General features: G+C 42.6%; 5 protein-coding genes across 6 annotated transcripts in view; all 5 read right to left on the minus strand.

Moving 5' to 3' along the window:
* Nucleotides 1-2,580, minus strand: part of LOC137913878 (BLOC-1-related complex subunit 6-like) — a 5,471-nt gene extending 2,891 nt beyond the window's left edge. The window contains exons 1-3 of the mRNA XM_068757499.1: nt 2,020-2,580; nt 1,686-1,872; nt 1,315-1,497 (exon numbers count right to left, since the gene is read on the minus strand). Of these exons, the coding sequence (XP_068613600.1) occupies nt 1,315-1,497; nt 1,686-1,872; nt 2,020-2,580 (931 nt within the window). The remainder of the gene's footprint in view (nt 1-1,314; nt 1,498-1,685; nt 1,873-2,019) is intronic.
* Nucleotides 2,581-14,705: 12,125 nt separating this feature from the next.
* LOC137913879 (semaphorin-3A-like) lies at nt 14,706-62,611 on the minus strand. The gene is made up of 20 exons (XM_068757500.1): nt 62,480-62,611; nt 61,446-61,517; nt 57,032-57,230; nt 37,004-37,158; nt 33,065-33,127; nt 32,328-32,447; nt 31,484-31,577; nt 31,139-31,258; nt 30,378-30,523; nt 29,675-29,789; nt 21,745-21,814; nt 19,391-19,535; nt 19,196-19,285; nt 18,809-18,938; nt 18,642-18,730; nt 17,446-17,487; nt 16,906-17,060; nt 16,307-16,368; nt 15,396-15,538; nt 14,706-15,158 (listed from the first exon to the last, which is right to left on the minus strand). Exons 1-20 carry the CDS (start codon nt 62,609-62,611, stop codon nt 14,706-14,708), a joined length of 2,595 nt encoding a protein of 864 aa, XP_068613601.1.
* An 8,004-nt stretch (nt 62,612-70,615) lies between these two features.
* LOC137913877 (rho-related GTP-binding protein RhoA-B-like) lies at nt 70,616-78,884 on the minus strand. 2 transcript variants are annotated; one of them, XM_068757497.1, is made up of 5 exons: nt 78,831-78,884; nt 74,814-74,971; nt 73,134-73,254; nt 71,704-71,834; nt 70,616-70,815 (listed from the first exon to the last, which is right to left on the minus strand). In XM_068757497.1, exons 2-5 carry the CDS (start codon nt 74,967-74,969, stop codon nt 70,642-70,644), a joined length of 582 nt encoding a protein of 193 aa, XP_068613598.1. In that variant the 5' UTR covers nt 74,970-74,971; nt 78,831-78,884; the 3' UTR covers nt 70,616-70,641. The 2 variants fall into 2 exon arrangements, with proteins under 2 accessions (XP_068613598.1, XP_068613599.1); XM_068757498.1 differs by lacking the exon at nt 78,831-78,884 and having other exon boundaries at nt 74,814-74,984.
* A 4,134-nt stretch (nt 78,885-83,018) lies between these two features.
* Nucleotides 83,019-87,970, minus strand: LOC137913883 (transmembrane protein 115-like). Its single transcript, XM_068757503.1, has 3 exons — nt 87,479-87,970; nt 85,276-85,640; nt 83,019-83,726 (listed from the first exon to the last, which is right to left on the minus strand). The coding sequence occupies exons 1-3, from the start codon at nt 87,968-87,970 to the stop codon at nt 83,423-83,425; spliced, it is 1,161 nt and encodes a 386-aa protein (XP_068613604.1). The 3' UTR covers nt 83,019-83,422.
* Nucleotides 87,971-93,586: 5,616 nt separating this feature from the next.
* On the minus strand, nt 93,587-120,265 carry LOC137913880 (helicase ARIP4-like). The gene is made up of 25 exons (XM_068757501.1): nt 120,160-120,265; nt 117,743-118,099; nt 116,795-116,934; nt 114,822-114,918; nt 108,168-108,417; nt 106,844-106,977; nt 106,463-106,615; nt 104,436-104,656; nt 104,005-104,187; nt 103,516-103,634; nt 103,177-103,373; nt 102,878-103,081; nt 102,609-102,747; nt 102,343-102,520; nt 100,867-101,085; nt 100,383-100,501; nt 99,799-99,923; nt 99,141-99,240; nt 98,832-99,037; nt 98,502-98,677; nt 98,138-98,334; nt 97,710-97,912; nt 97,531-97,620; nt 97,296-97,388; nt 93,587-97,127 (listed from the first exon to the last, which is right to left on the minus strand). Exons 1-25 carry the CDS (start codon nt 120,263-120,265, stop codon nt 96,034-96,036), a joined length of 5,100 nt encoding a protein of 1,699 aa, XP_068613602.1. The 3' UTR covers nt 93,587-96,033.
* Between the last annotated feature and the right edge of the window lie 3,482 nt (nt 120,266-123,747).

A 123,747-nucleotide genomic window follows, 5' to 3' on the forward strand; every position in this document is an offset into this window, starting at 1 on the left:
TTTTTAAAGATACAATAAATCCATTCGCCCACTATTAACTACACAGTGTCTTGGTAAAGAACAGCAAAAACAGAACCTCCTTGTAATAAGACATATTATGGAAAGCAAAACAAAAGCACTTTGTTGTGAAAATGTACCCCAATCTCAACTGGCTCTGTTTCCTCAGGTATTAAAGTAAGAACTAGGGAATACAGGACGACACACAGAACGGGAGAGCCTGAAACACTGAGGAAACAGAGAGGATGTTCTGGCAGAGAACTGTCCAGAGAGGCAGGAGCTGATTGGGTGAGATGTGTAACAGGTGCGTCTCGTTCAGTTCAACAAAGCCTCTGCAGCTGTGCACGGCCAGAAATCAACCTGCAGCAAGTCACCATAGCAACCCTCACAAACGGGGTTTTAATGTTAAAATTGTCAAAAAAATTAAAATAAATGCTGACCTCATTCTGGATCAGATCCAGAAGACCCCTGGGGACTGTGATTTTTGGTGAGTGAATTGAATGTATATTTTTTGGGGGGAAAGCCTCCTTTATAAGTAAAATGGAAAATTCAGATTGCAACAGTATCTGCAATCCGGATGCAATCCAGATGAAATTTGGTGGTAAGATAGAGGCCCCTACTCGACATGACTGTGTCAAATTCCATAAGCATCGGTCAATAATCAACTGAGATACTGAGGAAGAAATTCTGAAGCTCCGTTGACTGCAATGTAACTGAATATTTAATCATATGTTCCGGGTAAGATTCTTCCTGAAAATATCCTGAAGATCCATCCAGAATTGTTTGAGTTATCTTGCTAACAGACAAACAAACCAACACAGGAGAAAACATAAGCTCCTCGGCGGCGGTACCGGTAATAAATAAACAGCAAACAGATGAAGCACAATGTGAGGCTAGTCTGAATGCTGCAGAGCTCTGGGTCATTCCTTTGGAACGACCATCAGTCCCTCATAAAGGAAGATGAAGAACAATTACTTTTCTCAGGATATTCTAACGCCGCTCTATTAATTCTGCAGGACATAGCCTTAGCTATGCATAATTGATGAGTATGTAAACCACTTGAGCAGCCAAATGTGAGCCTTGATGCAACTGTTTACTCATTACAATGTGCATTGTGCATTGTCATGAATTACAATATGTTCATGGTTTTTTTCTTTTCCCTAATTTCTTAACCTTTTTTATTATTTCTACTGCTTTGATGCCTACATTTTACCTTTGCGTATTTCTAAGTTGTATCTTATTTTGTGATTTTTAATGCTAAATGAAATGAAATAAATTCTCTATGATTCTTTTCGTTTGTTACGGTTTGATGCTCACAGTCGCTGCAGTCCAGGCTGGGCTTGGAGCTCATCTTTATTTTCTGCTCCAGGTTCTTTGTGATGAAGTTGGTCAGTTGTCCTTCTTGGCTGACCGTCCCCTCCAGTTCCAGAGCCGAGGAGATTGTGGCTCTTCTGCCTTCTGATTGGCCCGCTCTGCCACCGCCCCGGGCTCCCGAACCACCTGTCGAAAATACAACCAAATCGGCCGAATAAAGTTGTATAACGGCCGATTTGTTAAGAGCGGAAACCACCTTTTCTTTCTCATTTGCTGCTTTGCTCAGAGAGCTTTGCAGTACTTTGAATTTCAAGTACATTTGGTGAAGGAATGGGATGAAAAATGTGCAATAAAATAAAAAATTCAATCATTACCTCCGCACGCTTGGCTGATTTCATCCAGGCTCTTGCTGTCCTGCATCCCCCGGACATTACGCACCCAGACCTGGGCCATGACATGAGGAGGGCAGGTGACATTATCTGAGGGCAGAGGAAGGGTTGGGGGGGGCGAAGTTGTCGAGGTACTGGGAGCAGGGGCTGAGGAAGAGTAGCGCTGGGACGGCTAAAATGTGGGCGAGGAAGTAAACAAAAATTGAGAAGGGAAGAAATATCCATTACTGCTTACTACATTGACAAAACTACATATATACAAACCAGAGTAGCACATTTCATTACTTATTCAAGCAACAAAAACCTGCATTCCACTCACCCCGGCCTCTGTCCTCCCTCCCGTACTCTGAGTCCACCTTTTTTCATTCTTCTCATCATCCTCTTCATCCTGTTTCTCCTTCTCTCCATCCTCCTCCTCCTCTTTAATGTCAGTGCCTTTATCTACAGCCGCAGTCTGCTGTTTGCATGTGTTGACGGCGCCACCTAGCTGCATTAAGTCCCTGTAGTGTGCCGAGTCCCACAGAAGAGCTGCATAAGGAGGTTCCAAAGCTTCAGAAGCCTCAGGAATGGCTGCGTCTAGGGTTTCTGATTCCAATATGGTTGTGCGAGTGGCAGAAGGAACGGAGGGGTCCGTCACATGAGAAGTGTGTAATGATAAACTTAATGTTCTCTCATCACTGTGCATCGTTGGCTCCAGGTAGCCCTCATTATCATGGACTCTGCTTTCCTCTTCCACGTGGTTCTCTGTGATTTCGCTGTGACCTTCCTCCTCATATTTCACCAAAGACGGGACATGAGGGCCGTTCTCTGACGGTAAGGGTGTAACGATGCCATTAGCGGTTTCTGGCACTTCTGTGCCAGTCACAGGGGAGAGACTCATCCCTCCACCTGCTGGTGAAAAAAGAGACTGTTTGAGTACAGGTAGGTGAGTGTGCTACATTATCAGATTACAGCAATCTCAAAGTATTTCAACCCCTTAATGACAAGCATCTGTAGTATTTGTAGAGCACCCATTTGATGCTGTGACCTGCTGCGGACAGACCCCAGCCTCTGACAGTGTTTCTGAGGAATCTTGGAACTTTTCTTTCGAAGCTTCCACCTCTGGAATGTTCTCATCACAGATTTTCTGGTGAAATCTAGTAGATTGTGGAATCTTTCTAGTATGTTTCTGCCCTTCTTCATCTCTGGCATGACCAATGATGGCAAAACTTCAACTTCATTCAAATGATGAAATGTTTTCCTCCAGGATTTCCTGATACTTGATGGAACGGAATCCATCTGACCCTCTACCTGCTGCAGGTTTCAAATGCCTGAGGAAGCAAAGCATCCCCGGAGCATCACTAACCCACCACGATTTGTGACTCCAGGCAGTGTTTCATGCTGTATTCTTGCTCCTCCAGATATAGTTGTGATCCATAAGTCTGTACTCAAAATCTTATTTTGTTTCATTGCGCCACAGAACAGCAACGCAAAATGCTTGTGCCTTATATAGATGACTTAGAGCAATGTGAGATTGGGAATTACTTGTGCCTTTGGGTTAGCAGAGGTGATCAGACATGGTCCTTAAGCAAATGTAAACAAACAAGAACAACAGCATGTCATCTCAACAGATAAGAAACCACAACTTTGGGACAACACCACTAAAAGTTAGGTTAGGTTGCATGTGTGCTCTTACGAGGGATGCTTTTTAGGAGGTTGAAGAATTTTGAGACGACATTTGTCAGTTAATATAGTCTGTGTCTCCCGATGTATGCAAGTATGTATCTATGTGTTGTTATTTCAATCTAGAATACAATAACAATGTTTGTAATTCATGCTTTTGGCTAATCAAGTTAATAACACATTTAAGCAGTCTACCAAAGTAACAGGTTAAGTAAAAATGTGCCAGTCCTGCTCACTGATTGGCAACATTGACGACAAAATCCAGATCAGAGATCCATAAATATACAATAAACAGCTATTATTGTCAAATTGCACAAACCTGTTTATTCTTTCTGGTGCAGGCCGAACTTAATGTCACCGCTCATGATTTAACATACAGAGATCCTAAACATAGTCGTGTTAAATTAACAACAACTCAGACTAATACTGTCACTTAAAAAAGCTTGTATTCCATTCTAGCTGCTGTCACGGCAACAATATCATTGGGAGAGCCATCTCCAATGTATAGATTATAATACTTTCCCATAAGTGTTTTTAATGATGTACTTAGGTTCCTTATCTTAGCATTTTCTATATTAACTTAGTGATAACACCAGTTTTATCAGGACTTTCTCCAAAAGGTGCTCAAAAAATATATTTTTTAATTAGCACAAGTTACATAACAGACAAACAGGAACAAAGAATTTAAGAAGACATAAATTACTGTTCGCCAGCGTTGAGGAAGTTAAAATACTGAGCTTCCTAGCTGCCTAGCTAGCTCTGTGAACGACGAATGTTGTTTAAAGGTGTTAGCTGGCTAGCATCTCTGGCCTTTAAAATAGTTTTCACAGCTCGCTTTTCACAGAGTCGCCCTGTCACATTACAAAGGGAACTGGGTTGCGGAAACGGGTCTTTCTTTTAACGATAAGGTCAAACATTAAAGTCACGGAGCTTAATTTAACGAAGAAAACACTCACCCGTGTGGCTTCTATTGAGAAATATGAAAGCAGGAACTAAGTCCGACGTGAATATCCTTCCCCGCAAAGCGCAACAGAATAGTTCCTACCTGCGAAATTACATTATCAAAAATATAATACACTTGACTTGTCTTTCGGTTTGGCGCACCAGTATAGCATGAAGTAAGACATGTATTTTAAATGTAAAAAGAAAATCTGAACCCTCTGTTCCTGTTGTTAATTTGTACTTATAAATACAAATGTATTAATTATTATTTCCTTAGATGCTTCATGCTGAGAAACGTTCAGCTGACTGTGTTTTTTTTTTTTTTTTTTTTTATCTCTACCGTAAACCATCATGAGACTTCTCGTATGCATCGCTCACAAATGAATGCGTCTCCCCTACAGATGGAGACAAACGCGACAACCTCGGAGACAACGGCTCCAAAACGACAAGTTACACGTTCATTCACACAGTGGCGAATGTCTGGGAGCGTGGTGCTAATAGACACGCACCGAGCTGCGTTGCGTTGCGTCTTGTGCATGTGAGCCTTGAACAATGAAACATTATATTATATATAGTCAAGTGATACAGTATATATATATATATATATATATATCTTTGGTCATATAAAATAATTTGTGTGTGTAATGTATGCATATGATAAGCCCTATTATTTCTTTTTTCCTTTTTAACTTTGATGAAATAATTACTACAGTATAAACTAGACAAGCACTCTGAGAGCACAGACCTCCGCCAAGCAGCTCATTCCTCTCCTAATTGGATTTACACCGTCCACATGGTGATCTGGATCATCCCCAAAAAGTTACACATATTTCTTGGTATATTTACACACCAACCATGAAAAGTAAAAGTGAATCGAAGTTGATGTGTGTTTTTAACTGATTTTTGAATCCATAAATGGAGTTTTCAATCTTACAATTAAATATTTTTTCATAACGTCATTCTGGATCTGATCCAGATGAAATTCGGTGGTGAGATAGAGGCCCCCACCCTCCATGACTGTGTCAAATTCCATAAACATCAGTCAATAATCAACCAAGATATTGAGGAACAAATTTTGAAGCTCCATTGACTGTAATGTTACAGAACATTTCAAACTGAGCCAGAATAATCCAGGATCTCTTCTGGATCATCACCCGAATGTAATCATATGTTCCTGGTAACGTTTCCAACATTTCCTAAAATTCTAATCAAGATCCGTTCCGAACCTTTTGAGTTATTTTACTAACAGATGGACAAACGCCGGCGATCACATAACCCCCGCCTCGGCGGAGGTAATAAAAGGCTGTATTGGAGTTTAAGATCAATCGTCAGTTTTATAATATCAGTCAAGTTGAGGACAGGTTCCCTGTCATGAGGCGCTCCTGAATGCTTGTATTCTTGGTACATTTGAGGCCAAAACTTCTCATTTGAGGAGGACCAGTAGGTTGAACTAAGATGTTATTGTGGTCTATAGAAATATGATTTATTGGACTTTGAAGATGCTTTGGTTGCCATTGATCAGCAGGTAGTCTTCTATGGAAAACCACATCTGTCTGTAGACACATAATTTCAATTGGCTTTGATTCATTATTTCCCAAATGTTGCCTTTCTTGTGGCAATCACATGTCTTTAAAAATAGCTTCCTTGTAACAGAGCGCTAGTCAAAAAGAAAAATACAATCTGGTGGGTCGCATGTTTGTTTATTGAATGTTGTTTTTAGAAACTCTGGAAACCATTGCCTCATTTTAGAGGTATAATTTTATTTAGGTAAGTTTCTCAGGCTTTGATATTTAGCACAAGAAGAGAGGGAACAGATGGGGGGGAGCAAAATCTCACTGAGAGCAAAGGACCAGCAAGCCTGGTCTGGATGGGACAGATTAGAGAGTCTGTAAGATCTCTAGATGTGGTTATATTGTGGCTTTTAATCCGCTCTCCCCCTTTAACTTTAGTGTTTGTCATTTCTGGCCACATCAAGGACTTCTAAAAGCTACAGATTCTGGTCCAGCTTGCCCTGAGGAGGTAAACCTGATTATTATCGTACCCTCTCCGGGCTGTTCTCGAAACACATTAATCAATTCCAGCTATGGTTTATGAGGCAACGTTTTTTGAACTAATTTAACATAGAATTTACTGTATTAAACCTTTTTTTTGTCCTATAGTACGCATCAAATTTATTCTAATCTCCACTAAAATAGTTGGGTAGGATCCCGCACAGAATTCTACCCTCTTGCCTGGACAATACACCGACACTGACCCCTGCAACGGACTTTTGGATTCTGTCTCTCCGCGCCGCTGCTTGGATATATCTGCCTGTTTTTCTGACTATCCTGTTGTTGAACGTCGCCTGTTAAATATTAAATGGCCTCTTGAACTGTGTCGTGCTTCTGGGTTCTCACCTTCTGTGGACTGTGACAAATTCTGACTCTAAATTTTAATATCAGTGGGAAATTGTTCGCATCATTTTTACAACAGAAATGATTAAATGAAATTATATAATCATCTTACCTCCTTTAAAGAATGTGTCTGACATGTTGACCACCAGACTACTGTGTGATGTGAGAGCATCATGATTGAGTACTGTGGAAAGTCGGGGTGCTGCACAGCTGGAGCACCACAGGGCTGGTGTCTGTCTCTTTGACACAACTCAGAGCAGAACTGTGTCCGATGTCTATGTTGTCCACCGTGCCAACTACTCCCTTTAAGAGCCCCCATGAAGTGAGCCTTATTGTTGACACTCGTTCAGGGTTCTCTGCTCGTTTGTATTTTACAAAAGAAAGGAGCACTTTGAGTCAATGTTTGCTTGTGATGAGGTTGTTGTTACCATAGTAACCGTTTGTCCCAAAAGATGGTGCATCCTCCACCATAGCTATCAAGCATTTATGCACTGCCTGCAGAGAAATCGACTATGGAGTGGTTCAAGGATGACAAGTCTGTAAGAGGTTATGCCAGCGTCAAGATCACAGGCTTGTAAAAGCAAGCAATAAAAGTTCAAACCAGCTTTAGCCTCTTATGTTGTCAAGCACTATTTGAGGCATGCAACTTGATGGAAGTTCAGAGGGGATCGGGCTTTACTTCAGTACTGTACTAAAGTAATACATTGAGACATTTTTGTTGCTACTCTGACGTTGAACTGCCAAGATTTTCCCATGTTTCTACGCTAAGCTTGGTTGGTTTCGGGTCATTACCAACCTTTTAGCAATATGTTTCACATTGATATCATTATTACCTCCACCGAGGAGAGGTGGAGGTAATGTAATTGCTGGCGTTTGATTATCTGTCTGTCTGTTAACAAGATAACTCAAAGAGTTCTGGACGGATCTGGATGATCGCAAGGGCTTTTTTGAAATGCTCCTCTTAGACAGGATGTTTGACTTTATTTGTACTGTAATACATGCTACTGTGTGACTGTACTTGTACTCTAACATTCTATCTAATAAATATATTCATCATCATCATCATTGGATCCAGGATGACGTGAGGAAAAAATATACAATTTTAAAATTGAAAACTCAATTTACGGATGTAAAAATCAGTTAAAAAATAGACATCAACTCAGATTCACTTTTACTTTTCATGGTTGGTGTATAAAGACACCAAGAACGATTCAGAACCTTTTGGTGATAATCCAGATCACCATGTGGACGGTGGAAATTGAAGTTGGAGGGAAATGAGCTCATCGGCAGAGGTCTGCGCTCTAAAAGTGATTTTCTAGTTTTAAATGCTATAGATCAGTATTTCTGAATGTGCTTCTGCTAACCAAGTGGCATGCATCATTCATTCATTCATTCATTCATTCAGCTTCTTGAAGACAAGACAATTGTAATTCTGTTTATTGCAGGGCCACACAGAAAGACAGGCTCACGCTCACACCTATGGTCAATTTGGACTGACCAATTCACCTTGCATCAAGATAATTCAATTAAGAGATGTCTAAAGTATTGCACAAAGTATTCACTGGTAATGGCATCATCAAGCAGAGGCATTTGTGGATAAATATACAGTAATACCTCGACATAATAACGCATTGACATACGAGTGTTCCGAGACAAGAGCCAACCTGAGAGCAATATTTTGCTTTGAGATGCGAACAACTTCCAGACGCTGACGCTAGATTGCCGAGCGCTTCAAGCGCTTCATTCAGTGATTTTGGCTGTATTTGTGAATATTCTTTATTAGTGATGGATCCAAAGAAAGCAAATGGTAAGGATGGCAGTGAGAAGAAAAGACAAAGCATGAAATTATCAATCAACGTGACCGTGGTGTCACCGTAAGGGATTTGGCACGCCATGAAGAACAGAGTACATCGACGATATGCACAATCCTCAAACAGAAGGCCATAAAGAACACGAAGTCTTCCAAAGGCTCAACTATTATGTCTGAGTTTATGTAAGTGCACGTGTAAAGGAACAATTACTGTATAAAGTGCTACGTACTACCTCCCTTCTCCTGCTCACTACTCATAATAAACATAATAAAACCACATTTTATATTACAGTAATACTGTATATTATTTATTATACCATTTTGTGTGTGTTTATATAGCGATTAAATACTTTTTTCCCATTGTTATTAGCGTTGATTCGGGTGTTTTTACACGGCCGAAACGGATAATTTTTTTCCCATTTATTTTATATGTGAAAAATGTATTTGATATACGAGAAATTTGAATTACGAGCTCAGTCCAGGAACGAATAATACTCATATATCAAGGTATTACTTTATGTACAGATTCATCAAACATGATAACCTCAACCACCCAGTTCAAATAGTCTGAGATTCACAGAAAAACATGTGAGGCAATTTGCTGGAAAATCCAATGGTTGCTTCAGTGAGGTAAACAAACCATAAAAGGTCCTTTTATGAGCAAAATGATGAAAAGAACGTTTTGTGAGTAAGCAAACACTGAGAAAACAGTATTTCTATGTGGTAATGGTTAAACTAGTCCCCTTGTGTCCAACACTGAAGTGTTGTTCTACTGGTAAAAAATAAAAAGGCATGTTCAGTCATCGCTCGTGAAATTTACTTATGGTAGTTACAAAGGTTCTTTGTCTTTTTCAGGAATTATGCAACAGCCCCAAAATTAATTCCTTTCTCTGTGACCCCTTTGGTTCAATCAGATTCGACCAACCAAGACATCATCGGGCCAGCTCTATGTGAGTGCCATCCTTTGTCAATATAATAAATAAATGAAGCTTGTTGTGATCGAGGTTACAATTTTAATATTTTAACCTTGATCACAATTAAGATTAAAACATGGCATTAACATTTTAACCTCGATTGCTGTCAAGTAACATAAGGCTTCAAGCTTGTTTAAAAAAAAAGGCTGACAGTCAAGCAAACCTGCTGCAGCTCTGAAGATAGCAAACTATCATCAAACTGCTGCATTCGAACACAGTGATGAAAAGAAACCATGATCACCTGTATTTCTGTCTTTGGACAGTGACAAGGTAGAGATTTGAATAAACTCAGGCCGCACAGGGAGAGTCAAATCTTGCTGTCTGAAGCAATTCCACTGATTCCACCGATTTCCACTGCTCACATACAAAAACACTTTTGTGTGACCTCAACTGGTATAGTGACACCAGTCAGTCAAAAGGTCTTTAAGGAAATGAGGCCTGGTTTGCAAAACTATGTGGTACCCTTTGGCAATATTACAGTACAGTATGGGAATATTTGCAGTATAATTATAGTATCATATTTATTCTGTCAGGCAGTAGTGGCCGGTGGGAAACACAGAAGGAATGTCTCATTCCTAAGAAAAATACGACAGAGCAACGGCCTCGTTTCCTTTTACTTCGTGGTTTTCATTGCAAATCTGATGCTCGTAAGGCTGCCTGGTTTTCATGGAATGTACAGGATATTAATTACATTGAAAACACTGTCTGGACATTTTAGAACAAGAAAATGTAGATGATTGCATGATTTCAACAAAACCCCACACAATAAGATACATGGAAAAAGGACAATGATTTTAGCGTAGCGGCCCACCTTCAAGCACAACACAGCAAAAGAATAAGCTGTGCTGACTCCTTGAAATGAACGTTATCAGGACCAAGAGGTGAGAAACTGCCAACACTTCACTGAGAAGGATTACAATGGATGAATGGTGATGAATATCATGTGATACACGCCTGTATACTTGTTTGCGTTTAGTCAATGATTACCCTCACAAAGTGAATCTCAGAATGAAAAAAAGTATTCATTAAAAAAACCCAACTGAGAATGACCGGAACCAAAGAAAATGCTTCTTGGTTTTTGACGTGATTGAAACATATAGTTCACCCATCAGAGTCCTCAGCAGAATACACTGGTTGCTGAGCATTTAACAAGTGTGTGGTTACGTTGGCAGAGATGGATGGCAGTTTTTTATTTCACCGTCTTGAAGTGATGACAGTGATGGACAGCGTGCAAAAGAAATTATGGAACTGGACCGGAATGAATCCCGGGGATGTAACTTCATACTCATTTTGCATCCAAAGTTGTTTGCGTGCATTTGCATCTTCAAAAATGATATGCTAAACAAGACTCTCCAAAATGTAAACAGCCGTAGGGAGGAGGGAGAGAGTTTACATGACCGGGCAGCAGCTCAAATCTTTGTTCCTCAGTGATGAACTAGATTGTTCTTTTTAAAGTACAGTCGATCAAGTCAATCCAATGATAGGCTTGTCATGGTTCTAATCTATCGACGCAGGCTCAACTCTTACAATAGAGAGGCATTTGTTCAGACGTATTTCAAGATGAGCCAGTTGGGTTGAGATCTTAACTTCAACCTAACAGGAAAAGCTAGCAATGCATCTTTACATTCATCTCAATACAATTTGTCACAATGAGCCACACAACACGAACTGTCATTTGGAAGCAGACCTTTATACATATTTACAAAAAGAAATGCAAAGTCTCCGATAACAGCAGGAGATAAGAAGAAGACATGTTCATTCTATCTGTGAAGGAGTCATTCTGGAAGATCAGGGACAAAAGCAGACACTCAAATGCAAACAATGCAAGCAGCGGTGAATGAGAGGCCTCGTCTCGGAGGGGAATTATGCTGCTCACAAAAATGTCCTGCAGGAGTTCCGCCTCCAACTTGTGTGGTGTTTGGATCTGATACAAATATACACGTATTACACACGCACATATATATATACACAATAAGTACAAACCAGTCCATAGAAGAGCTTTTTATATTTTTTGAATTTGCATTCTTACTTTGAAACACTGAAACTGAAATACAATTTCTGACAGTTTGATGGAAAGTAAAAAAAAAGCCTGACATTGAGTTGAGGGTATGTGTTTTGGTTAACGCAGCTTGTGTCCACACACTACTAAACTAAGTTTGCCCTCCTTTTAAAAGAAAACATTACACTAAACATGTATTCAAACTGACTATGTAAATGTCACATGTGACGTTTAATTCAGCTTATCCTGCCTGCTTCATAGTAAATCACGCACCCTATCGTTTGAGAGACGCAGCTGTACCTGACACTTACACACTTTAAACGCTCAACAGTTACTCACACACACTCCCCCTCAAAGCTTCTCCTCAAACACTCACATTCAGGAAGGAGCAGGTCTCTTGTTAGCTCTTACATGTGGTCAAAGCATGAAGCCCAGGAGTAAACGTCTGCAGGCCCTCACTGCTCTCAGCCGTCCCGGTTTATTATTCTCACAGCATCGACATTGTCTGATCGCAGATTTACCAACTTGACCTCAGACATTTCCTTACAGCTGCTCTAACTGGTTCCATCCAATTCAAACAAAAAACAAACTGGTACAAACTGTACAAGCGCGCGCACACACACACACACACACACACACACACACACAACCATCAAAACTAGACTGTCGTAATCAATGGATATAAATAGAAATGATTAGGACATTAAGTAATGTTTTCGTTTAGTCTCTGGCTTTGTTCGTTTCCCCTCTCTCACATCAATCTTTGAAAAGTAACATGACTCATTTTAATCCTGAATGCAATTCGATCTCTGGACTCGTGCATCGCTGCTGAACTTGGCTTTGATTTCTTTCTTCTGTGAAACCTCATCAACTCTGAGAGAAACACATTTCAAATGTTATATCTGTGTTCGGCTGAGGAGGCTCTTCTTTGATTTGTCAGCACGATGAGCAAAATTCTTTAAAAACAACAAAAACTGCAGGCAGGACACGATCTTTGGAATTCTCTTCCCCCCCCCCCCCCTGTGGGGCTAACAAGAAATATCTTATATCTGAATTTCAATAAGTGGGATTGGAATGTTGCATAAACAGAAAACAGATGATAGTGTTTAGAAATGTCGGGGAGGACGATGCAAAGGACAGGGTGAAGTGGAGGACGTTGATTTGTTTAGACTAAAATGTGTGGGCACAAATGCCTAATATATGCGTCAATGACAATGTTAAATACGGGAGACTTCATGGTTGAATTGATGTCGGAGGTGTTTTAAAAGCGTTCTGACCTCAAAACTGTTTGAACAAGAAAGTTTCACTCGACTCGAGATTAGAGAAATAAATACCAACAACAATAAAGTTAAATCGACTTGGAACACATTTCGTTGCTTGAACATTTTCACATTGAAAACAGATTATGATTTACCAGCCTGAGAACGTTGCACTCAGAAGTCTCTGTAATGCCAGGCCTGTTTACTGCTTTCCCAGCTTCCAACTTTGGTCCAATAAAGGCTTCTTTATATTGCTGGACCTGCTTCGCTAATTTACAGCTAAATTTCATTGCCAGCTGGGGTTACACGACCAGTTACACAATCCTTAATCTCTATAACGTCCCGAGCCACAGGTCGAGAAACATGCTTGTTCTGCACAGCTAAGCGATTGTTCACTCTTCCTTGAATTGATTTCTTGTCGTATCAAACACAACTGGAAAACACAAAAAAAAAAAAAAAAGTTACAGTATAAACAGCTGTTTTGTCCGACAGACATAACGTATAATATGACTTTAAAGAGTATCACTTATAATATATTCCTCTTGGCTTTCTTTTATGTGACATCTAATACCGGCAACACATCATGTTTGTGTGTACAATTGTTCTGCAAAATGTAGCTGATGTCTACAAATGTCCTGCATAACAATACGTACAACATATTTCTGAAATCTGTACACTTTCTCATGAAGGGACAAACTAAACCAACACTAAAAAAGATGATTCAAAACGTGACAATGCAACATTTCCTCCTGAACCTATACAAAACTGTCTGTAGCGTGCAATATGATCAGTGCCTTATATGTCAGTGAAGAATACAAGATTTACCGCTGAAAGGCGGGGCTTGTAAGACCACACCCATCTGAGGAAACTGAGCTCTCGTGGTAGGTCAACTATTATTTTATCTCCCCAATGAGGGAAACGAGACAGCAAGCTCATCTACTGAGTACTATTTACCGACATTTAAACATACTGTCAAGAATTCGGTCCTGAAAGCGAAATGAGCAAACACTGCTAATAAAACTGCAACAAAGCATTATAATTTAAAATTAATTTAGCCAGTGAAAACTTAACATTTCGAGACCAGTGTCTGATGATGAGTTCAAGATGCTCTGACATTTGAGGAATCAAACTGCAACCAAACTGCCCCCGCCCCCCCCCCCCACAATATTTTTTGTCTTGCTTTCACATTCCAACCTCCAAGCAAAGGATTTTGACTGATTTCATCTCAATTTGATGAGGGTCAAAGAAGACTCTGCGAAAACCGAAAGCAACACAGAGAAGAGAAGTTTGGAAATTGCTACAGGCAGCTTCTAAGAGCGGAAAGGAAGAGGCAGCATGTTCTCCATCGTGGATTACATATCTTAAGCATTATGGAAGTTTCTGTAAACTAATTTTCAAAGTGTAATTAGTGAAATGACTGCCTGGCAGAAAATAAATCAGTCTAAAACATCTGTTCTGGTTTGGAGAAAATTTGCCAGCGATTTAGTAATCTGAAATTATAGAGCAGGACCTTGCAAAGCCCCCAGTATGGTCTTTGAAGGCAGCACACAGGGCTGAATGTCTTGTATATGTTATAACTATAACTTTGGGAACAAGACTTTTTATTATTTGAATGCGTTCCAAATCTTCCATCTGGTTGTTACAGCTCCCAGTCAGCTATTCGGACATGCCCTTCATCCTTCACTCAGCATTCTGTGCAGCCTCAGGTCCTGCACTTTAGATTCCCGATTCACGTCTTTTGTCCGAGTACACAGCCTCTGTTGTTTACATCCTTCTGTACATACGTCAGTTGTGTCCGTTGTTGCCATTATAATGAAAGGATGAATGTAAATAAGTGCATGCACATGTTGCTGTCTCTGTACATACAGTCTGTGTGTCTGTCTCAGTGTATGAATGCGTGTTTGCGTGTCCTAGTGTGGGCATGAGCCTAGATGTGTATGCAACTTCCTGGTGTTCCGCACCACATTCAAGCGCTCCTTGGTGACCTCTGCTGTGGCTTGCTCCTGCTCTTTCTCCCAACTGCCCTTCCTCCACCTCCTCCTCTTCCTCCTCCATGCTTGTGCCTCTCGCCCCTTTCCTTCTCTTTCTTTTGCTCTGCCTTGACGTCACCGTGGCGACGGTGGTTGCGAGGAGGCCGGTATCCCAGTGCTCTGCAGTGTTGGCCGAGGTTTCCCGGATAAATTAGCGCCATGACGTCCTCGTACCAGGGCTGGGTTCCTGTGCTCTGATAGGACGAGCTTGACCAGGAAGCCAGCAGGCGATTGGCTGACAGACTCCAGACAGCCAGGCGGACTGTGACAGCAGTCCAGTGGTAGCCATGCTCTTCTACCTGACAGTGGTACACACCACTGTGAGACAGCTCAGCTCGACGAATCAGAACGCCCCGCTCGATCACAACCAGCTGGTCACCTGTTACCACCTGGAGAGGAAGAGGAGGAGGGACCGGGAGCGAGTGCAAGCTTTTATATTGTGGTAGTATGTTCAGTAAAGTTGGTGTTGTTGGCCTTGTGAAAGATTTGTGTGTGTGCGTGTGTGTGCGTGTGTGTGTGTGTGTGTGCGTGTGTGTGCGTGCGTGTGCGTGTGTGTGTGTGTGTGCGTGCGTGTGTGTGTGTGTGTGTGTGTGTGTGTGTGTGTGCGTGTGTGTGCGTGTGTGTACCTGGTTGAGTTCAGGGCTGTTCTCTCCAGCCTGTTTATACCAGGTAACAGCAGCATGTCTGGACCGGGGTAGACACTCTAGGTATGTGCTGTTGCCCTCGGCAACCATCATTACCCTCTGTTCCGCCTCCACCTGTAGGCCAGCTAATTGAAGGTGAGAAAGAGATGTGACACATTGGTGATATGATTGTGTTGGATTCATTCTGTTTGATTGTATTTTTTTTAATGACAACTTGTTCTCTCTTTAGCTTCAATTATTTCAGTTCTGATATATTTTTTCGTCTTTGAAGGTTGAATCCGAAGCAAGCGGACCTCTGTTTGGGGTTTGAAGATGCTTCGCCTCTCATCCGTAATCTTCTTCGGTTCTAATGGACTGTTGGTGACTTCAGATGTTTGAACTCTGCTGAGGTCGCTAACACATTGAGAGTTGTTCAGGTCACACATTGACAGGAGAGTCAAAAGCACAATTGTGCATCATCGTAGTCACAGAAGACACGACTGGTTCGTTTGGCGAATGGAGCACCATGTGAATTATTAGTATTATTCTCAGTTTCGCTAAATTGAAAGTGTGAAAGGTGGTGATATTTTCTGTGGAGAGATGCTAAGACTTCATTGTCTGTGGATGAGAGGTCACAGTGGCTCCAGTTGGCTATCAATGGCTCCCCTCTCAGTCCCTCTTTCTTCTCAATGTGTATATTGTTTTCTGTTAATACGGTGCACTGCTGAGTCCTGTCCTGAATAGCTCTCCTGTGTTGTTGCATTGGCGGCGTGGTTGTTTGGAGTGCATGGGCCTGTAAACAGGGGCATCCAAGCCGCCACTCCATCAAGGAGGAGGAACAATCTTTTGAAGACAACCGTGTACATTGGTTGCAGGAAATGATCGATGTGAAGCTAAATAAATGATGTCCTCACCTCCCTGTCTGACACACTGAGTCAGCGGATCCTCATCCTCCCCTAAATGACGAGCATTCCTCCTGTAGAAAAATAAATGACAGTCAAAAGAGGCAGCGATGCTAATTAAACATTATGATGTCAACATTCTGACAATTTTATGAAAGTGGAGCTAAACAATGTAAAATTGTCCTGCTGGTGGTGCTAAAGGAGAGGCTAGCAAGACATAGAAAGTACGTTCGAACATAATCATTTTTGCTTCATCATCGTTTGGCCTTTTGTACCTTTGTTTTGTGTGTGTACATTGTTATGTTGTTGGCACTAGAGGAAAGGTGTCATCATTCATAACATTATAATTCACAAATATCATGGAAACACGTTTATTCATTATGTTTTGAAACGGAACCACATGTTGGCCAACTGAAACACATGCTAAATGAGTAAAGAATGATGAAAGATCTGGATTAACATATAATGCTGCTCATATTTCAAAGTATTAACACACGTGGTTCACAGAGTGATCACAGAAAATCAATTCCATGCGTTTGTCCTTAAATGTTCATCGTGAAAGGGACACTAAACACACAACTCACTGCTGTTGTGTGGATTAAAGGTCTTACCTGCGTACAGTGGGCATGTAGGGGCTGCAGGCCTGACCGTCCCAGGTACAGTAAGGATCTCTGGCCAGGCAGCACTCGGCACAGGCCTGACCGTAAAGCTCACACTGGTACAGGCCCAGCTGTGACACACCCTCGCTGGAGCCCACAAACAACCACTAAGGGAGATGGAGGAAATGGAAATAGAATGGAAGAGGGACAGAGAACGAGAAAATAGGAACATAATAAATGAGGATGAGCCAAGAGTGCATTTATTTTGTACCCATAAAACAGAGTCAGACAGCTGAACCGGATTTATCTTCACTCTGAGTCTAACATTTTGCTTACTGTAACAATATGAGTGTGCGTGTGTGTGTGTGCTGTATCTCTTTATTACTGCTCTAACTGAGGAAGGGTAACCATAGAAACTGGTGATGAAGCTGTCCTTGGAGATACAAAGTGAAGAGATGAGTGGTAAGTGTAATGGTGTGCGTGTGTGTGTGTTCGTGTGCCGAGCAGAGTTTTCAAGTTTAAAAATGAGTTTCTATCTCCTTTATCTGTTACCTTTTTCTTTGAGAGTGACATGGCTGTCACTGGTGATTTGTGCTGCAAAGAAGAAAGAAGAAAGAAAACTGAGAAACACAATAAGAAAAGAACACAACAGGAATGAAACACTCGGGATCACTTGTCACTCATGAAGTTCAGGACAAAAGCCAATTAGTGAACTGATGACTGAGGAACAATCAACTCTCATACCGTGTACATTGGCCCTAAAGCAGAGAGTAACTTACGATTTCACACTACTTTTCTTAATCAAGCATTAAAAAAGGCCATGAAATCCCCAAATCCCCGTCTAAGGAATGTTTTTCATATTCTAGAAGACGTTTGGGCCAACTAGTAGTATTTCAGTTTTGTCCTCATTAAACATTGTCTGTCTTTCATTTATTATATTAAAAGAATACAGATGGCAATGGAGTCTGTCGTGTCATCATTGGCACCATGAGGCTCAACAGAGATGTACAGCAGTCTTATAAAAATGGGAAGCACACAAGTGACATCACTGAGTGGCACCACATGCAGTAATAATAAGAGACATGTTGTGCAAACCCACAGAAGAGGCCACTTCCTCAGACACATCATTTCCCAAATTGGTGTAAAACCTTCTTTCTTTGTTTTGTAAATCGTACCAAATGCTGCACTTACAGTAATATTTTGGTGGTTTCGGGTCATTGCCATCCATACCTGCCAAATAATATGTCTTTCCCGTATTTTTGTACGGGAAAGGCGTATTTTTGATCAGTATGGCCTACTGGAGAAATTAGTACGGGGAAATCTGTAAATACGGGAAAATGTAAACTAAAGCAGGGATTCTGAAAATACCGAAAAATGAAAAACCAAGCCGCAAAAGGAGAAGTTATCGAATCTATTCGCAGCTAGCAGACGGACATCTCACTTTCCGTTGTGGTCGTCAACACATGCGCAGAAGCCACTTTTCAACGGCGATTCGACAGTTGAAATTACTTAACAGAGTAAGTTTAAGGGTTCTGACATTTTGCTTTCATATTATGAGGAGATGGACGTACACCGATGAATATATGAAAGCCCCCAAAAGAACTTCTGAAAATCTGAAAAGCATTACATTTTGTATTTTTTGCAGAATGTGTCACTTTAATGGACACTGTTTTATAAAAGCAGTAGCAGCTGGGCTGAATTCTGTGAAAGGTTCCCAGTTTGAAGATGACATCATGTTTGTGTTATACCTGGAAGACCTGCAGCTGCTCCAGAGTGACCTCTTGGCTCTGACCGTGTTCTCTGGGTAGATGGATTGCTTTCAACACGAGGCCCGAGTCTGTGGAAAAAGGGGTTTTCCTGAAAGTTTAAAGCAACAAGCACAACTGAAGGGAAAATGTCCAATGTATGGACTTACCTGTGCCAATGAACAGGACATCGTAGGTGCTGTCCACAGCTTCCACTCTGTCCACCACAAGTTTGCTGAACTTGTAGGGAACGCCCACTCTAACCAGAAGGGGACGCTCCCCGAGTGGCAGCACATTTTCCTGGAACAGTGTCAAATTTGATGTTTTGAATTATTCTGTGAATGCAATGCTATTATTACAAATACAGGGAAGCTGGGCTGACTTCTTGCATTGAGGACTTTAATCACATTGTTCATCATTGTTGGGCTAGCGTACTTCTGCCGAGAACCGCTGGCTCATTTAATTTCCCATTCCTCTTTTAAGAATTCGGATATATAGAGTATGACAAAACCTAATTCAATTCTATCTGTGCGATCTAATCAGAAGAAGTGCTGAACCTGCAGCAGCGGGTGAGTCCGGCTGAAGAAGATGACATCATCAGGATACTCTCTGGTTGAGCTGTAACTTCCGTATGTACTGCTGGGACACTGAGGAATGACGGAACAGAGGGGGAAAATGCTTGGAAGTCGTTTACACTCATTGGTGCAATTGTTAAAAATGAACTTTCCATTTCCTTTTCACCATTAACTTACAGTTCCTGGTCGTGGGTAGGGCACCTTTCCTGTAAACTCTGCCCATTTATACTGAGGTCCCTCTTTATGCAGGAAGTTTCCCTTGAAAGCCCGAACCACATCCTCCATTCGATAAACACATACGGCTGAACCGTTCAGAATATCACTGAGGATGACCGAGGGGAAACATGCACAACTGTCAATCATCAAAGTCAGAACCTTTTCCATCTATTTTTGTGTATAATAATAGCCCAAGCATATCTTTGATTATTTCCACTGTAAGGTGCTCGAAGCAAAAGTAAATTAAATCCTAAAGTGAATTAAAGAGCTGTGAGTCATTATGGCTTTTCAGCTTGAATGCATCAATTGATTGAAAATGCTCCAACACAAAGTCCAGCCTGGTTGAATGAGCTGCTTTTATTCCTCACCACAACACACCCCTTCTGCTGGAGTTCAAATCATGCTCAAGATTTTGGCTGAGAGTTAAAGGTTCCAGTTGGCGGACTACTAGAAGCAAAACCGGGAGAAAGGCTGTTTTGATGTGTCAAGGTGTTTCTGCTTCATCTCAAATGACTGACTCTGGGGGGAGGATCTATTTTCTCTCTCAACCACTGAAGTGAGCTGTAATTTTGAAATGTGTATTTTACTCAACGACACATTGAGCTACAGGGCATTAAACTCGTATGTTTTGACAATGTGCAAATGTAAAAATGAAGGGAATATTTACCAGTGTGTCCAAAAACAATTTAAATCTGCATTAAAAATGTTTAATTTTGTTACAGAAATATTATGACCACTGTCTAAAATAAAATGACTGAATGGAAATAGAACTCTAACTAAGAAAATTAAATTACAGCTATATTCAATTAAAGAAACCAAATAAAGAGGGCACATTCAGAGTATGCACTTGAGAAACTATTCTGTTTTCAGTCATGAGTGCAGCAGACAGACGTTTCCAGCCAGATGCAGCGACCTCTCCAAACTGCAGTTCTGTGGTTGGAGCTCCACCCTGGGTGATGCCTTGGCTTTTTTATCTATTGCAGGCTGGGACTGCAGAGAATTTCCAAAGCCCAGAAACAGACCACCTCCCTGTGTCGCCAGCAGGAATGCCGTCATACTGGGGTCCGCCTCAGAAACTGGGCTATTCTCAGAACGCGAGATGCCATCGGTATGTTTTGGAGGACAAGAAAAACCTTTTTCATCTTTTGTTTTTTCCATCAAGTTTTTGAAGCCTTCTCTCATTAAAATCCAAATGCTTGAAAGACAATATATATATATATATATATCTACGGCCGCCGCAGCAACACAAAAAGAAGCTTGTATTTAGTCACACTTTAACGCGCCGACATGAGCGCCATTTCCTCAATGTAATGACTGGCAGTGCGATAACCTCTGTTTGCTACCTCACACACAAGCGTTAGATAAAGCAAATAAGTGTAATGTAATTTACATCCGTTTACAGTGAAAACAACAATTTGTTCTGTTCGAAGACAAAAGTAAATGATAATTATTTCCTCTATTATTTAAGCTACATTAATTCTCAGAATCGCATTATACTCCTGTTTCTAATGTACTTCACAGAATAAATTTAGGGTTTAAATTTACTGTTATCTCCTTAAAAATATCAATGTTAATTTATGGTATTTCTACTTTAAAATCCTGTTTCTGTGGTGGATTACGGACTTTCCGGTTTGGTCACTTTTAGGAAGCGTTTTCAGCTATACAAGAACATTAGATCAACCACTCATGACATCCTGATCTAGAGCTTAGCAACGTTTCAAATCTCGTGATCCAGAAAGTTGGAATTTAAAGCACCAAATAAAAATGCAATTCCATGAAATAATAAGAGCCGTCAGAAGGTGACACATCCCCCGAGTCTTTCTACGTGGCAGTGAGCTGGGAAACGATCGAGCTTGTGCTTGTGTTTTTGTATCATTCCGGGTACAACTTGTCAAGCAGGGAATACACAGGTTACGAGATGTGCTTCGAAAATGAGGCTTGCTCTTTTCTTGAGAATAGATATAAGTTGTTGCCATGGAAACTCCAAAAATAAAAGAAATCCGTAATCCCACAATAGCAAAAGGAAGCACATCTTTTTTTAAATTTTATCAGTCGTGAGTGTTTTTATGTTTCAGGAAATCATACCAATTAAAATTAGCATAACGTTTTGTCACATTATCTCCTCTATAAATAACAGACTGTTACTAAAAACATTTTATGCTGTTCTTTATTGTACTGTATATGCAGGGGTTCTAAATCAATACCAGTGACTTCAGTAAATGTGTTTTTCAGTGTGAGTGATCTCTGTAGACATGAAGACATTCCCAGAGCAAGGAACAACTTACTGTCATGTTCTACTTTAAAGAGGCACAAACCTTGAAGTGGTAAACAGGCCGTAGACGAGAGGGTTCTTCTTGTCTTTCCCGTGGAGGACGAAGATGTCCTCTGGATCGAGAGAGAAAGAAAAGGATGCAGACATCAGGAAAAGGAGAGGAGGGAGATAAAGAGATGTTCCGCTTTCCCACAGTCAAATTCGTCATTGTGTCTTTACTTCTGTGGATTGATTAGTGTACAATGCGTAGGTGAGTGTAAACAGATTGTGTGTGTGTGTGTGTGTGTGTGTGTGTGTGTGTGTGTGTGATTAATAGCGCTGGGCATCCTGGCAGCCTTACTGGCTGGATCCTTGTAATGAACCTGAAGCCATTAATAACTCGTCGCAGCAGGAGAGCTGGATGCTGAGCCCACTACAGGAATTAAACACCTGCTGAACAAACGCACTCAGCCCATTCCCTCGGTCTTCATTCAAAACACCAGATCACGACACATGGCTCAGAATTCTCACTATGGTGCTGCACCAGCATGCAAAACCGTCACGTGGAGTGAGGCTTTTCAAGCCAAAATAAAACCAAACATAGAGGAACAAAGTGCTTTTGATGAATCACCTCCACCTCCTCCCGGTAAGTCGAGGTTTTCCAACGCCCCGAACCAAGAAACAGCCGTCTAACTCACTTTGCAAGGCAGATGGGTCGAACCGCCTGGTCCGTCAGGCAGGGAACCGTAAAGCTGCACGTCTACGCAAACGCAGAACGGGTCTAAAACAACTCATACAGGATGGATGAACCCATTTATTACCATCAGCTGACAACGGGCAGCTATTCACAAAGCAATGGACAATTTAGCGTCACTAATTCCACCATATCAAATGTTTTTGTGCTGTGGGAGGAAGTCAGAGGGAACCCAAAAAAACAAGGAGAGAACATGCAAATTGCACACAGGCTCCCTTGTCACCATCAGCTGGATTTGAACCTGGAACCCCTGTTGCTGTGGAGAGAAACGTCAGTCACCAATGAGAGGTTTGCTGTTTCTGCTGTTCCAGTCTACCCGTGCTGTTAATAGCCGAGGTGGTGATGACTCATGTTGGTCGGTGGTATTTGTGTAACCTTCTGTTGTCAGCTTCCGAGGCTGCTTTAGACGGTGCTGAAAGCTGCATAACGAGCACCAAGGGCTCGATCCAGCAAGAACACCAGCAGAGACGATCACTTCGCTTCAGAGTGCAACATTTTCTCAGCTCTGTGCCCTCGCACAGATTTTTTTTATAGAAAAAAAAACCGTCGCATTTTAGTGGTGATGGAGAAAGCGAAGCATATCACCGTTCCCACATTCCTATCATTCCTGTTGCTTCAGATGGCCTCCATGGAACTAATGCCCTGAAGGAAGTCTAATCTCATCTCTTCACACACACACCTACACACACACGCACACACACAAGCACACACACGAACACCCACCGCACGGTGACTCAGATTCGGGACCACGAACACATCAAACAAGAGGAAAGTTTTTATGAGGGCACGCATGCACGCACCCACATACATATACTCACTTAAATGTAAACCAGCCCGGACACCAGAACACATACACAAAAAATGCCAGGACCTCAGGGCCAAACAGAGAGGATTATGGGTACTCTGCAGCTTGCATTGTACATATTGTCAACTCCCTCCATCCCGTATTTAATGCATCACTATTTCATTATTACATTTTATTGAGTTTCATTTCTCCTCTTCCTACATTTGAAGAAAAATCTCTCCTCATTCCTGTTCCAGGCTTCAATTATATTCCTCCTGAACAGGCGTATTCATTCTGAATAATTGTTTTGAGAACATGAAAAACGTCTTTAATAAAATCGAATATTTAAACACCCAAATAATGTAAAACAACATGACAGATTGAAGAGACAGTTTCCTAGCACCATCATTTCATTTGAAGGATATCCGCTCGCCCTTTAGAGAACCTGCACTGCAGATTTTTGTGTTTCTGGCAGAGACAAACTGTCTCAATGCTGACTGTTGAGAATCGTTGGCTGCGCTACGGCCCAACGTTGCAGGCATTGGCCCTCTGGCTGCTGCAATGCACCACTGCTTTTCAGAATTCATGTGGAATTAAACGCCTTTCATTCTATTGGACCCTGGCAGAAAGTCTTTCAACATCATCACACCTGTTATTCATTTCCTGCTGGTGCCAATTTTAATCTCTGATTAATCGTCCTCATTCCTCACCCATAAATTGTTTGCTAACCACAAGGGATTACGACAACAACAACAACAACAACACAAATGCATGGAGCCGTGAGTCTGTGGCTCACTAACATAATGAGACCGTAACAGCTCTATAATTAGTGGAGTTCCTCAGAGTCAGTTAATCAATGAAACACTGCGCGCAGCTTTAAATGCACCACTTCGATTTTCCTCGTTTGATTTCATTCTTTCCACCATGAGGTGTAAAAATGATTGATGGAAACTCTAACGTGTTTCCATCAGGAACAAATTTCAGTCATTAATTTGCTTTGCTCATTAAACCTTGGGCAGTAGAACTCCTGGCCTTATAAATTGGCAGGAGACATTCAGGTACCACCAAAGGGTCGGTCAGTATCAAACGAGTCAGAGCAGCCGCCTCATTCATAGATGCCTTTCATTGAGTCATGCCACTAGCTGCTAGTCGCTAGTGTAGCTAACAGCAGTGTCAAAAACACTCTGCAGCCGTGAAATATTGATTTATTGTCGATTAAGTGTAAAAAAAAAAAAAGGTGGAACGAAAACCTGGAAAAACTTTGGAGCATGCAGCCAGAAGGAAATGTTTCTTTTTCAATCACATCGCAATTATTTCCAGCTCAGCTTGGCGAAAGGATTCGGACTGTTCACCGCGTGATGCGTCTGAATCAGGACATGAATCCTGCCTCGACTTTATCTCTCATCTGCTTGATTCATTAAAGTGCAGCGACTTCAAGTGTCGTTAATCTTCAACAAGGGAGAGAAAGAAAAACAAACATGTATTCATCACAGACACTGAAAGCAGAATAAAGATGCCTGAGAAATGCTCTATCCGGCTGAGTCAGGGTGGACGTCTGATGATTTTTTACTTTGCAGTTATTAAATAAGTGAATTCCTGTTGCAGTTTTGAAACACATCATCACATCATTTTCATTTCTCCCTTTTTTTGGTGTCTTCTTTCTTTCACTGCCAGACAGCTGGCCACCACCTCACACTCAGAGAAATTCCTTATTCTGAGCTGTTTTTCTTTGTCCTCCTCTAAATTGTCTTCTCTCCATTTCTTTGTCTCTTAATCTATTCATCAGGTGCCGCCCCTCCCATCCACCTTTTTTTTTTGCTCAAATCCACCTGGATGTCCCAGGATCCTTCTGGGTGTCTCGTTCTCTTTGTTTCTAAATCTCCCCACCCTTCCCATCTTTGTCCCTCCCACTCTCTCTCCCTCACTCTCCCGCTCTCTCTCTCTATCTACTCGTCCATCTGTCTGTCTGCTCCATTTTTTTCCAGACTGTTGTTCTTGTTTCCTCTTCTGTAAACAAAAGTGGATGTTCTCCCCTGAGGGTAGATAGTGTTGTCTAGCCCGCAGACCTGCAGCCACAGCCCCTATCTCCCCCCCTCCTCCTCCTCCTCCTCAGAAGCGTCTGGCTGTAACCCCCCCCCTCCAGACAAACGCCCCTATCCTCCTCATTTTGCAGATATTCTCTTTCCCTTCCTCCCAGCACAGCTTTCCAGCATGCCAATATCCAGCTCCTGGTTCCTCCACTTCATTGTCATCTTTCTGAGCACTGTCCCTGCGCCTTCTTCCTATTCACTTACATTCATTGTCTGGTTCTTTAACCCCTTCAGCAATTAGCCTGATTTTTTTTCCAGCCGATCCATTGGGGGGGGGGGGGGGTTACTCTGACACATTTTCCCTGCTGTTATTCCCAGCTTGATGTCTGCAATCTGCAAAACTGCAACCTGTTTAAGATTGTAAATGCATTTTAAAATGTTATCCCTCCTCTTCCTCCCCTCCCTGGCCACCTCACTGCTACTCTATCATTCCCGATTAACCCCATTCTGTTCCTTCTCTTCTGCCTTTGTCCCGCCCATCATCCCTCACACCCTTTCAGCTTCATTTCACTTCACTCTTGCCCTTCATGTCCTTCGAGGACAGACGCCTTTGTCTGACCGTTTTCTTTGTCTTCTTTATCATTGCATATAAATGTTGCCTTCTCTTCCCTCACTTTGTCCTTCTCACTTTCTTGCATTGTAGTTAAACTCATTTCTTTTTACAAAGTGCTGCCATTGATCCTTTTTTACTTTCAAAACTGTTCATAAACCTTTGCATTGAGATTTCTGCATTTTTTTCACCTTTTTTTAATCTTTATACCTGTATCGTGAAGTTCTTTGTGTCACTTTCAAGCTTCTTAATTTTTCCTTTCTGAGGAACAACGTCTCCATGCCAACAAGAGCTCATCCGCCCTTCCTCTTCCTCTCTTCACCATTCACCTCATTATCTGTTTTTGTCAATTCCTTACTTCTTTCACTTAAGCCAAATTAATGTCCACTCCTCTAAGTGAGTTCTCCCTCTCTGCCTTCTCCCTCACATGTTTGGGATAATAACCGTTTAATAACATTTATCTTCTTCTGCAATTATTTGCCTTATCACCTTTTACATCTCCTCCTTCTTTTGTCTTGTTTTGTGTCTTTGAACTCTACTCTATTCCTGCGTCTTACTTCTCGTCATCCCTTTCTCACTCTTGCTCTAATCCCTCTAGGTTTTATGACCGCCCCCTCTCACTTTACCTCTTTTTTCCTCCTCTCCTTCTGTCTCTCCTTCTGATAACATGCGTTTTGTATTTTCAGTGGATATGGAAAGCTCAAGTGAGGCATCAGTGTATTATTACTTTTCTAGATTTTCATTCAATATTAAACAGAAAATGCAACTTTTGATGATAATTAAATTGTAAACTGTGGAAGAACTTTCCTCTGCTTTCGTTAAAAAGTTGTGGGGATCCTTGTGGCGCAGTCATTGCTGTCAACGGTTCATAAATAGACTGAAACATTTCTTCGCTGCCCCTCCAATCTCATTTTGAACATTCTGATTCCTCTCTTATTGAATTGTTTTAGGCTGTTGCCTGATAACATGCTGTTGCCTAAAACAACAGCCTCCCAGAAGGGATGCTCCAGCATTTAAGCATTGGAGCGTTGCAAAAACTAGACCGGTGACTAATCTCTGGAAACAACTTCACTGACTCCAGCCACACTGGATCTGTAAGGAACCCACACAGAAAAGTCAAGTGGATTTGAACCTGGAACCTTCCCGCTCTGAAGTTGAGGTCTCAACGCTTCATCCAAAATATGAGTCATCAACTAAAAAAATATGCTCAAGAACAACACACTTTGTCCGCACCTTCTCTTAGATACATATTATGGAATTTAGTCGATCAAGTGATAGTTAAAGGGTTTGGAAAAATTATTGTTAGCAATAAAGCTTGCGATAAATGAACTTTCTTAGCTAACTTGTTATTGATGCTGTTTAAGATGGATTTGCCCCAAATCAGGATGAATTATTTTCACCTGTAAAAACAGCAACAGGAGAAGAACCCAAACACACACACACACACACACACACACACACACACACAGCCAGGTGGGAGCCACTGCTCTGGTGCTATGAAGGACCGGCGGAGGACTGCCAGGGATTTATGGGATTTGTAGTGTTTCTGAATGGTGAAGCATGGTATAAACAAAACACTGACAGCATTCTTAACCTGATGGCTTAATCTCCTGTATATGGCTTTGTGGTTTTGTGTGTGTGTGTGTGTGTGTTGAAGTGCATTCACAAACAAATTTGGAGAGGCCTTATCAGATGTGTAAAAATGTTGGGTAGAAATGTTTATGTACTCGACAAGTCGGAACGGTCTTGTGTACACAGACAGGCTGAGGCTTGACATGTGTGTAACAGCTCAAAAACTATGTGTGTGTTTGTGTGTGTGTGTGTGTGAAATGCTTTATAATGTTGCGTGTTTGTGTAAAGATCAGACTACATCACAGCGTGTAATTTATTTGTGCATAAACGTCACTCTAATTGTGCCTCTGTTTGCGAACAGAGGAGTCATGTTGTGTGGAGTCTTCAGCAAAGACACATTCCAGCCACGATTTGCAAGTCTTAAACGATTGTAGCAGAAGTCCCAGTGGCCTGACGGGAACGTTACTGGCACGAGTAATCAGGTGGGTTTCACTTCCATTTGGAGTGACTGGCAGAACAAGCTCAATGAGACCACAGCCCAGAGGTATTTGAACTGGATCAGTTGTATTATGAATCTTACTGATGACCATATAAGGCATTTACTTACGTCCCCATTGCTTATTTAATTATTATACTTATTATCTATCTCAGGGGACAATGTGAAATGCTGTCACTGTTGAGCACAACATTAGGCTTTACATTAGTTTTCACAATGGATAAGATGATGATGATGATGACCTCCTAAGTCACGGATCATGGGTTTGACTCCCATCTATGTTCAAAACTCTGTTACTGTGTTTTATGCAGTATCTAAGAATTCCCCTACATAAAAACATGGATTAATGCTTCATTCTAACCAGACTTAATGTGAGCAACATAAAATATATTTTTCATGTTCCATCACTTTGGCCTTGCTATATTTGGGGTCTCTCGCCCACACTGAGTCGACCAGGGCGTGGATTAAGGAGTTGTATTTGAGGTGTTTCAAAGAAGAGTGACGCAGCGGTAATCGGCCAGGCCCATTAATCATAGGATGGTCTCTGCCAGCTGTCCTTTTATGAGGTTGGAAAGATTGAGAACTGCAACTGGAAACCACAGTGTGGTTGAAGCACAGAGAACAGAAGTCGTAGGTTGTAATGAAAAAGTTGTTCATTAAAAGTGTCATGGCTGAGCCAGAGAACATAAATGTCTGGGTTCCATTCAAAGGAAAAAAATATCTTCATAGGATCTTCATTTTTCAGAGTTATATAAGCTTTTAATTTAATTTCTCATGGTATTCATGTCGAGGTGTACACAGACACACACACACACACACACACACACACACAACTCACTTCTACGGACTGATTCAAACGCTTCTCAAAAGCTTATAGGGGAGTGCACAAAGTAATTGATTCACACCTTCTTTAATACAGTATATTTCAGCACTTAAGGATGATCAATATTCTTCAGTTGCCTATATTGATGATTGTGATCTATGTGTTGACACTTAAATTTAATTTAACCCCATCTGAGCCAGACAAATGAGTGGAAATATATTTGGGGAAAGGCCATATAATTCCCAGCACTATGTAACTGAAGACAACTCCGTGTGGGAGCAGGCTCTTAAAACACCGACACCAGCTGATCAGCAGTCAGTCATGCACTAACCGTAACGGATTGCCGCCACTGATGTGAGTGAAGGCTCTGAAGGCCGAGGGTGCAGCGCAGGAAAATGAAGAAACATCCTAAACATGTGCTTCTGTAGTTACGGACTGATGAGCAAACAGAGGCTAGCATACTTCAAACGGTCCTGCTAATGCAGAACAGCTTCTGAGGAAACACTCAGAGCCAAGCCGAGGGCACTGGCATGAGTTCCTCATAATGAATAAACCACAGGAGCCAAATGTTGAGGCCAGTTGCCGTGGTTACAAAGGCCGAGGCATGAAGACCAACCCAAGCTGAATGGCAGGGCTGTTGATCGCCGTGGTAACAGTGGAACTCGTGTATGCCGGTGCATCATGTAAGCACAGTGAAGTGCTGGCTGAGCACCTCTAAGGTTCTGTGTCGCCCCCAGATCACCGGAGGCCAAATCGTTTTCTTAGACAGAGGAAAAAAAGCAAATAACAAGTGACTGAACTGAGAATTGTTTCCCTTCTGTCGGTTGAACCAGTGGTCGAGGCTTATCTCATGTGATGAGTTTCAAAATGTGCAAACGCGCATGTAATCTGATTGTCCGATGATGCTGTTTAGGCGTCTACTCACGCAGCTGATCAAAGTGCGTCTGTAAGCCGTCCGGTCCCGGCACAGAACACACCAGACGAGCCTTCTGGAAGGTGCTCCACTTGTTGACTAAACTCCTCTGGCCTCCGATGTCATTCTGCAAACGAGAAGCGACAGAACGTTCCAGAAAGACCTCCGTCAACTTCCATTCAATGATCGCACATTCTTCTCTAAATTTGTCAATCTATTTTGTAGCACTGGACCAAAACAAGTTTGTTCAGTGTAATCATGGTCATGGGATTAATCTTTGACAAACACCACTCGACGTTTTCACTTAAAATCAGATGTTATGATAAATTATCCAAATCATGTGTGGATCGTTCCAGTTCTAAAATGTTTCCCGCAGACGTGAAGACATAAACAGACAAAAACATTCAGCCGTGTTTACTCGTGTCACATGAAAGGAACACAGCGCAAACATTCATTTCAGTATCACAGGCGAGCAGAACACACCGATACCGACAAACAGTCCCGTATAAACAGACTCCACGAAGCATCGAGCCAAGAGGAAAGTCAACTCACACGCAGTTGATTTTTACATAATAACACAACACAAACACGCACGTACGACCTTATCAGGAAAACTTGTGTTTACTGAAACTACAGTTGCACATGTAGAGTTTTATGATAAGAGACAACACGCAGACAGACCTCATCTCGATCGTGCTCTAACAAGCGTCCGTACCTTGCAGACCCGTGCCACTCTGGAGTAAAGCACCTTGCCGGCTGCACCCTCTGCCTCTTGGGCACGCTCAGTGAAGAACAGGTAGACCTTATCGTCCTCTGGGTTATCAGTCTCAGACAGCGGCGATACCTTCACAAACTGGGCATCTGACGGGAAGAAGACAGGGACATGTTTAAAATCAACCTCCGATCAATTCAACCCCTGAGAGAGGATGCACATAGATAGAATGCAGATAGAGCAGAGGGACGATGAAAGCGCGACAAGCGGGAGAAGGAGTGGACGTGTATCTTGTTTTGTTGTTGTCAACAGCAGACATGGCCTGATGAGACATAAACTGGACATGCCTGAGATAAATTCAGAGATTTTTGATTTGGAGCAAAAGATATTCAGTTTACTGTTCTTCAGAATAATCAGTTTACAGAAGAAGAAGCAACGAGAGAGACGGTTGCAGAATTTATTCACTTGCAACAGACCAACACCAGTAAGTGTATATCAGTTCTAAACTACAACACACATGAAAGTCATGAACATGGGAAACATTAGGAGCCCTGGGTTCGATGCCAGCAGTAAGCATGTGAGCCTAAAGCAGCTTTTCTGAATAAGAAACGGTTGCAATGAAAGGGCGCTCTTTGCTGCCTTCTCAAGAAGCTCCTCGAGCATGAAAACCTGCTGTGGCTTCTGAAACTGAGCGTTGGGTCCGTTATCAAGAGTATGGATTGTAGGTTTTTGCATTTGCTACTCATGGGATTTTCTTGTCTTACCCTGCAGCCAGATGGAGTCGTACTGCTCGGTCCGGATGACGTGACGGCTGCCGAGACTCCGGAAGAAGGCAGAGTCCCGACTCATGAAGTCTGAGGTGATCCCAGCATACAGCTCTCCATCTGCATAGTGTAACACCAGGAGTATTCTTAGGTAAAGGCAATATTTTGTTTTATTATTAAGTCTCTGTTGGATAAAGTCAACTGGATTTATAATTCTAGTCCACTTGACTTTGTTCAACACAGAGATCTACCATGTTCTGGATGAAAGAGAATCTCCAAAGACATTTTGAACTTAATGCTTAATGTTTTACTGCAAGTTATTCTCATAAACACAAGACAACTTACCAACTACAGTGGAGGCGGTTTTCTGGAATGGATCGTAAGGACATTTCCCTTTCCCGCACTCTGTCTGGCTGTAGGGGAGATGCTGGCGTTCAGACTGGAAAGGAAAGGAAAGATGTCACTGAGATAAAAGAGGAGAAGATCAGCTGAACATAAGGAAACAAGATGGAAAAACGAAACACACATCCAAAAAGGAAGAACGGGAATAATTTCACTACTTGAATCTAATTCCATCTATCGGTATACATAATACAATGAGAGAATATGACTTTTTTTCAGTTTAATGCTTTCATATATTTTCACTATACGACTTGTAAAAGTGACATTGATGACAGTATGTAGTATATTTGTTATCTTAGGATTTCTTCAGGGGCATAAAACGTGTCAAATAAAAAAAAAAAACTGGTTTCTCCTGAAGTGCAAACACACTGACAGAAGGTGCATCATGTGTGTTCCGGACAGAAAGCAGAGTGAACCTGGCTGATATCAAGGCATGGGGGTTGACACAAGCACAATAACTCAGCTGCTGATAGAAGCTGGCGGGTGCATGCGTGGAGGCTGGTAGCAGGGAACTGGAAAAGTGTATGGATTTTATCATGCGTGTTTGTATGTATAACATAATTTAAGCACTCGTCTGAAAATGCTTGACATTAGTTAAGAAGTTACAGCTGTTTGATGTGTTGCAGAGGAATAGAGAGAAAAGCAAAAGAGTATCTCCAGGGAACAATCAGCCTGAAGAGGGGAAGAGTTTAATATTTTAGTTAAAACTACACAGACACTCGTAGTGAACTGAGCTTCCTCATCCAGTCTCGGTGGCTTGCACCGTGCATGCTAATAGCGATCATACCTGTTGGAAGACGCTGGTGGCTATGAAAGCACATCGAGGGTTGAAGGCCCCCGTGCCACAAACGTACAGGTGAGTCTGATTGAAAGGCTGCAGGACCCGCAGGAAATTAGCACACTCCATCTAGAGAGGAAGGCAACGAGTGAGATTACAAGGAGGAAAGTGTTTGGAAATGATGGTGGAAAAGCAGTAACAATCACATCCGATGCTATTTCATGGCGTTAACCACAGCCAGCTTTTACACACTAAAGACATGAATCTCTCCTGCAATGATCTTAGCAAAATAAATTTATTTTGTCAGTGTAAGCATTTATTTTACTTTGTCAAAAACTGTGCGGCATTTGTTTTATTGTTAACTAAATCTAGCACACAAATGTTGATGTCCCTGCCAGAAACTGAGCCATCGTTGTTTATTGATCCCAAAATGAATCAGATAGCCATGGATCATAATCCTTCATGCAACTCTCTTGCTTTATTGTTGCAGAACTCTTTATACATTATCTTGTATGGTCGAAGGAAAGAAAAAAAAAAACAACGAAAGCAGCAGGAAGAAAATCGATAAGAGAAAAAGCTGACCTGCCACCCACAGATAAATCTGTATCGGATTTTATGTAAATGAACTTTCATCACAGAGTGGCTGTTAACCTTCCTTTACGGTTACACATAGTAGTTAGAGCCATATGTTGCTTTACTGCTTAGACAGACAAGTGCTTGTGCGTCTTGAGTGTGTGTTGAGTCACCTCTGGATCCTTCCCAGCCATGAGACATTCTTGGACACGGTCTGGACTGGCTGGCCAGTACAACTACAGAAAGAGAGCAACAGAAATCGAACAATGAGACAAGGAGATTTAATATATATATATATATATATATATATTGAACTCTAAATTGCTAATAAAAGGCTTTTGGCATTTAGTGTGTTTTCACAGGGAAGTGAGAGAGATCCAGCAAATTCACTGATGAGATGATAAGGCAGGAGGGAGGATTTTAATACCTCTTGAGAGGCAGCGTCAGGATGGAGAAAATAAAGACCAACTGGCAGCTCTGTTGAGACCTGATGATGAGCCAAGCTGTCAAAGCAGCAGTGATGGCGGCACCGTGAATAAATAATCGACTGACTGTGACTCTCGTCACAGCTTCTGCACAATAATGCGGCTTTTATCATTAATAAGGGTGTAAGAATACACATATTCTTCTGTTAAATAAATCAGAATGTACAGAATCATCCATCTTGACAGAGAATCTCTCATTGCTAATCATCGCATTATTATTTCTGTGATTGCACCAATTTAATGTTGTTTGTTTACAGCAGAAATGTATGGCTGGTAGGGTTAGGAAGCGTTTAGTTTTTTTTAATTCTGATGAGTGAAAACGTTTGAGTGAACCTTTTAAACCAACAGAAAAGTAAAAATATTTGATGTCTATTATGGTATTTTTTTAAGAAGTGCAGCTTTCTGGCTAGTATGTAAAAATGTTTGCTAATGTCTTTTAGTTGGACGGTTTGCCCACATAAGTGCTTGTCTCTTCATTCCGTCACCCCCGAGGTCCAGTTAACTCACCGGGTATGTGAGTTTTATCCACAGTCTACAACTATGTATTATCTGTACAAATACAAGCATCAAGCATACACAATAGCCCTGCATATATTAGTTTTTTTAAGAGTCCAGAACTTTGCAAATGCTGAAACTGTAGTTTAATTGCTTAAAGACTGTGAAGACTAAGAATCAAAGGTAAAACAGATTCGATGTTTCAAGAGGGCATGTGATGGCGTTCATCCACTTCTTAAACTGTCTGAGTGACTGTTTGTAACAAAGCTCTTCAATAATCTTTCACAAAGGGCCTGTCTAGATTTGGTGTTTGAGTGTCTGCTTACTTCAGAATAAAGAACTGAAGTAATCTAAAAAAAAGTGGAATATTCTTCTGCTTTCATGTCGACACAGCAGAGCAGGAAACAATGAAGTCATAGAAAAGGAGAGAGAGAGAGAGCGAGAGGCGAAGTTTCGTGTCAAATGGTAGCGACTTGACTAATCTAAATATTTCCCCGAGTCAGTCATCCCCTCCGAGATGACGGTGAAGCAGACACCGAGTTGCCCTCACTTACCTCAACATTTCACACATGCGGCACAGATCACTGTGGAACATTTTTGTTTTTGTATTTTTTATGTGTTATTAGTAGTAGCAGTAGTAGTATTTTTAAGACCCTGCATGATTGTTGATACACTGAAACTAATTAATGACACATGAGAGTGGTTTTGTGGTTTCAAGGCAACAATTTATTCCTGGTATCCAGTCGACATTCTCTGATACAGTCATTCCCGCAGGACCCGGTGCGGAGCAGTGATGATCAGATTAGATAGGTAACCATGTTACCCCTATCGCCGCATACCACACACTGAAAGGAACGTGGACCACCAGTGAAGGAATATCACGAGGCAGAGACTTTTAATGGAAATGTACCTCTCTGTGAAGGACGTGCTGACTGTCAGCTTATACAACGCGAGTCCAGATAGGAAAAAGACATCGTGAATTCCGAACAAGAAAAACTGACGATAACAAACAATGAACTGGAGTCAGTCCTGAATGCTTACAAGGAAGAAAAAAAAATGGGAACGACACAAGTAGTGAGAATGATTAAAGAACTGCATGCAAGAAGCCACACACATACACTCAAACCCTTGTTGACCCTTTGCAGTAATGTGGTTTCCAGCTGTTGACTCACACAGAGGGAATGGTTTCAGTTTTTTTTTGGGCCCAATCAAAGAAAAATGTGACTGACTGCAACCGCATCATGTTCGGCACACTGCATCAACCTGGGACGGACTGAACAAACTGGTCTCGTGTCAGTTTCACCGTCCCAGTTTTACTGAGCCAATAGAATCGAATAGAGTCATTCAAACTACACTGATAAAATGCTCTGGATGTCACGACAAGAGAAATTAAACAGGATGGTATAGAATGGCACTGTTAGCAGTTTAAATACCACAAGAGAAAAAACGTCACACAAACCGGAACGATATAAACAGACTATAAATACTGTATGTACAAATACATAACAGTACAGCGAGCACAGAGAGCTATGGCTTGACTATCCCTACCCTTTTGTTGGCTGAGTGCCTGCCTGCATGGGTGGCTGGCCAGCATGGCTGCTGTTTGTCTGCTTGTCTAACTGTTTGGGTCTCTGAGAGCTTGTGTGTTTCATCTGACAGATGAGGGCATTGATATGAACTTGCAGGTCAAAGTTAAAAAATTAAAAACTAAAATTGCTGCTGTCATTGTCCTTGCTGTGACTCGGCTAAGCCTTACAGTGTTAATCTGGTGGTGTGAATGCCACATTTCTATCCGTAGAAGGAAATTAGACATGACACAAACGCTATACCTTATAACTAATAAGTCTTAACAGTTTTCTCCTCTGGATTTCATGTTCAGATGAATGTAAACATTGCTGTGTTTTCTGCTGCAAATCTTTCCTCAGGGCTGACACTCGTATGAAAAATGTTTACACTCATGTTGGGCATGCTTTGCATCACTGGTGTTGTGTATCCTGACAGTGTTTTAGTGTGCATCAACATGAATAGCTTAGTCCAGGGGTGGGCAAACTTTTTGACTCGCGGGCCACAATGGGTTCTAAAATTTGATAGAGGGGCCAGATGGATGGAGTATTTGTGTGAGCTAGTATAAATGACATGTAAAAGACATTACATGAAAGGATTTGGCATTTTACAGGTAGCATTACAGGGAAAAGGTCAAATAAAATAGGTTTAATTATAATACAATTTTATTTAATGATATAATTTGGACAAGTTCGGCGGGCCGGATTAAATAGCCCAACGGGCCGCATATGGCCCGCGGGCCTGGGTTTGCCCATGCCTGGCTTAGTCTCATTAGGCCATGTAGACCATGTGGAGTAATTTATTTAAAGTTTTATTGGTATTGTTACATGAATTCGATGAATTATGTACGAAGGACTTTCAGCGGAAACAAGACCGCAAGGGCTTTTTTGAAACGCTCCTCTTAGACAGGATGTTTGACTGTACTTGTACTGTAATACATACTACTGTTGACTGTACTTTTACTAATTTTACGAACGTAGGCCATCTATCCCTACAATACATTCTAATTTAGCTGTTCATGTCTAAAAGCGGATCATCCCCTCAATGTGAAGTTCAGCAGTAAATGTGGAGGGGGAGCGGTGGAAGTAAAGATGTGGAAAATGTGCAGAATATAATTTGTGGCCTAACGAGAAGCTATTACTGTGTACCGCTAAGTGTTTTTCCTTTTATGGAAATTTACAAAAGCTAGGCAACAAAGGAATTTGTCATAAATTTCCAGAAATATCAGGCCTTAAAAAATTCACTGTGACACTGTAAAGATGTTTTACTAAACTGATAGACTGGGAGTAATTAGAAAGAATTGTGATGTTATGCTATGTTTCTAAGTCGGGAGACAAAACGAAGACAATACGTGATATTAGTGCTGAAGAATTCAAGTTTAAAAGGTGAGCAGAAAGGGTATTACTAGGGGTGTGACTTTCCTCTTCCCGTTATCATCAGTAATTAGTTCATTGCACTGACACATCTGTCATCTGGATCTGCTCTGATTTACCTGCAGTGTATATGAGTGAATGCTTGTATTGTGACTAGCTTCAGCTGGTGTATGTGTCTGTGTTCTCCAGTTCTAACCTTGCGTGGGTTCTGTGTTATATCATCCAAACTGATACACAGCAGGTTATCTTTCATGGCCACGTAAAGATGCCTTCCATCTTCATCAGGCAGCAAGGAGTTCAGATCTCCGGCCACTAGGGGCAGCGTCAGCAGGCGGCCATTCTGGATCAGCTCTGACAAGAAAAGGCAAACAAAACATGAAAATACAAATATTCAAAAGGAACCAATTATAAGATGCACATATTTATGGCCGTACAAAGAACGGCTCCACAAAAGTGGACTTAAGTTATATCTGACCAATAGTGTGATTGAAGAAGACCTCAATGGGCATGTTGGTGAAGGAAATAGAGGACATGAAGAAGTGATGGACACGTTTGGTATTCAGGACAGGGACCTAGAAGGACAGATGGTGGTGGAGTTTGCCAAAAGGATGGAAATGGCAGTAGGTAACACTTATTTTCAGAAGAGACTAGAACATAGGGTGACCAATAAGAGTAGAGGGAGGAGCACCCAGGTGGACATCTTGTTTAGACGGAGCAGTTTAAAGGAGGTTGGTGACTGTAAGGTCATGGTAGGAGAGAGTGTAGCCAGCCAACATAGACTGGTGGTGTGTAAGATGACTCTAGTGGTGAAGAAGATGAAGAGGACGAAGGCAGAGCAGAGGACAAAGTGGTGGAGGCTGAAGAATTTAAGAGTGTAGTGTGGCTTTCAGGGAAGAGGTGAGACAGGCTTAACAACAGTTCAGGTGATCAGGAAGACGGGTAGGAGAGGACTGGGAGTGTCTTCTGCAAAGAAAGGAGAGAAGGAGACCTGGTGGTGGAACCAGGACGTACAGAAGTGTATACAGGAAAAGAGGTTAGCTCAGAAGTAGTGGGACATTGAGAGGAAAGAAGAGAGTAAACAGGAGTACAGGGAGATGAGACGCAAGGCAAAGGTAGAGGTGTCAAAGGCCAAACAGAGTGCATATGATGACCTGCATGACAGGCTAGATAGTAAAGAGGGAGAGAAGGATCTGCACAGGCTGGCCAGACAGAGACACAGATGGGAAGGATTTTCTGAGGAAAAGACAGAGAGCAAGAAGTGGTGGAGATGAAGATGCTGATGTTCTCCTTGGGAGTGACCAGGTTGGATAGGATTAGAAATGAGCCAATAAGAGGGACAGTGAAGGTTAGACACTTGACAGAAGTGCACTTTGCATAGATCAAAAACACCAAACTGCAAACAGAGCATAAATGAGCAAAGGTGTTAGTTACAAATGATTTAGTTTCATCTGTCTTTGAAACACAAAGCTGACTGAATGACTGAATGACGGTTTGGAAGGAGACAGATGAAGAACTATTGAAAAGCCATGAGCAACGGGCCCAAAACCCAGTCCACCTGAGTGTCAAATGTGCATCTCTGCTGACTGGGGCTGGAACCAATAAATACCTGTGACTACAGCTCACCTGGAATTGATAGAAACTTGTACCATTTCCCACTGAAAATAAAAGCCAGATGTTTGTGGGTGTCAGCTTTTTCCATTGAGAAAGGGGCTTCACCAACTCATCTTTACAACCCAACAAATATGGTTTGCATCCTTATCTCTGCAAAAGGATGAATAGTCTTTGTCATAATTATTTGTTTAAATAGCCTTGCCTCTTCCAGATATGTAGCAATTAGTAAAATGTCAGTATTGGTGTCTGTTTTTTTGTTTGTTTGTTTGTTTGTTAGCAGGATTATGGAAAAACTGCTGGATGGATCTTGATGGAAAAAAAATACTAAGCTGGGTCTTGGTCTAACTTAGAAGCCATTAAATTTTCCAATTGATCTGGATACCTGTCAGTCTACAAGTAAAATCTGGATTTTTCCCATTTACTTATAATGGAGGCTTTTTCCAAAAAAAAATAATCTTGTAAAATATGCATTCAATTCACTCACCAAAAATTACAGTCATAAAGGGGTCTGATGCATTATCATGCAAAATGTCTTCTGGCTCTGATCCAGAATGAGGTCAGGAAAAAATATTTAACTTTAACATTGAAAACCCCATTTATGGATTCAAAAATCGGTTAAAAATACACAAACTCAGATTCACTTTTACTTTTCATGGTTGGTGTATAAAGATGCCAAGAACAATTTATAACCCTTTGATGATGATCCAGATCACCATGTGGATGGTGGAAATCCAATTACGAGGTCTGCGCTTGCTGAGTGCTTCTCTTGAAAGGTCTGATGTTGTATTTCATGGTCATTGATGTGTGGGTGGGCAGCACGGTGGCGGTAGCGCTGTTGCCTCACAGCAAGAAGGTCACAGGTTCAAATTCAACTTGAGGCTTTTCTGTGAGTGGTTTGCATGTTCTGTCCGGGTCTACGTGGGTTCTCTGATTGTCGTTCTATGTGTAGCCCGGCGATAAACTGGCAACTTGTCCAGGGTGAACCCGGCCTCTCACCCGTAGACTACTGGGATAGACTCCAGTAGATCCGGATTTCTGATTATGCAGTTAAGAGAAAGAATGAATGAATGAATGGTATGTGGGTTTAATAGAACAGTGAAAACGGATTTAAGAAAGTTTAAGATGTATGCAGGAACCTTGAGATAAATGAACTGTAGTTCACTAAGAGAGCGAGAGAAGGAAAACAGAAATACATGCATGGATAACGATTCAATTATTTTGATTCAATACTTTATTTTGTATTAATGGATGGCAAGAAGAGAAAATTCACACTCAACCGTTTGTTCAAATCAATAACAAGCACAAACTGCTGAAACATCCAGCTCCTCTCCTCGTGAGAGAACAGGTGCTCCTTGTTAGCGACAATAATCTAATCTGAATAAACTGCAGTGAAGTAGTGATGATGTTTATTATTCTTATTATTATGGTTCAAAGAAAACCTGTGTTGCTGAAGTAACTGGGAACACAATTGCATTTGCCAAGCTGTCACTAGACAGGAGAAATATTCCACTTGATCTGAAGAAGCCTCAGCAAGGAAGAGAAGAAGATGGACATCTGGGCTAATTAACTCAACTCACAACCGCCATAAGAGGGGGAAAAGCCAAGTCACTTTCGTCCTTGTTGATACTCATTAGGTGAACAAACCTTTCATTTCCACCACTCTGAACATTTCTAAGACGTCAGTTGTGTTTTGTATTACCATAATATTGCTTAAGTCGTGCATGTCAAACATTAAGGCTGGTTTGTTTCCACATGGCGTAAGAAATAATGCTGCTCTCAAATGTTCCATGTCCGTACGTCACATCACTTCACTTTATTAGTTTGTCTCTCGGAGGGCAATTTGGTTTACAGCAGTCGACATACATGCTTAGGACACATTCAAGGGACATATAAAACGAGTTCATTCCCACTCATAAGTGGATTATTTTTCCTCAGGAAACTACATATACCAGAAAGCCATAAACTCCAGGCCCATGACACGTCTTCATGAAGTAAAATGTGCTGCATAGATGTGTGTGTATGTACTATATATATATATATATATATATTGAATATATATATTCAAAGGTTTGGAGTCACCCAGACAAAGGGAGGTCAGTTTCATAGCTTCTCTAACCAGCTAAACTGTTTTCAGCTGTGCTAACATGATTGCACCAGGGTTTTCTACTCATCTATTAGCCTTCTAATGAGCAAACACATTGTACCACTAGAACACTGGAGTGATAGATGCTGGAAACGGGCCTCTATACACCAATGTAGATCATTATTGCACCAAAAACCAGACACTTTCAGCTAGAATAGTCATTTAGCACATTAACAATGTATAGAGTGTATTTCTGATTAGTTAGTTGCAAAAAAAAAAAAAAAACATTTGAAAAAAAAACAATGCTTTTCTTTCAGAAATAAGGACATTTCTAAGTGAAACTTTTGAACGGTAGTGTATATGCAGGTATTTCTTTATTTGCTTTTGACATGTACAGGCATGGACACTAAACAAAAGGTCTGAGGAAATTCCATAAAGCTCAACAAATTTGCTTGAATCCAGTCTCATGGACCTTGATCACAACTTCTTGTATGATGGGATGACAGGTTTCCACAGCTTCTCACTTCACAAGCTGCGTGCCGTGAGCCCATGTGAGAAACTAGTTCTGCACTGAGAGCAGGTGTTGGTATGTAATTAGAATGCAAACGAGATGGTATGAGTCCAATTTTGTTTCGCAATAACTCAAAAATTAGATCTGATCACAATAATAGTGCTTTGCCTTTTGAACTTTCCATCTGTTTTCAACACACACATCAACCATCGAGTGATACATGAGCCGGTTGAACTGCAGAGGTAGATGGAATCAAAAAGAGGAGGAGATGTGGGGAGAAGTGCGGCTGCCAGAGAAGATGAGAAAAATGACAGGGCAAAGTGACAAGATGAGATCTGTCTGATGGGTGACGACAGCTACGAGATTGGAATAGGAAAAATGTCAAAATACGACACAATGATAGACAGATGAGGAGGAAATGGAAGAGTGAGTGGCTGATACCAAAAGGGAAGAGCTGAATGAAAGACATGTGGGGGTGAAGAAATTAGTAAATATAGATAGAAAATGGCAAAGCCTCGGGGGGGCAAAGGGGTTTAAATAGACAGGTGAGATTTGGGCAGGAATGATCAATGAGGATAGACGAGAGAGCACCTGTAGAAGTTATGTTGTGAAGAACGAAGTAGGCGTTGAAGGGTGGATCAAGGGTGAAGTAAAACCACATGAGAAACAAAGGATGAGGGGGAAGAGCTCCTCAGTGTCTGAGGGCAAACTGTGGATCCGTGGAGAGGAGAAGAAGGTTGAGAAAAGAAGAAGGAAAAAAAGGAGATGAGTGCAAGAGTGAAAATGAAATAATGACAGGGTGAACAAGTTGATGATTTGCTGGATGAGAGGCGAGGGAAAGAGCAAAATGTCAAGGTAAAAAGAAAAACTATGTTAGAGAGGTGGAGAGAATGAAAATGATTTCCATTGGAAATCAGGATGAAGAAGATAAGCAAAAAATAATATGTACTGCAGACAGGAATAACATGCTGACAGATAGGAAGAAGAGATGGATGAATGGAATGAAGAAGAAAAGTTATGACGCAGTGGAAATGGAGATATAATCTGAAACAGTGAGAGAAGAGGAAAGTCCCGCAGATTGAAGGCAGATAGGACTGATTGCTGTGTAATGAGTACAATAACAATATTGATCTTGACTTGATTTAATACCAGTGGGCGCTTCAGCTGCTTGATTACAAAAGCACTGTTACCTTTCTTTATGTTTTACTACACATTGTCTGCAGAGAATTGAATACAATTTGCCTGCAGCACCAGTGAAATAAATACAGAGTCAGCCAAAGTAATGTATACACACATCAGGACAAGAAAAACTTGCATAAATATTTCTATACTTCTATACATATCACTTAGGCAATAAATAAAAGCAATCCCATTGGACACTTTGGCCAACGTTACCCAATCAGTAGCTAGCCGTACACATAAAGGTCTGTAAGCCAATGGCCACCACTTTGAGCACCTCTTTTAATCATGGAGGCCAAAGGTAACTTGCATTACTCTCATGATGTCTGAATAAATTTGGTGTTGAAATATTGATGCGAGTTTTTCTTTTCCAGATGATTGTGTACATTATTTTGGCTGAGTCTCTTTGTGAAGAACTAGGACTTTAATAACTTTACAGAAAATATAAAATCCACATACTTGTGTCTACCAATAAGTTACAGTTAAATATGACAAGCACTAAAACTATTAACTAAAAAAATATATGCTGTGAAAACAAAATGGCTGGTAATACATTTCAGACACACATAGAATAAATATCAGACATACCGGTATTAATGTTGTTCATTTTCTGTAGCTGTTCTGTGCAGGTTGGACAAGTGCACCCTGGACTAGTCACCAGTTCATCACAAAAAGCCACATAATGTGGCAAAACATCCAAACACCGACTGTTGAGCGGGAGTCACCGAATTTGCCTCCATTGTTTGTTTATGGAAAGAACCAGAGGGCTCGGAAGAAACCCACACAGACATGGGGAGAATATAAAGAATGTAAAGTTCTCTGGTGGTATTTGAACCCAGGACCTTCTTGCTGTCTTACAATTATATAAGTTATATTCATATATAAATACATTTTGATTCCTTTTTCATGGTTTAAACCCTTTGAATCCCAAACTCATCCTCTGCACAGCATCTCGTGTCAAATCTAGAATGTCACACCTTCCATGTTAAGACAAAATGATTCTGCCACCGTTCTGACATCAGGGAATTCAAGCCTTCAAGCTCTGCCTTCTTTGAATTGCAGCATAAGAGCTGCATGACCTTGATTAATTCAATTTAGAAGGAGCTTGGCTTAACTGAATGCCAAACTGCATCTGCAGTGGAAACACCTGCAACATTTACACATGTGTTACTGTCACAAGTTTCTGTTTGGTCATACGGACTCAAGTCAAACTCAGTTGCATGAAATTAACACGCCATTCTAAGCTGTGTTTATGCACGCACACATAGCTTTGCAAAGAAAGAAAATGAATGCAGTTAGTATGTCATCAGCACACCTTCACTATGAGCACATTTTAATTTAGCACCCGCACACACACATACGCATCATCCCAGTCTCCCGAGTTGGTTTCGACTGCGTCGTGCTTTATTTATCTTGCAAACCATCACACGAATGTTTGGAAAATCTTGCCTCAGTAAAGTGTTTTTAACCCATCACAATGATGAATGGCTCTTATTCTCGAAAAACATTTTATTTGCCAGTGTGCGTGTGCGCACACACACACACACACACACACACTCAGTCCTGAAACACCAGCTGCAACTACCCCACCCTTACTCTTGGGACAGTTTCCTTGGCAACAGCAACCATGCCGACATAATTTCCGACGGCGTGTGTGATGTCAAAGAGTGTCTATTGGACTTACCATCTCATTTTACACACACATGCACGCACACACGCACACACACACAGAGATCATTGCCGATTGCCCTAAACTTCTCATCAACAATTTGGCAGAAACAGAGGGCAGTTTGTTGAATTAATGCTTTAGTGAATTTTCCACCACTCCATAATGGAAGGAGGGTACACACACACACGCACACACACACACATACAAAATCAGACATTGTTATGCAGCCAGCCACCACACACATTTACATGTATTTGACAATCATCTGTGTCTGCAGCCTGTCGCTATCAATGCAGGAGATTAACATGCACACGCCTGGTAAGAAAAGGCCTTCGCATTAATAACATGGTCAGGAAAGGTCAACCAACTAATTTCACAGTCTACAATAAATTTTGAATGGATGAAAGTGAAATAAAGTCATTGTAAATGTGCCAGAATTCGTCTGTGACGGGTTGTGATGGTTTATTAGCCGAGGAGCCATCTGCTCTCCAGGTGCGGAACATATTCAGAAAACTTCAGTAAAAGAATGATAAGCTCCACATGTCTTCCAATGGAAAAATGCAGCCTCATGGGTAACACGAGTAGTGCGGTTAGCAGGATCTAACTTAGCTTTCCCACTTCCTCCCGTGTGCCGGTCCCAAGCTGGGATAAATGCAGAGGATTGCGTCAGGAATGGCATCCGGCGTAAAAGTTTGCCACATTGAACATGCAAATCACCATAAATAGGAAAGACATAACGGATCGGTCGAGGCCCGGGTTAACAACGACCGCCAGCAGCGTTGTTAAACCACAGGACGCTGCTGGAAATTGGATTACGGTGGGTCGAAGACAGAGATGAAGAAGAGGAGGTCATTCAGCAGCGAGAGAAGAAGGTTGGAAGAGTTTAGGATTGAAAGTAGGAACTTTGAATGTTGGGACAATGACGGGAAAAGCTAGAGAGCTGGTGGGAATGATGAAGAGGAGAAAGGTTGATTTGTTGTTTGTCCAGGAGACCAGTGAAAGGAAGCAAGGCTAGAATAGTAGTAGTAGTCTTAGTAGTTAGTAGTCTTCCAATGTCAAGACATGAAAACTTGAAATTCATATTCCATAAGAGCATTTAGGGCGTATAAATCAAACTACAAATGAACAGATATTTATAATAGGTTCATTTACTTTAGGTGAAATATGACTTTTTTTAACAACTGCAGTTACTTAAATGTGTTAGTATGGTTCTGTTCTGAGATGTCCTTGTCTTTCTGCGTCTCTGGGTTAAAACTCTGAGGTGGGAAGAAAGCACCTTCTTGCTCTTCCGAGAGCCTCCATGGAAAGGCCAAAGCAGGGAGAGTAGCCATAGAGACCCCTCAAAATGCCAATACCAGGCAAACCTCCTTGGCTTTTCATGCATTTATGTGAAATGCCTGGAGGAGCAGCTGTGCAACTTACAATGACCTGCAGAGAGGCTAATTAAATCTACACAGAATCGTTGATTCAAAGTGGCATGGCTCGGGAGATGATAAAGAGTTTGGGGATTTGCGCCACAATATAGAGTATAACCAGTAGAACCAACACGTGACGCAGAACGCACAGCTCCTGAGTATTCAGAATGGCTGTAGCTTCAGCCCAGACGTAACATCCACGATGGCCAGCCCATAGTTTTCAGTGTAACGACAGGATCTATGGTTGCTGCGGTCGTTGCTGCTGCTATGTGGAGAGAAGAAGTGCTTTTTGGTGAGCGCCCACAGGATCGGTGACAAATGCAATATCAAGAGGCAAACAAAATGCTGTTTGGTTTGTGCTGGTTTTCCTTCTTCTGTAGCCGAAAGAGGCTCCTGATGGCTGGCATGAGGTCGGATTCATAATGACAAACAAATTAATGCTGATGTTCCTTCCTTGTGCTATCTTCGAGTAGTTAAAGAACAAAAAAATTGATGAGCATTAAATGTTACGTCAGCTATAGAGAGGTCTGATGAGGGACTGGGAGATCCTGTGCATGCATATAGGGAATTACTCACCACTTCGAAGTCCATAAAGGAAACAGCTTCTGGTTCAAACAGCCAAATCTGTATAACCCATTAGGTGGAGATGCACGTGCTTTCAGGCAGGCTGATGGTGGATGTATCTAAACCAGAGGTATGCCTGCAACCTGCCCTTTATTAATGGGGGGAGGCTGCATCTTGCAAGATTCAAAGCAGTAAACCATAAGGACATATACGGTGCCTTTTTGAGAAGATGACACAAAACAAAGTGAAGCATGACATTGCAAAGTTGCAGATTTTCAGTGTGGACTTTGTTAAGCCAGATCGCACATTGCAGCAGAGAACATGTGAACTTTCTGGGTTTGAGTCTTTGCAAGCAAAGTTTGATTGAAGTCAGGCAAGTCAGGCTGGGTTTTCTGCTTTGCTGCCTCCAGACGCAGCTGGTGAAAATTTTAAGCCTGGACTATGAGCAGTTTGAGTAATGTGTATGGGAGTGGAGATGAAACAATCTGGTTCTGTGTTTGGACAGTCAACTAGCAGGAAATCATCTGACAGGAGTTAGCAGTTATTTATGAGAATCCTGCAAAATATCTGATAGAATATTTCTGCGCTGCTATGACAACTGATGATGAACTTTATAGCCTCATAGACCAGGAAGAGCAGTGGCAGAGGAATGAAGCTACTAATGCTTGAGCCCCGTCATTATGGTGCAGAGAGATAAATAAATGATAGGCTTTTGTTTTTTTACAGAATATTTATGGCTACCTATACGTATAGGATCAATATGAGTCACAGGGAAGGGTGCTTTATCAAGTGGGCCAATCATGACTCCATCATAACCTCTTTCACAACCAGCTCTTTGTCTTGTCTCTGAGCACAGCATTCTGCAGCCCCATATTCAAACATGCACGCACACGTGCCTGCAGAGTGCAGCGACTCTTAGAATCATCAAGATGACAGCAGGGTCAACGAGGGCCGTGACCTCTGATCCGATCCAATTGACCTCTGACTCCTGTCACTGGGAATCAAAGACCAAATGTTTAAGACATAAAAGCACAGAAATGCTAAGACATAATCCCACTGATACCTGCAAACTCACACGGATAACGTCTCTGCATGAATGGCTCCTTTATATTAGTGCAAGTCAGTCTGCCAACTTCCATGAGTATCTGTTTTTATTTATATGCTGTCTGGATTCCTGTGTTTGTGTGTGTGTGTGTGTGTGTGTGTGTGTGTGTGTGTGTGTGTGTGAGTGAATGTCAGGTACTTTTATTCATTAGACTAAAGGTTGCTGGTCTCATGGGAGCTATGGTGGCTACGAGCTGCATCCTTGATGTGATTGGAGTAAATGTGTGGCGTGATACGGATAAGGACATTCCTGCACTGCCCCACACACACACACTCACAGACACACTATCGTATAGCAATATATGTGTGAGTTTTGATATTCGTGTTTAAAGACACACTGCAAACAAGTCTGGAAAATGGATGCCAATCCAAAACGAAGCTTTTGTGTCATGCGTTTCTTTTTTTTTCTTTAAGGCATTGGGGCATCTTATACCCTGGACAGAGCTCCTGAACAGAGCTGCTGTTCATGCAGGCATGCTTGCAAGTATAGTAGTAGTAGTAGCAGTAGTAGTATCAGCTCAGTGTATCTCATTTATTGCATGGTGTACAATGCAGACACCAATGACACAACACGTTCCTCTTGATAAACACATTTAACAATTTGTGAATTACCAGCAAAGGTCAGTGATGGCTGTGTGAGCTCCGCCTTGTAAGCATGACCAGCTCCCAGATCAGTTTCTACTGAGGCTCGCCAGTCGCAGACTTACCTGATCCTGTGAGACGCGCTATCTGAGAGTGCTGGAACGTTCCACAGTTCGTGAACAGCAAAAGGTTCGAGGAAGAAAGTTTTACAATTTGAGTCACAGTCAAATTCATGGCACTCCTTTGACTGTGCCAGTGAAAACTCCTGCAAAGCTTAAAATAATATTCTGATGAGTGACAAATGAAAGAAAGGATGATGAAAGGATCAAGTCTCCCTTTCAGTTGTTACCTCACTCATGGGAGGCTGACTTTCTTATCATCCTGGAGTTTTACAGGGAGTTATTCTTGTTTCCACATCCACACATACCACTTTTTGCTGAACACACACACACACACACACACACACAGAGCTACACTTATCATAAATCTATCCAATTACTCTCTCACAGCCCACAGCATACAGCATGTTTTGTAACTGCTCTTGCTTGTAGGCCCGTGTCCATCTGCTCTTCTATTCACCCGGTCCCTGGGAACTGAAGCTGTCTGTTGCACTGTTCCCAGGGGGAGGACTTTGTAGGCTGCGCCACCAGAGGAGAATGGCGGTGGCGGGGGGTGAGGAAACCGGGGCACATTTCCTGTGGAAATGGGGTTATCACTTCACCAATTACTGTTGTAATTACATCAGGAGGCCAGCAGAAGCCTGGGAACAAAGCCTATGGGCATACAGACGGGCACTCTGCGAAGACGTGCACCAAACACAGTGTGAAGCCCGGTGGCGGGCGTGCAAGAAGGGAATGCCACCGTCTTCACCCAGCAGCACACTGACTAAAGTTTAACGGATAGGACAGCTGAAGATGTGGAAATAGAGAGAGAGAGCGGACGAAGGACCATGCGAGAGAATCGAACCCATGACCACCACACACGGTCTGCCTCCTCGGTGCATGTGGTGCTCTGTGCACCCTTACACTTACATATGTGTTCGACTGTAGGAGACCAGAGGTTCCTTGGTGTCTTGGCAGTGGACTGTCAGTCTCTGAGCCTGAGCCTTGTGAGGGGATACAACAATCAAATGTTCATTTGGGTTCAGACGCGACTGTCATTACGCCTGTAAAACATATATTATTATAAGATCTATAACGTAGTCTGGAGATCGAGATCTGTAGTCTTCAGTAATTGCCATAATCTTGCAACCTGTCATACTTATCAAAGGTCTTGACTTCCTTGATCACTCATATACCGCCAATCAAATCCTTTCTCCCCCACCCCCCACCCAGACGCACACACACCCCACCATGACAAAATTACAACCAAACACATGTGAACTACATCTGGACTGTGTCGTCAACAGACCAGACCCATGTGGACAGCTTAACCTTTGACCTCAGCATGTATGAATGTTCATCACTGTCAGACATTTGGCCGATCCGGTTGAATACACACATGAAAGTCCCTCCCTGTTTACCTTTTAATCTAGTTTAATCTATATTTATCTAAGAGAATTCACTGTGATTACTCGTTGTTTTCTCTTCTCACATTCACATAGCTGTACACAGTCTCACGTGGGAGCCACTGCAGAACGGATCAACGCTACAGCTTCTAAGACGGATGTTCCCGATGAGGAGATGCACTTTAACAATCATTGTCCTCATGATCTTTCAGTTTGAGTCTATATTTGTAAATAATTCTTATTATTTATCATTCATATATCACACACACATCATAAGATAAATAGGAAGGATTTGCATGTGACCTGACCAGTCCTGCATTGCTCAAGTCCAGTAGTGTTGCGTTTTCATCCAGTCACTGGCTACTAATGGAATGCAGTTTGTCAGAAACATACCGCCATAATAATATTGCATGTTGCAGCGTTCGAAGTGAAAATCACTCAATCGAGTCAAGCCTGATTTAGGTTTGCCACTTTGACACTGCAAACCTAATTTTAAAATGCAAAAGCTACGTCCAAATTCCCATCGACTTTTCAAGCCATTCCTTATGGACAGAAGACGGGTTTGCGTGTTGATGCTTGTGAATCTGGAGTTGTCTATTTCAAAGAAAAACCAGTCAGCGACGAGAGATGCATGCTTATAAGGAAAACACTGCGGGTTCCCTTAAAAGACAAGTAAGCACATTCGAGTTAAGTCATCTCTTTGGAAGATACTGCATCGCTTCATCCGTCAGACAGAAAACTCAGCGCACTCTGAATCGTCTTGTACCTCTTGGCTCAGCCTCAAAGCATGTTAGATGTATTGCATGCTGCAAGGGCATTTGCTGTGGGATGATATCTCACCATCTAAAAATGGGTGGACATCAGGACAGTAGCTGTCCTGTGATGGTACTACATCTACAGTGACTTTAGATTTACAACAATGTTTGAGGGTGAATTTATCACGAGCCCCTTCTTTAAAGCGCAACCAGACGATGCAAATCCTCTCTGATAAGTCCAGTCTCTAAACAGGAAGAGGAAGTCTAACTTCCCATCTTTTGTGAAACTTGCTTGATCATTTTTATCACAAACAGAACAGGGAGAATCTAGTAGTTGTGTGCTTCTCCTTGTTTACCCAACTGTGTTAACAGATTACTAACACCAAGGGTTAAAGATCAGATGTTTAAAAGCATCTGCATGTAGATATGTCAATTTGACTCACACAGGAGCTCAAAACCTGTACATTATGCTGATACTCGACACGTAGTCGTCCTAAAAACATATTTATTTCAATGAAAAGACAAAACTAATCCCAGTAATTAGTAAACATGAACAATAATTGCTCCAAAATTATTAAAATCATGACAAATAGAACATCAGACCGCTTTGTTTTAATTGACACTGGGTCTGGTGTCCTTTTGTTGGTCATCGGCCAGCCAACCGCTGAGCTGGCTTGAACATGTTCCACATTTCATAAAGCTTATACATAGGGTCAGGTGACTGGGAATAAGATTTCCATGTTCTCTTGACCTTTCACCAGTGACCCAAAGTGCAAGAAAGCCAAGTTCGTTCTGAGGCAGAAGATAACGTTTATTGGTAGGAATGATTATTCCCTGTGTGTTCATAAACCTCAGTCAGGCTGCAAGATAGAAGTCTGTTATTCGTCCATCTTCATGTGACACACAATCACCCTGTCATAATCATTAGTTACAGAAGTAACTTGCACTGGCAGGTTAGTGACATCTTTGCGTTCAGGCTGCTGGTGCAGGAGCTTCGGGACAAGCTTTTAAGGTCAGGTGAAGGGGTCACAGCAAAGAATGCTAACGGGGAGCAGGGCAATGGAACCGGCCAACGGAATGGGAATCAGCAGTAAAAGTAAATTATCATATAATTAGCGTGCTTGCTAAATTGTGTCTTGCTTGACAGTTCTGAGTTGTGAGCAAAATTGTACAGACTTTAGACTATTTTTATTAAATCATGTTTTTTTCTTTCCAAGAGAATCGTTATAATTTTTGTAGATTTAACAGAGTTGTAGCAGAAGTCGTGCTACATTCAGAAACTATGGAGTTACGAAAGTGCACGAAATATTAAGTTCTACACAATGCTGCTTTAAAAATGTGATATAGGAAACAAATCTGATTGACTGCAGTCTGCTGAAAGCCTGCAAGCCCTCATATAATCCTCGTCTCCAGCCGGTGCTAATCTGCAGCTAATGAGTTGGAGTTGGTCTCAGCATTGATTCCACCTGCTCCTTGCCTCCAGGTCGTCAACAACGTCAAGTGTGTCTTTGAAAATGAAATTAATTAATGTAGTTGTAGCTAAAAGAGCTCTGTGAGGAATATATGTCTGCACAAAGCTGCAACAGCAAAGGCATGAAGATCAGAGTTAAATCAACTCTTCCCAGGTCGATATGAATTACATTTATATTTGCCTTTGCATTCAGCGACTTTTTTGTGTTTTTCTTTTGGCATTTCATTTCATTTAGTGTTTCTTGAATATGATAGGAAAGAAATGCAGACACAGAGAGAGTCAATGGGGAGAGCTTCTCTCCTCATCCTTGGAGCAAGTTACTACAAGTGGGAATGTCAGACAAATAAAACGTATATGTTTACTTAATTACAGGCTTCAAGCCAAATATAGCCTGTAGTATTCACACCAGCACCCCTTGAGGGTGAATTTACAGCATGTCCACTGTCATCAGGTCCTGTTATTGACAACAAGTTTGTAATTAGAGTACTCTGAGTGACTGTGTCCAGAGTCAGGAGAAAACCAATCACCTTCAAGAGTCATTTTTATGTTTGAGCAAAAATGAAAAGTTTGTATGTATAGTATGTATGTATATAATTTAATTAAATCCTCCAAATTCTTGTGACCAAAAACAGTAAAAGAGTTATTTTTCAAGGGTTAACAACCCCCACAAAAAAAGATCCAAATAAGGTCTACGATAAAAAAGGGCCCTTCTTTGAGTTTTGACACGAGCTAAGAGCTGCCATTTGACCACAATCGCAACAAGGAACGGTAGCGCCACTGTTGGGGGCCATTAGCATTAATATTCATAATTAAAAATAGCCTGATTCTGCGACAAACACCCATCTGAGCAAAATCCACTTCTCTGCAACATCCCAGCCCTGAGCCTGGAATGCAATGGCCTAGATAGAAACAGATCTGAAAGAATAAATGAATAATGAAAAGTCTCTTAGTTCCCAAAATCACTCTGAAGACTTTTGTGCTTTTTAGTACACAAAGAGAGGACAAAGGTGAGGATGGGGGGAGACAAGAGAAAGATGGAAAGAATTAGGTCTATGTCCAGAACAAGGTTTCACTTTTTAACTTTTTAACTAAATACTGTAAACACATTTACAAATAGACAATTTAATTTACAGACATCCTGGTATATAATGACATCATCATCTATAATGTAAACATATTGTTGATTTATCGAAGGCGTCTTTGTCAGTGGGGAAATAAGAAGACATAAGTATCCACAAGGGGGGATACACCCACACACACACCCACACACACCTACACACACATTCAGGCCTGAGAGAACCTGTTAAAACACAATCAAGCAAGAACCCAGAACATTTGTGATGGAATTCAAAAGGAATTCCAGAACATGTTTTCCTTCCTTCTTAAGGAAAATAAGAGACCATGTTTGACCAGGACAGAATTCATAGGAAATCCACCTGGAGGAGACTGGGTTGGGGAAGAAGGGGCAACCGCCTACAGATGATTTATGATGAGACTGGTATTTTTTCATTTTCAAAAATGTTGTGCCAAAATACTGTGAATGAATAAATATATAGTAATCAGAACAAAATCCCGCTTTAATTTAACAGCTCATCTGGGCTGAGTGTGAATGTGTCCCTTCAAAGCTCCTTACTAGGGCTGCATTGGGAATGTAACGTCACAGCTGATTAAAATGAAGGTTTAATCAAACAGGAACTATTTATTTGTTAATTCATACAATGTTCACATTGAACAAACAAGCATTTGGGCACTGATGAACTCGTCTTCTGAGCCCCACCATTTGCATTTTAATGCTATGGAGCCGAAAAGGGCTCATTTACATTTACATCATCATTTGGGCGCATGTCCAGAAACAGCAGCGTCAGCTTCAATGCTTGAATTAAAACCATCACAACAACCAATCACCATCCAGAGGGCAAAGGTCAAAGCCATTGTCTTCCACTACCAAACAAACTCATCTGATTCAATCTTCTCCAGTGCCCGATAAATATTGAACTTCTTTTGCAATCCAATTTACAACGTGAATGCCGTATGAATAAAAGATGACTCGATGTGGGCAAACAGATTCACACTGAATTAATAGACCATCCAGAGCGCTGAGCCACTTATGTGGCTTTATTGTGCAAATGTGATGCTGAATCTTTACATTCTCCCGTGACATTCTCGGGTTGACGAAGTGACTGCAGCGGTAACCGACCGCAGTTACAGTAAATGTGTGTCTGTGGTGGAAAGATGGTATCACTAACCGCCGCCTCATCAAGAAAAGCACACCGCCATTCTGAACGGCTGAGAAAATTAAGTCATTATAAGTGTGTGTGTGTGTGTGTGTGTGTGTGTGTGTGTGTGTGCGTGTGTGTCAGCCCTCGGCTGCACATGGCCGTAATGACGTTGTGGTGAATAACTGGGATAATTTGGTCATTAGGACAGAGATGGTGGATTTAGGAGCTAATCGGGTGCTTAAGTATTTAAATCTGTTTTTTTGTGTGAGACACATGAACCTGTCTGGTCTCTCAGACCAATCGCACTTCAGCAATTAGACCAAATCTCTCCGATGCCGATAGGACCTCTTCCTATCGGCCGGTTTGTCTGGATCCCGCGTCAATAGCATCTCCGCTAGATAAAGTCACCAACTAATCTATTATACATTAACAGCTGGAATGAATACATGATCTTCCAGATGTTATTACACAAAAACTTTTAACTATTAAGTTTTTTCCAATTAAACTTATATTATTTGAGACTAACCTACAAAAACCCATCCCACCATGCTCCCCTTCCCTTCGTGTCTTTCGTGGACTCCATGGACTTAGATCAGTTTCGTAGTTTCTAAACTAAAATATTTCAAGAACCTCCACACAAAACCTCCAAAGACATCGGCCCCTTTTGTTTTTGCAGTTATTGCCTCGGTAACCCCAGGGGGCCATTCTTATTGTTACGTACCCTCCTGTGTTGTCGCTCCACACTGGAGGTTGTGTATGCCCACATAACCCAGCGGCCTAATGGGAAGGCGCCGACCTAACCGCCATCTGCGCTGATTAACAGCAGAGAGCTGGAGCTGGAGCAACAACCCAGAGACTGTCCCCCCCTGTGATTGATTCTGTACTGGCATCCGGTTAAAGACAATTCAGCGACATCTACACTCAGCATCGCCTCCAAAGCGTTGTGCGTCTCATTGTTTCTAACAGAGCTCAGCATTTTGAGTGATACTCACAGAAAGCCTCTTGCAGCGTTGCTCGCATCGAGGTTTTAATGGCTTGTAGTCGCCCTCAGCCCCGACTTTAAGGGACGCCGCTGTATTGTCTCACAGCCTCCTATGTGTGGACTCATTGGTAGACCGAGATGTGAGCAGTCGACGTCTGAAACTTTGCAGCTCAACACATTTGACTTTTTATTTTATGGCTTGTCTAATGCTGTTTCTGATCTCAAACAGATTCTCATACTGTTTCCTTTATTTATTTATTTTCCCATCTTCTATAGTTGCTTCTCTGCATCTGCTTATTCTCATGTCAGCTTGCTGCTCCAGCTTTCCATCCATCCATCCATCAATGGATGGATTTTTCCATTAGGTGTCAGTTGCACGTTCAAAAGATGAAAGTGTACGTTACGTCTGAGCTCGCAACAACCGGGAGCTGAAATCCTTTTCCAATTAAAACAATTCCAAATGCCTGCTTGATTATGAGAAGGGAAGCGACCACAGCATGGCGCTCCCAAAGAGATAGAGAAACATACAGGAAAGATTATAACTCATCACAATCCCTTCAAATATCATATTTAGTTGTTGCTCTCTTTCCAGAGAACAACACTTCAGACTTAATTTTTTTTTTAAAACCTGTGTTGTTCAAACACAAGGATTCACATGAGGATAAAACACAAAGGAGACTGTGGGCAGAGATCCTGGAGCACACACACACACACACATTCTTTACACGCACATTCAAGGACGTGCAACCACACACATTTAGGCTCAAGGACACTTCAGCAGCGCTTCACATTTTCCCATTCAGATTTCATTCCAGCTAAATTCCCACATGGGAGAATCTGACAAGGTTTCACTTTTCCTTCTCTGCACTTTCTAGGTCACAATTTGTCACCTTCTTCCTCGCTGTCACATCAACTGCTCAACCCCGCTTGTGTGTCCGCTTACGCAAGGACGTGTAATCTATTACTCTTAAACGTATCTAGTAATACAGAATGAGTTTATCTCATCGAGCTAAATGTCCTGATGCCAGAAAAAGCTTTTAATTTGAGGATGAGTCACCCTGATGCGGCTGAGAAGATGGATCTCTGTCCGCTTGAAGATCTTTGTTAATTTATTTTCCCTTTCTTTTTACGATCACATTCGTTATCCCAAAAAAGCTACATTTCCGGCGTGGGTTTTCACGCTTGCGGCTTAACGTCTGTCCCTGTTTGATGGCTTAAGATACGAATGACCAGATCTTCTTTCTGTTCCACAGAAGCCTCACGCCAACACAACTCCCACATTACAATGACAACTGTGCAGCAACTCCTTACCTCAGCCATGAAGGCAAGGAGGTGCACAGAAGCTACGGCGAGGAGGCACCGTGCTCCTGCTCAACACCAGCATGTGGACCCGACAGGTTTTTAACACAATACATCTCAACAAACGAGCTGGAATGTCTCATTCTTCAAGAAAGGAAGCGCGATTGTGTTCTCGTTCAGGTGTTTCCTGCGACTCGGCTCCAACCTGCTGGGGGGGGGGGGGGTCCATGAAGCAGTTCATTTGGTGTTGATGTGAAGGGTTGATTTTAGCCATCAGATTATTACATCGTTGCGTTGTGAGACACAATCTGTGTGTGTGTGTGTGTGTGTGTGTGTGTGTGTGTGTGTGTGTGTGTGTGTGTGGGAGGGGGGGGGGGGGGGGGCGTTTATGACTGAGAGTGTGTTTGGGTGTGAAACAGATAAATTCAAGCTGTGATTTCTGAAGGAACTGAATCTAAAGGCAATAAAAGAGCCGCCTGTCCACTGCCGTTCTTCTCCTCAACGCCTACAGCTCACTGATATTTCATGTCAAAAAGTATAAGTGAAGGATCAAATCTTAGGACCAAAAGGACGTCAAGCTTGGAAGGAACAACGAAAAGGACCATCAGAGCTCCCAGTTTACACGAGATAAAAAGACGTGAATGATAATTATTGTTTTCCAGCGCAAAGAAGAATATTTGCACAATTCCGGGCGAGCTCACTTTCTGTTTATTACAAATAAGGTGGTTTGGATAATCCGTCTACGGCGTATTTACACCCTGTCGGATGGTGTCTCTGTTGATGGTCATCAGTGATGTCTTTAGCGAGTAAGATGTCTTCACAAATGAAAGATTTAATGGACAAAGCAATAAAAATGAAACGCAGGTCAGATGCAGATTGAAGGTTTCCTTTAAACTGCCCTTTCTGTAATCCTTCAGTAATCAATGCAGACGTGTAACTCAGGGACCCGTCTCTGCTGCTATTATTGTGCCTGCGTTGCTCGACGAGGTGAAAATCGAGCCAGTCGTGAGCCGACCCCATGCTGAGAGGAGGTGTAACCCGACGACCGGAGGAAGATCGCTCAATACAGGTTATTAGAGACAGAGGGAAGAAAAGGAGGGATGGAGACAGGAAGGCAAAGGGAGAATGTGTTGTTGTCCACATATCGCATAACAATGATGAAGAAATGAGAAGTTGCATGGGATTCATGCCACCTACCTGTGTGTGTGTGTGCGCGCGTGTGCGTGTGTGTGTGTGCAACAGAAGCAGCAGCAAAGGCAGCTCTGCGTCTTACCGGAGTGTGTGAACTGCAGTCGGGGTTGGGAGGCTCTCCACGCCCCCGTCAGGGTGGCCCCGAGCAGGACCACCGTCACCGGCCAGCACATCCTCCTGCTCCAGGTCAGAGCGGCTGGATTCAGGCGACGAACAGATGCCAACGTAGTCTCAGCGAGGAGCTCGGGCGAAGTGCGGGATCCTCCACACACACTCTCAGGCTGAAGTGTTGCACAGTTTGACTGTGAGTGAAAGTCGATGCCACAGAGATGAGTCCACCCAGTCACAGGTCCCAGTGGGTCGGGAGAAGAATTCCAGATCCTAAGAATTCTTCAGTGCTGCTTTAGGAGGGTGAGACGAGTAACACCCACAGACCCTTTGCCATCTGTGTGTTTGTTTGTGGGTGTGGGTGTGGGTGTAGTTAAATGGGGGGGGGGGATCTTCGCAGATGAAGAGGAGAATATATTCCCCCAAAAAACTAAATTGTCTGCCTGCTGCTTCCTCGTTGCGTGACAGCTCTCTACTGTCTCTTGTCCCGACTCCTCTCTCCATATGACCACTCTCCCCCCCCCCCCCCCTCTCTCTCTCTCTCTCTCTCTCTCTCTCTCAGTGGGAAGCAGCGGGAGCCAGATCCTGCACACACACAAATGTGGGCACACCTATTCAGTGCTCTTGGAAAATCTAGTTAAAATAGAAAAGAGAGAGAAATCAGCCCAAAAGTTTATTTACCCCAGTTAGTCCAATCTCTCTCTCTATCTCTCTCCCTCACTCTCTCCATCTCTCTCTCTCTCAAAATGAGTGGCCATGTATTTGTGAAAGGATAATTCTGCAGAAACGAAATGCAGGTCAAACTTTTCCAGAAACATAAATCATAAGATGCCTAAATATAAACGTCCTCGGTTCACGGAGGTTTTCAGAAACAATTAAAGCAAAGTATTTATTGTCGGACTTCTGCGGGAATTGGGCTGAATATTCTGTTTTCTTTGGATGGGAGGCTCTTGTTAACGGGCCACAGACTGGTTGATAAAATCTAAACATCTTGAGAGGTCAAATCTGGGTCTGAGTTATGATGAACATTAAATATAATGAGCAAAAAAAATTAAATCAATTAAGAGCAAACTTTCTCTCTTCATTTCTCAGTCACCTCCTTTCCTCCGTCTCATTATTTTCTAAATTCTTAAATGCAGTAATTAAAGCTGCGCCTCCTCTCTTGCGTGTTATTTCCATTAGATAGCTTTCACTGCGGTAAAGCAGCACAGGCTACATTTTTCACGAGCTCAGGTTCAATCACAGGCTAGCGGGGGACAATTTATTCATTCTCTGGGATAATGAATTTAGGTTGCGTACAAATGAAGTCTACGCTCCCTCTGAGGATCTCTGATTTTCTAAATCATTTATTATCCAGAATTGTTTGCCGCTGTATTAGCATATGTTGGGTTTTTTCTCTATACAAAGCAGCAGTTTAATTATATAGTTACAGGTCCGGGCATCACAACCTTATTCAGGTTTCAATTGGATGTGACCAAATCTGATCAGCTCATACTCCTTAATTAAGTCATCTAATTATTTACTAGAGGAGGGAGAAACTGCCTTATGGTCGCACAGATGGACGGACCCTCCTCCAGTGAGGACGCAGTGACCCTGGGCTGCATGTTTACATAATTAACATTAAATGCATGAATGCGTTGTCCAAAACATTGGCCTCTGTAATCCCCCCTAAAGAGAACATTTTGCTCAATTTCATGATTTTTTTTTTTTTCCATTGCTGTGGTGATTCAAATGTGTGATAGAGAGGTTTGTGTCACTGCGGGTTCTATCAGTTACAAAATGAAGAATGTGTAACAAGAATCAGAAAATACAATATGAGAACTCAAAATGTCAAAACTCTCCTGAAATTCTTTTGTTTTCCTGTTTGAATATGAAAATGTGAGCGTAAAGGTTTCTTATTTTGTCAAAGTAGGACACAGAAAATGCTGCCCTCATCATTTCAGAATGTGTCTTTATTTCCTGCCTCTTATTATATAACTTAATTAATGAATTAATAAATACATTGATAAATTGTTGGACCCATTCCTGATTTCTTATGTGTTAGCATGGATCTGACACTCAACTGTGGTGGACCTTTAAAAAAAAGAGTTAAATATAGAAACAAACTGAGTAAATACAAAGCAGGTAAATATTTCCTCCCATGTCGCTAACAGCGAGTTGTGCCAAAACAACTTCATGCTTTTGAAAATGTCATGAACAGTGACTTCATTAGATGGTAGTTAGCAGCTCCTGTTGAGTCCAGCTGCAACTAGTTACCTCCTCTGCGTTGGTTTGTCTTTCTGTCTGTCTGTTAGCAAGATAACTCAAACGGTTCTGGACGGATCTTGATGACATTTTCAGGAAATGTTGGTAATCTTACCAGGAACAGTGACGGTGATGATCCAGAAGAGATCCTTGATTCTGGATTACTTTGAATTCTTCATTACCTTTGAAGTCAATGGAGCTTCAACATTTGCCCCTCAATATCTCGGTTGATTATTGACCGATATTTATGGACTTTGACACAGTCATGTAGGGTGTGAACAGAATGAACTCAGGAAAAAATATTAAATTTTAACATTGAAAACCCCATTTACAGATTCAAAACTCTGTTAAAAACACACATAAACTCAGATTCACTTTTACTTTTCATGGTTGGTGTATAAAGATACCAAGAACAATTTAGAACCTTCTGATGGTGAACCAGATCACCATGTGGACGGTGTAAATCTAATTAGGAGGGGAACGAGCTGCTTGGTGGAGGTCTGCGCTCTCTGAGTGCTTATATAGTTGATAGTTGCCTCTGAATACATTTTCACGCATGTGGTTTAAGGATCGATAACCTGACTTGCTGCATGACAGTTTGGAAGGGTATTGTAGTTTTTAATTCCAATATACATTTATCTACTAATATATTGCATATGTACATCATTAGAATAAAAATACATTGATCAAACAAAAGGAAAATAATTATTTTATTTTACACAATAAGTACAAGCCGCATCTAAAATAAATCTAAGCTTGGCTTGACTAGCTGTGACGGTTGAACATGCATCTCCAGTTACAGCATCATTTTTATGGACCTGTCATTTCTGTAGATCCTTTAGTTCCCCTGTTATTAGCTGATACTGATGATACTGATCTGTATTAACAATTCATTGCAAAGGTTTTGCACACACTGAAAAGCATTCCATTCTGTGTAAGAACTGCATGAAGCTCATGAAACTAAAAGGAAATGGGCATACTATTGTCTATAAGTACAAGCACTGCAGCAGAATTGTTGGGGCAATTCGATCTATGCAGCAAGACTAAAGGACGAATTTTCCATGGGTGACTTGTCTCCCTGGGGAAAAGTCACCGAAACGTTCAAAAAGCTCATCACCTTTTCATCCATTGCTGTGAGCGCTCCCCATAATGTAGAATTATAGCAGGACCTCCTAAACTCTTGTGTCCTTCACACGGAATAATTAGAAGCACTGAGCCGCTAGCATTTGATCAGTGCTGCTTGTTAATTGAAAATGATGGCTGTGCAGCTAACTTGAACAAAAAGCCTCTGATACATTTTTGGCAAGTGACATCAGTTATCATTCATTAGCGTGTGAGCTCTGGCTCCTGGGATATTTACTGGGCTCAGATCAGACACAGAGCCGCCCACACACAGCCATTAACTCATGCACATTCCACGTGCTTCATGGGATGAGTCAGTTCAGGTTCAGTTCACTCACTTGGGTTGTCCTGTTATTTGATGCTTTCATCCCTTTTTTCAGGATGATAATGTGACTTTATTCATAATTGATGTTTCTTGTCAAGCTGATCAGAGAAAAATGAAGATAAAGTATTATTTGTTTGTGAAATCATGTGTTCGGGTTCTTAATAAGATATGGATGGCTAGTTGCCTGCAAAAAATAAACTCTCTATGAAGTAAAAGAAAAAAGAGAGAGAGCGCATAATTTATTAATTCACTGTAGGTTGGTCTTAACAGTTATTCTTTGTATATTATTTTTTTAACAGTGGGTAAAGCCCCCCAAGCTGGATCACTTCAGGTTTCATATTAAGAGCTTCAAAGTAAACTAAAATTGCTTAATTAATTTGAGCAGAGAAAAATAACAGCTCCTGTGCAATAAGTAATGAAGTGTCAGAAGCAGAGTAATAACATACTAATAACATATTTGCTTGAACAAACATAAAATAATTATCATTTAATATTCCTCTGGAAGAGTATGTTAACATAACGCAGCTCTGCTTCTAGCTAGATTGCAATCAATGATAAAGCTCGCTTTGATCACAAACTGAAAATAATCAATAATCAAAAGTTTTTAGAATTAAACATGAAACTGTGGGACAAAAAAATTATCACCGAAAAAATATGGTTCAGATTGTGTGCGTCTCCAAAATAGAGTCAGGGATACGACGGCCTCCCTCTCAGTGGTGTGAGACTTTGCTGCCACCTTCTGCTTCTTTCCGGCACTCACCTGAACAAGCTGTCGCGAAAAACACATGCATGAGATTTAGATGGAAATCATCATCTTTAAAATTGCATTTTCAAGTCTTTTCCACACACTGAAGTCTCTAAAACATTCCCAGAGTCCAAACGTCGAAAACTGAAAGTGTCGTAGAACAGGAAAAGTAAACTTTATCTATTCTGGTTTGAACAATGACAGAATAATACCGCTCGAGGTCCGTGTTAGATCGAGAAACTTTATTCCATTGCGTGTACCAAGGGATAAGAAATAAATCATTCGGTATGGTTCAGAATGTGTTTAAACTAAAATATTTATTTGAAAACGGCCGCTGTTTAGACGATGGTCAAAAAATGTAGACGGCAGAGCAGAGCACAAAGTGGTGGAGGCTGCAGAATGAAGAGCGTCATAGGGCTTTCAGGGATGAACGTAACCCAGGAGAAGATACATGGACGTTGTGAGGGAGACCTTGAGTGTGGCTGGTGTTGGGGATGATGATGCAAAGGACAGGGTGTTAATTTACCGTGGCGACCCAGTAGGCGCGATGGGACGAACAACGCTGGCGCGTCAGCACTGTGTCCAGTGCACAAGTGTGCAATTAATATTGATTATAAAAAGCTATTCATATTCAGCTGTCTTTACTTTTGTACAAGGTGTAGCCAGACACAAACAGAGCAATGTAGCGTCTGCTGTCCAGTGCAGTGAAGAATGCAGCGAGTTGTACATTGGGACGAGAACAAACAACCAACCGCCCACAAGCTCAACACAGCAGAGCTGACTCCTCAAGACAAGACTGCACCTTAAATACACCTTAAAGACACCTTAAAGACACCTTAAAGACACAGGACACCAAACGGATTTTATATCTTATAAGAAATAATTATATATTTGTTTATGTATTTACGTAGTAGATGTATATTCAGGATCAGCACTGAACAGCTCCATAGGTAGTTGGCTATATATGGAGCTGTCCAGGGCTGAACCTGAATGTTAACTTCAGCACTGGACAGCTCCATAGGTAGCCGATTCTCTTTGGGAGACCCCAATAGAGAACCCCCCGTGTCTGCGTGGGTTCTCTCCGGGTTCTCCGACTTCCTCCCCACCACCAAAAACATGCGAATTAGGCGAATTGGTTATACTGAAATTGCCCATGAGTGTGTGTGTGAATGATTGTCTCGTGTGTGTGCGGCCCTGCATTGAACTGCCACCATGTCCAGGGTGTGCCCCGCCTCTCACCCGTTGACTGCTGGGACTGGCTGCAGCACGAGCCACGGACCCGGTAACAGGCAAAACATTTGAGATGAATGAATGAATATTGTGAAGGAGAACGTACGGTACTGCAGCGAGTTCATGCGGACGTATTCTCGGCCTGACGTCCCTCATCGACATGCTTTTTAGTCGGTCACGTTCACGTTGTTCGTTCTTCTTCTGCTCCATGTCTTTTGTAGATTATTTCAAGCTGCTGGTGAACTGCAAAAGAAAAGAAGAAAGAAAGGCGACAACTTGTAGAATTCTAGAAAGGTTGAAATTATTACATCAGGATCAGAAGAGCTGGAACTATTCCCCTCACAAATTGAAGCTATTGTTGATTTACTTTGCGTATTTTTGTAAGGTAGGAAAGATATTTCCATGTTCCAACAACCTTTTGTCCTGCAAATGAGGGAATAACGGATGTCGTTTAGCTACTCCAGTTGAGGTTGGGACGGCTGCTTTTGTACGCGATAAATAGCTTGAATAAACGTGCCTTTTTCCACAACTTTCCTGAAGTGCGTCCGTGCGTAAAGTTGCCTTCCGTCGTGTAAATTGAGCCCAGGACTTGACAAATGTGTTTATAATGAAACAAAATGTATCGACATGTTGCGGGTTCGTTGATGGAGATTACATTGTTTGCCAGTGCTGTGCCTTTTGGATTTCTGCTTTGCTCCCATTCATGGATCGTTCTCGGAAATGTGTGAATTAATCCATTTTTAGTGTTATTTCATATGATTGAACACTTTGGTTAATACAATCCCACATAAACATTTTAACTCTGAATTTTATTACATACAAATTTGCTATAATTTACATGCCAACTCTTGAGCATTTAAGCAAACAAGCAACATTTGAACCCTTCACATGAACAACTTCACTCAGCAAACAAGTGGAGAAAATGATATTATACAAAGATGATCATAGTTTAAGTAAGAGACAGGAATTGAATAAAGATTAAATATTATTTCACAGGCTAATGTTGGGTTTACAGCATGCAAGTTTTCCCATCTTTTTTTCATTTTGTTTACCTGCAATGATTTTAGATCTACAGCAGAGGTCACTGTTGAGTGACCAACACAGTGTCAACACAGTGTCGACACGTAATGTGTCAATACGCTCCTTGAGGTATCATTAACCCATCACTACCCAGTAGTAGTTATACTGTAGTAGCAGCCCGATAAATACATAAATACATAAATAAATAACTGAAGTTCATTGTAAAAAAGAAAATTGCGGAAAGAAGGCAGGTCTCCTTAATTTTAGAATCTCGTAGTCTGGGAAAATATTGCATGTACATGAACCCTTTTAGAGTACCGGTAGTCATGTTACATCCAGACAGTGTAATATATGAGTATAAAAAGTATAATGCATAAACACAATTACAATGACTACAACCAGGCTTTACACAAAAATGAGATGACGCTTTAGACATTTAATTAAATTGAAATAATAAATAAACCAGAGCTCTCTCTCTCTCCGCCCTCGCTCGATGCAGATTACCGAATTAAATGATGATAGGTTCTCGTGTAGCCCGCCCCGCCCCCCTGTCCAATAGCGCCCTCCCATTGGTCAGGTTCTTCATTCTTCTTCTTTATCCCATTGGACAAATCGGAAAGGGTGTTGAGCTGATATTGGTGAAATATAGTTGCGCTCCAAAGGGGCTAAAAATAGGACGGTATATAAAGCCAGCCGTTTCGCTGCTTTGCGTGATTCTCCTCTCGGCCGGCGGCCGCGGGAGGGAGACGGAGAGAAGGAGAGAAGGAGAGAAGGAGAGAAGGAGTTAATGGCACCTCCTTTCAGTGCAGCCCTGACGCAAGTGTTGGTTCACAGGCTGGCTCTCCTTTACGCGCCGACGCCCAGCCGTCAGTGTTGGGTGGAGGAGGCAGCGACGCGCTTCCTTCCTCCTTCTCTCCGGGAGCGTCTCCCTTTTAGACCGAGTTCTTCCCCAAAGCAAAGTTTTGCACACAAATAATGAGCTTTGAATAATCAAGACATGTGACAGACAGTAAGCTTCACTGTGAATGCTGTCTATCAGTTATAACTGGTGTGTAAATGGAAAGGGAATTGTTTTTACAAACATTATTTTAGGTTTAAAGCTGAAACATTCTGTTAATCAATAAACCAGAAAAGTTTAAATAGCCCAAAAAAACAGATCATGCAAGTGGTTTCCTTAATAATATATAATAAATGAGACTGAAATCTCTAAATAATTGAATCTCTTGATTAAAGTGTTTTTAGTTCTTTGCTATGCACAGCCTCAGGAAGCAGCTTCCTGCAGCCCATTCCTCCTGGACCAGATCCTCCATTTCAGAAATATTCCTGCAGGTTTATAGGCTGCAACCATCTTCTTCAACTCCCCAGATATATATATATATATATATATATATATATATATATATATATATATATATATATATATATATATATATATATATATATATATATATATTTGCCTGAATTCAATCATATGGCAGCCTCTCCAGAATGACTCGGAACATTTTCTGAAGCCAATGCCTTTGATGGACTTTCAGGAATGTTTGGGATCACAGTCCTTTGTAACATCAAATGACAACCTTCCAGTTTCCTCACAGATGGAGAGGCGTTTCTTTCTCGGAGCTCCTCCTCCCTGATGGAATCCATCTTACACTCAAAGATGTGCTTCAGCATGTGCTTCGTTCTTCATCCTCCAGACCCATAGGCCCCCAAATTACAGATTTATTTCATAATTTCACAGAACATCATCTCCAAATGTCTGTGTTGTTTTGTTCCCCCCCACCCAGATGGCTTTAGCATACTGGAACTGACTTTTCCTGGGCTTTCTGCTCAGTCGCAGTGAACGTTTCGTGGATGGCTCATGCAGCCCTGCGGTAGATTTCAGCCTTCACACAGGAAGCTTTGGGACTGTTCTGCAAAGTCTCTCGATTAGTGATTGAACAACATCGAATCTACAAATGTGTTTTCTCATGAGAGATGCGATTTAGGGGATTGATTAATTCTACGTATACTGATTAAAAGTATAGTCTTAAATGTGAGACAGATTATCTTGTCTTGTTGATCTATTTCAGGGACAGGCAACCGTTTTCATGACACGTGCTACTCTCCAATATACTCAAGCCCGAAGTGCCATCCCTTACTTCTTTAATAAAATAATTTGTAAATGATCTTTTACAGTGTTTTGCAGTACTTAAACATGTTTACTGAACTACCAAGTGCCTTAGTTGGCCGCTAAATGTAATAGTGCACATCTATGAATCAGTGTTGTGTAGGACACACACAGAACTTACCGCAGTCGATAGGAAAGCCTCCTTCATGCATTCTCCGTCAGAGAATGGTTTTCCATGTTTTGCTATGCAGTGAGAAATCTTATAACTCCCCTTGTTGCCTGGTTTTTAACAGGCAAGCGTTCCGTTTTATCCGGCTCATCTCTAAAGTTTATTTTGTGTTTAGTCTCAAAATGCCGCCGCACACGTTCACAGCAAAGGGTGCATATTGCCTGGTCCTCTTGAAATAAATCCATAATCCTTTGTCCAACCATGTTTGAAAGAATGACTGGAACCAGGTTAACTTGCAAAAACTGCTAGACAGTCTTTTTTTGTTGTAAATTAACTTTATTAACAAAATCAACGCTGCTAGATAGTCTTTTTCTAATGAACTTTATTAACAAAAGCATCCTGCTGATCGTCTTTTTCTAATGAACTTTATTAACAAAAGCATCCTGCTGATAGTCTTTTTCTAATGAACTTTAACAAAATCACGCTGCTATAGTCTTTTTCTAATGAACTTTATGAACAAAATTATGCTCCTCAATAGTCTTTTTAAAATTAACTTTATTAACAAAATCACGCTGCAAGATAGTCAACTGAAACACAGAGCCTTAGGTGACGCGCTGACTCAAAGCTGATCACTTCCGCAAATGCGCAGTGCGCTCTGTTTCTTGTGAGGCGTTAAATACAATAAAATATTAATTTTAATAATTAATATTTTTTGCCTCTTCGCGTGTCAAAGTACCATAAATACCCTCGCGTGCCAGGCGTATTTAGGTTGCCGACGACCCCTGATCTATTTGTTCTTGTTTAATTTAGTTATTGCAAACAGATGGTTAATATATTCATAAAAGCACAATGGTGGTCAAGTTGCTTCCAACTATAACCGTAGCTCCTTGTATTTCCAATTAATTGCTAATCCCATGTGAACGTCTTCTATTTAAACCAGTGTTTTTGTGTCTAGCATAGCATGCTCATTCTATTTGAGTCTAATGTTCCATTAACTCCAGTGAGAGGTGAAAGCCAGTCTGTAGCGCCTGATCAGAGTGAAGCAACATGGATATCAGCAGTTTAACACTTAAAAACAACATTATGTTCTTCACATGGTCGGGAAAAGCACTAAATCTGGAAATGAAGGAATGAAGAAACAGATCCTGGAAGCCAATGGCCTCAGTATCTGGAAGTGGCTTCTGTTGGAGGCCAGATGTCCTGGACCGCCTTACAGTGGCGTACGGAGAAGCTCCATCGCCGGAGGCCACCAACGTGTTCCTTGCTTGTTCCTTCTTTGCATTTTCAATCAGCCATTTTCAGTCAGAAAAACAGGCCAGATTCTTTCCTCTGAAATCCATCCACCGTGCCTCCTGTAATCCATTCATTTGGAAGCTCTCGGCTGTTATCCATCTACCCATTCCATTTTTTCGTATACTGTCCCTTCCCCTCGTCCTCCTCCTATCCCTTGTATCAAGGCTTATAACTGTATCTAGCTCACCCACATTGTTTAATATGAGGAGATGGATATGAAGAGTGCGGCCAGTGATTTGAAATGTATGCAAGAAAATAACAGAAACATACTCGCATAGATTAAAGAAATAGCAGGTTTTAAATATTCCAAAAAAGAAGATACATGTCTTTCTTGCACCTCACTTCACTTTTAAAATAATAAGTTATTTTGGGTGAACATGCTAGCAGGTGAGATATAGACCCCATAAAACACATCCTCTAGTATAGAGGATGTGTATAGTATAGAGGATGTGTTTTATGTGCTATATATATATTAGAAAGTGTGAGATCTGTGCTGCATGTGGAAAAGACTTCATATGGCCAAATGTATGTTCCTAAAAGTCCGGCTCACTGTCGGTTCCTGTTTCATCCCAACTCACACATAATCCAGTTTATTCTTGGATTTAAACTCAATAGTTCCGTGCTTTTCCGTAGACCTCCGCAACATCCAGCATCACCCCGCACAGGCTGAAACCGCCTCGATTTAACATCCCACACGCTCCTTCCTCCTGCAGCGCCGACCTGCCACACTGCTGGCTGCTTTTCTTAGCGGTGTGCTGGTGCTTAGTGTTCAGCCAGAAATTCTCTTAATGGTTCTAGTTCTACTCACCTGTGGAGATGATAAATTGTTTTTGTTTCTTAAGTAAAAGGCCACATGACAATAATGATGATGCGTTAGTCTTATATAGTGCTTTTCTGATGTGTATGATATTAAATATTCCAAAGAATCAACAGCACGAAGGTCCTGGGTTCAAATCCTCCCTCAAACTTAAGATAAGCAGTTAAGAAAATGAAAAATGAACATTACCCGCAATTGTTTTGATTAATATACTGTATATTCTTCAGCTTTAATTGAAAATGATTTTTCATCTTCCCTCCTAACTTGACTGACAATTCCTCACTGTGTTACTTGTACCGGCGTTGAGGCTGAAGACAAAGCAGCAATCATTCATTCATTCTTCATGTGTATTGATTGAAATTGAGAGCTCTTCCCCATCACCCCACTGAGACCACAATGAATAGGACCTAAAGCATTAGAGAAAGTAATTTATTACACAAACCAGAGCTAGTTTACAAATACAGTTTCCAGTCCCGTGCGTGTTTGTATATCCAGTATGAACAAACCCACATCTCATATTTACAGACTGCCCGGTTTTCCACTTCCTTTGTTTACATCACTGGTTCATCATCCAAATTAAGGATTTAAAAATACAATAAAATGTAGAAATCAGAATTTGTACATGATCGGGAGACATAAATGTGATTCTCTTTTCATTGTAGTTTGTGTGAAAACAAACAGAAGAGCTAGGGTGTGGTCCTAGCGACGCTCCAGACTGTCCGAAAACAGCATCAGACAGGAGTGACTGACGGCGATTCAGAACCAATTACAAAATCAGCAAAGTCAGCTAAAGCACACAAGAATCATAAACTAAAGCAACAACACATAATCAGTCCCCTCGTCTTCCGGCTCTTATTTTAAATACTGACATAACATATTTGACTTCTTTAAAAGCAGGAAATAAAGTATAAAAACAACAAGAGCAGGTTACTGGAAGAGGCTCCTCCCTGGAGGCCAGAAAGAACAGGAGGCGACAAAACGGTCGGGAGAGCTCGAGTCTGGCCGCAGAGAGTCAGGGAAGGCTTCTGGCAGATAAATCCAAAACATCACTGGCCTTCCTGAACCACTTTTTTACGGCAACCCAAAGGACCCAAATTAAAACAATTCCAACAACGCACATGCTTAATGCTCACTGGGCTTCCCAACATGACTAATTCCTGCAATTCCCTGCACAACATTCCGGATATAAAGGTTGGGATGTTCCTTTTAATTGTTAAAGCAGGTACCAACAGAACACCAATAAGGCAGGGATACATATGGTTAAACCCAGGCACGTTTGTAACCCTCAAACATTAACTAAGGATAAATAATGGTTGCTCATCCCCAAATATGGGCATCAGTAATGTGCATGTAAACAAATCTCCCCTCCCCTTGTTCTTTTGTCCTGGTCTGAAACCTGGAGGCGATGAGGACCAGCAACCGGCTGTGTGGGAAGGGACGGGAAGGGATGGGAGCAGAGCTAGCTCAGGTTGCCCTCTGCAGGGCAGGAAGCTACCACTGTCACCCAGCAGAGACACGGTTAAATTCAGCCCAAAGAAATTTAGCATCAGGGCAAAGATGATCACCTCCTAAAGTAGACCAACCCATCCTCGGCAAAAATGTGGGTAGAGTTTAATTTGTAGCCTCGAGACTACGCCGCTACTTTTAATGTTCACTTCTGCACAGCCTCCTACAGCACTGCTATAGGCCAGGCGGTGTTTGATTTACAGACAAAATCATTTCCTTTACAACCAAAACAAAGGTCAAATTTGATATCAATCGAAACTGAAATCATCTGCAGTTTATACGCAAACGGAGCATTTGTGTTCCTGTTTGAGAGAACGCTGCAACGGGCCGGGCCAGCGTGTCCGTCATGGGGTCGGGAGAACTCAAACACCGCAGCTGTAAATGCCTTTAAAAGAAGGAATCCTCTTGGGGACTGACAGATTCTTGTTGGGAGCACCATTTTGGCAGTGCTTTGTCTCCTGTGCTTCGCTCTTCCCATCCCTCCAGCCCACCTCCACACAGCGCCGAGCTCCAGGCGTGGCCAGTGCGCTGGTGGCTGTTGCTCATTCACGTGCTGACTGTTTGCCCCAACCCAAATGCCAAGTCATTCAGGCAGGAAACTAAACCATGCTTTACGTAGTCCACACTGAACATAGCAACTTCAACATCCCATAATTCACCAGGAGATCTACCCCCCCCCCCCCCCCCCCCCCCCCCCCAATTAGCTCGATTTTTAGAAAGGATCTTTATCAGTGTGGATGTTTGGCTGGTGTCAATTTCCCACCTGCATCGTAACGAGGCCAATAGCAGTCGTCCCATTACTGCCCTGCCATCGGTCCTTCTACCCGCCCACCCCTCCATCATAACCTCCCAAACCCAAGTCCAGGGTGAATTCAGTCCACCATACAGCCGGTTTACAGCGGCAGGCTTTTACTGCACTGTTGCCCCTCCCTCCCGCACCCATATAGTAATCCCACCCCCCCCCGGTACAATAGCCCAGAGGAAGTCTGTCCAAATGTTGGTCACTTTACAGCAGAACACATTTACTGCTCTTCTTGCCACGACGGGCCTGCAGCGCCGCCCTGGTGGCCATCTCAAACACCTCTCGCACGCCGTCCTTGGTCTTGGCAGAGCACTCCATGTAGCCGAACGCTGCGATTCGTCCGGCCATATCCCTGCCCTCCTCTGTCCTCACGGGCTCCTATTGGGCGAAGGGGAAAACCAACAGTTTGGTTTAGAACCGTTTCGTCTCTATCCAGACAGATCCCCAAAATACACTAGTAATGTTAACACTTTGTAGGAAATGTGGTTACAATGTCACTAAAAGGACCAAACACGCCCCCCATGGTCCTTTGGGGGCATCAGCCCTCTGTTAATGCATGAATGACAAATGTACACAAAAACGTTTCGGAGAGCATTCCAGAGGCACTAGAACAATTCTCTCCATTGAATAGACGAAGCCTTAGAAGAGGTATGTTCTAGTTAGTTTACGGTTATCGAGGTAAACAGACACGTTTCTCTGCAAGATTCTTTCCACGCTGCCAGAAACTAATTTACCTTTGAGCTTGTGCGTGGAGAAAGAGACGTTCAGATGCATTCCGTCCACATAGGACTCATCTGTATTCTGGTTGTGTTTGCGCTGCACCGATACCGGCGCAGTTTCATGCGTTTGTCATTTTTTAGGAATGAGCACCAATAGTCACACAATACAACGCTATCGTAATACTAAACCAAAGACCTCCATTTACATCACCGCTCGTACTAAAATATGCATTGTAATCTCTGTAGAGACGCGTGTCCCTTTCAACGATTTTCACCTCGATATCCTGTTGCATAACGCGTTACACGAGTTTTATTGTGGTTATTCTGTTTATTACACCTGAAAAGAAATCCATAAATACTCCCTACTATGACGATCTCAAGTTCCTCATTTGCGTCCTGAGATGGATGCTCTTCTTAAAGTTACAGGTCATTTTATTATCATAACTTATTTTCAAACAGGATACACGCAGCTTTCCTACTTTGGTTATTTTAAAAAGGGATACTTCATACATACTACTAGGGGTACAGAAGAACAATAAAGCAGTACCTGCTTCATCTTGGCCAGCTCTCGCCGTGTGTGCTCGTCATTGCGCAGGTCTTTCTTGTTTCCTACCAGGATGATGGGAACGTTGGGACAGAAATGTTTGACCTCTGGGGTCCACTTCTCTGGAATGTTCTCTGTGAAAGGAAAAACGACCAGCGCAGGATGGATTAACAACTATTTTCAAAATAGGTCTCAACATTGCGTCTTAGTCAGATGCTGCTCATTTCCTCTGCAGGAATGATGAGTATACGTTATGTTACTTCACGCTTTTTCTTTAGTGTTAGGCCCTCCCCTAAATATTTATGATAGGGGAAACACTGCTGAGTATTCAGCGAGTGTCTGCAGAGTCTTTGAGAGGACGAGGTAGGATTTCCCTTTGTAACGTGGATTTCATTCTGATCCAACTACGTAGCCTTTTAAAGTCTGCTACAGCATTATTTTCTCCTGAAATACCTTGATTTAAGATAATCTCCTCTCACCAAGTTTGACAGAAAATCAGGTGTTTATTTGTTGACAGCGGAGACAGCCGGTCTTTGAATCACAGTACAATCAGATGAATGAAGCTATGTGTTTCAAAGCAAGGAGAATTATACGGGTACTATTCGGCTCCAGCAACCTGGCTGGAAGTCGGAATGGATGCAATTCAGAACGGGTTTTTGCACGTCGCTCAGATCGTAACTCGGACGGTACCTGCACCCGCACAGTAACTAGCAATGAAGTTAACTGTTCTAGATTCAGCTTTATTATTTCGTTTGCTTTTCATTCATTCTGTGAATGTGCGCTGAACACTAGTGTTAACAATAGATCGCACTTAAAAAAAAACATTTTAGAATGGAAGCAGGGTATCAGAATTTATAAAATTTAAATTATTCTACAGCCTCCGGAATAAATCAGAAACAACTGCCAGAGGTCTTAAATTCATTCATGTTTTGTCAGGTCAAAGTTCAGTGCAGAGCCTGCTCCAGCACAGGCGTAAACGTAAATATACTTTGATTTTAACAATGTGGGCTAAACGGTCACCGGAGATGAATACAGGAATATTAGATTGCTTGCATATTTTCCAGCGCCGCACAAACAGCACTATACCCATTCTTTCCTTGCAACAGCCGACTGTTTATTGTCTGTGCATGCAGACGCCTAAAAAACAGGAAATGTATGTAATCAAGTGAATAATCCTTCACCCTCAAAGGAAATGCTGCCATTCTGTCCTGTCACAGAAACGGACAATGGAACCTCGACGACAGCTTATACGACAGTATTCTGATTAGACTAACACCTACAAGATAATCCCACAATTTAATTTAAAATATGCATAAACTAGCTACTTCTGAAGACGAAACATAGGACACAGGGGGAGTCGTGCATAATAAGAAAAAAAAAAAGAGGCTGTGCGGGTATTCAATGCGGTTCCGTGGGTGTGGTGTGGTTCGTACCCAGGCTGTCAGGGCTGTCTATGGAGAAGCACATGAGGATGACATCGGTGTCAGGATAAGAAAGAGGCCTGAGCCTGTCGTAGTCCTCCTGACCTGCAGTGTCCCACAGGGCCAACTCCACCTGACAAATGAATCGGGGGTAGAGGAAAGCAAAATGAGAAGGAGGAGGAAGGAAAAACATCCATATAAATTCTGTTCAGAGATTGTGTTTAAATCAGCCCATAAACTAAGAAGTACACAAGTAGTGCAGCTGAATGACACACAACTGCTACAATGTGCACTTTTTATTCTTAAATAACCAGGTCAAGGTCTCTAACTACCTACAATTACCGTGGCTTTCTTAATGTGGTCCTACCAGGAACGGTGCAGTGATCTGAGGCCTACTACAACCGCAAAAACCCTAAAACAACTCAAAATGTTGATGTCCCCTTCCATATTTGGACTCACTGCATCACTGCGAGTCCCATTTATTTGGAGCTTTTGGCCCTCAGTTTTATGCAACCCTGAGAAACAGCTGAAACTACCACCTCCAGTGGTGAACCAGCTCTTAAAGCACTTAGTGACCTAGCGAGACACTCCAGGCGCTATTATGGGAAAGTAAACCAGAACAAGACATTTAGGGAAAACGGCATCCTCCTCAGATGCGCAGAGGGCTAGAAAAGATCCAACATTAAGCCACAAAGACGTCTTGAGCTGCAGTTTCCCAGAATAGTAGTGACTCATCAATGAACAGGCACCATGTTCTGGGATACAGCGGATATTTACATCGAAATCACACATGAACACTATCAGAGTGTTCGTCTCCAGCCACAGAACGAGAAACCACCAGCATAAAATTAGACACAAGACACTCACAACTGTAGTTTATTGCAACGACTGAACACGCAAATATTTGACCTTTCATTTTACAAAGGTCCGTCGTGAGGCTTAAGAAAGCAATTTGCAGAAAGAAAATGGCTGTAGATGCCTGTTGAATATGAAGGAATGTGTGAAAATGGCGCAGCAGATTTTTATCAACACTCGCTCACTTTGCCTTGAAGGAAGAATTAAAGTGCTGAGCACGATAAAACTCCAAGGGAACAAATTCAGCCCTGCTAGCAGCCCAAGAAGCATTGCTAAAAGATGTTCTGTGACGTTCACAGGCACGGCAACATGCGTTTTCAGCTGACCTATCATTTTTGAACAAATGATGTGGAGTTCTGAAGGGGGCTATGTCTCCCTGAACCTGAGAGCTTTTCAGTAATTCAACTCACCCCAAATAACCTATTTGGAGTGAAATTGATGAGTTGTGAAGTGAAATGCTATGAGCATTGTCATTGGTCTAAATTTTATTTGTACAATCCCCAATCCAATATCAAACAAGCTAAAGTTATTTGATATTGCTGTTCACGGAAAACACATTGCGAAATTGAGTTGACAAAAGCTAATTTTCGATGACAATAAAAATAAGGTACTCAACCCCCCCCTAAAAAATTCTCAAAGAATTTAGATAATTCACAGAATTCAGATTCAATTTGCATTCAGACTGACTCTTCTGATCAGCGAAAACGCATCTGTGTATTAAGCATAGTGTGGTACAATCACGCTGAATTAGAGATAGGCTGGAATAAATTACTGTACCCAGAGGCACCACACATTAAGGATGGACAGGCTGATAATAGGATCACTGAAATGTCTCACCTGTTTGCAGTCCACCTCTATGTCAGCAACGTAGTTCTCAAACACAGTTGGGACGTAAACCTCAGGGAACTGGTCCTTGCTGAAGACGATCAGAAGGCAGGTCTTTCCACAAGCTCCATCGCCCACGATCACCAACTTCTTACGGATGGCTGCCATCCCTACAGGAAGACACGTCGAACAAGGTACAGCGGACGATTGCAGAGAGAATATGGCAAGAATTAGATTCAGACAGGCAGCCATTACAGAAGAGTATTGAACAGTCCAATTCAGAACAAACAAAGACAAACTATACCAGACATCATGGCAGGAAAATAGAAACTGGTTTCCAAACTGAGGTTACTCTCAGAGTGTGCTGGAAGACGAACGGAAAAATATCTCCAAACAGCAACAATCATATTTTTGACTTTAATGTTGAGGTTTCCTCATCTAAAGATAGAAGCCTGAAAAAAAAAAAGCAGGACACCAGCTCACATTTGGGCACTTTTAAAGGAAAGGGCTGAGAATGTGTGTCGACACAAACCTGAAATCACAAACTCTCTCTATGCCAACTGCATCCTGAATTAAAGATTGAGCTCAAACTGAACTCTTTCGTTTTGTGTGAATGACAAAACTGTTGACGCCACAATAAAAAGGATAAATTCCCTGGCTGTGATGTACGTTAACGTCATGGTAAGAGGCGGAGAGGGGACTTTTTAGAATTCTGGTCCGTCATTACACAGCAACATACAGGCGTCGGACATTAATAGATCGACACACAACATGACGCACACGAATGGGAAGTGAGATTTATCTGAGGTTCAAGACATTTATATCTGGAAAGACCCAACAGACTTGTCAGTGCGAGTCTGAGAAAAAGCTTGCCAAACTTTGAAAGGGGAAGTTGGGGCAATCGAGATCCACGCCGACTTCTGTCACTGGCTGACAGCAGTTCAGACCACTTCAAATTTGAGAAAGACTTTCTACAAAAAGACACCAAAAACAGTAACTAGGTATAACTCCACTGCATTCCCTACACAATGTAACACACAAGCTTTGCGACCGTTAAATTGTGACCCAACAACTGAAAAGAACCACAGTTGTGTTACTTCTAACAGAGCGTGATCAAAACATGAAACAGGATTTCCCTTCGTACATGAACAGGAAGCAGTCCAAACAGCTCCAGTTGCCGGTTATGGAAACAGACACAATCACTTTATTCACCAACTTAATGGCAAAAGCACACCATTTGTCATGGGCTCAGAGACACAACTTTCACACCCACACAGCGTATTTACCAGCTACGACAGAAGGAACACATAAAAAGGCAATAAATCAAGGCGCATTCTCTTCGAGTCCACGCAGCACTGTTCAGTCTCAACGTTACCTCCACAGTCTGGAATCTCAATCGCAGTCAGGGAGCGTGTTGGTTAACACCCATTATATTTCTGGACACATCAGCCAAACCAAACCAATTCTATTCCTGGGGCAGAAACACGGCGAGATCATTCCTTGTGGAAATTTGACTAGAGCTGTGCGATAATGCGGTAAGGAGGGGAAAAAAAGCCTTTGACTGTCATTATCGTAAAGACGTTGCGAAACATTTTCAGTTCTTTCAGATATTTTAAAGACCGTCAGTTATTGCTTCATTTTATAATTTATTTAGACCTTTTTTTGTCTGAAGAACAAACCAATGGGAGGTGCTGCAAGCACCCTGGAAATGATAGATGAATGCTCCAAGTAGGACAGTTGTGTCAAAAAAGATTAGACCATTCCCTTCTCCATTGGGGGGGGGGGGGGGGGGGGGGGGGGAGAGATAAGACATAAAATGGGGGCAGTCGTAGCCTGAAGGTAGCCGTATGGTCAATGTTTAAAATGGTTGACTAATGGCTGAAATGGGCGAAGAACATAATGTGTCCTTCTTCCAACAAATGATGTTGCAGTCCATCAGGAAATGATCTAAAGTCAAACATTATTCTCTAGGAAGTGGACAGCCAGCATTAATCTGTGTCATTGTAGATTATCATTATCATTGTAGATAATGCGCTAATCATTTACCGATTACTTTTCATGTACAAAGGTCGATAGGTTTATTTCAGAAGGTGCAATGAAACACTTGGTGGTTTTCAAAGTGAATAAAGAGTACTTTCCAAATGTAACAAGATCTAACGGCCCAAAAATGTATAAATAAGAAAATTAAAGAAATCACACAAGTGAAGGATACACAAGTACAGACAAGGATACACGCTTAATGCATGCTACGTACGCTTTATTACAATGTGTATAAACAGAGCAAATGTTCTGATACACCTCATCTGTAGTTTAACTTCAAAGATGGCTGCGTACCCTGTAAAACGCCCCCCCCCCCCATATTTAACAGCGAGTCTGCCAATTAAACCTACTTCTGTATCCATCATTACATTTTCAACAAAAACTCAAAACTACTGAGTTTCGTTGACCATTTCTGAGGAACTGTGTGTTCTCCCTCGCTCGCTTCCTTGTAATGACACAATGTTCAACGGGTTATCAAAAAAGGTTAATGTGTGCTTGATGATTCATCGGCACGTCCTTTGGAAAAGACGACGTTGCATCAAAAAGCTTGTGCGTTTTCGCTGGGAAACACCCCAGAATGAGTCCTTGGCGTGAAGCGTTAGCTCCAGCGTCATGACGACCGACTACAGGCTGATTAACACCAGTTTCTGAGACAGACTTTTTCTTTGAACGCCTGACGTGCATTCCAGTGGGCAGATGAATAATACCAATAACGTGAAAAGGACATTAAAAATAAAAAAGGTTTGTCTTTCCTGGTTTTGTGCCAAACTAAAGGGCAAAGGCCTTTGATTATTAGGAGACTTTGAAGGACAGATTTTTCACGTAGACATCGAATGAAGGTTTTACCCGTGGCTGTTCAAACAAGTCTGCTTATCCTGCATGATTTGTTTCCGTCCTGGCACCGTACGGCGATTACACATTGTACGGGGTTTTACGTCTTGAAATGTTCCTCAAACACACACATTTTTATGCGAGCCTGGGCAAACGACACAATAAAAGCATACTGCTGCCACACCCACCGGCTTTCGCTCGCTGTCGCAGCCTCCAAGTACAACTCACACACAGAACACCGTCAGACCCGTCGTTAATAAATATATAACATTCTAATAGGGTCATTCAGTCCTTTCTTTGACATCCGTCCTTGACCATTTGACTAGCCGACACAAACGATCGATAAAAGTTATGCGTTTCTTTTGAGAGGTTCCAGTGTTGGGTCAAGCATCATGTTAAAAATCAGCTCCCGACTGGGTGGGTCCCCAGAAAGATGGCGTCATCACACAGGCAACAGATGGCTAGTGTGTCCGCAGTGGAAGAATGGGTGGGTGGCCCAAATCCAAACGACCCCCCCCCCCCCCCAAATGTAAAAATAAGACTTTACAGAGGCTGAAACATGACAGGAGAAACCGCAAAGCTCGAGTCCCTTCAAATAGGCCGTGTGCCTGACTGCTACGGGCGTGTCACAAAAATCAGCAAAATTAGGAAATGGAGGCTTTTTCGTTTAAACACAACACAATGAATCATTAATTTGTGCCATGTCTAGTCCGGACATTTTTATGGAGAACACCGGAGGAAAAGCATTCAGTGAATATTTAACTAGCACAATAGCCATTCAAGAGGTGGCACCGATCCGTGGGGAAGCCGCCTGGTCAGACCAGCCCGGGGGGCTCATTGTTTGAATTCGACCGGATCTCCAACCATTACGGTTCAGCGTAACGGTTGGATCAATGCGCAGTGCTGAAGCCCAGCTGCGGGAGTTACAGCACTCGGCGTACCACGGGTCTCTCTCGCCGGGGCGCTGAAAATGAGGTCGGCCGAAGGAAACTCTAGTCTAGCTATCGCGGGCTAACCTCGCTAGCCGCTAGCTCTGATAACCACGACACCCTAAAAGCCACGGACAACTTTTACAATGGCCGTGTATGTCTTTAAACCAAACAGTGCGGGATAAGTTGTACATAATAAAACCAAATGTATGGACAAAAGTCGTTTTACCTGTCGTTTACGTGGCTCGCGGAGGGATATCTTCTGTTTCCTGGGGCAGAGTTGCTTTATCGACCCCTCGAGCAGCTCGCTGCTTCCGCTTAGCCTCAATTCAATGAATGAATTACTGGACGGGAGCGCGCAGTCAGGGTTTGTAGCCGGAGGCGAGGGGGAGGGGTGACTGGCACGAGCCTGAGAGCCACACCTGCGCGGGCACGGAGAGAACGAGCGCTGAGAAAGCCTAGGGCTTTATTACCACTGAATGAGGATCTGTAACGCGCCGCGCGTGTAACTACAATCTATTATAAGACACGACATAGCCAAATCTGGGAAGAGCAATATTTATCGATTTTAAACCGAAAGATACAGATTTAGATTGCTAATTCAAGGAATCGATCAAAGGACATGTAATGCCAGTTATATTCCTTATGAAGTGAATTCTTGCGTTATCTTGATAACGACAGCTTTGATTATTTGAATTATCCACCTAATTTGAGTTTAATTATTTGATTGTAGTTTTGCCAAACCGTGAAGCTCTGACTTTTGTTATTCTGTGCCTGTAAAACAGCAGCAAACTGTTCATGCCTTTACTTAGTGCCCCACCTGGCGGTACGTTTGGGTAACAAACAGAGTTCGAGGGCAAATGAAGAGGATCGGATCACCACGAGGTTGGAAGCAAAATCATTCGATTCCCATTATATATATATATATATTTGTTTAACATAGCCGATAGCATTGATACCATAAACATTATATATATATATATATTGGCAGGTTTATTGACAGAATATACTATTTATCAGCTATTTCTATTGCAAAATAACAAAATAACTGTTTATCTAAATACAACAAATGCCTGTTTTCCCCATATTAAATACAAGATGTTACTGTTACTGCCCACTAGGCAGTACGACCTACACAACCTCTGAATGACAACCATATCTACTAATGATATTATCCGCTCCACACGTGATGCACAGCCAGGCGCCGTCTTATGACAGTGCTCCTGAGGAATCTTAACCTATTCCTCACCAACAAAAGCCTCCCGGTCTGGAATATGGCGGACATTTCCAGCTGCAACCACCTTCTTCAAAGGCCATCAGAGATTTTCAAAGGGTGACGATGACGGGCTCTGTGGAATGATCCAGGAATTCTGAAACCAAGGCGCACTGTCCTTTTGGCATGTTCAGTGATGCCTAAACTGCAGCTTCCTTGCATGTTCCTTGCAGACTGAGGAAGCGAAGCAAGTCATTTATTATCTGCCGCTGATCTGAGTCCAGGTTCATCTGTTAAGGAGCTGGGAAAAAGCTCTTCAATGGCGTCCGGCACACTGGAGAGGAGCTCTCTTCACTGGTGAATCCTGGTCCACGCCGAGCCGGGTCGAGGGCAGACCTGTTCCTGTATATCTACATCTACAGCATGAGGGAAATTATCCAAACAGCAATGCAAAAAAGAATCAAAGCAGTCATTATAGTTTCATACAATCAAATTTTATTTCAGATCAGGAAATCCAAAAGCTAAAACAGAGAAGTCTGTGCAACAGCCACACCAGAGGAAGATTGACAGTCATTGGTATTAACAAGATCTGTTGGTGCAAAAATATGGAGAGACAAGGAAAATCAAAGTAGTAGCAACTATCAGAAAGCCAAAACATGACTGAATGAATCATGTGCTCTGCCACTCATCAATCATCATGCAAAGAAAACAGCTTTAATGCACAAGTCAAGGAGGATGGTGCTACCGTATTACAAAGTCCAAACCAAAAATATAAGAATCAACCTCATTAAATCCAAAAGGGACCGGCTCTGATGACCAGCAGACGAGTTTTCAATGCAGCAGAACGTCAAGGCCTCCAATAACTGCAAGTGGCCGATGCAAGCCAAGACGGGCAACATGAACGTTTGTGTCCTAAATAACCAGAGAATTAATTTGCCGTTACATCAAGATGTAATATAAGGGTAACAAAATGGACATCCAAGTGAGATGACCTTTGACCTTTGGTCATTTACATAGGAAACAAAGGGAGAAAAAAAAAACTGGTTAAAACAGAGAAAGCACCTGCAGCAGATTGAAACCATTCACCTGAGCATTTATTAAGAAGCTCATTCCTGACTGTAGAGGACTTGGCTATACTGATGAACCCGGTGACTGTAACCTCTTCTTTCCATAGCTTTTCTCCGTCATCAATACCGAGTGTACATTTCCACCACAGAGACAGACGGTGTTGTGATTGCAGTCTTGAAGCACGTTAATAACCAGAGGAAAGAAAATACAAAAGCACAGACAAGAGAAAAGCGACTGAAGGGAGCGGCTCGGCTGAATCTGAAACCACAGACTGCAAACTTGCATCCCCACATATTTTGACGTGCCAGCTAACACAATGTGACTGGATTGTTCCTTCAGGGATCTAATCAACAACGCTTTGCTGCATCGCTCGGAGTGGAGCGGCTTGAGCTTTCAGACGTGGCAGCGCCTCGACTCGCTCTCCTCTCTGGAGCCTCATTTGAAATGCTCTGCCCATTCATACATTCATTTAACTACCACCAGCCAATCCTGTTCAATGAAAGTGCACACACTCCCTCAGCCGGAGTAAACACCTTGGCGCTAAAATAAGAGCACGGTGAAGTGAGCACAAGACGCAAGGAGAGGCAGAGAACACTGGACACGTCTCAGCATTGAAATGGTGCATTTGTTTGAACTTTCTACATCCAATCTCAAACTAAAGATATTTAATCTGAAGTTTTGATCATTTCTACAGCATTAAATAATGTAGACAAACAGCAACGCATTTAATCTGAAAATAACAGCACTCCATCAGCATGCTGCTGAATCTCGCTTTATACTTGATCTGATTTTTCAGGAGCTTCTGAAGAAACTGCCGAGGTAACGGCGTGAAATGAAAAGCCGTCAGATCGGGAACGATGGGAAACCTAAAGCACTTCGTTTTCCAGGAAGAAGGCGGAATGAGAAACGTAATGGCTCAGAGCTTAGCGTTCTTTAAGCTCCCTGTTAATTATGTGCAGCAAAAGTTCATTGTTAGAAGTTCTCTTTAAACGTGGAAACAAAACCGATCATAAAGTTCACAAAACAATTCACCAGATTGTCATCGCCGTGATTGCAACATCTGAAATAATTGATTGGCTGCCACTGACTCTAATCCACAAGGACAGGCGGACAATTAGAAAGTCAGCGATTTGGTGATTGCCATAACAGACTGACATCAACTGCGATGACTTCTACAAACTGAACGAATAGCCAACGGTTTACTCTGCAGATAATCTATAAAAGGAGAGTCTGGTAAACCCGACCAGGTTGACGCCCGACCAGCGCAGGCATCCTGTCTATAAATAACTTTTATCCTCAAGTTAGTGGCGCAAATAATATGAAGGGAAGAGTTGACTAAACACAGATACGAACTCTAGATCATTATGAAGTCAGACCACACAAACGCCGTGCTCCTTCCTACTCTCCTTCCGAGGCAAGCACCAATATTTCCTGTCTGTCATGGCGCTGCATGATGACACAAACATGACAGATCCCCCCCCCTTCATCCAACATAATGAGCCCTTCCTCCTTATCATTCCAGATACCATAAGGTGTAAGTAGGAGAAAGTTCAGCTTGATGCTTCATGTAAACATACAAATATAATTCACTATTTTTTTTTGCAAAATAAAGTTGTGATAATCATCCCCAAACATGAAAAGACCGTTAACATGCTGTTTGCAAAAAAAACGTGTTTTTGATTTTGTTTTCTAACGGACAGACCAAGAACAAAACAAAAAATAGAGAGAGAATGAAAATAGTTCTGAAAAAATCAGGTGGAGTAAAAGTTGGTACATGGTCCAATTTCTGTGCCTGTTGTTGTAGAGACACAACATGCAGCGGCAGACAAACCAGGCCCACAAACAAAAGTATCTTCACCTGGACGGTCAAAGTTCATCAGCAGCTTCGCTCTGGTCCAGCCGTTGGATCAGTCCGTCTTCCTTTAACGGCAGGACGCACCGAGAGCCGGTGAACGTAACGTTTGTGTCTCTGCCTTCATCATGCCAGAACTCTTACCGTCAAGTCCTTTAACAAGAATGAAGAATTTCGGCACGCGTCTCTGTCATTCGCAGCTTTCTCGTTGCTGGCATTCAGAACAAATATGGCTGCTCCAAAAATGATTTACAAAAAGAACGTTGTACACCCACTTTGTTATTTATTTAGAAAGCAAGAGGGAGACACGGAATAAAGGGGACAGAGCTCTGCACGTTGGGACTACGTCTGGGTAAGACAGAATTTCTGGTTGACCTTCAGGTGTACGCAGTAAAGAGGACAATAATTAAGCGTCCAGTATGCCCCTCTACCCCGAGCATTAAAAGCAATACATCTGAACTGCAAAGTACATTTACCACCCCCCGTTGGGCTTCATTCGGACATCGACAGAGTGTCTCTGAGCGCAGCATCACGTGTATGAACTGGTCAAGGATGTTGCGTTTGTTGGCGTGTGTGCCGAGTCACGGTCACTGAATACATTTGCATACTAGTCAGCTGAATACAACTAGCATACATGCGAGTGCCACCGACCCGGCGTGAGCGTATCCGTACACACGAGTTCCATTTGTTACGATTTAGAAGGTGCGTCCTCAAAGCTGATGATGCTGGTCTCTGGGTGTTGTGCTCCGCCCAAGGATGGGACACTGCCACTCTGGGACAATGAGGACAAGGTGGCGGAGAGGGACGCAGCAGCATTTCCCCCTGCTGGTCTCAGCGAGGAGAAGGAAGGGTCCCGTCCGCCAGGGAGGAGCGGCTGCGTGTCCGTTCTGACCTCGTCGTCTTCGTCGTCTTCCTCATCGTCCATGCTCGGCCAAGCAGACTGGTCCTCAACGCGCTTTAGGCGCTCATTCAGGGCCTTGAGAGCCAGTTGTCTGCAAGGAAGACGGAATGAGAACAATTAACCAGAGGGAAGGAGTTATGCTAGCAAGGTGGACTTTTGATAGCTCAAGCGTTCTCATAAAGTTCTAGCCTGATGTGGTAGGTGGCATCACCGTATGGACCAGTAAGAGTATTCAAACATATTTTACAAGCAGTAATATATAATATCATGATCAGATTATCCCTCTACGCACTAAACATTAATGGAAGATGAGCTCCATCACAAGCAAACTACTTGTACTTGGCGTAAAAGCATCAACCTGTGTTAAATGCAGCAAGTAAAATATATTTACTTAGGGTGTAGTTGTACACGTGCAGTTGTGTGAGCACCCAGTAGAAACACAGAATATGGTTAAAAACACAACAAATAAGAGACAACGACGGTCTCTCAGTTAAATCAGTGTGTTCTGGTTGAGTGTTGTTCGTTTTCCCCGCATAGACGACAATACTTAGCAGAATTGCCCACTGGCGGCTAAAGGAGCAATACGCCTGCATGCTTTGTGTGTGTGTGTGTGTGAGGCTAATGGAGCAAAGAGCTAACCCCAACTGGCAGTATGTCCGCAAGACAACAGAACGAAGGCAAATAGCAAGACAGCCTGATAACGGGTGTTAGTGAGTGAGGGTTTGTTGTACAGCAGAGGCATTAATGTGCCAAAACTACTTTAAAAGTAAAAGCTCATAACTTGTAGTTCGTGCACACCTGAGTGCAAGAAATACTAATATGCATCGGGTAAAAGCCGGATGATTAAATATTCATTAGTTCTACCTGGAGCTTGAGGAGCATGTTCTGCATCAGTACCGACTGCAGCAAGAAGATACCGCACATGCCAAGAGAACAGAAACATTTTGGCCCTACACTATCAGATAAGATCAAATGATTGGGCCAATATGTATCGCGCCTCCTCAGTGGGCAAATTCTTCATCCCGCTCATGGGAGGAATGTTGGGGTTGGGCAAACTGGGGTTTGTTAGGGGCGTTTTTGGAGGAGGGAATGCCCTCAAATGTCACATGAGTCTCAGTTCTTGGACTTCTTTGTTTCTGAAACAACGCGTACGTCCATGGTTATGATTAAACCCGCAGCCTGTCGCTCCGCCCCCTCCACAAGCCTTGAACGCGAGCGCCTGTTTAGCTTGGCTGGACATGTAGTAGATGAGAAAAGAAATCGCCTGTCTGGTGCAAAAGCAGAAATGCTTTTGTTCATGATCAGTAAGGTAATTATAATGATAGAGCCGCGAACCTCACATAATGGTGATTCTGAGTAATAATTATAATCTTAATTTGAAGCTTTACATGGAAATACACAATCAAAAATATAACGGGCACAAAGTTCACCTGGTCAAACGGTAAATATTATGAAACATAACCCAAAGTTTTCCTGCACTAAGTCAAAGAAGGACCCCCACCACCCTTTTGTCTGATCCAGTATCTGATATTTAATTTCAAGGTCAGCCAATTTATCAAGCCAACCTTTACATAAGATTAAAGAGTCAGTTCTCCATGCGCGTGCAGCTGAGCTGTACATTCTTCTTTCATCCGACTCACCTTCTCCTCTCTGCATCTTGTGGGTCTGTCCCTGGTAGGCTGATAGTGATGGAGGAGGGCGCCCCCACGTCGTATCGCTTAACCATCTTCCTGCACACCTTTATCTTCACCAGGGCAGCGTGGACCAGTCCTGCTACCAGTCCCACGGCAGGCTGTAGCGCCTCAGGGAAGAAACTAGCAAAGGCAAAGTGGTCCGACATGTCCCCACGGCCCCGGCTGTGTCTCTGGTAGAAGCGCAGGTAGACCCAGCCCGACAGGGCTCCATAACTGTATGCAGCGAGGTGGGCGGAGCTATCAAGCAGCCCAGACAGGCGAAGCAAGGTCAGGAGGAGGAGCACCAAAGCCGGTGCTGCTTTGAATCTCACCTGAGACGGCAGCAGAAAACGGTTTTAGTGATCATGAACGCATATTACAATACAAAGGCTGATCTCCCTTCTCTTGGGTGACAACAACTGACTCGGGTTGGTGACAAGTAGGAACTCTAACTCAATGACAACGGGTCAGAGGTCAGAGGTGAAGGTGGTAGGCTGGAGTCAATGTCAACATGTAGCAGAGTTTTGATACACGAGTGCATTTCCTAAACTCCTGGGAAGATTAGGAACTAATCTGACCCAGTTTAAACTCATTACAAGCACAGAAAGCCTCAAGGCAGTGCTAAAAGTGGATATTCCTGGTATTAGAGCCTCATCTAGAATGTGTAGATAATGTGTAAGATGCTATACAAAAGAGAATCTGATTTGATCTTAAAATGTTATATTTAAAGATGACGGTATTATTCACATTTAGATGCCTCTTCAGGGGAGTAAATACTCAATAGCCCAACTATTGGCTTGTATATAGTTTGAACTGGCTATTATGCAAATGGCAATCACCATCTTCAGTTGTAATCTGTTTGTATATGTTTGCACTGATACTATAAAGAATGTATGCCGAGTGCAAAAAACAAAACAAAACAGGAGGAAATACTCTCCAGTAAAACGACCCCATTAAATAAATGTTGTTCTCCCGTCTGCTTAAATCTGTTGCCTTTCTCAATGCTGTGGTTTCTACTGTTAAGCTAATACTACAATACATTTCTTCCAATGTGTAAGTAGCTGGAGCTTTTTATATAAAACCGCACCCTCACAGGCAAAATCGTACTTCTGTCAAATAAGAGTGCCGAGAGTGTCAAAGAAAATAAGCACATCACTTTATACCACGTTTAAATACTCGCTATGCTTCCTTCACACCTGAATACAAGGTTTGGAATTGCCCTCCTGCACGAACGATTCAGCACGCTCTGGTGGTTTATCACATAAAAAAGTATGCGGCCAATGAACAGGTTCTTTGTTTCCGCGTCAAGTTCATAATACTGCACATAAACTAGATTTAATGAGGGCTCTGCTTGAGGAAATGTTCTTAAGGTTAGCGCTAGTCGAGTTGGATAACAAAGCATTCATTCTACACACTGCCGATGCTAAACAACAAGCTATGCTCATTTATGCTTTCCTGGACATTTTGGCATTTTCAAAATTACAAACTATTTAGGAGGAAAATTGTTTCAACCGTAACCTTATGAACAATGCTACAACTTTGCTCCTTCTATTGCTGACCAGCTGCTTCTTGAAGGAAAATGCATTTAGAACATTGGGGAATGTTTCCCCTGCTCTATGCGCACCTTTTGATAAATCCTCTCTTAATGTAAAATAAAAGCAAAGCACGTTTAAATAATATCTTGTGAACGGAACGAGAACCTTTGTGTGCTGGCTATAGCCTAAGACAGACATGGGCAAACCCAGGCCCGGGGGCCATATGCGGCCCGTTGGTCTTTTTAATGCGGCCCGCCAAACTTATCCAAATTATATCATTAAATATAATTGTATTATAATTAAACCTTATACATTTGACCTTTTCCCTGTAATGCTACCTGTAAAAGGCCAAATCCTTTAATGCGATAGCTTTCATGTGTCATTTATATTAGCTCACACAAATACTCCATCCATCTGTTCTTGGTCCGGCCCCTCTGTCAAATTTTTAGAACCTATTGTGGCCCGCGAGTCAAAAAGTTTGCCCACCCCTGGCCTAAGACATGATAATGCACACATCTGAAGTACAAGGTTATCAATAATAGGCAACATTCTCAATTTAACTGAAGCTTAATAGAAGCACACGCAACACACATCAATGCAGAGCAGAAACTATTTTCCGTATTTGTCAGTGTCACCTGTGGAACTCTGAGCACTGTCGTGTCGCCCATGGTCTGTTTCAGTGCCACCAGGACCCCTCCGAGGAACCCAGCCGCTCCGTGGACGTGTACATCAAACAAGTAGTCCAAGTCAAACGTGGCAACATAGGTTAGGAGGTAGGAGAATCCAGCCAGGAAGCCTGCCGAGATGTTGACCACTGCGAAGAAGATCAGGAGCTCCAGAGCCCCCCACAGAGGCTCCAGCAGGCGCCCGCATGCAATAACTGTCCCCACATTGGCTGCCACACCCCAGGCACGCTGCTCCACCACCCCGTGGGTCACCAGCGTCCACACCCAGAAGTTGGGTGGAAAAAGGTAGCCTGGAGTCACTCCCAGTACATATGGAGAGTTGACCTCCCACGACAACAGATAAAGGAGAACCACCACAGCACTTATACTTTTTACCACCACACTCGTGCTGGCAAGGGCAGCCAAAAAGTGCTGTCGGGCTACAGGCAGGTATCGATTCATTGTAGTTCGTTTCTGAGTGGGGTGGGGGGGGGGACACCTTCTTGAGCAGATGGGCTCAAGAGACAGAAAAAGCAGATCTGTTGTCTCGGGCACAGGCGATGAATAATGGTATGGAATTAAAAATGTTCGGCCGAGCAGGTTACACCTGTACGTCCCAGCAACACCAAATTCCACAGTTCTCCGTGAGTCTTCATTTGGAACTGTCCTTCGATTGATTAAAGGAACTCAGATAAAGACATCAACACGTGTTGTGTTAGAACACAGTAACAAACTCTGGGCTACAATAGATAAGATTGACAAAGTGATAACCTCAGCTGGGAGATTAAAATATATTGACATATATATAACTGCCGACCTTTGGTTGGCGTAGACAAAAGTAGAAGAGGCTTAGAAACAAACGGGAAGTTACCAAATATGCTAAACTTAACTGAGAAAGTTATATCTTAGCCAACTTCTTCAATTTTATAGCAGAGTTAGCTTAAAACACAGAAGCGCTAACGTTAGCTCGCCGTCAAAGCGAAGGCGTACTGGGAGTGTGCTGCTCGATATCCGCCACGAACAAGCAGGGCAAGTTGCGTCTTCGTTTGACAAGACGGAACAACTCGCTTCCGTAAAACCTGACCGTTCAAACGGGCCCACGGAGCTCCTTCTCCTCCTCCTCCTCCTCTGCGTTCACTCGGCCCGGTGGCTACCGGGCTAGCCCGAGGATCTCCAGTAGCTAGCTAGCACCAGGCCTCCAAAATACTCTACAATGTTGTCGATTAGACGATTCGCAACCGCAATCGAAGATATTTTCGGATTATATTTACTTCATTCGTTCATCTTATTATTGTTTCGTCTTTTGAGAGCGGGTCGCAAAACAAAAAAATCATATTAGCAGCGTTACATTGACAGGCACTCCTCCCGCAGGTAACACTCGGGATGGGACGAACAACACTGGCGCGTCATCACTGTGTCCAGTACGCATGCGTGAAACCCCAGATTGGTGCGCGTATCGCTTTAACAAAAAGTCACGTGACCGATGCGGATGTGCCGCGACAAAATGTGTTTCAAAGGAAACAAAATGCATCGACTTGTTGCGGGTTCGTGGATGGAGATTACATGTTTCCTGTCGCCTACTGGATTTCCGCTTTGCTCCCATTCATGGATCGTTCTCGGAAATGTGTGAATGGATCCATTTTTAGTGTTATTTCATATGATTGAACACTTTGGTTAATAAAATCCCACATAAACATTTTAACTCTGAATTTTATTACATACAAATTTGCTATAATTTACATGCCAACTCTTGAGCATTTAAACCAGGGGTCCCCAAACTACGGCCCACGGGCCGGATCCGGCCCATTTCCACATTTGGCCTGGCCCCCTGAACAATACCAGAGACCCAAAATAGAATTTACTTATTTTCCTTTCCATACAACATGAGTAGCCTCCCTTTTATTTGGGACAATTTTAATGATGGTCACATACGGCCAGAAAGTTAATGTTCCGGTGCTCTGTAATATCAACTTATTACATAGTAATTACTTTGTAATAACAGGGCAAGTTTCCTCACCTCCACGGTGGCATAGTTGGCAGCACTGTGGAGGGGGGCAAAATGGCCCTGGTATCGAATCCCGCTACGGGAATGAGATGAAGCAGGGGCAACAGGGTAGGCCCAGGGCACACCTGAGCGGAGTGGAGTGGACCAGTGGTCCAGTTCACTCCGCCCAGGCAAGGCCCTGGGCCTACCCCGCCGCCCCTACTCCACCCCCACTCCCACAGTTGGATGCAAACCCAGTTCCTCTGGCAGTAGACCGGTAACCCTACCGACTACGCCACCGTATAGGTGAGGAAACTTGAGGTATTCTCAGACCACAGCGTGTTGTTATGTTGTTCTGTGTTGCTATGTTGTTGTGTTGTTATGTTGTGCTTTTTCCTTTTGTGTTATGTGGAGTGGGCGTGTCTCCAACCAGGTGACGTCGTACTGGATTCAAAACCAGTGCCTCTAGTCTAAAGTCAACAATGCTACTGTCTATTTATCCTAACGCTTGGTAGGGTAACATCTGGGTGGTGTAGTGGGTAGTGCACTTGACTCCCTGCTGGAGGATCCTGGGTTCGAAACCGAGGTGTGCAGCATTCGGGTTTTTTACAAGAATTTGAGGTTTGTTGTTTGGTCCTCTGCAGCTGTATTGGATCAGCTGATTGATCCAGTCGTTCTTCACCTCTGCACTTCGTGATAATGCTGGAGAGAGACTGAGTTTGGGTGTGAGAGGCATTGCGTGTGTGACACTCGATTCATGTCACTGTGTGTAGTTGTGATGGTGAGATGAAGCCTAAACTACAGCCTGCCTCCACATTCGGCCCCTAAATGTTTAGGCACCCCTGCCATCATCACACTTTTCCTACAAACTGGCCCCGGCCCTCCATCAGAGAAGGGAAAAGTGATGTGGCCCTCACAGGAAAAAGTTTGGGGACCCCTGATTTAAACAAACAAGCAACATTTGAACCCTTCACATGAACAACTTCACTCAGCAAACAAGTGGAGAAAATGATATTATACAAAGATGATCCTAGTTTAAGTAAGAGACTAGCAATTGAATAAAGATTAAATATTATTTCACAGGCTAATGTTGGGTTTACAGCATGCAAGTTTTTCAATTTTTTTCCATTTTGTTTACCTGCAATGATTTTAGATCTACAGAAGTCAGGGTTAAACAACTCAAAATGGGGCATGGAGCTCAAACAACAACCTGATTACCCCCTCCTATAAGACCAACATGGGTAAATCATCTTTTTATAATACTGCCATCAATTGAGTAATTTAATATTGGTTTTACTGGTATTGGTTTTGGTTTATTTGTATTGTTACATGTCGATGATTTATGTACTAAGGACTTTCAACGGAAACAAGACCGCAAGGGCTTTTTTGAAATGCTCCTCTTAGACAGGATGTTTGACTGTATTTGTACTGTAATACATACTACTGTGTGACTGTACTTGTACTCTAACATTCTATTTACCGTAATAAATATACTGTATTCATCATCATCATCATCAGGGAACATGTTATGTGAAACTCCCCTCTTAACATACAGGTATAACTGCTGATGTAAAAATAAAGGTAAATATTAATGTCAGGGATTAAAGAGATTGGGTGTGGTTTTGAGGGAGGATGAAAACAGTCACCCAAACAATAATTAGATTTATTTGCAGTTTTACAGTCAAATTATGAGCCATGACCATAAAGCACAATGACATCATGAAACGTCTCATTTTTCAGCGACGATCTTTATCCTTCTGTTCTCGTAAGATGAGTGGACGCTGCTGTTCAGTCTGTTCTTGTTCCACTTTTTCCTTTTTGGGGGGGTAAATGTGACGTGAGCTGTCGTTGTTTAAAATACAATGAAGGCCTGGGTGTTGCTGGTCTACATTTCAGTGATGAAACATGAAGAATATGAAACCTGGATGACACCCAGTTTTCTCTAACTTTATTCAGACTGAGCTGGTCCTCAAACGCCCCAGATAGCTTCCGGCCTCAGGAATCAGGAAGTCATGATTGATCAGGATATGAATTTTTCATAGTTCAATTTTTTATTTGCCTCACCGTTTATTTCAAATGCAGGGTAGCATATTTTAATACTACTGCGAAGAAGAAGAAGAGAAAAAAATAGTAAAAAGTTTATTACTGATAATGTTAGTGATACTAAACGCTGCATTGGGCTGATATGTTGGTGGGATCAGCAGTCTGTCGGGATAGAAATATATAAAATAAGATATTTACATTGTTTTACAGAATGAACAGAAAACAAACGTAAACAATTTTTCAGAATAACTCAACTCCAATATCCTCAGAGAGAGAGAGAGAGAGAAAACATCCAAGTACTTAGTCTTTGTACTTATTATGGAAAACCTTTTTCTACTCAAACATCACAGTAGCTATCGTGATAATAGATGAATATTCCCGCTCTGACCCAAAGGCTATGTGAATTCATTTGATCGCAACAGCATCAAAGTCATGTTGCCCACGGCGATAGCAGGGCTAAAAAGGACAGAGGAAATTTGAATGAGCTTTTTATGGTGCAGTCACATCTGTTATCGTCTTAAATTATCGTCATTGAATTGACAAATGAATAAAACAGCAGTGATTTGTGAGGCAATTTATCTTTTATTTCCAGCCCACTGATTAAAGTAATTATTTCTGAATTAAGTGACGACAGCGAGGCTTAAAGCTCAGTGATTCACGACAGGAAGTTGCTGAAGCTTTGCATTCATGTAAAAAAGCTTCCAATGAGGAGGAAAGAGTGCAATCAAGTCATGACTCACTGACTTATTATTTGTGCTGCTGCGTCATTTGGTTCTAAATAATCCAAAAACGATTTCAGCTCCATTAACAGACCTCATTTACATGGCAGGAAGCAGAACAGCATGAACAAATCCTGTCGAGCAATTAAACGGGAAACCATCTTCAAATGAGGGATGTTGATTTGGACAATATGGCACGCCATAAATGCAATCTCTTGTTCACTCCTGCACCAATTCATGTATTTACCATTCTTCTACACGTTCTCTAATAAGGGATACTGATACCACAAAAAGTTCTATTTTGTACATTTAACCGTTTACAGTCGTTTCTGGTAGTAATTATATTAATCACAAGCTCAGGTTTACAAAACCACGACGAGCTCTGCAGTTCAACAATCAAGCAAATCCGTCCAGCCTCTGCAACGCGAACTCTCTCCGTGCGAAACGGAGTTATTCAAACGAAACCAGACGCTCCTCACTGGAAGTGATCATCAATACTTATTGATCTATCCTCTTCTGGTGGTTGCAATTAAATAACAGCCACAACAAACTTGCCAAATGAGGCCATGTGAAATGTAGTATTTAAGGAATGATCAGAAGAGTTTATCATTTGGTTTTAAGGATGGCAACCATTTATATAATCTATAAACCAAAGCTAAATCCTTCTCTTGCTGCTACATTATTGATCCTGCCACATTACAACAGGCTGATCAAACACCAATAACACTGAACAGACCAATGCACGTAGATGTAGGAGTCCGTAATTACTGGAATCAACGACAGGAAACTACATTTAACTATTTCTCTCTGGTCTGTTTCCATGCATTTTTCATCTGAATTTTCTTTCTTCCCTTCTTACAGTGTGGTTTATAAACTGGATTATCTACTGTAGATAATTTTTTTCCCAACTGTGCTCTTCATCCATCAGAGAAGCCTTCCTGAAATTTAAATAACGAATAAACCTGCTGTATATTCTGGTAATTTTTTGTTTGTCCAAATGAGCACAAAACACCCACCTCGTGCTTTTAATGCTGCAGAAACATTGTTAAATCCTAAACACAGCACGGTCATGTTTCTGTGGCTTTCTTAGGTCTTAAATTAGGTTACTATCGATAGGCATGCAACAAGACAAACTTTATACGTCACAGATTGGTGATAAATATCTTGATTTGTGATGAAGAGGAAATGAAATTCTGTTCATGTGACTGTCAAACTTGGAGGTATAGTTGTTCAAGTTCAGATGTGCTTGGTTTCCTGTGTGTGTGTATGTGTGCGCGCGTGTGTGCATGAGAAGGAGATTCTACTGATTACTGACAAAGAAAAGGAAATATATTATTCAGAACATTTCTTTTTATTTACAAACTTCAAAAAACAAAACGCAAAGGGATCTTAATGCAAACCAAGGTCGTACACGTTTTCCACCGATAAACTACACAACAGGCTTCGGCGGCAGTTTTAATCGCCTCCTAAAACGGAATTCACAGAGTTGGCTCGGCTCGTCCGGCCGAATCGCTCCGATAAATAAATCTGTAACTTCGAGTACGAAGCTTTGAAAGATTAAGAAGAGCAGTCAGCCAGCGCAGCAAACGCTGAGCCTACAAGCAGACAGTTCAACATTGAGGAGACTCGCCACCAGACTGAAGCTACAGAGGAACATTTCTGATACGGAAATGACCAATCAAGGACAGGAAAGAGGACTATGCGATTTCCTATTCGTTTTCCTTTTTAGCTAATGTTGAGTAGGACTGTCTCAGTTTGAGCCTTTAATCGGCAATCAGCTTCATTTACACACACACACACACACACACACACGTGCACACACGGCTCATATCAGACAGCTGATTTGTTTCCCTGCCACGAACAGGCAGGAGCTCATATAGAGACTTGAATACAATATCTTTTAATCCCTGATATCGTTTTTTGGGTTTCTCATAACAAAGAGCTGATCAGAGTTATTATGAGAGGGATGCGATATATCGGATCCTTCCCAAAGACGTCATCCTGGATAGGAATACGCCCTGGGAAGTTCACATGCGTTGGGTCGGACTGCGAGATCATCGCTCAGAAAATCTGTGGCAATGACAATATTTATCTCACACAAACACGACAAAGAAGCACAACAAAAGGAAAAAAAAACAAAACATTTGTAAATAAATAAAAATGAAGAAATATAAACCATCATGAATAAATTATTTTGGTAAATGCAAACATTGTAAAAAGAGAACACAGGGCTCATTTGGAACAGCAGAACGACGGTCCGCTCTACAGACAAATACAGACTTGTGTCTCTTTTACAGTGTAGAGATTCACCTGCGAGGCCGTACAGAGGGAAGCATCTGTGCTTCTACTGTGGCTTTGAGAGCACGATGCGGCTCAGCACTGTTGACTAAATGACTAAATTATTTTTTGGTCTCTTTAGACTCAGTCGCTTTTTTTTTTGGCAAGGCTACACAATCTCTCCTGAAGACAAAAAAAAAAAAAGGTGTCACGATGTTAAAAGATGAGAGAGAAACGGAGCAAAGTAAAGGTGGAATCTCTGTCGTCGATGTCGGGACAAGTCCCCGAACCGAGGAAAGCAAAACGTGTTGATTTATTTTAAACGATTCCTTTTGTAATGCCTTTTAACACGAGACAGACACGGACGCGGCAATGATGCAAGTGCAATCAAAACTCAGGGTTGCAAGCTTAATTCCTCTGGGGATGTACACATACAGTATAAATCTATATATATATATGCATAACTAGGCTCGAGTGAATGCTCTGCATGATTTTTTGCTAGGCTACAGTAAGACTGTGGGTGAGTTCCAGAGAGCAGCAGCGGCCGTCTCTCTTTACGGCTCTGCTCTCACGGTTAACATTCAGAAAAATGGAGGACGAAAGGCATTTTCTATGGGATGTTTCTCCGCTACAAGGAGGACACCTCTCTTTTTCACCTGGCTGCGTTTTTTTTTAGGCAATAACTTTCTTTATAATGTAAAAGGTTACATAGAAAATACACAGACTTTCCCACATCTGGTGCCTAAATCCAAGAAGTCTTTTCAAAACAAGCCCTGGTTTAAAGGCATTTGATTAATTATACATTCTTCAATAGCTTAAGGTTTCAGTAATTGTCTTTGACTTCTTCCTCAAAAACTCATGACTACATTTTTCCCCTCAACAAAAAACGTACAATACCTCCTGATCGGGAGTGAATTCATAATCTGAATTAAAATGCTCGCTTTAAATTCAGATTTTTTTTTTAACCCTTTATTTTCAGTAGCAACGCTCTGCAAGTGACGATACCATTTTAGTTCGCTGATATTTAACAAACATGACCTTCAAGAGCAACTTCACCTTTACGGCCACCTTTTTAATTCGGTGAAAGGAAACGAAGGAGCTTTGACATTTAGCATCGCTGAAGCATGGTTATCTCTAAAGTCAACCGTACAACCAGTGGCCGTTTGTGGACTCTGCAAGTCCAAGTCCAGTGATCAGTATTTCAACACCACTAATGGAAATGTGGAAGCCCAAAGTCCAATCATTTTCATTTTCTTCTTAGGTCTGGAACATTTCTCTTCCTCCGTTACCTTCTTGACACTTAGCGTTAAGACTTTGTGTCGAGTAGGAGTTGTCTCCTCTCAGGCAATTTCTTCAAGGCAGTGGAGACAAAGATGAAACAGCTGTCAACTCTTCATCGGCTCCCTTTTCCCTTTCGGCCTCGGGGCCTCTGGCGCCTGCATCCTTGCTATTTCGATGACTGTTAAATGGAATCAAACTCGCTCAAGCCCGTTATTCCTGCGTCACTCTCCCCTCACCTCAATAACATCGCTGTCGTCATCAGAGCTGCTAGTGCTATCTATATTCCCGCCATTCACCAGCAGCGGGCGCCGATGTCCCTCAGAGCGCTCCAAGGGGGAGGAGGAGGAAGGAGAGGACGAGGATGAGCTGGTGCCAGGGGTGGGTGTGCACTGCGAGAGGAAGCTGGCTCCTCCTGGACCGGGAGTCGCAGCCGGACCTGGCAGCCCAGCCGGCAGCATGGATCCTGTGTAAAGGCTGGCCAGAGACCGAGTGTAAGAGAGAGGGTAGCCTGGCGGGAGCATTCCAGCCACGCTGGGACTCAGCAGGAACGGCGGCAACGCTCCTGGGACCGAACTGGAAGCCTCGACTGAAGCCGAAGCCGAAGACGACAACGTGGACGACGGCACGGCCGTGGCAGTGGTTGCGGTCGAGGAGGAAGAGGTGGGGACGCTGCTCGCGCCGCCAAATCCAAACAGATCCGGACGCATGTAACCGGGGTCCCCCAGCTGGGTTTGGGGGGAATGGGAGTAAGGCGAGGCAGCTCCCATGAAGAGGGGGTGCCCGAGTGACCCACCCATAACAGCGGCGTTGAGGCCCAGAGGGAGGCCGTAGCCTCCGGTGAAGGGGAACGCTTGTGAAGCCATCGGGGCTGAGGAGTGTTCGCCTGCAGCGTGCCGCTTCCTGGGCCGCTCTTCTTCCTGGGACGGGGCGGAGGGTTTGCGTTTTGACCCAGTTCTCAGGCCTTGGGCCGTGGTGGCGTCCATGTTGGGATGGATTACATTAGTCACAGAGGCATCATGGTGGCTTACACTCCCGCTGGATAAGCTCCTCCCACTGCTGCGGTTTGTCTGAAGCGATTTGCTGGAAGGCAGGACGCTCGCGTCGCTCTCCTCTGCATCACCCGGTTCGCCCGCTGAGCTTCCGGCGGCGATCGATACGGGACCACTTGCGTAACGCTGCAACTCGCTGATGATCTCTGGGCTGTCAGGCGAGAGAGGACGTGGCGCAGTCTTAGAGGGCGCCTGCTGCTTCCTGCTGGGTGACTGGCAACAGCTTCTTCCATTGGTCGACACTTCCTCTCGTGGGCCATGAGAGTCTGAGACGTGGAAATAAAGAGTTTAGCTCGAGGAAGAAATTAAAGCATTTAGATCAAATAGATTTGCTTCAGTAAAATCTTGAAATCAGTTTTCTTCATGTCTCAGAATCTGAGTTCTTTTTTTTTTTTATCTCAGAGCTCCAGTATGCTAATAGTAAATAGGATCACCTTTGACTGCCACTTCAGTGCTCTCCTCTGTTTTTGCCTTGTTTGCTGCTCTGATGGCGAAGATTCGACCATCGGACATCCTGATGTAGGTCCCTAAAAGAGACAGAAATGATCACAGCTCACAGGACACTGCTGTGTGTGTGTGTGGGGAAGAGGTCAAAACTCGCAGATATTCAGATCAATATCTTTAAGTTCGACAGAACACAAAGCACAAGACTAAAAGCAGCATCTGTACCTTTGACACCCCGGATGACGTGGATGCTCTCTCCTGCAGCGATCCTGGCCTGGACATCGGTTGAGCTGTTGGTGCCTGGAATCACAATGTCTGGGGGGGGGGGGGGTTCATAAAACATCCCTGATTCATATAATGAGAAGATGATTCAAGAGGAAAACAGACGTGTACAGTTCGCTGACCCGCAGTGGTGACGATCTTCTGAATGAACACGCCGGCTTTTTGCAGGCAGTTGACGGGGAACCCCCCCAGGCTGGATATGGCGCAGTCTTTGCTCGCGGCAGACCCTGTAGACGTCTGTCGGGGCATCATCGGAACGGGGGTTGACTGAACTGGCCGGACGGTTGTAACGGAAGATCCGTCTTCAGTGCGGGGAGGTGGACGCCTGAGCAGACAGTTTTATGCATTTCAGTTGTTGCATCGTTGAAACCAATGTAAAAAAACAAATCCAGAAAGTGAAAGTTTAATCTCCAAATATTTCGTCATTTGTGCCCATTTACTCAAGAGTCTGTTGAAAGGCAAAATGAACATGAGCAGTTTTGTTTTTTTCTTCTTCCCATTGGCTTTCTGACGTTTCTGTCGGCAGGCGTTTGTGCTGCGATTCACTGACCAGTTCCTCTGACTGAAGGCAGGGATGTCGGTGAGGCTCTGGTCGCTGGCGGGGTAGTAGTGAGCATAGGAAGGCCGGGAGTACGGCACAGAGGCCCTCTTCTCCTCTTCGTAAGCCTTCTTCGCTGCTTTCTTCTCAGTGCTGCTCAGCTTCAGCTCCCTGTGGTCCATCAGCAGAGACTCATGGGGGAATGGTTGCTGCAAGGGAGAAAGAGTGAAACAAAGAAGACGTGAGTGAGCTGCAATTCATCTCTTTTAAAAAAGCAGGGGGGGTCAATCTGAAAGAGAATATTACTAATCCAAATAACTTCTGAGTTCATTTTTTAAATGTGTGAATCAACCGAGCTTTCATTCGGTTTAGCCACCTTTGTAATCAGATGAGGGTAGAAGTGCAGGGCCTTGCAGAGCACGCTCTCCATGCCGTCCTGGGGCCGCAGCTCGACCCTGGAAGAGTCCGGCTCCTCTTCCACAAAGTGAAGAAGAGACTCCACTTCCCTCCTCGTGAAGGACAGCACAGGGTTCAATTCATCCACCACTCGATCTGGTTGGAGAAGAGTGCAAAGGGGAAGGGTTCAAGAACAGGAACGCGTGGAGAACGGAGCAGCTATTCATGGATATAGAATATTTAATGCACTCAAACATCTGCACCTTAACTCCACCCTCATCAAAGGACTCGGTGCATTTGCCCGACTCACTTGACATGCTCTGCTTTGAGATCTGCCGGTCGTAGATCTTCTTCTCCAGCGTGAAGTCGCACACCAGCCGGTAGATATGACACGGCTTCCTCTGACCATAGCGGTAGATCCGGCACACGGCCTGAGCATCATGGCAGGGGTTCCAGGAGGCGTCGAAAACCACCACCCGATTGGCCCCAATGAGGTTTATCCCCAAACAGCCAGCCCTGGGGCACACAGAGGTTACCGATCAGGTTAATGCTGAAGCTCCGACTTTAATATTTCACAGACCTTTTCATTCACCATCGCTGTTATCTTGTTGAGCGTTACCTGGTTGACAGCAGGAACACCCATGTTGACGTGTTGGACGGGTCATTGAACTGGTTTATCAGCTTCTCCCTCTCAGAGGTCGTTGTGCTCCCATCAAGTCCTTCATGACATCACAGAGACCAGAGTTTAAACAGGCCTTACATTCCCTTTGGGACATTCAATTTATAGCATTTTAGCGAGTATTCTTTAACCAGAATTCTCATTCGATTTGTGCCATTGATTCTACACCTTGTTCACTGATGTGTCTACATAAACGATAATCATGGTAAACCAATTTAACTTTGTGAATATGATTAAGATAAAATATTCAAACTGTATGAAATGAGATAACTGTAGTCAATCTACTTTTTTTAAAAAAGGGACTGAAATACAGACAAAAATGTGTCAACTCCTCTTTGGCTACTATCAAGTAACACCAGTAGGTGGCAGCACTCACTGCAAGTCAATGGAGTTCCATCACCCTGACCAAACCAATGCAAATCAGAAATACTCCCAGGTAAACACAGATTGATAAGCTGCTGATGACAGCGTTAGTGTGTTTGTCACCCGTCCCTTTGCTCAGACGTTTAACCAGAGGCCTTAAAGAAACCTTTCTACACGTTTAATTGCAATCTCCTCTCCTGAAACAAAGACTGTACTTCAGTTAATGTCGACTTACGATAGTAGTTGAGGTTGCGGACCCATTTCTGGTTGGATCTGTCTGTTCTGGATGTGTTCGGTGATGGAGGAACTGGTCTCTTATTCAGAAAGTCCTCAATCACCGTCAGTGTGGACAAACTCTGACTGCAGGAGGCAGATAAAGGATACATTTCTGGGTTGTTGGCAAAAGATATACCAGTCAAATAATTCAAAGTTAACCAGATGAGAAAAAAACAAAAAAAGAGGAAAGGCTAAATTTGATCTTTTCACACTTCAAGATATGAGCCTTTCATTCCTAATCTGCATTCCTTTTGTCCATATTTGTGCAATGTTTTCTTACCACGGGGAATGCCTATATGCACAACAAAAAGTTAAATAGCAATTAAAAGTCTCTTCACGTGTGGAAATGTGTTTAATGGTCTCACAGACCACATCCTCTCAACCTGCGTTACAAATGTTATCATAGTCCAGGCTGCATCGCAGTTACTGTTACAATGGAACTGTGCTACACAGTACGAAACAGATGCATTTCATTCTTTTTGGACATAAATTGCGTATAAACGAGCCTTCAGCAGGTTTTGTGTCTTGTTTTTTTTTTTTTACCTGAAGACGAGGAGTTTGTCTCCCTTCCTAACGCTCTCCTCTATCAGGTGGAAAAGCAGCACCATTTTTGCAGAGTTCTCAAGGATGCCGGGCTTGTAGTCACTCATGATGTCTTTTGCCTGGTTATCAGAAGGAAGAAGCCCCGTGGAAAACATAGTCTTTTGTAAGACTTATAATATTAAGTAGCTATTGATTTATGTATGCTTAATTTAACATCGTGCACCGTGGGATTTAACTTAGAGTATTAAATTGTATAGTAAATGTATCTCATCTGAAGGGCAGACACCATGTAATCCTGGGTATGAATGGAGGTCCCAACATATTCTAAGATCTTTCACTGAAACACTAAACAAAGATTCCGCTCATGGCCTAACTTTTCGTTTTTTAAAGATGGGTCATGTTCTTTAAGGACTCACATAACTCATCTCATCAAAAACAGAACTATTAATTATTACATCTCATCCTTCCCATTTTTTTTACCTACCCATTCGTAACTGGTGACCTGATTGGCTTTCTCCTGCATGTGGTGGAGACTCAGTCCACAAACGAGGTGAGGATTTCTCAGGGGTTTGGACTTCTGATTGGGTACGGTAGGACATTGGGCGGGACCTGTGGCACTGATGTCATCAATTTCCATGTCCTGGTCATTCGCCAAGTTTTCCTTCTGTAAGGCCTCGTACAGCACATCAGGATGGTTCCATATCTGAAGGATAACAGAAAGACAGCAGAGTGAAACACTTCGTCAGTCACGGGAATTACAACGTGCGATGAAAAGCAGGAATTTATTTATGATAGAAACACAACAGACTAGAAAAGCACGCAAACCTCCGCCAAGCAGCCCATTCCCCTCCTAATTGGATTTACACCGTCCACATGGTGATCTGGATCATCACCAAAAGGTTCTAGATTGTTCTTGTTATCTTTACACACCAACCATGAAAAGTAAAAGTGAATCAGAGTTGAGGTGTGCTTTTAACCGATTTTTGAATCCATAAATGGAGTTTTCAATGTTAAAGTGTAATATTTTTTTCTGACCTCATTCTGGATCAGATCCAGAAGACATTTTGCACGATAGCGCATATCCCTTTATGACTGATTTCTGGTGAGTGAATTGAATGAAATAAATAAATACCCAACCTAACCTAACGTGTATTTTACAAGGTGTGATTTCTTTTAAAAAAGCCTCCATTTTAAGTAAATGGGGAAATCCAGATTTTTTTTGGATCCAGATGGGTATCCAGATCGCTCTCAAAATGTAATTGGACCCAAGTTAGATCAAGACCCATCTTCAGATTTCTTTTCATCAAGATCCATCCATCAGATTTTCTGTAATCCTGCTAACAGACAGATACCTTGATGCCTCCTTGGCGGAGGCAACAAATCCGTCGACCTGCTCCGATGCTGAATTGACTCAGCTATGAGACGACGCATGTTAGAAATTTGTCTCCGATAATAAACGCACAGTAGCCTTAAACGCATCAAGTGTACACCCCCCCCACAATTTATCAAAGAATCACGACAATATCTGCAATACGGATCTAATCCGGATGAAATTCGGCCCCCACCCTACACGAAATTCCAGAAACATCAACCGAGAAATTAAGGAACACATTTGAGGCTCAATTGACTGCAATGTTACGGGAAATTTCAAAGTGATCCAGAATCCAGGTTTTCTGCTGGATCATAACCAAAATTGAAGCATCTGTTCCTGGTAACATTCCTAACATTTAATCCAGACCCATCTGTAACTTTGTATGTTATCTTGCTAATAGTCAGGAAGACAAACACCAGCGAAAACAACCTCCTTGATGGAGGTAATAATATCTGGATCTCTGAGATTACCTACTATAAAACCCTGAATATTTATATGAACTTTGAATAAGGCCTGAGTTTGAAACTGCTTCCATAAACCTGAAGCAGAAGTCCAGGTAGCATTCCGCCCACTCATCCCGCTGCTCACCTTGCAGCAGACGCAGACAGCCTTCAGTGGGTTGAGGCTGAGCCAGCCGCTGCTCCCTGCCTCTCTGAAGCGGGTCATGAACTCAGAGTAAAGAGCCCTCTGCAGGGGCGACAGACGAACAAGGATGACATGCTCCTGCTTTGAGGCCAGCTGGTCCTTCAGGACATCATGACCTCGTCTGGGGGGGTGGAATGGGGGAGAATTACTATCAGTGTTAAGCGTGACCATCAGAACCTTTGGCAGGCTCACGAAGGCGGTCGTCTCACCTCTGTACAAAGCCTTCCAGGAGGCTGTGCAGGACGTGGCTCCTGTACCTCATCAGCCGGACATCGTGAGGCGTGCTGTCCACACACTGTCCATTCAGAATGGGACGCTCAAACATGTTACCGAACTCCTGCCGCGTCCCTGAAAGAGGAGCAGGACGGAAAAAACCGCAGTTAGAAGAAGGACAGGGAAAGCATCCTGATCTTAAAGATGCTGGTGATTGTGGGGGGAAAAAAACGCTCCGAAATAAGAAGCAAATGTTGCACCTCACCAAGGAAATCAGGTCGGACAAAGTCAACCATGCACCAGTACTCGATCAGGTTGTTCTGGAGTGGATAGCCAGTCAGGACCACGCGGCGTCTGGTTTGGATATTCTTCAGAGCCAGTGAAGTGCTGGCATGGCAGTTCTTGATACGATGGCCTTCATCACAGATCACCACGTCCGGACCAGGCTTGGCCAAGGCCTTCTCGATACCTGGAGGAGAACAGGAAAAAAACACACCTGTGAAATCCTGCCTTACAAAATATCATACGTGTGCTTTTTTATTGAGTCCTCTTCATCAGTCCCACCTTTGAGCAGTTCCTGCTGCCTGTCCTCTTCAACTAGGTCGATGACAAAAGGTCCCTTCGTCTTCTTGCTCTTCTTCTTTCTCCCAGACACAAAGCTCTTCTTCAGCGATAAGAGCCGATACATCTCATAGCCCATGAGCAGCACACCTCCATCCCGTGCCCAGTCCTCCACCACCTTAACCCTGGATGCCGTGTTCCTGGATAAAATCAAAAAAGGGTCATTAATGTTGCAGCTTGGAAGCAAATGTCTAAAATTGAAGAATAACCTTCGTGATAGAATGAGATATAAAACTTTGGCGCAGACTCATGGTGAAGAATGTGCTTGTCGCCATCACTTACTTGTGTTCATCGTTGAGGATGTGAACCTTAAAGGCACGAGGCATTACCGGACCTCGGTCGCTATCAGGGGACGGGACCCACATGTTGAACTCTGACAGCCAGTTCTGCAAGGTGTTGACCTGAGACAAAATCAATCACTAAAAAAAACAAATCAATCTTCTTCCCTTATTGTCTTTTAAGATTATTCTGTTGCTGCAGAACCGCTAAAGATGTCATACTGTGAACTCGGATCACCCCCATCGAAGTAAATATTAATTTTTATTTTGTTTCATTTCCATTTCTGACAAATTAGAGGTTACAAACTAAAACAAATACCAAAATACAAAACCACTCGTTTAGCACCACAAATTCATGTCTTCTAGGCAAGATTGAAATCATCCTGTGCCCAAACTTTATTCTTTAATACATTGACATTTATTTATTAAATAAATTAAATAAATGTAATTACGTTTCAGTCCTATACGCGTATAAAAATGAAAAAAAGCTTACCGGTACGATAGCGAGCACAGTGTGAGTCCGGGTGTGTCTGAACAGGACGTCTATGAAGGAGATGACCTGGAGCGTTTTGCCCAGGCCCATGCTGTGGGCGAGGATACAGCCAAATCCCGAGCTGCTGCCAAAACGTTCCAGTGACTCGACCAGATTGTCATACAGGAAGCGGATTCCACCGATCTGAAAGCGAAGAGATGGAGGTAAAGTGATGAGACACAGAAGAAAGTGGTGATGGAAGATGGGAGACAAATGAGACCCATGGAGCCATGAGGACGAGGAAATAGGATGACGTGGTTCAAAAAGAAGAGAGGCAAAAGAGAAGATAGTCAAAGGTTTGTTAAAGCACGCAATAAAACTACATTTTCACATATTGGATCTAAAAATGGATGAAATGATGAACAGTCCACCTGATTACTTCTTGATAATACCTGATGAGGTTTGACTGCACGTGCTAGCTGAGGCAACAGGAAGATATCCTCGTCTGCCGCTGGATGGTTCAGGTTGACCAGGACCCTGTTCTGGGTGTCGGGCTGGTTAAGAGCATCGATGGTGTGTGCGCCGCTCGGTTTATTCTCCTCTTCCTCCTCAGTGGACCTGCTGCTGATGTGGACGATGGCGTCGTCCTCGCCTGAGCTCAGATCGATCACATCTGTGCGTCGGGGATGGAGAGAGAAGAATGAATCTGCAGGCCTTCTATCAAAACTCTGAAAACACATTTTGATCTCAGGCGGACATCTGCCCGGAAAATGTTTTCCCTGGAGTACCATGAGAAGCTTGTCCTGCCTCAATACGACATATCGTTTGTCTCAGTCAGACCGACTGAACATGAGACGTTACGCGGACTCGTCCCAGGAACATCCGATGACAGATTATGAAAAAAATACACTTAATTCCAGGTGCGGCAAACAAAGCGTTGGATTGCGACTTCTCTGAAATGCATTTGTCTCGAATGATGTGGCGAATTAAAGCTGATTCATGAGGACAGGTTGTGTGATGAGACATCAAACATGGACGTGGCCGAGTGTGCAGATGTGTCCAGAAAAAATGGACATAAGCATCATAGGCTGAAAGTTACACAAGCTGAGAGTTTCTGAGGGCGAGGTCTGTATGTGTCAGTATGTCAGTGTGTGTGTGTGTGTGTGTGTGCGCGCGTGCGTGTGTCAGATAGAGAGAGAACTTATGCAACTGCAGTGAATAGCTGGTTACACAAGTAAGATTAGAGCGGAGGGGGAGACTGGTTATGCAACCTCATTTAGAAATGTCACCGTCGGTGTGTGTCTGTTGTGTGTGTTCTGGCTCATAACCAGGATTAGCTGGCTTTATAGCTTAACAGACCGGCTCTTATCTGCCCTACAGACACTTAAATAAATCCTCTGTCTGTTCCGCCCCCCCCCCTCCCCCCCTCCCCTCTCCCCTTCACATTTGTCTCCCTCCACTCCCAAATCTACATCTACATCCTCATTAATTTATTAACCGCATAACTCTCTTTGTTGGTTGTGTAACTGTGCTTGTGGTGCAGGTGTTCTCCAGTCTTCTCTTTCAGTGCAGAACGTGTGTGTTACATTCTGACTGTGTGGCTACCGTCGATTCTTTCAGTTGTGTGTGTGTGTGTGCAGCAGAGAATTAGGAGCGCAGAACACGATGTACCCCACAGAGACTTTGAATATTCTGACGCACAGGCGGCTGATGTACTAAAACCACACACACACACACACAAGGTCCTTTTTAACCCATGTTAAGGGAGACTTTCAGTAATTGTTTTTAGAAACAGACAGTTTTGTGAGCTGTGAACTACTGGTACAACATTTCTATATTGGAATTTTTGAGAAGCAGAACGCTAGAATTCTCTTCACTGAAGCAAATGTATTCCTATCATGATGACGAAAGAAATTATGGCAAACAAGAAATCTTTGTTTGAAAAAACAGAGCTTTAATTTCCCAAACAGAAGTCTGAAAGAAACCTTGTCAAGTGTCAACGCTCACCGTGTGCTATTTAGGCATTTCCAGAATGAGCATCTGGTTTATGCAAGGCTTGGCTTGGCTACAACTGGATGACAGGTACTGAATTAACTTCACAGTTCTGTATCGGCTTTCATAACCATGACCCAACCTACTAGCCCACTTGCAGAATCAAAGGTCAAAGGAGAAATCTGGGTTTAAGACCATTGATGTGTGTGTGAGAGCTGAAATTCAAGCAGCTCAGTTTTGTCATTATTAATAGCTAGAAATACAATTAGAACGGTTGTACTTAAATAAAATGTAGATTATTCCTTACAACCCCCCCCACCCATTCAACTTAAAGGTTAAAATAATTGAACAACAATATTTGATTTGATTTTTTAAAAAACTTTTTTTTGCATTTATTAACGAAAGTACGGAGAAAGGCACGGACATGTTTTTAATATATCCAGTAAAATATTTTTTTAAAGCTTGCGGTAATCCCTTGATGTCTCACCTTGTTTGCATGTCTGCTCTGTCGCGGTGGCAGTGCTGGTCTTGCCGTCGTCTTCGCTCGCGCTGTCCAAGTCCAGGCAAATGACTTCCTGTCTGACCGGCTTCACTTCCTTCCGAGATGCTGCGGAGGCTGACGCATGCTTAGCCCCATCGCCTGAAGGAAGGGGCAGGCAAGGTAAATCATGACAAATACGACAGAATATTTGGAGGGAAAGAGCGACAGGAAGAGCAGAAAGAGGGGGAACATGAGAACGGCTAGTTCTCATGTTAGATGAAGACTTCTTGGCCTGGCTATTCGGCCACAGTGAAAGAAATACAAAGACAAGCGTCTGAAGGAGTTTCTGATGGACAGCTGAAACTAATCGAGGCATCTTTTGGTTACCAGTTATGCATTCAGGCAGCAGTGGTCGAGGGAAATCCTGTTTTGTTTGCTGCTCAAGGCGTTGCCTCCTCTCCAACTCATCCTTCTGGGCTGCTTTGGTAACTGCCTCCAACTGATGCTCCCTCAGCAACTTCCTACGCAGGCAAAGTCAAAAACAACATTACATGACACAAGGAGTTATTGTTTGAGTGAATATTAGCTTGTAAGAAACAACAAATCTACAAAAACGTTAAAGGTCCCATATTTTTTCCTTTTTCCACAAGTTAACGCAGTTCTCAGACACTTGTAAGAAATATCCGTGACATTCTTTGGCCAAAATAGCAAACGGCTCCGTCAGAAAAGCCTCTGAAAACAAAAATGAAATGCAATGAATGTGCGTGCATGTACACCCACATCTTGTGCACGTTTCCGTACTGTGCCGTCACATTAAGTTAGATTTCTTCCAGAAGCGTTTCTGTACTTCATTGCAGAACTACACAAACTACCAAGGATTGACTGGACGGCTTATTTAGCCATTTTGGGACTGATAATGACCCAAACCCACCAAATTAGTAGCGTAGAAACAAGGGAAAAGTGAGTTTTTCATAATATGGGACCTTTAATGTTTGCCGTTTGTGTCAAAGCGTGTTTGCTCAGACATCAGCCATGAGTTCTGTGAGACTCTGGGTTCTGAGATTGGACTGATCATCCATGTAATCAATTTGTTTCCCCCAAGCCTTATACACGGCTGCACATTTGCATTGTAATGTTGATTTGGCCAAGTCTGCTGAAGATCTGCGTTACATTAAACCGCTGCTCATTTAATATAGCTTGGGAGCATCAGTGCAGTCTGGGGCATCTGTTGTCTGATTCGGGGCATCTGTTGTCTGATTCAGCCCTCTAGGTTTTTATTTCTGCTCGACGGCAGAAAGATTTAAAGGAATTCGGCTCCCTTCAGACTTACCAGCTCAAGGAGCTGCATAAAAAAATAGTTTCCCATTTGTTTCTAAATTTCATTAATAGTCTAAATGAAGAGTAAATGTTAAATTACTTAACTTACTTTGCCAAAACATTCATCAACCTCTCGGCAAATAGGCGCATTGTTTGATGGCAAACAAAGTCTCGACCTGCAGCTTTCTTTTTCATGATCAAAGAGTTGCAGATGATTCATTACTTCGGCGGTAACTTGTGATTTGATGTCATTTCACCATCTTAAATACAGGCTTCTTTAATAAAATAGGCTGTAGGTTTATCTCGGGCGCTAATAATAAAATTCCCGCAGAACCCCCCCCCCCCACAGCAGGAGTCATTTTGAAGTCTTAATGCTGAAGTGAGGATTGACTACCTGATGTTGCGCCTCATGTGTGCAGGTTTGGAACCCCGTTTCTTGGTTCCCGTCAGGGTGGAAGGAGGGGAGGGGCTTTGGCTGGTTGGCCTGGAGCGATGCCTGTGCGCTGGCAGGGGGGGAGGAAGCTGTGTCGGCATCTCCCCCAAAGGTGAGGTAGATGGGGGAGGTGTGCATTGCCATGCATCCGAGTCACCTCCCTGAGCTTCATCCTGGGAACTGAAGGGGGCACTGTGGGACTCGTCTGTGAGGAAGAGGAGGATGTAAAGGTCATTAGTGCCGCCAAGGTGGTTATGTATTTGGTGGCGTTTGCTTGTCTGTTTGTTAACAGGATTATGGAAAACTGATGGATGGAACTTTATGAAATAAAATGTGAAAATGGGTCGTGGTCTAACTTAGATCCCATTAAATTTTGAGAGCAATCCGTATACCTGTCTGGATTTTCTCATTTACTTATAATGGAGGCTTTCAAAAAAAAAATCTTGCAAAATATGCCTTCAATTCACTCACCAAAAATCAGTCATAAAGGGGTCCGATATGAACCATCACGCTAAATGGATCTGATTCCAGAATGAAGTCAGGAAAAAATAGTCAATTTTCACTTTGAAAACTCCATTTACAGATTCCAAAATCAGTTAAGAATAAACATAAACTCCAATTCACTTTTACTTTTCATAGCTTATAACCTTTTGATGACGATCCAGATAACCATGTGGATTGTGTAAATCCAATTATGAGGGGAATGAGCTGCTTGGCGGAGGGAGAAACATTGGAGCATGCTGCATCTTCCCTGGAACTTTACACCCAGGATATGATTCACAAACAACAACCTTCCACGAAAGGCAGGCAATGCTTTAATGCAGCTGGACGTTCTGCGCTATGCGGCTTCCTTTTTATTCAGCCGTCATTATTCAGGTAAATATAGGTGTGTAAATGGCAAGCAGCAAGTCTGCTGCCAGCTAAAGCCTGAGATCTATTCAAATTCAATTTAGTAGATGACTAAAAAGAAGATTAACGTGCTTTCTTCAATTATAAACAAACACGAGCGTACCGTTTACCACCTTAAACTCCACCTTTATCAATCAAATAAACTAATCAATCAAACCAGTCATTTTCTAAACTCCTCTTCAATTCCATAGTTCTGTTTCTCCTCCTCCTCCTCCTCCTCCTCCCTCTCACAGTTGGCCTGGCGAAGACACACTGAACCAGATCTGAGGCTTATGTAAGACCTGGATCATAAATATGGACGTCTTATGAAACACGACTGGACCAAAACACTGACACACACACACACACACACACACACACATTTACACACAACCGCACCACCTCACACGCCAAGCCTTCGCAGGCACACAAACAAAAGTGTCGACCACAAACGAGGCTGGAGCTGACTGCGCTGAGCCGACTTGATAGTGACGCCCGCCGGTCTCAGTGCTTTGGGGTGAGCTGTAAGGTTTCCGTGTCTCAAAGCTCATTTACCCCATCGTCTGGTTTCACCCTCCACCCACGCTAGTTTTAAAGAACAGTCATATAACGATTCCTGAAATGCACAAAGTCCAACACAGAAAGCAGGAAGAGCCCACATGAGGACGTAAACAGGAGGGGACAGAGAGATTAAAGCAAAGTCATCATCATCAGAGAGAGAGAGAGAGAGAGAGAACGTGGTCAAAGCTACACCCACATTTATAAATAAATAAATGGTGGTGACACACACAAATACTGTCCCCTCCAACACAATTCCTTGCAAATGTAAGTTTCTTGAGGACTTAAACAATGATTGAAAATTGTTGCGGAGAATGAGAAAATGAGTCTTGGACACATTTTTATTCCTTGTTATTTTCACTAACTTTACTAATATTCTTCAAATACCACATGTCTCTGCACTGTAACTGTTCATAGTAGAACATGCACTAAAGTTTATTCTTTTTTATCTTTCTTAATTACTAATATTTCCATCTCATAGAACCCAAATCCAGTTATGGACACGTTGGGGTAATGAGAAATTTACCCTTAAATGTAAAGAAAAAACAACAAAATTTATATTTATTATGGTAAATTTAAATCATGAGCAAATAGTACATTAAGAGATGTCTATAATGGTATCCTTATTATCTTGATAGCATTAAGTTTTATAATCAAAATGCTTCATGCCACCTTGTTAGTCTGGTTTCGCGAGAAGCACCCACTTGGGTTAGAGTGAGTTTCCATTATTTCTAATGGGAAATAGTTCCGGAAATTGAAAAAATCGTTTTCCCAACAATATTACTGAACAAATCGTGCTCGACAACTGAGGCTCCACTGAATAAGAAACAGGGATACGTCACACCTTGTGACGGGCATGAAAGATTTACAGTCTGTGAATGATCGATCAATAATATGAACGGTGTTGGCAGCGGTGCTAAAATGAAGCTTTCCTTCGGCCCTGTAAAGGCTCGAGTTGGCTCTGATCTGCATCTACGTGCTAAAAACTTCTCTTAATTTATTTTAAGCATCAAGTGTCTTTGCAAACTGAGACGTGATGGAAAAACAGCAAACAAATGTAAAAAAAAAAAAAAAAAAAAAAGTCTGGTTTGCTGAGACACAGAATCCGTCCAACAGAGACCGTCAGGCCACCGAGGCTGTTCAGACAAGACGGATGCTTATGTAACCACTGCCTCTGGCTGTTACACAACCACCATGATCACAAGAACACAACGTCCTGTACACACACACACACACACACACACAGGTGTACCTTCAGCTGGAGCTGGCGGACCCAGACAAACACGGCCACATTTGAAGAGCATGTAGTCACAGAGATTCATAATGCATGCAGAGAGACACGCGTCCAGTGTTCCTGCCGTTCTGTCATTTCCTGCCAGACACCGTTCCAGTAACAAGCAACAAGTAAAATGTCAGTAACACAGTGAGACAGAACGTCAGGACAGCAACCAGATAAGCAGGACGAAACACAAAACGGCAGATCAACAGATCAACAAATCAATCGACAGCAAGACAGAAGGATTAATTGAGCGCCGGCCACTTGCGTCACCTTTCATCAATCGGGTCTGGAGTCTGATCAGGGTGATAAACTGCCAAAAATTACATGTTCAGCAAAAGATATTGAAAATAAAAGCTGCTCAGTGCTAAACAATATGAAAGACTTAAATGAATTACTTGGCTTGCGTGGAGGAAAACAAAAGCTGATGCAGCCCTGCAGGCTGATATCAAACACACAACGCCTATATAACAGACCGGCCTGAATGGGTTATTAAAGGAACCTTCATTAAAAGGTGAGTCACCTTCCCACTGCCTGTGTGTGTGTGTGAGTGTGTGTGTGTGTGTGTGAGTGGGAGACGGATCAATGTCACGAGGACTGAACACGGTCAGAGAAGGGCGATGGAGAGGCAATGAATCTGTGATGGAGACAGCTGTGAGGCGACACCACTGTTTGTAGGCCAGTGTGCCACTGCTGCTGCAGAGGAGGATGACGATGAGGGACGAAGAAGAGGACAGCGAAGCCGTGTGGTCGGCCTGGCGAAGCAGACACCCTGCCCGTGCTGTGGCGTTATAAAACCAGCCTGACACGTGCTCCGGCTGAGAGCTGGAGTCGGTCTGAACCGGACAGGCTGTTCCCAATCTCGACTCCCGAGAACTGACATCGCAGCGGAGACGGGCCTCAGCACCAAGCGTCTGCCCTGCTGCGCCGCGGCTGCGTTTTGTTCCCGCTGGGACGCTGGCACACATTATTCTTTTCACGATAAGAACCTTTTCTCTCGTTGACATGCACTAGAAGGAATTCATAAACCCCACACTGGACCTCAGTGTTCCTCTAAGCTTCATCACTGCTCAACTTGCCACATCTAAAGTCTCTTTTAATGAGAAGCCAAATACCTGGGTTCTAATAACAACTTATGCCACATCTAAAGACTTCATTTGCTTTGCTTAAGCTTCAAACTTGATCTGCCTTCCTATGGTCAAACTGGGACTACTGGACGTCATCTCTCGTCTTATCTCCAAGTTCTGGATTAGCTCTATAGATCACCATGGTGACGTACTGATACTGAACATTTGTTTTAAACGTTTGTTCTAAACATACCCAGGGAACCAAATATGTATTTAAGGAACAATATGCATTATTTACAGACAAAAAAAAAAATACAATTGAATGACCTTAATCCATCTGAGTATCTAATACAATTTGTGACCCTGTGCGTTTAACAGCCGTTTAATAGAACATGTACATTCAATTATTTCTTTAAAAATTAAGAAAATCAAAAACGTCACAGCAAGAAGATACACAAATAAAATCCTAATAATCTTAAGTACTCTAAGAAAATAAAGCATTTTACTTAAAGGGCTCCAGACAGGCTGCGGCGAGGCCCCGCCCCCCGTCTCCGTCTGCAACCCACTGGTCTGATAAACCATATGTTTTCCTCGCTCCACATGCTCACAGTTCCAGCATGGCCAAATCTTACACAGACCCACCAATCACACCCCAGCATTGGTTTAGGTAACCGTAGAAACAGCCAATAGGAGGGTGGGACCAAGATAACAAGGGGAGAGCCAGGCAGACAAACGCGCATGGGAGAGACCGGCTAAAACATGGATGGTGGCAGGAAAAAGAGACAAAAAGAGAACAGAGGGGGGAGCAGGAATAGATGCGACTGAAAGGAGAGAGAAGATGAAGAGATAGAGTGTGGAAAGACTGGCCGTGCATGTTTAAGTCGGTATGGATGCAGCGTTACACAACTATGTTAAGTAACTTCGGCAGCATCGGCAGCCACCACTTCCAGACGGTTCTCTGCTCACCATGTCCTCCTTTCACTCCCTTCATGTCTCCATGTCTCATTAATTCCTCTTAATGTTCATCATGGAATAAGATTAACTAATGCGCGACCTCCCCCCCCCCTTAGCAGGTCGAGGGTCGTGCTGGAGCCTATCCCAGCAGTCAACGGGCTAGAGGCGAGGTACACCCAGGACAAGCCGCCAGTTCCTCGCAGGGCTGAGTGATTCATCTCAAACCTTTTTGCAGAAAGTACCGGTAACCGCTACTTCCAATGCCCCACATCTCTGCCCCCCCCCCCCTCCGTGATCAAGGCTAAGCAGCCCTCCTCTTGTCAACGCCGTCACAAGGACAATGATGCCTTTCACCTACCTGTAAACGACCCCGCTTCATCCAGGAGCAGCATTGCTCTCGCACCAAGAGAAGAGCAGCTGGTCTCTGCTGTGCTCGTTTCTTTCCTTTCAAGTATTGTGCTCTGACTACCTGCCCAACTCTGAAACTGCTGCCTCCCTGAAAGGAAAAATGATTTTCAAAAAAGGCCAGAAGTTTATTTATTTACTTTTTTAAACCGTAACAACCTCAGCCTTGCTGCCTGCCTGCCTGCCTGCCTGCCAGACTGATTCTGGATACTCCCTCTCTAGTAAGAAGCGATGTGAGGCAGATGCATGCAGGAGGGCTGGTTGCTCAAACACTTACATAACCCTTCATACTGAAGCTGGTGCCCCACCCAAGGGGGACTCACACGGACGACCGGTCTTTGTTTCCATAAAAAAATAAAAAAAACTCCATGAAACTCACAGGGCAGCATTACGAAAGTGTCCACCCACGCATTCACGCTGCGTCACTCAGCTTTTCTTTGTCAGGGGGAAAAATATGATTGTGAAAGACGTGTGGCTCCAAACACCTGAATGTTTGTCCCTCAAATAGAGCAAAAAAACCCCAGAGCCCCTTGGTAGTTCCACTTTACTCTGTGGGAACCATTTAAAGCGGTTTCCACACGCCAGCGGCAACCCCCAGATGACATAGAAGTACAGCGAGTGTCTGAAGCTAAATGAAGGACAGAGGGGAGTAACATAGCTTCTGAATTCCGTGTCAAACTCCACGAAGCCCCAAAAAACCTCGCCAGTCTTTAAAGCCATTTGATCCAGTTGGAATGAAAGCAATGTGGGAAATCCTTTCACGTTCAAACAGGGAGAGGAAATCTGTGCCTGCACGAACCCGGTTTAAAGATGACAGCTGCAAAATGTATTACTTTAATATACAATAAAAAGAAAAAAAGAAAAATTGAGGCTCCTAGAAACAGGCATTTAAATTTTCAATCAGAAAATGATTCAATGCGTATCAATGAGCAGACACATTTTTCGAGAATTGGACTTGGGTGATGTATTTCGTCACATGTGTTATGAAACCTCTGAGCTCTGCTTTGCCTGAGTGACCCAGCCTCAGACACTGCATCACATAAAGGTCAGTGTGCATTTTACATGCATTCTTACGCTGATAAGATAATAGGTAAAAAGCTGCAAAGCAGCCGGTCAAACACTGAACCAGTCAGCCAACAAAACATGTTAGGCAACTCACCCATGGTTTTTTTTTGTCTCCTATTCTGGTGAGAGATCCATCCCCTTAAACTTCCACGTACCGAAACGTTCTTCAGCTGGTGTGAGCGCCTCCTTCATGCTGCCCCACACTTACAGAGGTACAGCTCTAAACGGAGCGTGTGGGAATTTGTGTGAGACTCTTAACATCTTGCTCCCGTTTTGTCTTGCAGGTTCCCCGACGCTCCAGTGAGAAAGGAAGGCCATTGGGACAATTACAAAACAATGAGTCACTTAAAAGCTGCTCCGGCCTGTTGCCCGTAGAAACCCCCCCTCAGTTTCTGTTGCATTTCCTGTCTTCCTCCTCCTCCTCACTTGTTCTCCCCTCCCCCAGCTGAGTGACACAGATTGTGATGTCAGAAAGCCACGCCCCCTCCAAAGAAGCTGGCTTTAGGTAACGGGGTAACGAGTACAACCACCAAAAGACATGCAGTTGAGAAAGTTTAAAGGAAAAGAGACTAAAAGAAGCGGGAAAGAAAGGGAAGATGACAGCGAAGCGACCGGTAATAGATTCAGTTTTACTGCTGCTCTTGGTCTTCCTGATTTGTGGTTGTTTTACTGGAATATTTAGATAATCAAAGATTGAAAATAAAACGGTACTCAAATTAAAGTTAAACTTTTGGAACATCTGAGTACGGTGATAAAATTGTGAGGTTCTAGGGCAGGGGTCGGCAATCTAAGGCACGCGTGGGCATCTATTTTGACACGTGTAGAATATTAAAAGGCAAAAAGATATTGTATCTTATTATATTTAACACCTCACAAGACATGGAGCACAATGAAAGTTCTTAAATATGAATTGTGGTGACCCCTCACAGGGGCTTATTCCCATCTCTACTAATAAATGTACAGCAGGCCGAAAGGCAAGTGGACCCCCCCATTTATCAAAACAATCTCAATAACGGCAATCCAAATCCAATCTGGATGAAATGCAGTGGTCGGATAGAGGACCCCCGCCCGACATGACCGTGTCAAATTCAATCCATTCCAACAGTGACCAAGCTTGGATGAACCGTAAATGTGTGACAGCATAAAATGATATTCACCGAAGGTCGCTGTCGTCACCGCTGAATCAGAAACAAGTCACTGACAGAACAACAAGGAGTAACAGAAGTGAATCTGATGAGGTCATAGCGGTAGCAGCAACAGCCGGCAGGTGTTGTTGCTGCTTGTGATTCTAGCCTATTATCTGCTTGATGTCGAGACACGCCTACTCCCATTCACACAACCAGCTGGTGCTTCTGTAATCGCTTCCTACACTTCACTCTCCTGCAGCACAGAATCAGGTCTCTCTCCCCAAAATCCGTTTCCTGGTCTCCAGTCTCGTCTCGGGTCGGGTCGGGTCTTTTTGCATCTTGTTGCCGTTTAAAGCACCAGAAGTGTGTACAATTTTGTGGGAGGAAATGTGTGTACTTGTTTTTCTTCAGGTTGAACACTCTGATTACAACACCTACACGCAGGCAGGGGAGCAACAGGCTAATTAACAGTCTATTACTGTGCTGCTCTCTGGAGTGTGTGCACACACCTTATGAAAGACGTGACTAAACCTCATGACAGCCCCATCTGAGCCACACACACACACACACACACACACACAGGACCCAGAACAGACATCCCAGCAGCGCTTTGTTGCTCAGGAAGATGATTGTATTTTGGGATTCTGGTTCCATCTCCCGGAGTCCACTTCTCAGTGTCATTTTTGTGATAAATGGCCTTGATTCCACTTGCATGCAAGCATGTGCCTAAGTGCGCTCGCTCAAACACACACACGCCGGCACATGCAGCACATCATTGCGCTGCTCACTCGGTCCAAAGATTCATTGCACACCGACTACGGTTTGACTTTCCTGCCAGCACCTGAGTGTATTTTCTTTCTGGCTATCATTTACATACCGTCGGTGGATGCAACCCTGAGATTAGACATACCGGTAGCTTTTATAATCACTGTAAACCATTTTTTGGTTGGTCACCTCGTACAATATTCTGTTACTGTCTAACTATGTTTTCACGTCATTTTTAATACTTTGGACGCAAATCAAGTTTTGTTCTTCAATTAATAAAGGACCTAAAACATGCAGGTCCCTTTGGGAAAAAAAGGAGATCTTGTTACAAGATTGTCATGCGTAATGTTTATGGTGTGAACATAGATTTGGCTCACATGCTCAAGATACAACTTTCAAAATGCAAGTTTCCTAAAACCACCTATTAATAGCAACAGAATGTGTTGTTCCTCACATGTATGTAGGTGTGATCACAGAGATCACCATGATAGTCCTAAACTCACAGGCAGGCAAGCCATTCCATCCATCCAGCAGGGACTTCCAGACTTCCCTCTCCACAGTCACCTCCTCCAGCTCTTCCAGGTAGATCCTGAGGCGTTCCCAGACCAGCCGAGAGACATAGGCTGCGTTTACACGGACACGCTTAATCGGATTAAAAACCTGATCGTAATAAAAATGCGTAATGTACACACTCAGATCGGATTAGTCTGACCCGATCAAGATTTTGTGCTGATCGAGAGGGGTGGCTTATGTCGATTGATGATCCGATCAAGGTGCATCAAAACACTTATTCCGATGTTTCGGTACAAGCCGTCCTTCCTGCGCATGTCTGTGACGTCAGCTACATGCGCTTCACGGAAGCTAGTTGAAGCAGAGCGAGCGAAAGACAGAATTGGTCACTATCTGAGACAAACATCGCAAATGGAAAAAATGGGTGAAATAACGTGGAGCGTGGAGCGATGTTTTGTTTACAACGGAAGTCGCTGCGGTTTCTTCTTCTACTATTTCCGGTATATTTAGTAAAATTGTCAAAATAATTCAAAATAATCGAAAGTGTTATGCATGAACACGCAAGTCCTAATCGGATCAATATTTTTAGGGTCCATGAACACAGTGCATCCGATCATAATTTTAATCCAAACTCTGATCGGATTAATGAAATTTTGTCCATGTAAACGCAGACAGTCTCTCCAGGGTGTCCTGAGTCTTCCCCGAGGCCTCCTCCCCGTGGGACATGTACGGAACACCTCCCCAGGGAGGTGTCCAGGGGGCATCCAAAATAGATGCCTCGGCCACCTCAGCTGACTCCTCTCGACGTGGAGGAGCAGAGGCTCTGCTCTGAGCTCCTCCCTGGTGATTGGGCTCCTCGTCCCTGTCTCTAAGGGAGAGCCCAGCCACCCTACGGAGGAAACTCATTTCGGCCGCTTGTACACGAGACCTTGTTCTTTCCGTCACTACCCAAAGCTCGTGGCCACAGAGCTTTGCCTTTCGGCTCAGCTCCCTCTTCACCATGACGGGTCTGTGCAGACGCTGCGCCGATCCGCCTGTCGGTCTCCCGCTCCAGCCCACCCTCACTCCTGAACAAGACCCCAAGGTACATGAAATCCTCCACTTGGGGCAGGATCTCCTCCCCGACCTGGAGGTTACTCTCCACCCTTCTCCGCCTGAGAACCATGGCCTCGGATTTAGAGGTGCTGATTCTCATCTCGGCCGCTTCACACTCAGATGAAAACCGCCCCAGTACACGCTGGAGGTCCAAGCGAGGTATTCCACCTTTCAGAATTTTATCTTTAGGAGACCTTTGAAAATAAAATAAAAAACAAAACAAATTGAACCTTTGAAAATAATCAGTTTCTGCAATCACATGAATATAAACATTGATAGTTTTGTCCAAATACATGCATCTCAGGTCACTCTTGCCAACTGAGATCAATCGCTTCTCCAGAGACATACAGCTTATACCTATGGACACTGCTAAAGGGCAGATAAACATCTTCAAGATAGCCTCTTTGAAAAAGCTCCAGTCCATTTATTGCCATTTGGCATTTTCTTCTCTGCCACCTTTTTTCTTCTACCACCATATACTACCGAACAATTCAGAGTTTTGAGGAGGAATTGCCATTAAAAAAGGGAATTAAAATAATAATATAGACGTACATATGTACATGAAATGACAATGAGTCAAATATAGTTAGAGGACAAATAAAAAAATGCTGGGAAGGAAAGACTGCAAAGATTGGACAGGGATAAAAGGATCAGAAGAGGAGGAAGAAAGGCATGAAGGAAGAAAAGAAAATGGAAGAGAGAGCAACAAAAGGTGGCTGCAAAACCTAAAGGAGAAACGTGTCACAACTCGGAGGGGGCCGATGTCCTGGTTGTTATGGCAACCATGGGATAAATGGAAGACGTGGTAGGGAAGGATGACGCAACAAAAGGAGAAATAGATGTGCAGATGAAGGAGGTTAAAGATGTAAATGCTCCTTCCATTCAGCTCTTGTCATGACGAGTGCAGCATCTTCCAGATCTGAACGAATAGTGAGCTGGGCTGAACTGCAAATTAATTTAGCAAAAACAAATTTTCTTTAAAATCAGATCCAGTGGCTCAAAAATACAAAACTTGACTACCTAATGGCAAGCAGTGGTTCAAAGTAGAATATCAACCAACCTGCATGTACAAAGCTAAAATGAAATGACAAGCTATTAAAACACAAAGCGGTCTAAAAGTGGAATGGAGAGGAAGTGATTATATTTTGAGGTAGATCTGGATCAATGTACTGATTCAGGACATTTGTCTCCCTCAGGAGAGGGATGGGCTTACAGTGACATCCAGTTACAATTCAATTTGAATATTAGAAACTGCAAATGAACGTATATTTTAATTTTGATCAGATTTTGATTCTGAAAGCATGAAAGGGATATTTGCAATATCCCTTTTGGTACTCTTAGGATTTAAACTTTGCCTGCCCAAAATTTAAACAAATAGCTGCCGTTATTTTTTTGCCAGAGCACAATGGTTTACTTCTCTGATCATGGAACCATCCAACCAACCACAAAGCTGAGAAACATCACAACATGATAAATACACTTTTGATTAAAAAACAAAACAAAAAGTCCACTGGGACTTTCCGAACTGTGAGGGAACCTCAACCTCACAGCCACCAGGCCACTTCTGTAGGTTTAAGGCTTCACCTCTGACCAGAGCGGCGGGTCAGAAAGACAGAACCTGCTTGGTGCATGATTAATGGCTCGTCATCATCATCACCAGTCTCAGTTTCTCTCTCTCTCTGACACACACACTTTCAGAGCCTACATAACAGCATTACAGGTTTTGGCACCCAACAGTGCCCTCATGAGGCCAACATGCACAGTGAGAAACTGAGAGCGAATGTGAGAGAGACGAGTTCGTCACAGGTCTCTGCTGCCTAGGACCAAATATAATGCTCAATCTGTTACAGGGTGATCCAACCTTGACTCATGGAGGTGAGTCACCCACAGCTCTCTCTGCCCTGGACCCTTCTCCAGTCTCCAGTGACAGAAAGCGTTGGTTCATCCATAGTATGTATGGCGACAACAAGCTTCTCTTCTTTTTCTCTCCTCTTTAGCCCGGAGAAAACGGCACCCACGATTTTGTTTTTACACACATAAAGGACTGAAACACACACAGGCCTATAGACATGCCTGGGAGCAGTTAGCGGTTAGGTGCCTTGCTCATGGGTTATGTTCATGTGCTTCATATAGCATGTGATCGAGCCGTTACTCTCACTCAGCGCTTCCCGTTTGTTAATATTAAACATAACAGGAACAAAGAGAAGACCAAACAAAAACTGATAAGGTTAGGGTTGACTCACTGCGTATCCCCTCATCTTCATCATCGTCGTTGTCGTCGGTGATGTAACACACATCTCCCCCCCACGTCCTCCTCTTCAGCAGTTTCTCCTCCTCATCAGATATCATCTCTTGCAAGCCGATGCTACCTCAGCATGGCCTCATTGAAGGGGAATGTAGAAGTGTAAATTAACACATGAAGAGTACTGAAAAACAAAACCCACGAGAATAAATAAAAGGGCAGAGAAGAGAACATGAAGCTTGGAGGTATTTAGCTACTGACGGCAGAAGGTTGGTGAGCTCTGTACACTGCGAGCATCAGCATCCACTGACCCTGATTCGTGGCTTTACATGTTCTACCATGTAAAAGTACTTGTATACAAGTATGCGTCCCTGCTCCTGTGATCACAAGGCTATGAGACATAATAATTTCTGCCAGAGGGAAGAGTTTGTCTGCATGTGCTGGCCTCCGGGGGCAATAAAAAAGGACCTTCTATTGGAATTGAAATGGTAGGATATGTTGTTGTCATTCAAGTCTTTGTAACAGAAACTAGGAGGCTGGCCTTCGAATGATGAGCACATCTATTGGTTATGTACTGTCGGGATCTGATCTGTGCCCCCCTACCACCAGGACGGTCGTTTTGTTTTCAGCTGCAGTGCTGCTTCCTCGGTTTGATTGCATTCTTGCTTGCTTGGTGATCACGAGAGTAAACGCGACTGATTAGTTTGCTCTTGTTTCCATGGTGAGGACATTAATGTGGGCTATGCAATATCTGTTTGTGATGCAGAGTGACGTCAGTGTCATGGTGATGTTATTCTATATTATGAACAAAAGAAAGCATTGCAGAGAAGGGTCTTCATTGCCATGTTGTTGTGAGATCTGTGTGTGTACGAACTCATTCTCATTATATTTTGGAGTATATTCGTATATACCAGATACATACATAATATTCACCAAGACCCACAAAATTATTATAGCGAAATATTTTCTTGGCCTAAATCTACCAACAAGACAAATGATTGTTGTCTCTCTTGGTTAAATATAAAAAGCTTTGAATTCCACCTCAGATGGGCCGGAAGACGCAAAAACATCACATCAAGATTTAATCGTGGATTAATCATAGCCTCGGGTAAAGCGGAATTTTAGGATGACAGGATGGTTTTACAACATAAATCCATTCAAATTAAACATTATAGATGAGCTGAAAATATGTCACAAAAGACATGCTGAACTTGCATTTATGTTGATGTGCTTTCCTCAAACAAAGATGGAACTTTGTATCAAACCTTACTTGCCTTGAACTGAATGTAAATTATGCTATCCATTATACTAATTACTTTCTTTCCCTTTAACAATCTTAAGCACAAAACAGGATCTCAATATGTGAACACCAGTCGACGATGTCAAGACCCACCAGTGTCTCTCAGCAGTAAATAAAAGCCGTCAGGCATGAGCAACAAAGAAAAACCTGCCTTGAACTAAACTTGGCTGCATCACATGACCAAGCCAATTATGTTATTAGAAGTAATTTGCAAAAGTATAAGAAAAATGTTATCTTTCAGACCACATGAAATTTTGTAATTGCAATTTAAGTGTGTGCCTATTAATTATTCAAAAGCTATCAAGACATTTCAAGCTGAAAACATCTTATAGTAAAGCTGTAAAAAAAAAAAAAAAGTACGTGGATCAGTGGAGTCATCAGGCTTTATCCACTGGAGACCATCAATGTCATTAGAGAATGTCACAACAATCCACCATTCAGTTGTTGAAGCATCTCAGTCTGGACAGAGGTGCGGGACTGACTGACTGATCAGCCACAAACAAGCCTTCGTCCTGCTTAAATAGGGCGCCCATTTGTTGCCGAAGGATATTTCAGAATTGTTGGTGCTTTATTTAACACAGAACAACAACAAAAACACACAGCTAGTAACTAGAAACACCACTTTCAACAGCAGAATAACCACAGAGTGTTGTGCACATGCTGTAGCACAGTGTTTCCCAACCGGTGTGCCGCGAGAGATCGTCAGGTGTGCCGTGAGAAATGAACATAGATTGAGTCAGTCGAAGGTGGCGTCTCTAGTCTAAACCATCTCACCGCCTCCAACGGAGGTGATGGTTTCCAGCCGAGCTCCTCCGCTGCAGCCTCTGGACTATTAACTGCCCTTTGCACAAAGATGTGGCAAAAGTATGCTGGCAACTTCAAACACCCGTTTGATACGTCCATTCAAGCAACAATGAAGATGTAATTTGCAATCGTTAAGTAGATTACAAAAAAGAGACGTTCGCAGAGTAAACAATGCATGATATTATGAACACACCAATATATTGTTTTAGAAATTACAGACATTAAAGTTAGGGGATCTGGTAGAATTTAAGACTGCACAAACGATGTATAAAGCAAAAAATAAACAGTTACCTGTAAATATACAAAAGCTGTTCAAAGATAGAATGGGGGGGATATAATTTTAAACCATTAAATTTGAAACAGCATTATGCTAGGACTACTTTAAAAAGTATGTGCATTTCCATTTGTGGGGTGGTTTTGTGGAATGGTCTTGAGGAAACAATCAAACAAAGAATATAATGCAATTAAAAAAAATTGTACAAGACATATCTTTGAGAAGTATAGACAGGAGGGAGGAGAGTGTAAAATACACAAATTAATCGCAACTGTTCATTTGTTCCTTTTGTTAATTTTTTTTTTTGCTTAAATAGCTTGAACTCAGTATTTTTATGTTGCCCGTTTAGTTTTTTGGAATTTTGCATTTGTTGATGGTGAAGAATGGGGTAGGACTTGATAAGTCTTGGCTTCTTCCTATTCCTTTTCGAATGAGTCAAATGTGTATTATATTGAAGCTGGATTTTTATTTTATTGTATGGAAATATATATTTGTTGTTGCTGCATTCGAAATAAATATAATAAAAAAATAAAATAAAATAAATGTTCGACATCTAATCGGACAGTGAATTTACAAAACACTTTACGTTAGCCCCCCCCCCCCCCCCCCTGGCGTTTTGGAAAAAAAGAAAAAGAAAAGCAGCGTGCTTGCTTGTGCAACAGCAATGCAGGCTGGAGAAGTCCAGCATGTTCCTCTATTGTCTGGAGCCGAATTGACGCGGCGCACCATTAATAAAAGCCGAACACAGATGAAAACACGTGGAAGCAGACGTTAAATCTCTCACCTTTTGTTCTAGTTTACACCCTCCGAGTGAAAAGCGCGTGTTTGTTCAGCGGTAATGAGATGCAGGGCTGGTCTCATTCATTCATTCATCAGTTCCTCGTTGAAAGGGACGGGAGCTCCTGTTTGATCGCCGCACGCGCCCTGCCGAAAAAAGGCATTACGGAAGTTCCGGAAGTGCACGGAGGGTCAAAAATGACTCAAGGTGCACGCAGAGAGAAGAAATGCCGCTCTATAAGGCTGGCAGATTCAGTTACTTCTTTTAAAACACTTCTAAAAACGTATTTATATAGACTGGCTTTTAATTGATGGAGTCCACTGTTTTAATTACTTTTCATTTACTTTAATTAATTTTTTTTAAATGTATTTTTTTTAATATTTTGAACATTGTTTTATTATTTTATGATTATTGCTGGGTACCTAGTCTCATC

The sequence above is a fragment of the Brachionichthys hirsutus genome, unplaced genomic scaffold (assembly GCF_040956055.1).
Source record: "Brachionichthys hirsutus isolate HB-005 unplaced genomic scaffold, CSIRO-AGI_Bhir_v1 contig_304, whole genome shotgun sequence".
Lineage (NCBI taxonomy): Eukaryota > Metazoa > Chordata > Actinopteri > Lophiiformes > Brachionichthyidae > Brachionichthys > Brachionichthys hirsutus.

Bases quoted from the DNA above. Each gene is read 5' to 3' on its own strand.
- LOC137913879 (XM_068757500.1), bottom strand. From the start codon at position 62,611: ATGTTTTTGGTGGTGGGGAGGAAGTCGGAGAACCCGGAGAGAACCCAC. The intron at 31,578-32,327 runs GTATGATCGCTA...TTTCCTTTCCAG, and splicing joins CCACCAGCGTCTTCCAACAG to TCTGAACGCCAGCATCTCCC. The intron at 29,790-30,377 runs GTACGGACGCTT...TCTCGTTTGCAG, and splicing joins GAGTGGCACGGGTCTGCAAG to AATGACATCGGAGGCCAGAG.
- LOC137913877 (XM_068757497.1), bottom strand. From the start codon at position 74,969: ATGGCAGCCATCCGTAAGAAGTTGGTGATCGTGGGCGATGGAGCTTGT. The intron at 73,255-74,813 runs GTGAGACATTTC...TTCATTTGTCAG, and splicing joins TAGAGGTGGACTGCAAACAG to GTGGAGTTGGCCCTGTGGGA. The intron at 71,835-73,133 runs GTACGAACCACA...TTCCTTTCACAG, and splicing joins AGACAGCCCTGACAGCCTGG to AGAACATTCCAGAGAAGTGG.
- LOC137913883 (XM_068757503.1), bottom strand. From the start codon at position 87,970: ATGAATCGATACCTGCCTGTAGCCCGACAGCACTTTTTGGCTGCCCTT. The intron at 85,641-87,478 runs GTGACACTGACA...CTGCCGTCTCAG, and splicing joins CAGTGCTCAGAGTTCCACAG to GTGAGATTCAAAGCAGCACC. The intron at 83,727-85,275 runs GTGAGTCGGATG...TCTTCCTTGCAG, and splicing joins CAAGATGCAGAGAGGAGAAG to ACAACTGGCTCTCAAGGCCC.
- LOC137913880 (XM_068757501.1), bottom strand. From the start codon at position 120,265: ATGATATCTGATGAGGAGGAGAAACTGCTGAAGAGGAGGACGTGGGGG. The intron at 118,100-120,159 runs GTGAGTCAACCC...GGTCTCCTAAAG, and splicing joins TGAAGATGAGGGGATACGCA to ATAAAATTCTGAAAGGTGGA. The intron at 102,748-102,877 runs GTGAGGTGCAAC...CTCCTCTTTCAG, and splicing joins TGTCCGACCTGATTTCCTTG to GGACGCGGCAGGAGTTCGGT.